Source organism: Oncorhynchus masou, chromosome 1 (assembly GCF_036934945.1).
Source record: "Oncorhynchus masou masou isolate Uvic2021 chromosome 1, UVic_Omas_1.1, whole genome shotgun sequence".
NCBI lineage: Eukaryota > Metazoa > Chordata > Actinopteri > Salmoniformes > Salmonidae > Oncorhynchus > Oncorhynchus masou.
The window spans coordinates 618646-755539 of NC_088212.1; the positions used below are offsets into that span (position 1 = coordinate 618646).

The 136894-nt window shown below is 44.4% G+C and overlaps 1 protein-coding gene across 1 annotated transcript; it reads right to left on the bottom strand.

Annotated features, from left to right (window-relative positions):
- Positions 1-53166: 53166 nt before the first annotated feature.
- Positions 53167-100458, bottom strand: LOC135544201 (fructose-1,6-bisphosphatase isozyme 2-like). The gene is made up of 8 exons (XM_064971681.1): positions 100162-100458; positions 72999-73161; positions 69860-69952; positions 68528-68536; positions 66143-66283; positions 65473-65610; positions 55963-56082; positions 53167-53383 (listed from the first exon to the last, which is right to left on the bottom strand). Exons 1-8 carry the CDS (start codon positions 100335-100337, stop codon positions 53198-53200), a joined length of 1026 nt encoding a protein of 341 aa, XP_064827753.1. The 5' UTR covers positions 100338-100458; the 3' UTR covers positions 53167-53197.
- Between the last annotated feature and the right edge of the window lie 36436 nt (positions 100459-136894).

The following is a 136894-nucleotide window of genomic DNA, read 5'->3' on the forward strand; positions in this document are numbered from 1 at the left end:
AGACCAGTGATACTATCCAGAGCAGTGATACTAGCAGTGATACTATCCAGAGCAGTGATACTAGCAGTGATACTATCCAGAGCAGTGATACTAGCAGTGATACTATCCAGAGCAGTGATACTTGAAGTGATACTATCCAGAGTAGTGATACTATCCAGAGCAGTGATACTATCCAGAGCAGTGATACTATCCAGAGTAGTGATACTATCCAGAGCAGTCATGCTATCCAGAGCAGTGATACTAGCAGTGATACTATCCAGAGCAGTGATAATATCCAGAGCAGTGATACTGGCAGTGATACTATCCAGAGCAGTGATACTATCCAGAGCAGTGATACTATCCAGAGCAGTCATACTATCCAGAGCAGTCATACTATCCAGAGCAGTCATACTATCCGGAGCAGCGATACTAGCAGTGATACTATCCAGAGTCGTGATACTATCCAGAGTCGTGATACTATCCAGAGCAGTGATACTATCCAGAGCAGTGATACTATCCAGAGCAGCGATACTAGCAGTGATACTATCCAGAGCAGTGATACTATCCAGAGTAGTGATACTATCCAGAGCAGTGATACTATCCAGAGCAGCGATACTAGCAGTGATACTATCCAGAGCAGTGATACTATCCAGAGCAGTGATACTATCCAGAGCAGTGATACTATCATGAGCAGTGATACTATCCAGAGCAGCGATACTAGCAGTGATACTATCCAGAGCAGTGATACTATCCAGAGTAGTGATACTATCCAGAGCAGTGATACTATCCAGAGTAGTGATACTATCATGAGCAGTGATACTATCCAGAGCAGTGATACTATCCAGAGTAGTGAAACTAGTAGTGATACTATCCAGAGAATTGATACTATCCAGAGTAGTGATACTAGCAGTGATACTATCCAGAGCAGTGATACTAGTAGTGATACTATCCAGAGCAGTAATACTAGTAGTGATACTATCCAGAGTAGTGATACTATCCAGAGCAGTGATACTATCCAGAGTAGTGATACTATCCAGAGAAGTGATACTATCCAGAGTAGTGATACTATCCAGAGTCGTGATACTATCCAGAGCAGTGATACTATCCAGAGTAGTGACACTAGCAGTGATACTATCCAGAGCAGTGATACTAGCAGTGATACTATCCAGAGTAGTGATACAAACAGTGATACTATCCAGAGCAGTGATACTAGTAGTGATACTATCCAGAGTAGTGATACTAGTAGTGATACAATCCCGAGCAGTGATACTATCCAGAGTAGTGATACTATCCAGAGCAGTGATACTGTCCAGAGTAGTGATACTGTCCAGAGCAGTGATACTATCCAGAGTAGTGATACTATCCAGAGTAGTGATACTAGCTGTCATACTATCAGAATAGTGATACTAGTGGTGATACTATCCAGAGCAGTGATGCGATCCAGAGTAGTGATACTATCCAGAGTAGTGATACTATCCAGAGTAGTGATTCTAGTAGTGATACTATCCAGAGCAGTGATACTATCCAGAGCAGTGATACTATCCAGAGCAGTGATACTATCCAGAGCAGTGATACTATCCAGACCAGTGATACTATCCGGAGTAGTGATACTATCCAGAGCAGTGATACTAGTAGTGATACTATCCAGAGTAGTGATACTATCCAGAGCAGTGATACTATCCAGAGCAGTGATACTATCCAGAGCAGTGATACTATCCAGAGTAGTGATACTATCCAGAGCAGTGTTACTGTCCAGAGTAGTGATACTGTCCAGAGCAATGATACTAGTAGTGATACTATCCAGAGCAGTGATACTATCCAGAGTAGTGATACTAGCAGTGATACTATCAGAATAGTGATACTAGTAGAGCAGTGAGTAGTGATACTATCCAGAGCAGTGATACTATCCGGATCAGTGATACAAGCAGTGATACTATCCGGAGCAGTGATACTCTCCGGAGTAGTGATACTATCCAGAGCAGTGATTCTTGCAGTGATACTATCCAGAGCAGTGATATTATCCAGAGCAGTGATACTATCTAGAGCTGTGATACTGTCCAGAGCAGTGATACTATCCAGAGCAGTGATACTATCCAGAGTAGTGATACTATCCAGACCAGTGATACTAGCAGTGATACTATCCAGAGCAGTGATACTAGCAGTGATACTATCCAGAGCAGTGATACTTGATGTGATACTATCCAGAGCAGTGATACTAGTAGTGATACTATCCAGAGTAGTGATACTATCCAGAGCAGTGATACTATCCAGAGCAGTGATACTATCCAGAGCAGTGATACTATCCAGAGCAGTGATAATATCCAGAGCAGTGATACTGGCAGTGATACTATCCAGAGCAGTGATACTATCCAGAGCAGTGATACTATCCAGAGCAGTGATACTATCCAGAGCAGTCATACTGTCCAGAGCAGTCATACTATCCAGAGCAGTCATACTATCCGGAGCAGCGATACTAGCAGTGATACTATCCAGAGCAGCGATACTAGCAGTGATACTATCCAGAGCAGTGATACTATCCAGAGTAGTTATACTATCCAGAGCAGTGATACTATCCAGAGCAGCGATACTAGCAGTGATACTATCCAGAGCAGTGATACTATCCAGAGTAGTGATACTATCCAGAGCAGTGATTCTATCCAGAGTCGTGATACTATCCAGAGCAGTGATACTATCCAGAGCAGCGATACTAGCAGTGATACTATCCAGAGCAGTGATACTATCCAGAGTAGTGATACTATCCAGAGCAGTGATACTATCCAGAGTAGTGATACTATCATGAGCAGTGATACTATCCAGAGCAGTGATACTATCCAGAGTAGTGAAACTAGTAGTGATACTATCCAGAGAATTGATACTATCCAGAGTAGTGATACTAGCAGTGATACTATCCAGAGCAGTGATACTAGCAGTGATACTATCCAGAGCAGTGATACTAGTAGTGATACTATCCAGAGCAGTAATACTAGTAGTGATACTATCCAGAGTAGTGATACTATCCAGAGCAGTGATACGAGCAGTGATACTATCCAGAGAAGTGATACTATCCAGAGAAGTGATACTATCCAGGGGAGTGATACTATCCAGAGTCGTGATACTATCCAGAGCAGTGATAATATCCAGAGCAGTGATACGAGCATTGATACTATCCAGAGCAGTGATACTATCCAGCGCATTGATACTATCCAGAGTAGTGATACTAGCAGTGATACTGTCCAGAGCTGTGATACTAGTAGTGATACTATCCAGAGTAGTGATACTATCCAGAGTAGTGATACTAGTAGTGATACTAGTAGTGATACTATCCAGAGCAGTGATACTGTCCAGAGTAGTGATACTATCCAGAGTAGTGATACTAGTAGTGATACTAGTAGTGATACTATCCAGAGTAGTGATACTATCCAGAGCAGTGATACTATCCAGAGCAGTGATGCGATCCAGAGTAGTAATACTATCCAGAGTAGTGATACTATCCAGAGTAGTGATTCTAGTAGTGATACTATCCAGAGCAGTGATACTGTCCAGAGCAGTGATAATAGCAGTGATACTATCCAGAGCAGTGATACTATCCAGAGCAGTGATACTAGCAGTGATACTATCCAGAGTAGTGATACTATCCAGAGCAGTGATACTATCCAGAGCAGTGATGCGATCCAGAGTAGTAATACTATCAAGAGTAGTGATACTATCCAGAGTAGTGATTCTAGTAGTGATACTATCCAGAGCAGTGATACTATCCAGAGCAGTGATATTAGCAGTGATACTATCCAGGGCAGTGACACTATCCAGAGCAGTGATACTATCCAGAGCAGTGATACTAGCAGTGATACTATCCAGAGTAGTGATACTATCCAGAGCAGTGATACTATCCAGAGCAGTCATACCAGCAATGATACTATTCAGAGCAGTGATACTATCAGGAGTAGTGATACTATCCAGAGCAGTGGTACTAGTAGTGATACTATCCAGAGCAGTGATACTATCCAGAGTAGTGATACTATCATGAGCAGTGATACTAATAGTGATACTATCCAGAGCAGTGATACTCTCCAGAGTAGTGATACTAGCAGTGATACTATCCAGAGCAGTGATACTATCCAGAGTAGTGATACAAGCAGTGATACTATCCAGAGCAGTGATACTAGTAGTGATACTATCCAGAGTAGTGATACTATCTAGAGTAGTGATACTACTAGTGATACTATCCAGAGTAGTGATACTATCCAGAGTAGTGATACTATCCAGAGCAGTGATACTCGTAGTGATACTATCCAGAGCAGTGATACTATCCAGAGTAGTGATACTAACCAGAGTCGTGATACAAGCAGTGATACTATCCAGAGCAGTGATGCGATCCAGAGTAGTGATACTATCCAGAGCAGTGATACTATCCAGAGTAGTGATACTGTCCAGAGCAGTGATACTATCCAGACCAGTGATACTAGCAGTGATACTATCCAGAGCAGTGATACTATCCAGAGTAGTGATACTGTCCAGAGCAGTGATACTATCCAGAGCAGTGATACTATCCAGAGTAGTGATACTATCCAGACCAGTGATACTAGCAGTGATACTATCCAGAGCAGTGATACTAGCAGTGATACTATCCAGAGCAGTGATACTTGATGTGATACTATCCAGAGCAGTGATACTAGTAGTGATACTATCCAGAGTAGTGATACTATCCAGAGCAGTGATACTATCCAGAGCAGTGATACTATCCAGAGCAGTGATAATATCCAGAGCAGTGATACTGGCAGTGATACTATCCAGAGGAGTGATACTATCCAGAGCAGTGATACTATCCAGAGCAGTGATACTATCCAGAGCAGTCATACTGTCCAGAGCAGTCATACTATCCAGAGCAGTCATACTATCCGGAGCAGCGATACTAGCAGTGATACTATCCAGAGCAGCGATACTAGCAGTGATACTATCCAGAGCAGTGATACTATCCAGAGTAGTGATACTATCCAGAGCAGTGATACTATCCAGAGCAGCGATACTAGCAGTGATACTATCCAGAGCAGTGATACTATCCAGAGTAGTGATACTATCCAGAGCAGTGATTCTATCCAGAGTCGTGATACTATCCAGAGCAGTGATACTATCCAGAGCAGTGATACTATCCAGAGCAGCGATACTAGCAGTGATACTATCCAGAGCAGTGATACTATCCAGAGTAGTGATACTATCCAGAGCAGTGATACTATCCAGAGTAGTGATACTATCATGAGCAGTGATACTATCCAGAGCAGTGATACTATCCAGAGTAGTGAAACTAGTAGTGATACTATCCAGAGAATTGATACTATCCAGAGTAGTGATACTAGCAGTGATACTATCCAGAGCAGTGATACTAGTAGTGATACTATCCAGAGCAGTAATACTAGTAGTGATACTATCCAGAGTAGTGATACTATCCAGAGCAGTGATACGAGCAGTGATACTATCCAGAGCAGTGATAATATCCAGAGCAGTGATACGAGCATTGATACTATCCAGAGCAGTGATACTATCCAGCGCATTGATACTATCCAGAGTAGTGATACTAGCAGTGATACTAGTAGTGATACTATCCAGAGTAGTGATACTATCCAGAGTAGTGATACTAGCAGTGATACTAGTAGTGATACTATCCAGAGCAGTGATACTGTCCAGAGTAGTGATACTATCCAGAGTAGTGATACTATCCAGAGTAGTGATACTAGTAGTGATACTAGTAGTGATACTATCCAGAGTAGTGATACTATCCAGAGCAGTGATACTATCCAGAGCAGTGATGCGATCCAGAGTAGTAATACTATCCAGAGTAGTGATACTATCCAGAGTAGTGATTCTAGTAGTGATACTATCCAGAGCAGTGATACTGTCCAGAGCAGTGATAATAGTAGTGATACTATCGAGGGGAGTGATACTATCCAGAGCAGTGATACTATCCAGAGCAGTGATACTAGCAGTGATACTATCCAGAGTAGTGATACTATCCAGAGCAGTGATACTATCCAGAGCAGTGATGCGATCCAGAGTAGTAATACTATCAAGAGTAGTGATACTATCCAGAGTAGTGATTCTAGTAGTAATACTATCCAGAGCAGTGATACTGTCCAGAGCAGTGATATTAGCAGTGATACTATCCAGGGCAGTGATACTATCCAGAGCAGTGATACTATCCAGAGCAGTGATACTAGCAGTGATACTATCCAGAGTAGTGATACTATCCAGAGCAGTGATACTATCCAGAGCAGTCATACCAGCAATGATACTATTCAGAGCAGTGATACTATCAGGAGTAGTGATACTATCCAGAGCAGTGGTACAAGTAGTGATACTATCCAGAGCAGTGATACTATCCAGAGTAGTGATACTATCATGAGCAGTGATACTAATAGTGATACTATCCAGAGCAGTGATACTCTCCAGAGTAGTGATACTAGCAGTGATACTATCCAGAGCAGTGATACTATCCAGAGTAGTGATACAAGCAGTGATACTATCCAGAGCAGTGATACTAGTAGTGATACTATCCAGAGTAGTGATACTATCTAGAGTAGTGATACTACTAGTGATACTATCCAGAGTAGTGATACTATCCAGAGTAGTGATACTATCCAGAGCAGTGATACTCGTAGTGATACTATCCAGAGCAGTGATACTATCCAGAGTAGTGATACTAACCAGAGTCGTGATACAAGCAGTGATACTATCCAGAGCAGTGATGCGATCCAGAGTAGTGATACTATCCAGAGCAGTGATACTATCCAGAGTAGTGATACTGTCCAGAGCAGTGATACAAGCAGTGGTACTATCCAGAGCAGTGATACTATCCAGAGTAGTGACACTAGCAGTGATACTATCCAGAGCAGTGATACTATCCAGAGCAGCGATACTAGCAGTGATACTATCCAGAGTAGTGATACTATCCAGAGTAGTGATACTATCCAGAGCATTGATACTATCCAGAGCAGCGATACTAGCAGTGATACTATCCAGAGCAGTGATACTATCCAGAGCAGTGATACTATCCAGAGTCGTGATACTATCCAGAGCAGTGATACTATCCAGAGCAGTGATACTATCCAGAGCAGCGATACTAGCAGTGATACTATCCAGAGCAGTGATACTATCCAGAGTAGTGATACTATCCAGAGCAGTGATACTATCCAGAGTAGTGATACTATCATGAGCAGTGATACTAGTAGTGATACTATCCAGAGCAGTGATACTATCCAGAGTAGTGATACTAGTAGTGATACTATCCAGAGAATTGATACTATCCAGAGTAGTGATACTAGCAGTGATACTATCCAGAGCAGTGATACTAGCAGTGATACTATCCAGAGTAGTGATACTATCCAGAGCAGTGATACTATCCAGAGCAGTGATGCGATCCAGAGTAGTAATACTATCAAGAGTAGTGATACTATCCAGAGTAGTGATTCTAGTAGTGATACTATCCAGAGCAGTGATACTGTCCAGAGCAGTGATATTAGCAGTGATACTATCCAGGGCAGTGATACTATCCAGAGCAGTGATACTATCCAGAGCAGTGATACTAGCAGTGATACTATCCAGAGTAGTGATACTATCCAGAGCAGTGATACTATCCAGAGCAGTCATACCAGCAATGATACTATTCAGAGCAGTGATACTATCAGGAGTAGTGATACTATCCAGAGCAGTGGTACAAGTAGTGATACTATCCAGAGCAGTGATACTATCCAGAGTAGTGATACTATCATGAGCAGTGATACTAATAGTGATACTATCCAGAGCAGTGATACTCTCCAGAGTAGTGATACTAGCAGTGATACTATCCAGAGCAGTGATACTATCCAGAGTAGTGATACAAGCAGTGATACTATCCAGAGCAGTGATACTAGTAGTGATACTATCCAGAGTAGTGATACTATCTAGAGTAGTGATACTACTAGTGATACTATCCAGAGTAGTGATACTATCCAGAGCAGTGATACTCGTAGTGATACTATCCAGAGCAGTGATACTATCCAGAGTAGTGATACTAACCAGAGTCGTGATACAAGCAGTGATACTATCCAGAGCAGTGATGCGATCCAGAGTAGTGATACTATCCAGAGCAGTGATACTATCCAGAGTAGTGATACTGTCCAGAGCAGTGATACAAGCAGTGGTACTATCCAGAGCAGTGATACTATCCAGAGTAGTGACACTAGCAGTGATACTATCCAGAGCAGTGATACTATCCAGAGCAGCGATACTAGCAGTGATACTATCCAGAGTAGTGATACTATCCAGAGTAGTGATACTATCCAGAGCATTGATACTATCCAGAGCAGCGATACTAGCAGTGATACTATCCAGAGCAGTGATACTATCCAGAGCAGTGATACTATCCAGAGTCGTGATACTATCCAGAGCAGTGATACTATCCAGAGCAGTGATACTATCCAGAGCAGCGATACTAGCAGTGATACTATCCAGAGCAGTGATACTATCCGGAGTAGTGATACTATCCAGAGCAGTGATACTAGTAGTGATACTATCCAGAGTAGTGATACTATCCAGAGCAGTGATACTATCCAGAGCAGTGATACTATCCAGAGCAGTGATACTATCCAGAGTAGTGATACTATCCAGAGCAGTGTTACTGTCCAGAGTAGTGATACTGTCCAGAGCAATGATACTAGTAGTGATACTATCCAGAGCAGTGATACTATCCAGAGTAGTGATACTAGCAGTGATACTATCAGAATAGTGATACTAGTAGAGCAGTGAGTAGTGATACTATCCAGAGCAGTGATACTATCCGGATCAGTGATACAAGCAGTGATACTATCCGGAGCAGTGATACTCTCCGGAGTAGTGATACTATCCAGAGCAGTGATTCTTGCAGTGATACTATCCAGAGCAGTGATATTATCCAGAGCAGTGATACTATCTAGAGCTGTGATACTGTCCAGAGCAGTGATACTATCCAGAGCAGTGATACTATCCAGAGTAGTGATACTATCCAGACCAGTGATACTAGCAGTGATACTATCCAGAGCAGTGATACTAGCAGTGATACTATCCAGAGCAGTGATACTTGATGTGATACTATCCAGAGCAGTGATACTAGTAGTGATACTATCCAGAGTAGTGATACTATCCAGAGCAGTGATACTATCCAGAGCAGTGATACTATCCAGAGCAGTGATACTATCCAGAGCAGTGATAATATCCAGAGCAGTGATACTGGCAGTGATACTATCCAGAGCAGTGATACTATCCAGAGCAGTGATACTATCCAGAGCAGTGATACTATCCAGAGCAGTCATACTGTCCAGAGCAGTCATACTATCCAGAGCAGTCATACTATCCGGAGCAGCGATACTAGCAGTGATACTATCCAGAGCAGCGATACTAGCAGTGATACTATCCAGAGCAGTGATACTATCCAGAGTAGTTATACTATCCAGAGCAGTGATACTATCCAGAGCAGCGATACTAGCAGTGATACTATCCAGAGCAGTGATACTATCCAGAGTAGTGATACTATCCAGAGCAGTGATTCTATCCAGAGTCGTGATACTATCCAGAGCAGTGATACTATCCAGAGCAGCGATACTAGCAGTGATACTATCCAGAGCAGTGATACTATCCAGAGTAGTGATACTATCCAGAGCAGTGATACTATCCAGAGTAGTGATACTATCATGAGCAGTGATACTATCCAGAGCAGTGATACTATCCAGAGTAGTGAAACTAGTAGTGATACTATCCAGAGAATTGATACTATCCAGAGTGGTGATACTAGCAGTGATACTATCCAGAGCAGTGATACTAGCAGTGATACTATCCAGAGCAGTGATACTAGTAGTGATACTATCCAGAGCAGTAATACTAGTAGTGATACTATCCAGAGTAGTGATACTATCCAGAGCAGTGATACGAGCAGTGATACTATCCAGAGAAGTGATACTATCCAGAGAAGTGATACTATCCAGGGGAGTGATACTATCCAGAGTCGTGATACTATCCAGAGCAGTGATAATATCCAGAGCAGTGATACGAGCATTGATACTATCCAGAGCAGTGATACTATCCAGCGCATTGATACTATCCAGAGTAGTGATACTAGCAGTGATACTGTCCAGAGCTGTGATACTAGTAGTGATACTATCCAGAGTAGTGATACTATCCAGAGTAGTGATACTAGTAGTGATACTAGTAGTGATACTATCCAGAGCAGTGATACTGTCCAGAGTAGTGATACTATCCAGAGTAGTGATACTAGTAGTGATACTAGTAGTGATACTATCCAGAGTAGTGATACTATCCAGAGCAGTGATACTATCCAGAGCAGTGATGCGATCCAGAGTAGTAATACTATCCAGAGTAGTGATACTATCCAGAGTAGTGATTCTAGTAGTGATACTATCCAGAGCAGTGATACTGTCCAGAGCAGTGATAATAGCAGTGATACTATCCAGAGCAGTGATACTATCCAGAGCAGTGATACTAGCAGTGATACTATCCAGAGTAGTGATACTATCCAGAGCAGTGATACTATCCAGAGCAGTGATGCGATCCAGAGTAGTAATACTATCAAGAGTAGTGATACTATCCAGAGTAGTGATTCTAGTAGTGATACTATCCAGAGCAGTGATACTATCCAGAGCAGTGATATTAGCAGTGATACTATCCAGGGCAGTGACACTATCCAGAGCAGTGATACTATCCAGAGCAGTGATACTAGCAGTGATACTATCCAGAGTAGTGATACTATCCAGAGCAGTCATACCAGCAATGATACTATTCAGAGCAGTGATACTATCAGGAGTAGTGATACTATCCAGAGCAGTGGTACTAGTAGTGATACTATCCAGAGCAGTGATACTATCCAGAGTAGTGATACTATCATGAGCAGTGATACTAATAGTGATACTATCCAGAGCAGTGATACTCTCCAGAGTAGTGATACTAGCAGTGATACTATCCAGAGCAGTGATACTATCCAGAGTAGTGATACAAGCAGTGATACTATCCAGAGCAGTGATACTAGTAGTGATACTATCCAGAGTAGTGATACTATCTAGAGTAGTGATACTACTAGTGATACTATCCAGAGTAGTGATACTATCCAGAGTAGTGATACTATCCAGAGCAGTGATACTCGTAGTGATACTATCCAGAGCAGTGATACTATCCAGAGTAGTGATACTAACCAGAGTCGTGATACAAGCAGTGATACTATCCAGAGCAGTGATGCGATCCAGAGTAGTGATACTATCCAGAGCAGTGATACTATCCAGAGTAGTGATACTGTCCAGAGCAGTGATACTATCCAGAGCAGTGATACTATCCAGAGTAGTGATACTATCCAGACCAGTGATACTAGCAGTGATACTATCCAGAGCAGTGATACTAGCAGTGATACTATCCAGAGCAGTGATACTTGATGTGATACTATCCAGAGCAGTGATACTAGTAGTGATACTATCCAGAGTAGTGATACTATCCAGAGCAGTGATACTATCCAGAGCAGTGATACTATCCAGAGCAGTGATAATATCCAGAGCAGTGATACTGGCAGTGATACTATCCAGAGGAGTGATACTATCCAGAGCAGTGATACTATCCAGAGCAGTGATACTATCCAGAGCAGTCATACTGTCCAGAGCAGTCATACTATCCAGAGCAGTCATACTATCCGGAGCAGCAATACTAGCAGTGATACTATCCAGAGCAGCGATACTAGCAGTGATACTATCCAGAGCAGTGATACTATCCAGAGTAGTGATACTATCCAGAGCAGTGATACTATCCAGAGCAGCGATACTAGCAGTGATACTATCCAGAGCAGTGATACTATCCAGAGTAGTGATACTATCCAGAGCAGTGATTCTATCCAGAGTCGTGATACTATCCAGAGCAGTGATACTATCCAGAGCAGTGATACTATCCAGAGCAGCGATACTAGCAGTGATACTATCCAGAGCAGTGATACTATCCAGAGTAGTGATACTATCCAGAGCAGTGATACTATCCAGAGTAGTGATACTATCATGAGCAGTGATACTATCCAGAGCAGTGATACTATCCAGAGTAGTGAAACTAGTAGTGATACTATCCAGAGAATTGATACTATCCAGAGTAGTGATACTAGCAGTGATACTATCCAGAGCAGTGATACTAGTAGTGATACTATCCAGAGCAGTAATACTAGTAGTGATACTATCCAGAGTAGTGATACTATCCAGAGCAGTGATACGAGCAGTGATACTATCCAGAGCAGTGATAATATCCAGAGCAGTGATACGAGCATTGATACTATCCAGAGCAGTGATACTATCCAGCGCATTGATACTATCCAGAGTAGTGATACTAGCAGTGATACTAGTAGTGATACTATCCAGAGGAGTGATACTATCCATTGTAGTGATACTAGCAGTGATACTAGTAGTGATACTATCCAGAGCAGTGATACTGTCCAGAGTAGTGATACTATCCAGAGTAGTGATACTATCCAGAGTAGTGATACTAGTAGTGATACTAGTAGTGATACTATCCAGAGTAGTGATACTATCCAGAGCAGTGATACTATCCAGAGCAGTGATGCGATCCAGAGTAGTAATACTATCCAGAGTAGTGATACTATCCAGAGTAGTGATTCTAGTAGTGATACTATCCAGAGCAGTGATACTGTCCAGAGCAGTGATAATAGTAGTGATACTATCGAGGGGAGTGATACTATCCAGAGCAGTGATACTATCCAGAGCAGTGATACTAGCAGTGATACTATCCAGAGTAGTGATACTATCCAGAGCAGTGATACTATCCAGAGCAGTGATGCGATCCAGAGTAGTAATACTATCAAGAGTAGTGATACTATCCAGAGTAGTGATTCTAGTAGTGATACTATCCAGAGCAGTGATACTGTCCAGAGCAGTGATATTAGCAGTGATACTATCCAGGGCAGTGATACTATCCAGAGCAGTGATACTATCCAGAGCAGTGATACTAGCAGTGATACTATCCAGAGTAGTGATACTATCCAGAGCAGTGATACTATCCAGAGCAGTCATACCAGCAATGATACTATTCAGAGCAGTGATACTATCAGGAGTAGTGATACTATCCAGAGCAGTGGTACAAGTAGTGATACTATCCAGAGCAGTGATACTATCCAGAGTAGTGATACTATCATGAGCAGTGATACTAATAGTGATACTATCCAGAGCAGTGATACTCTCCAGAGTAGTGATACTAGCAGTGATACTATCCAGAGCAGTGATACTATCCAGAGTAGTGATACAAGCAGTGATACTATCCAGAGCAGTGATACTAGTAGTGATACTATCCAGAGTAGTGATACTATCTAGAGTAGTGATACTACTAGTGATACTATCCAGAGTAGTGATACTATCCAGAGTAGTGATACTATCCAGAGCAGTGATACTCGTAGTGATACTATCCAGAGCAGTGATACTATCCAGAGTAGTGATACTAACCAGAGTCGTGATACAAGCAGTGATACTATCCAGAGCAGTGATGCGATCCAGAGTAGTGATACTATCCAGAGCAGTGATACTATCCAGAGTAGTGATACTGTCCAGAGCAGTGATACAAGCAGTGGTACTATCCAGAGCAGTGATACTATCCAGAGTAGTGACACTAGCAGTGATACTATCCAGAGCAGTGATACTATCCAGAGCAGCGATACTAGCAGTGATACTATCCAGAGTAGTGATACTATCCAGAGTAGTGATACTATCCAGAGCATTGATACTATCCAGAGCAGCGATACTAGCAGTGATACTATCCAGAGCAGTGATACTATCCAGAGCAGTGATACTATCCAGAGTCGTGATACTATCCAGAGCAGTGATACTATCCAGAGCAGTGATACTATCCAGAGCAGCGATACTAGCAGTGATACTATCCAGAGCAGTGATACTATCCAGAGTAGTGATACTATCCAGAGCAGTGATACTATCCAGAGTAGTGATACTATCATGAGCAGTGATACTAGTAGTGATACTATCCAGAGCAGTGATACTATCCAGAGTAGTGATACTAGTAGTGATACTATCCAGAGAATTGATACTATCCAGAGTAGTGATACTAGCAGTGATACTATCCAGAGCAGTGATACTAGCAGTGATACTATCCAGAGTAGTGATACTATCCAGAGCAGTGATACTATCCAGAGCAGTGATGCGATCCAGAGTAGTAATACTATCAAGAGTAGTGATACTATCCAGAGTAGTGATTCTAGTAGTGATACTATCCAGAGCAGTGATACTGTCCAGAGCAGTGATATTAGCAGTGATACTATCCAGGGCAGTGATACTATCCAGAGCAGTGATACTATCCAGAGCAGTGATACTAGCAGTGATACTATCCAGAGTAGTGATACTATCCAGAGCAGTGATACTATCCAGAGCAGTCATACCAGCAATGATACTATTCAGAGCAGTGATACTATCAGGAGTAGTGATACTATCCAGAGCAGTGGTACAAGTAGTGATACTATCCAGAGCAGTGATACTATCCAGAGTAGTGATACTATCATGAGCAGTGATACTAATAGTGATACTATCCAGAGCAGTGATACTCTCCAGAGTAGTGATACTAGCAGTGATACTATCCAGAGCAGTGATACTATCCAGAGTAGTGATACAAGCAGTGATACTATCCAGAGCAGTGATACTAGTAGTGATACTATCCAGAGTAGTGATACTATCTAGAGTAGTGATACTACTAGTGATACTATCCAGAGTAGTGATACTATCCAGAGCAGTGATACTCGTAGTGATACTATCCAGAGCAGTGATACTATCCAGAGTAGTGATACTAACCAGAGTCGTGATACAAGCAGTGATACTATCCAGAGCAGTGATGCGATCCAGAGTAGTGATACTATCCAGAGCAGTGATACTATCCAGAGTAGTGATACTGTCCAGAGCAGTGATACAAGCAGTGGTACTATCCAGAGCAGTGATACTATCCAGAGTAGTGACACTAGCAGTGATACTATCCAGAGCAGTGATACTATCCAGAGCAGCGATACTAGCAGTGATACTATCCAGAGTAGTGATACTATCCAGAGTAGTGATACTATCCAGAGCATTGATACTATCCAGAGCAGCGATACTAGCAGTGATACTATCCAGAGCAGTGATACTATCCAGAGCAGTGATACTATCCAGAGTCGTGATACTATCCAGAGCAGTGATACTATCCAGAGCAGTGATACTATCCAGAGCAGCGATACTAGCAGTGATACTATCCAGAGCAGTGATACTATCCAGAGTAGTGATACTATCCAGAGCAGTGATACTATCCAGAGTAGTGATACTATCATGAGCAGTGATACTAGTAGTGATACTATCCAGAGCAGTGATACTATCCAGAGTAGTGATACTAGTAGTGATACTATCCAGAGCAGTGATACTATCCAGAGCAGTGATACTATCCAGAGCAGTGATACTATCCAGAGCAGTGATAATATCCAGAGCAGTGATACTGGCAGTGATACTATCCAGAGGAGTGATACTATCCAGAGCAGTGATACTATCCAGAGCAGTGATACTATCCAGAGCAGTCATACTGTCCAGAGCAGTCATACTATCCAGAGCAGTCATACTATCCGGAGCAGCGATACTAGCAGTGATACTATCCAGAGCAGCGATACTAGCAGTGATACTATCCAGAGCAGTGATACTATCCAGAGTAGTGATACTATCCAGAGCAGTGATACTATCCAGAGCAGCGATACTAGCAGTGATACTATCCAGAGCAGTGATACTATCCAGAGTAGTGATACTATCCAGAGCAGTGATTCTATCCAGAGTCGTGATACTATCCAGAGCAGTGATACTATCCAGAGCAGTGATACTATCCAGAGCAGCGATACTAGCAGTGATACTATCCAGAGCAGTGATACTATCCAGAGTAGTGATACTATCCAGAGCAGTGATACTATCCAGAGTAGTGATACTATCATGAGCAGTGATACTATCCAGAGCAGTGATACTATCCAGAGTAGTGAAACTAGTAGTGATACTATCCAGAGAATTGATACTATCCAGAGTAGTGATACTAGCAGTGATACTATCCAGAGCAGTGATACTAGTAGTGATACTATCCAGAGCAGTAATACTAGTAGTGATACTATCCAGAGTAGTGATACTATCCAGAGCAGTGATACGAGCAGTGATACTATCCAGAGCAGTGATAATATCCAGAGCAGTGATACGAGCATTGATACTATCCAGAGCAGTGATACTATCCAGCGCATTGATACTATCCAGAGTAGTGATACTAGCAGTGATACTAGTAGTGATACTATCCAGAGTAGTGATACTATCCAGAGTAGTGATACTAGCAGTGATACTAGTAGTGATACTATCCAGAGCAGTGATACTGTCCAGAGTAGTGATACTATCCAGAGTAGTGATACTATCCAGAGTAGTGATACTAGTAGTGATACTAGTAGTGATACTATCCAGAGTAGTGATACTATCCAGAGCAGTGATACTATCCAGAGCAGTGATGCGATCCAGAGTAGTAATACTATCCAGAGTAGTGATACTATCCAGAGTAGTGATTCTAGTAGTGATACTATCCAGAGCAGTGATACTGTCCAGAGCAGTGATAATAGTAGTGATACTATCGAGGGGAGTGATACTATCCAGAGCAGTGATACTATCCAGAGCAGTGATACTAGCTGTGATACTATCCAGAGTAGTGATACTATCCAGAGCAGTGATACTATCCAGAGCAGTGATGCGATCCAGAGTAGTAATACTATCAAGAGTAGTGATACTATCCAGAGTAGTGATTCTAGTAGTGATACTATCCAGAGCAGTGATACTGTCCAGAGCAGTGATATTAGCAGTGATACTATCCAGGGCAGTGATACTATCCAGAGCAGTGATACTATCCAGAGCAGTGATACTAGCAGTGATACTATCCAGAGTAGTGATACTATCCAGAGCAGTGATACTATCCAGAGCAGTCATACCAGCAATGATACTATTCAGAGCAGTGATACTATCCAGAGCAGTGGTACAAGTAGTGATACTATCCAGAGCAGTGATACTATCCAGAGTAGTGATACTATCATGAGCAGTGATACTAATAGTGATACTATCCAGAGCAGTGATACTCTCCAGAGTAGTGATACTAGCAGTGATACTATCCAGAGCAGTGATACTATCCAGAGTAGTGATACAAGCAGTGATACTATCCAGAGCAGTGATACTAGTAGTGATACTATCCAGAGTAGTGATACTATCTAGAGTAGTGATACTACTAGTGATACTATCCAGAGTAGTGATACTATCCAGAGCAGTGATACTCGTAGTGATACTATCCAGAGCAGTGATACTATCCAGAGTAGTGATACTAACCAGAGTCGTGATACAAGCAGTGATACTAGTAGTGATACTATCCAGAGTAGTGATACTATCCAGAGCAGTGATACTATCCAGAGCAGTGATGCGATCCAGAGTAGTAATACTATCCAGAGTAGTGATACTATCCAGAGTAGTGATTCTAGTAGTGATACTATCCAGAGCAGTGATACTGTCCAGAGCAGTGATAATAGTAGTGATACTATCGAGGGGAGTGATACTATCCAGAGCAGTGATACTATCCAGAGCAGTGATACTAGCTGTGATACTATCCAGAGTAGTGATAATATCCAGAGCAGTGATACTATCCAGAGCAGTGATGCGATCCAGAGTAGTAATACTATCAAGAGTAGTGATACTATCCAGAGTAGTGATTCTAGTAGTGATACTATCCAGAGCAGTGATACTGTCCAGAGCAGTGATATTAGCAGTGATACTATCCAGGGCAGTGATACTATCCAGAGCAGTGATACTATCCAGAGCAGTGATACTAGCAGTGATACTATCCAGAGTAGTGATACTATCCAGAGCAGTGATACTATCCAGAGCAGTCATACCAGCAATGATACTATTCAGAGCAGTGATACTATCCAGAGCAGTGGTACAAGTAGTGATACTATCCAGAGCAGTGATACTATCCAGAGTAGTGATACTATCATGAGCAGTGATACTAATAGTGATACTATCCAGAGCAGTGATACTCTCCAGAGTAGTGATACTAGCAGTGATACTATCCAGAGCAGTGATACTATCCAGAGTAGTGATACAAGCAGTGATACTATCCAGAGCAGTGATACTAGTAGTGATACTATCCAGAGTAGTGATACTATCTAGAGTAGTGATACTACTAGTGATACTATCCAGAGTAGTGATACTATCCAGAGTAGTGATACTATCCAGAGCAGTGATACTCGTAGTGATACTATCCAGAGCAGTGATACTATCCAGAGTAGTGATACTAACCAGAGTCGTGATACAAGCAGTGATACTATCCAGAGCAGTGATGCGATCCAGAGTAGTGATACTATCCAGAGCAGTGATACTATCCAGAGTAGTGATACTGTCCAGAGCAGTGATACAAGCAGTGGTACTATCCAGAGCAGTGATACTATCCAGAGTAGTGACACTAGCAGTGATACTATCCAGAGCAGTGATACTATCCAGAGCAGCGATACTAGCAGTGATACTATCCAGAGTAGTGATACTATCCAGAGTAGTGATACTATCCAGAGCATTGATACTATCCAGAGCAGCGATACTAGCAGTGATACTATCCAGAGCAGTGATACTATCCAGAGCAGTGATACTATCCAGAGTCGTGATACTATCCAGAGCAGTGATACTATCCAGAGCAGTGATACTATCCAGAGCAGCGATACTAGCAGTGATACTATCCAGAGCAGTGATACTATCCAGAGTAGTGATACTATCCAGAGCAGTGATACTATCCAGAGTAGTGATACTATCATGAGCAGTGATACTAGTAGTGATACTATCCAGAGCAGTGATACTATCCAGAGTAGTGATACTAGTAGTGATACTATCCAGAGAATTGATACTATCCAGAGTAGTGATACTAGCAGTGATACTATCCAGAGCAGTGATACTAGTAGTGATACTATCCAGAGCAGTAATACTTGTAGTGATACTATCCAGAGTAGTGATAATATCCAGAGCAGTGATACGAGCAGTGATACTATCGAGAGTAGTGATACTATCCAGAGTAGTGATACAAGCAGTGATACTATCCAGAGCAGTGATACTAGTAGTGATACTATCCAGAGCAGTGATACTATCCAGAGTAATGATTCTAGTTGTGATACTATCCAGAGTCGTGATAATATCCAGAGCAGTGATACGAACATTGATACTATCCAGAGCAGTGATACTATCCAGCGCAGTGATACTATCCAGAGTAGTGATACTATCCAGAATAGTGATACTATCCAGAGTAGTGATACTAGCAGTGATACTATCCACAGCAGTGATACTAGTAGTGATACTATCCAGAGTAGTGATACTATCCAGAGTAGTGATACTAGTAGTGATACTATCCATAGCAGTGATACTTTCCAGAGTAGTGATACTATCCAGAGCAGTGATACTATCCAGAGCAGTGATTCTATCCAGAGTAGTGATACTATCCAGAGTAGTGATACTAGCAGTGATACTATCAGAGTAGTGATACTATCCAGAGCAGTGATACTATCCAGAGCAGTGATGCGATCCAGAGTAGTAATACTATCCAGGGTAGTGATACTATCCAGAGCAGTGATACTGTCCTGAGCAGTGATATTAGCAGTGATACTATCCAGAGCAGTGATACTATCCAGAGCAGTGATAATATCCAGAGCAGTGATACTAGCAGTGATACTATCCAGAGTAGTGATTCTATCAGAGTAGTGATACAATCCAGAGCAGTGATGCGATCCAGAGTAGTGATACTATCCAGAGCAGTGATACTATCCAGAGTAGTGATACTGTCCAGAGCATTGATACTAGCAGTGGTACTATCCAGAGCAGTGATACTATCCAGAGTAGTGACACTAGCAGTGATACTATCCAGAGCAGTGATACTATCCAGAGCAGTGATACTATCCAGAGTAGTGATACAAGCAGTGATACTATCCAGAGCAGTGATACTATCCAGAGCAGTGATACTATCCAGAGCAGTGATACTATCCAGTGTAGTGATACTATCCAGAGTAGTGATACTATCCAATGTAGTGATACTATCCAGAGCAGTGATACTATCCAGAGTAGTGATACTAGCAGTGATACTATCAAGAGCAGTGATACTATCCAGAGTAGAAATACTTTGAGTGATACTATCCAGAGCAGTGATACTATCCAGAGTAGTGATACAAGCAGTGATACTATCCAGAGCAATGATACTATCCAGAGCAGTGATACTATCCAGAGCAGATATACTATCCAGAGTAGTGATACTATCCAGAGTAGTGACACTAGCAGTGATACTATCCAGAGCAGTGATACTATCCAGAGCAGTGATACTATCCAGAGCAGTGATACTATCCAGAGCAGTGATACTAGTAGTGATACTATCCAGAGTAGTGATACTATCCAGAGTAGTGATACTATCCAGAGTAGTATTACTATCCAGAGTAGTGATACTATCCAGAGCAGTGATACTAGTAGTGATACTATCCAGAGCAGTGATACGAGCAGTGATACTATCGAGAGTAGTGATACTATCCAGAGTAGTGATACAAGCAGTGATACTATCCAGAGCAGTGATACTAGTAGTGATACTATCCAGAGCAGTGATACTATCCAGAGTAGTGATACTAGTAGTGATACTATCCAGAGAATTGATACTATCCAGAGTAGTGATACTAGCAGTGATACTATCCAGAGCAGTGATACTAGTAGTGATACTATCCAGAGCAGTAATACTTGTAGTGATACTATCCAGAGTAGTGATACTATCCAGAGCAGTGATACGAGCAGTGATACTATCGAGAGTAGTGATACTATCCAGAGTAGTGATACAAGCAGTGATACTATCCATAGCAGTGATACTAGTAGTGATACTATCCAGAGCAGTGATACTATCCAGAGTAATGATTCTAGTTGTGATACTATCCAGAGTCGTGATAATATCCAGAGCAGTGATACGAACATTGATACTATCCAGAGCAGTGATACTATCCAGCGCAGTGATACTATCCAGAGTAGTGATACTATCCAGAGTAGTGATACTATCCAGAGTAGTGATACTAGCAGTGATACTATCCACAGCAGTGATACTAGTAGTGATACTATCCAGAGTAGTGATACTATCCAGAGTAGTGATACTAGTAGTGATACTATCCATAGCAGTGATACTTTCCAGAGTAGTGATACTATCCAGAGCAGTGATACTATCCAGAGCAGTGATTCTATCCAGAGTAGTGATACTATCCAGAGTAGTGATACTAGCAGTGATACTATCAGAATAGTGATACTATCAGAGTAGTGATACTATCCAGAGCAGTGATACTATCCAGAGCAGTGATGCGATCCAGAGTAGTAATACTATCCAGGGTAGTGATACTATCCAGAGCAGTGATACTGTCCTGAGCAGTGATATTAGCAGTGATACTATCCAGAGCAGTGATACTATCCAGAGCAGTGATAATATCCAGAGCAGTGATACTAGCAGTGATACTATCCAGAGTAGTGATTCTATCAGAGTAGTGATACAATCCAGAGCAGTGATGCGATCCAGAGTAGTGATACTATCCAGAGCAGTGATACTATCCAGAGTAGTGATACTGTCCAGAGCATTGATACTAGCAGTGGTACTATCCAGAGCAGTGATACTATCCAGAGTAGTGACACTAGCAGTGATACTATCCAGAGCAGTGATACTATCCAGAGCAGTGATACTATCCAGAGTAGTGATACAAGCAGTGATACTATCCAGAGCAGTGATACTATCCAGAGCAGTGATACTATCCAGAGCAGTGATACTATCCAGTGTAGTGATACTATCCAGAGTAGTGATACTATCCAATGTAGTGATACTATCCAGAGCAGTGATACTATCCAGAGTAGTGATACTAGCAGTGATACTATCAAGAGCAGTGATACTATCCAGAGTAGAAATACTTTGAGTGATACTATCCAGAGCAGTGATACTATCCAGAGTAGTGATACAAGCAGTGATACTATCCAGAGCAATGATACTATCCAGAGCAGTGATACTATCCAGAGCAGATATACTATCCAGAGTAGTGATACTATCCAGAGTAGTGACACTAGCAGTGATACTATCCAGAGCAGTGATACTATCCAGAGCAGTGATACTATCCAGAGCAGTGATACTATCCAGAGCAGTGATACTAGTAGTGATACTATCCAGAGTAGTGATACTATCCAGAGTAGTGATACTATCCAGAGTAGTATTACTATCCAGAGTAGTGATACTATCCAGAGCAGTGATACTAGTAGTGATACTATCCAGAGCAGTGATACGAGCAGTGATACTATCGAGAGTAGTGATACTATCCAGAGTAGTGATACAAGCAGTGATACTATCCAGAGCAGTGATACTAGTAGTGATACTATCCAGAGCAGTGATACTATCCAGAGTAGTGATACTAGTAGTGATACTATCCAGAGAATTGATACTATCCAGAGTAGTGATACTAGCAGTGATACTATCCAGAGCAGTGATACTAGTAGTGATACTATCCAGAGCAGTAATACTTGTAGTGATACTATCCAGAGTAGTGATACTATCCAGAGCAGTGATACGAGCAGTGATACTATCGAGAGTAGTGATACTATCCAGAGTAGTGATACAAGCAGTGATACTATCCATAGCAGTGATACTAGTAGTGATACTATCCAGAGCAGTGATACTATCCAGAGTAATGATTCTAGTTGTGATACTATCCAGAGTCGTGATAATATCCAGAGCAGTGATACTGAACATTGATACTATCCAGAGCAGTGATACTATCCAGCGCAGTGATACTATCCAGAGTAGTGATACTATCCAGAGTAGTGATACTATCCAGAGTAGTGATACTAGCAGTGATACTATCCACAGCAGTGATACTAGTAGTGATACTATCCAGAGTAGTGATACTATCCAGAGTAGTGATACTAGTAGTGATACTATCCATAGCAGTGATACTTTCCAGAGTAGTGATACTATCCAGAGCAGTGATACTATCCAGAGCAGTGATTCTATCCAGAGTAGTGATACTATCCAGAGTAGTGATACTAGCAGTGATACTATCAGAATAGTGATACTATCAGAGTAGTGATACTATCCAGAGCAGTGATACTATCCAGAGCAGTGATGCGATCCAGAGTAGTAATACTATCCAGGGTAGTGATACTATCCAGAGCAGTGATACTGTCCTGAGCAGTGATATTAGCAGTGATACTATCCAGAGCAGTGATACTATCCAGAGCAGTGATAATATCCAGAGCAGTGATACTAGCAGTGATACTATCCAGAGTAGTGATTCTATCAGAGTAGTGATACAATCCAGAGCAGTGATGCGATCCAGAGTAGTGATACTATCCAGAGCAGTGATACTATCCAGAGTAGTGATACTGTCCAGAGCATTGATACTAGCAGTGGTACTATCCAGAGCAGTGATACTATCCAGAGTAGTGACACTAGCAGTGATACTATCCAGAGCAGTGATACTATCCAGAGCAGTGATACTATCCAGAGTAGTGATACAAGCAGTGATACTATCCAGAGCAGTGATACTATCCAGAGCAGTGATACTATCCAGAGCAGTGATACTATCCAGTGTAGTGATACTATCCAGAGTAGTGATACTATCCAATGTAGTGATACTATCCAGAGCAGTGATACTATCCAGAGTAGTGATACTAGCAGTGATACTATCAAGAGCAGTGATACTATCCAGAGTAGAAATACTTTGAGTGATACTATCCAGAGCAGTGATACTATCCAGAGTAGTGATACAAGCAGTGATACTATCCAGAGCAATGATACTATCCAGAGCAGTGATACTATCCAGAGCAGATATACTATCCAGAGTAGTGATACTATCCAGAGTAGTGACACTAGCAGTGATACTATCCAGAGCAGTGATACTATCCAGAGCAGTGATACTATCCAGAGCAGTGATACTATCCAGAGCAGTGATACTAGTAGTGATACTATCCAGAGTAGTGATACTATCCAGAGTAGTGATACTATCCAGAGTAGTATTACTATCCAGAGTAGTGATACTATCCAGAGCAGTGATACTAGTAGTGATACTATCCAGAGCAGTGATACTATCCAGAGTAGTGATACTAACCAGAATCGTGATACAAGCAGTGATACTATCCAGAGCATTGATACTAGTAGTGATACTGTCCAGAGTAGTGATACTATCCAGAGTAGTGATACTATCCACAGCAGTGATACTATCCAGAGCAGTGATACTATCCAGAGCAGTGACACTATCCAGAGTAGTGATACTAGCAGTGATACTATCCAGAACAGTGATACTGGCAGTGATACAATCCAGAGCAGTGATACTATCCAGAGCATTGATACTATCCAGAGCAGTCATACAATCCAGAGCAGTGATACTAGCAGTGATACTATCCAGAGTAGTGATACTATCCAGAGCAGTGATACTATCCAGAGTATTGATACTATCCAGAGTAGTGATAATAGCAGTGATACTATCCAGAGTAGTGATACAAGTAGTGATACTATCCAGAGTTGTGATACTTTCCAGAGCAGTGATACTAGCAGTGATACTATCCAGAGAAGTGATACTATCCATTGAAGTAGTACTATCCAGAGTAGTGATACTATCCAGAGCAGTGATACTGTCCAGAGCAGTGATACTAGCAGTGATACTATCCAGAGTAGTGATACTATCCAGAGCTGTGATACTAGCAGTGATACTATCCAGAGAATTGATACTATCCAGAGTAGTGATACTAGCAGTGATACTATCCAGAGCAGTGATACTAGGTAGTGATACTATCCAGAGCAGTAATACTTGTAGTGATACTATCCAGAGTAGTGATACTATCCAGAGCAGTGATACGAGCAGTGATACTATCGAGAGTAGTGATACTATCCAGAGTAGTGATACAAGCAGTGATACTATCCAGAACAGTGATACTAGTAGTGATACTATCCAGAGCAGTGATACTATCCAGAGTAGTGATACTAGTAGTGATACTATCCAGAGAATTGATACTATCCAGAGTAGTGATACTAGCAGTGATACTATCCAGAGCAGTGATACTAGTAGTGATACTATCCAGAGCAGTGATACTATCCAGAGTAGTGATACTAGTAGTGATACTATCCAGAGAATTGATACTATCCAGAGTAGTGATATTAGCAGTGATACTATCCAGAGCAGTGATACTATCCAGAGCAGTGATAATATCCAGAGCAGTGATACTAGCAGTGATACTATCCAGAGTAGTGATTCTATCAGAGTAGTGATACAATCCAGAGCAGTGATGCGATCCAGAGTAGTGATACCATCCAGAGCAGTGATACTATCCAGAGTAGTGATACTGTCCAGAGCATTGATACTAGCAGTGGTACTATCCAGAGCAGTGATACTATCCAGAGTAGTGACACTAGCAGTGATACTATCCAGAGCAGTGATACTATCCAGAGCAGTGATACTATCCAGAGTAGTGATACAAGCAGTGATACTATCCAGAGCAGTGATACTATCCAGAGCAGTGATACTATCCAGTGTAGTGATACTATCCAGAGTAGTGATACTATCCAATGTAGTGATACTATCCAGAGCAGTGATACTATCCAGAGTAGTGATACTAGCAGTGATACTATCAAGAGCAGTGATACTATCCAGAGTAGAAATACTTTGAGTGATACTATCCAGAGCAGTGATACTATCCAGAGTAGTGATACAAGCAGTGATACTATCCAGAGCAATGATACTATCCAGAGCAGTGATACTATCCAGAGCAGTGATAGTATCCAGAGCAGATATACTATCCAGAGTAGTGATACTATCCAGAGTAGTGACACTAGCAGTGATACTATCCAGAGCAGTGATACTATCCAGAGCAGTGATACTATCCAGAGCAGTGATACTATCCAGAGCAGTGATACTAGTAGTGATACTATCCAGAGTAGTGATACTATCCAGAGTAGTGATACTATCCAGAGTAGTGATACTATCCAGAGCAGTGATACTAGTAGTGATACTATCCAGAGCAGTGATACTATCCAGAGTAGTGATACTAACCAGAGTCGTGATACAAGCAGTGATACTATCCAGAGCATTGATACTAGTAGTGATACTGTCCAGAGTAGTGATACTATCCAGAGTAGTGATACTATCCACAGCAGTGATACTATCCAGAGCAGTGATACTATCCAGAGCAGTGAAACTTTCCAGAGTTGTGATACTATCCAGAGCAGTGACACTATCCAGAGTAGTGATACTAGCAGTGATACTATCCAGAGCAGTGATACTGGCAGTGATACAATCCAGAGCAGTGATACTATCCAGAGCATTGATACTATCCAGAGCAGTCATACAATCCAGAGCAGTGATACTAGCAGTGATACTATCCAGAGTAGTGATACTATCCAGAGCAGTGATACTATCCAGAGTATTGATACTATCCAGAGTAGTGATAATAGCAGTGATACTATCCAGAGTAGTGATACTATCCATTGAAGTAGTACTATCCAGAGTAGTGATACTATCCAGAGTTGTGATACTTTCCAGAGCAGTGATACTAGCAGTGATACTATCCAGAGAAGTGATACTATCCATTGAAGTAGTACTATCCAGAGTAGTGATACTATCCAGAGCAGTGATACTGTCCAGAGCAGTGATACTAGCAGTGATACTATCCAGAGTAGTGATACTATCCAGAGCAGTGATACTGTCCAGAGCAGTGATACTAGCAGTGATACTATCCAGAGTAGTGATACTATCCAGAGCAGTGATACTATCCAGAGCAGTGATACTATCCAGAGCAGTGATACTAGCAGTGATACTATCCAGAGTAGTGATACTATGCAGAGCAGTGATACTATCCAGAGCAGTCATAATAGCAGTGATACTATCCAGAGTAATTATACTATCCAGAGCAGTGGTACTAGTAGTGATACTATCCAGAGCACTGATACTATCCAGAGTAGTGATACTATCATGAGCAGTGATACTAGTAGTGATACTATTCCAGAGCAGTGATACTATCCAGAGTAGTGATACTATCATGAGCAGTGATACTAGTAGTGATACTATTCCAGAGCAGTGATACTATCCAGAGTAGTGATACTAGCAGTGATACTATCCAGAGCAGTGATATTATCCAGAGTAGTGATACTAGTAGTGATACTATCCAGAGTAGTGATACAATCTAGAGTAGTGATACTAGTAGTGATACTATCCAGAGCAGTGATACTGTCCAGAGTAGTGATACTATCCAGAGCAGTGATACTAGCAGTGATACTATCCAGAGCAGTGATACTAACCAGAGCAGTGATACTATCCAGAGCAGTGATACTATCCAGATCAGCGATACTAGCAGTGATAATATCCAGAGCAGTGATACAAGTAGTGATACTATCCAGAGTTGTGATACTTTCCAGAGAAGTAGTACTATCCAGAGCAGTGATACTTTCCAGAGCAGTGATACTATCCAGAGCAGTGATACTATCCAGAGCAGTGATACTTGCAGTGATACTATCCAGAGCAGTGATACTATCCAGAGCAGTGATACTATCCAGAGCAGTGATACTGTCCAGAGCAGTGATACTAGCAGTGATACTATCCAGAGTAGTGAATCTATCCAGAGCAGTGATACTATCCAGAGCAGTGATACTATCCAGAGCAGTGATACTAGCAGTGATACTATCCAGAGTAGTGATACTATCCAGAGCAGTGATACTATCCAGAGCAGTCATACTAGCAGTGATACTATCCAGAGCAGTGATACTATCCAGAGTAGTGATACTATCCAGAGCACTGGTACTTGTAGTGATACTATCCAGAGCACTGATACGATCCAGAGTAGTGATACTATCATGAGCAGTGATACTAGTAGTGATACTATCCAGAGCAGTGATACTATCCAGAGTAGTGATACTAGCAGTGATACTATCCAGAGCAGTGATACTATCCAGAGCAGTGATACTATCCAGAGTAGTGATACTAGTAGTGATACTATCCAGAGCAGTGATCCTAGTAGTGATACTATCCAGAGCAGTGATACTTTCCAGAGCAGTGATACTATCCAGTGTAGTGATACTATCCAGAGCACTGGTACTTGTAGTGATACTATCCAGAGCACTGATACTATCCAGAGTAGTGATACTATCATGAGCAGTGATACTAGTAGTGATACTATCCAGAGCAGTGATACTATCCAGAGTAGTGATACTAGCAGTGATACTATCCAGAGTAGTGATACTAGTAGTGATACTATCCAGAGCAGTGATCCTAGTAGTGATACTATCCAGAGCAGTGATACTTTCCAGAGCAGTGATACTAGCAGTGATACTATCCAGAGAAGTGATCCTATCCAGAGAAGTAGTACTATCCAGAGCAGTGATACTAGCAGTGATACTATTCAGAGCAGTGATACTATCCAGCGCAGTGATACTATCCAGTGTAGTGATACTATCCAGAGTAGTGATACTATCCAGAGTAGTGATACTATCCAGAGTAGTGATACTATCCAGAGCAGTGATACTATCCAGAGCAGTGATACTATCCAGAGTAGTGATATTATCCAGAGCAGTGATACTAGCTGTGATACTATCCAGAGCAGTGATATTATCCACAGCAGTGATACTATCCAGAGTAGTGATACTAACCAGAGTCGTGATACAAGCAGTGATACTATCCAGAGCATTGATACTAGTAGTGATACTGTCCAGAGTAGTGATACTATCCAGAGTAGTGATACTATCCAGAGCAGTGATACTATCCAGAGCAGTGATACTATCCAGAGCAGTGATACTATCCAGAGCAGTGATACTTTCCAGAGTTGTGATACTATCCAGAGCAGTGATACTATCCAGAGCAGTGATACTGGCAGTGATACAATCCAGAGCAGTGATACTATCCAGAGCATTGATACTATCCAGAGCAGTCATACAATCCAGAGCAGTGATACTAGCAGTCATACTATCCAGAGTAGTGATACTATCCAGAGCAGTGATACTTTCCAGAGCAGTGATACTAGCAGTGATACTATCCAGAGTAGTGATACTATCCAGAGCAGTGATACTATCCAGAGCAGTGATACTATCCAGAGCAGTGATACTATCCAGAGTAGTGATACTATGCAGAGCAGTGATACTATCCAGAGCAGTCATAATAGCAGTGATACTATCCAGAGCAGTGATACTATCCAGAGTAGTGATACTATCCAGAGCAGTGGTACTAGTAGTGATACTATCCAGAGCACTGATACTATCCAGAGTAGTGATACTATCATGAGCAGTGATACTAGTAGTGATACTATTCCAGAGCAGTGATACTATCCAGAGCACTGATACTATCCAGAGTAGTGATACTATCATGAGCAGTGATACTAGTAGTGATACTATTCCAGAGCAGTGATACTATCCAGAGTAGTGATACTAGCAGTGATACTATCCAGAGCAGTGATACTATCCAGAGTAGTGATACTAGTAGTGATACTATCCAGAGTAGTGATACAATCTAGAGTAGTGATACTAGTAGTGATACTATCCAGAGCAGTGATACTGTCCAGAGTAGTGATACTATCCAGAGCAGTGATCCTAGTAGTGATACTATCCAGAGCAGTGATACTTTCCAGAGCAGTGATACTAGCAGTGATACTATCCAGAGCAGTGATACTAACCAGAGCAGTGATACTATCCAGATCAGCGATACTAGCAGTGATAATATCCAGAGCAGTGATACTATCCAGAGCAGTGATACTATCCAGAGCAGTGATACTATCCAGAGTATTGATACTATCCAGAGTAGTGATACTAGCAGTGATATTATCCAGAGTAGTGATACAAGTAGTGATACTATCCAGAGTTGTGATACTTTCCAGAGCAGTGATACTAGCAGTGATACTATCCAGAGAAGTGATACTATCCAGAGAAGTAGTACTATCCAGAGCAGTTTTACTATCCAGAGCAGTGATACTTTCCAGAGCAGTGATACTATCCAGAGCAGTGATACTTGCAGTGATACTATCCAGAGCAGTGATACTATCCAGAGCAGTGATACTATCCAGAGCAGTGATACTGTCCAGAGCAGTGATACTAGCAGTGATACTATCCAGAGTAGTGATACTATCCAGAGCAGTGATACTATCCAGAGCAGTGATACTAGCAGTGATACTATCCAGAGTAGTGATACTATCCAGAGCAGTGATACTATCCAGAGCAGTCATACTAGCAGTGATACTATCCAGAGCAGTGATACTATCCAGAGTAGTGATACTATCCAGAGCAGTGGTACTTGTAGTGATACTATCCAGAGCACTGATACTATCCAGAGTAGTGATACTATCATGAGCAGTGATACTAGTAGTGATACTATCCAGAGCAGTGATACTATCCAGAGTAGTGATACTAGCAGTGATACTATCCAGAGCAGTGATACTATCCAGAGCAGTGATACTAGTAGTGATACTATCCAGAGTAGTGATACTATCTAGAGTAGTGATACTAGTAGTGATACTATCCAGAGCAGTGATACTATCCAGAGCAGTGATCCTAGTAGTGATACTATCCAGAGCAGTGATACTTTCCAGAGCAGTGATACTAGCAGTGATACTATCCAGAGAAGTGATACTATCCAGAGAAGTAGTACTATCCAGAGCAGTGATACTAGCAGTGATACTATTCAGAGCAGTGATACTATCCAGCGCAGTGATACTATCCAGTGTAGTAATACTATCCAGAGTAGTGATACTATCCAGAGTAGTGATACTATCCAGAGCAGTGATACTATCCAGAGCAGTGATACTATCCAGAGTAGTGATATTATCCAGAGCAGTGATACTAGCTGTGATACTATCCAGAGCAGTTATATTATCCACAGCAGTGATACTATCTAGAGCTGTGATACTATCCAGAGCAGTGATACTATCCAGAGCAGTGATACTATCCAGAGCAGTGATACTAGCAGTGATACTATCCAGAGCAGTCATGTGTCTCCTCTCCTCACGTCTAGAGTTGTCATGTCTCTCCTCTCCTCACGTCTAGAGTTGTCATGTCTCTCCTCTCCTCATGTCTAGAGTTGTCATGTCTCTCCTCTCCTCACGTCTAGAGTTGTCATGTCTCTCTTCTCCTCACGTCTAGAGTTGTCATGTCTCTCCTCATGTCTAGAGTTGTCATGTCTCTCCTCACGTCTAGAGTTGTCATGTCTCTCCTCACGTCTCGAATTGTCATGTCTCTCCTCACGTCTAGAGTTGTCATTTCTCTCCTCACGTCTAGAGTTGTCATGTCTCTCTTCTCCTCACGTCTAGAGTTGTCATGTCTCTCCTCTCCTCACGTCTAGAGTTGTCATGTCTCTCCTCTCCTCATGTCTAGAGTTGTCATGTCTCTCCTCACGTCTAGAGTTGTCATGTCTCTCCTCTCCTCACGTCTAGAGTTGTCATGTCTCTCCTCACGTCTAGAGTTGTCATGTCTCTCCTCACGTCTAGAGTTGTCATGTCTCTCCTCACGTCTCGAATTGTCATGTCTCTCCTCACGTCTAGAGTTGTCATGTCTCTCCTCACGTCTAGAGTTGTCATGTCTCTCTTCTCCTCACGTCTAGAGTTGTCATGTCTCTCCTCTCCTCACGTCTAGAGTTGTCATGTCTCTCCTCTCCTCATGTCTAGAGTTGTCATGTCTCTCCTCACGTCTAGAGTTGTCATGTCTCTCCTCTCCTCACGTCTAGATTTGTCATGTCTCTCCTCACGTCTAGAGTTGTCATGTCTCTCCTCATGTCTAGAGTTGTCATGTCTCTCCTTACGTCTAGAGTTGTCATGTCTCTCCTCACGTCTAGAGTTGTCATGTCTCTCTTCTCCTCACGTCTAGAGTTGTCATGTCTCTCCTCTCCTCACGTCTAGAGTTGTCATGTCTCTCCTCTCCTCATGTCTAGAGTTGTCATGTCTCTCCTCACGTCTAGAGTTGTCATGTCTCTCCTCTCCTCACGTCTAGAGTTGTCACGTCTCTCCTCACGTCTAGAGTTGTCATGTCTCTCCTCACGTCTAGAGTTGTCATGTCTCTCCTCTCCTCACGTCTACAGTTGTCATGTCTCTCCTCTCCTCACGTCTACAGTTGTCATGTCTCTCCTCTCCTCACGTCTAGAGTTGTCATGTCTCTCCTCTCCTCACGTCTAGAGTTGTCATGTCTCTCCTCACGTCTAGAGTTGTCATGTCTCTCCTCACGTCTAGAGTTGTCATGTCTCTCCTCATGTCTAGAGTTGTCATGTCTCTCCTCTCCTCACGTCTAGAGTTGTCATGTCTCTCCTCACGTCTAGAGTTGTCATGTCTCTCCTCACGTCTAGAGTTGTCATGTCTCTCCTCACGTCTAGAGTTGTCATGTCTCTCCTCACGTCTAGAGTTGTCATGTCTCTCCTCTCCTCACGTTTACAGTTGCCATGTCTCTCCTCTCCTCACGTCTAGAGTTGTCATGTCTCTCCTCTCCTCACGTCTAGAGTTGTCATGTCTCTCCTCTCCTCACGTCTAGAGTTGTCATGTCTCTCCTCGCATCTATATATGAGATGGAGGATGAGGAGGAATAGAAGTAGGATGCGGATGAGAAGTAGACGTGTCTGAATATTCGTGTGTTTGAGGGTGTACATGTGTGCCACCTCACAGTTATGCTACACGGTGATGTCCTCCTTACTCTGGATAGGGCAGTGCATCAGGGGACAGGTTGGCCTCCCTCCTGACCCAGATCCTCTTCCACATTCCTGCAGAATACCTCACAACCAGAGGCCAACTATGTGATACACCTTCGGCATGCCTGCTAGGGGCTCTGTGTCTGTTCGGTCATATCCCCTTAGGGACTCACCTGCCCTCTCCTGTTACAGCATGATGCAGAGATTATATATGATGGGTAAACCACAGAGGCAGACCTAGACATGCTACCACCATAAAGAATAAACTAAACTCGACACCTAGGAAGCGGGAACCTAGTGTGCAGTTCTCAGAACAGCACTCCCCTGGTCATAAGTGTGTGCTAACCTAAACCACAACATTGTTTTTCCCCCTCGCTCTGTCCATGCAGCACATGTTGAGATTATTAACATGCATCTGTCCTGACTGAGCCGGCTAGAGGAATGTCCGCTGTGAGGCCCTGGCATTACCAATGAGGCCATTGGGAGAGGCCTGCAGTAAGTGACAACAGCAGCTGCCGCCCATGACTGATCACTGTGTGTGTGTGTGTGTGTGTGTGTGTGTGTGTGTGTGTGTGTGTGTGTGTGGGTGGAGTTAGAGTTTCGGAGGGAGGGTAGTTGGGGAGGTCACAGATAGTCGAGGAGAGGTAGAAAGATTGAGATGGGGGTTAGAGTTAGGGAGGGTGGTTGGGGGTTGGAGTTAGGGAGGGAGGTTCGGGGTTAGAGTTAGGGAGGGGGGTTAGAGTTAGAGAAGGAGGTTGGGGGTTAGAGTTAGAGAAGGAGGTTGGGGGTTAGAGTTAGGGAGGTTGGGGGTTAGAGTTAGGGAGGTTGGGGGTTAGAGTTAGGGAGGTTGGGGGTTAGAGTTAGGGAGGTTGGGGGTTAGAGTTAGGGAGGTTGGGGTTAGAGTTAGGGAGGTTGGGGGTTAGAGTTAGGGAGGGAGGTTGAGGGGTTAGAGTTAGGGAGGGTGGGGTAGGTTAGAATTAGGGAGGGAGGTTAGATGGGGTGGGGGTTGGAGTAAGGAAGGGGTGTTAGAGTTAGGGAGGGAGGTTGGGGGGTTAGAGTTAGGGAGGGGGGTTAGAGTTAGGGAGGGAGGTTGGGGGGTTAGAGTTAGTGAGGTTGAGGGTTAGAGTTAGGGAGGGGGTTTAGAGTTGGGGAGGGAGGTTGGTGGGTTAGAGTTAGGGATGGAGGTTGAGGGGTTAGAGTTAGGGAGGGTGGGGGTTAGAGCTGGGGAGGTTAGAGTTCGGGAGGGTGGGGGTTAGAGCTAGGGAGGTTAGAGTTAGGGAGGGGGGTTAGAGTTAGGGAAGGAGGTTGAGGGGTTAGAGTTAGGGAGGTTGGGGGTTAGAGTTAGGGAGGTTGAGGGTTAGAGCTAGGGAGGTTAGAGTTAGGGAGGGGGGTTAGAGTTAGGGAAGGAGGTTGAGGGGTTAGAGTTAGGGAGTTTGGGGGTTAGAGTTAGGGAGGTTGGGGGTTAGAGTTAGGGAGGGGGGGTAGAGTTAGAGAGGGAGGTTGGGGGTTAGAGTTAGGGAGGGGGGGTAGAGTTAGAGAGGGAGGTTGGGGGTTAGAGTTAGGGAGGTTGAGGGTTAGAGCTCGGGAGGTTAGAGTTAGGGAGGGGGGTTAGAGTTAGAGAAGGAGGTTGGGGGTTAGAGTTAGGGAGGTTGGGGGTTAGAGTTAGGGAGGTTGGGGGTTAGAGTTAGGGAGGTTGGGGGTTAGAGTTAGGGAGGTTGGGGGTTAGAGTTAGGGAGGTTGGGGTTTAGAGTTAGGGAGATGGAGGGTTAGAGCTCGGGAGGTTGAGGGTTAGAGCTAGGGAGGTTGGAGTTAGGGAGGGGGTTTAGAGGGAGGGAGGTTGAGGGGTTAGAGTTAGGGAGGTTGGGGGTTAGAGTTAGGGAGGTTGAGGGTTAGTGCTCGGGAGGTTAGAGTTAGGGAGGGGGGGTTAGAGTTAGGGAAGGAGGTTGAGGGGTTAGAGTTAGGGAGGTTGGGGGTTAGAGTTAGGGAGGTTGGGGGTTAGAGTTAGGGAGGTTGGGTTTTAGAGTTAGGGAGGGGGGTTAGAGTTAAGGAGATGGAGGGTTAGAGCTAGGGAGGGGGTTTAGAGTTGGGGAGGGAGGTTGGTGGGTTAGAGTTAGGGATGGAGGTTGAGGGGTTAGAGTTAGGGAGGGTGGGGGTTAGAGTTAAGGAGTGTGGGTGTTAGAGCTAGGGAGGTTAGAATTAGGGAGGGAGGTTGAGGGGTTAGAGTTAGGGAGGTTGGGGGTTCGAGTGAGGGAGGTTGAGGGTTAGAGTTAGGGAGGGTGGTTAGAATTAGGGATGGGGGTTAGAGCTAGGGAGGCTGGGGGTTAGAGCTAGGGAGGTTAGAGTTAGAGAGGGGGGTTAGAGTTATAGAGGTGGGTTAGAGTTAGGGAGGGGGTTGAGGGGTTAGAGTTAAGGAGGGTGGAGGTTAGAGCTAGGGAGGTTAGAGTTAGGGAGATGGGGGGTTAGAGCTAGGGAGGTCAGAGTTAGGGAGGGGGTTAGAGTTAGGGAGGGAGGTTGAGGGGTTAGAGTTAGGGAAGTTGAGGGTTAGAGTTAGGGAGGGTGGGGGTTAGAGCTAGGGAGGTTAGAATTTAGGAGGGATGTTGGGGGGTTAGGGAGGGGGGTTGAGTTAGGGAGGGAGGTTGGGGGGTTAGGGAGGGGGGTTGGAGTTAGGGCGGGAGGTTGGGGAGTTAGGGAGGGGGGTTAGAGTTAGGGAGGGAAGTTGGGGGGTTAGAGTTAGGGAGGGAGGTTGAGGGGTTAGAGTTAGGGAGGTTGGGGGTTAGAGTTAGGGAGTTTGAGGGTTAGAGCTGGGGAGGTTAGAGTTTGGGAGGGAGATGGGGGGGGTTAGAGTTAGGGAGGTTGAGGGTTAGAGCTGGGGAGGTTGAGGGGTTAGAGTTAGGGAGGTTGAGGGTTAAGAGTTAGGGAGGTTGAGGGTTAGAGCTGGGGAGGTTAGAGTTTGGGAGGGAGATGGGGGGGGTTAGAGTTAGGGAGGTTGAGGGTTAGAGCTGGGGAGGTTGAGGGGTTAGAGTTAGGGAGGTTGAGGGTTAAGAGTTAGGGAGGTTGAGGGTTAGAGCTAGGGAGGTTAGAGTTTGGGAGGGAGATGGGGGGGGGTTAGAGTTAGGGAGGTTGAGGGTTAGAGCTGGGGAGGTTGAGGGGTTAGAGTTAGGGAGGTTGAGGGTTAAGAGTTAGGGAGGTTGAGGGTTAGAGCTAGGGAGGTTAGAGTTAGGGAGGGGGGTTAGAGTTAGGGAAGGAGGTTGAGGGGTTAGAGTTAGGGAGGTTGGGGGTTAGAGTTAGGGAGGTTGAGGGTTAGAGCTCGGGAGGTTAGAGTTAGGGAGGGGGGTTAGAGTTAGGGAAGGAGGTTGAGGGGTTAGAGTTAGGGAGGTTGGGGGTTAGAGTTAGGGAGGTTGGGGGTTAGAGTTAGGGAGGTTGGGGGTTAGAGTTAGGGAGGTTGGGGGTTAGAGTTAGGGAGGTTGGGGGTTAGAGTTAGGGAGGTTGGGGGTTAGAGTTAGGGAGATGGAGGGTTAGAGCTCGGGAGGTTAGAGTTAAGGAGGTTGAGGGTTAGAGCTAGGGAGGTTAGAGTTAGGGAGGGGGTTTAGAGTTAGGGATGGAGGTTGAGGGGTTAGAGTTAGGGAGGTTGGGGGTTAGAGTTAGGGAGGTTGAGAGTTAGGGAGGGGGTTAGAGTTAGGGAAGGAGGTTGAGGGGTTAGAGTTAGGGAGAATGGGGGTTAGAGTTAGGGAGGTTGGGGGTTAGAGTTAGGGAGGGAGTTTAGAGTTAGGGAGATGGAGGGTTAGAGCTCGGGAGGTTAGAGTTAAGGAGGTTGAGGGTTAGAGCTAGGGAGGTTAGAGTTAGGGAGGGGGTTTAGAGTTAGGGAGGGAGGTTGAGAGGTTAGAGTTAGGGAGGGAGATTGGGGGGTTAGGGAGGGGGGTTAGATTTTGTGAGGTTGAGGGTTAGAGCTAGGGAGGTTAGAGTTAGGGAGGGGCGTTAGAGTTAGGGAGGAAGGTTGGGGGGTTAGAGTTAGGGAGGGAGGTTGAGGGGTTAGAGTTAGGGATGTTGGGGGTTAGAGTTAGTGAGGTTGAGGGTTAGAGTACGGGAGGGGGGTTAGAGTTGGGGAGGGAGGTTGGTTGGTTAGAGTTAGGGTTGGAGGTTGAGGGGTTAGAGTTAGGGAGGGTGGGGGTTAGAGCTAGGGAGATTAGAGTTAGGGAGGGTGGGGGTTAGAGTTAGGGAGGGTGGGGGTTAGAGTTAGGGAGGGTGGGGGTTATAGTTAGGGAGGGTGGGGGTTAGAGCTAGGGAGGTTAGAGTTAGGGAAGGAGGTTGAGGGGTTAGAGTTAGGGAGGTTGGGGGTTAGAGTTAGGGAGGTTGGGGGTTAGAGTTAGGGAGTTTGGGGTTTAGAGTTAGGGAGGGGGGTTAGAGTTAGGGAGGTTGAGGGTTAGAGCTAGGGAGGTTTGAGTTAGGGAGGTTGAGGGTTAGTGCTAGGGAGGTTAGAGTTAGAGAGGGGGGGTAGAGTTCGGGAGAGGGTTTAGAGTTAGGGAGGGAGGTTGGGGGGTTAGAGTTAGGGAGGGGGGTTGAGGGGTTAGAGTTAGGGAGGGTGGGGGTGGGAGCTAGGGAGGTTAGAGTTAGGGAGGGAGGTTACAGTTAGGTATGGTGGGGGTTAGAGCTAGGGAGGCTAGAGTTAGGGGGGGTTAGAGTTAGGGAGGGAGGTTGAGGGGTTAGAGTTAGGGAGGTTGGGGGTTAGAGTGAGGGAGGTTGAGGGTTAGAGTTAGGGTGTAGGGTTAGAGTTAGGGAGGGAGGTTGAGGGGTTAGAGTTAGGGAGGTTGGGGGTTAGAGAGAGGGAGGTTGAGGGTTAGAGAGAGGGAGATTGAGGGTTAGAGTTAGGGAGGGGGGTTAGAGTTAGAGAGGGGGGTTAGAGTTAGGGAGGGAGGTTGGGGGGTTAGAGTTAGGGAGGGAGGTTGAGGGGTTAGAGTTAGGGAGGGTGGGGTAGGTTAGAATTAGGGAGGGAGGTTAGATGGGGTGGGGGTTGGAGTAAGGAAGGGGTGTTAGAGTTAGGGAGAGAGGTTTGTGGGGTTAGAGTTAAGGAGGTTTGGGGTTAGAGTTAGTGAGGTTGAGGGTTAGAGTTAGGGAGGTTAGAGTTAGAGAGGGGGGTAGAGTTCGGGAGGGGGTTTAGAGTTAGGGAGTGAGGTTGGGGGGTTAGAGTTAGGGAGGGGGGTTGAGGGGTTAGAGTTAGGGAGGGAGGGGGTGGGCGCTAGGGAGGTTAGAGTTAGGGAGGTTGAGGGTTAGAGCTAGGGAGGTTAGAGTTAGGGAGTGGGGTTAGAGTTAGGGATGGGGGTTAGAGTTAGGGAGTGTGGGTGTTAGAGCTAGGGAGGTTAGAGTTAGGGAGGGGTGTTAGAGTTAGGGAGGGAGGTTGAGGGGTTAGAGTTAGGGAGGGTGGGGTAGGTTAGAATTAGGGAGGGAGGTTAGATGGGGTGGGGGTTGGAGTAAGGAAGGGGTGTTAGAGTTAGGGAGAGAGGTTGGGGGGTTAGAGTTAGGGAGGGAGGTTGAGGGGTTAGAGTTAAGGAGGTTTGGGGTTAGAGTTAGTGAGGTTGAGGGTTAGAGTTAGGAAGGGGGTTTAGAGTTGGGGAGGGGGGTTAGAGAGAGGGAGTTTGTGGGTTAGAGAGAGGGAGGTTGAGGGTTAGAGTTAGGGAGGGGGGTTAGAGTTAGGGAGGGGGGTTAGAGTTAGGGAGGGAGGTTGAGGGGTTAGAGTTAGGGAGGGAGGTTGAGGGGTTAGAGTTAAGGAGGTTTGGGGTTAGAGTTAGTGAGGTTGAGGGTTAGAGTTAGGAAGGGGGTTTAGAGTTGGGGAGGGAGTTTGGTGGGTTAGAGTTAGGGATGGAGGTTGAAGGGTTAGAGTTAGGGAGGGTGGGGTTTAGAGCTGGGGAGGTTAGAGTTCGGGAGGGTGGGGGTTAGAGCTAGGGAGGTTAGAGTTAGGGAGGGAGGGTAGAGTTAGGGAAGGAGGTTGAGGGGTTAGAGTTAGGGAGGTTGGGGGTTAGAGTTAGGGAGGTTGAGGGTTAGAGCTAGGGAGGTTAGAGTTAGGGAGGGGGGTTAGAGTTAGGGAAGGAGGTTGAGGGGTTAGAGTTAGGGAGGTTGGGGGTTAGAGTTAGGGAGGCTGAGGGTTAGAGCTCGGGAGGTTAGAGTTAGGGAGGGGGGTTAGAGTTAGGGAGGGAGGTTAGAGTTATGGAGGGTGGGGGTTAGAGTTAGGGAGGGTGGGGGTTAGAGCTCGGCAGTTTAGAATAGGGAGGTTGGGGGGTTAGAGTTAGGGAGGGTGGGGTTTAGAGCTGGGGAGGTTAGAGTTCGGGAGGGTGGGGGTTAGAGCTAGGGAGGTTAGAGTTAGGGAGGGAGGGTAGAGTTAGGGAAGGAGGTTGAGGGGTTAGAGTTACGGAGGTTGGGGGTTAGAGTTAGGGAGGTTGGGGTTAGAGCTAGGGGGGTTAGAGTTAGGGAGGGGGGTTAGAGTTAGGGAAGGAGGTTGAGGGGTTAGAGTTAGGGAGGTTGGGGGTTAGAGTTAGGGAGGTTGAGGGTTAGACCTCGGGAGGTTAGAGTTAGGGAGGGGGGTTAGAGTTAGGGAGGGAGGTTAGAGTTATGGAGGGTGGGGGTTAGAGCTCGGGAGTTTAGAATAGGGAGGTTGGGGGGTTAGAGTTAGGGAGGGAGGTTTGGGGTTAGAGTTAGGGAGGTTGGGGGTTTGAGTTAGGGAGGGTGGGGGTTAGAGCTCTGGGGTTAGAGTTAGGGAGGGAGGTTAGAGTTAGGGAGGGTGGGGGTTAGAGTTAGGGAGGGAGGTTGGGGGGTTAGAGTTAGGGAGGGAGGTTGAGGGGTTAGAGTTAAGGAGGTTTGGGGTTAGAGTTAGTGAGGTTGTGGGTTAGAGTTAGGGAGGGGGTTTAGAGTTGGGGAGGGAGGTTGGTGGGTTAGAGTTAGGGATGGAGGTTGAGGGGTTAGAGTTCGGGAGGGTGGGGGTTAGAGCTAGGGAGGTTAGAGTTAGGGAGGGAGGGTAGAGTTAGGGAAGGAGGTTGAGGGGTTAGAGTTACGGAGGTTGGGGGTTAGAGTTAGGGAGGTTGAGGGTTAGAGCTAGGGAGGTTAGAGTTAGGGAGGGGGGTTAGAGTTAGGGAAGGAGGTTGAGGGGTTAGAGTTAGGGAGGTTGGGGGTTAGAGTTAGGGAGGTTGAGGGTTAGAGCTCGGGAGGTTAGAGTTAGGGAGGGGGGTTAGAGTTAGGGAGGGAGGTTAGAGTTATGGAGGGTGGAGGTTGAGGGGTTAGAGTTACGGAGGTTGGGGGTTAGAGTTAGGGAGGTTGAGGGGTTAGAGTTAGGGAGGTTGGGGGTTTGAGTTAGGGAGGGTGGGGGTTAGAGCTCGGGGGTTTGAGTTAGGGAGGGAGGTTAGAGTTAGGGAGGGTGGGGGTTAGAGTTAGGGAGCGTGAGGGGTTAGAGCTCGGGAGTTTAGAGTTAGGGAGGGTGGGGGTTAGAGTTAGGGAGGGAGGTTGAGGGTTAGAGCTCGGGAGGTTAGAGTTAGGGAGGTTGAGCGTTTGAGCTCGGGAGGTTAGAGTTAGGGAGGGGGGTTAGAGTTAGGGAGGGAGGTTTGGGGGTTAGGGAGGGGGTTTGGTGGGTTAGAGTTAGGGAGGGGGGTTGGGGGGTTCAAGTTTGGGAGGGAGGTTGGGTGGTTGGGTGGTTAGTGTTAGGGAGAGAGGGGGTTAGATATAGGGAGGGAGTTTGGGGGTTAGAGTTAGGGAGGGAGGTTAGAGTTAGGGAGGGTGGGGGTTAGAGTTAGGGAGGGTGGGGGTTAGAGCTCAGGAGTTTAGAGTTAGGGAAGTTGGGGGGTTAGAGTTAGGGAGGGAGGTTGGGGGTTAGAGTTAGGGAGGTTGGGGGTTTGAGTTAGGGAGGGTGGGGGTTAGAGCTCGGGGGTTTGAGTTAGGGAGGGAGGTTAGAGTTAGGGAGGGTGGGGGTTAGAGTTAGGGAGGGTGAGGGGTTAGAGCTCGGGAGTTTAGAGTTAGGGAGGTTGGGGGTTAGAGTTAGGGAGGGAGGTTGAGGGTTAGAGCTCGGGAGGTTAGAGTTAGGGAGGTTGAGCGTTTGAGCTCGGGAGGTTAGAGTTAGGGAGGAGGGTTAGAGTTAGGGAGGGAGGTTTGGGGGTTAGGGAGGGGGTTTGGTGGGTTAGAGTTAGGGAGGGGGTTGGGGGTTCAAGTTTGGGAGGGAGGTTGGGTGGTTGGGTGGTTAGTGTTAGGGAGAGAGGGGGTTAGATATAGGGAGGGAGTTTGGGGGTTAGAGTTCGGGAGGGAGGGAGGCTGGGGGGTTAGAGTTCAGGGAGGGAGGATGGGGGTTAGACTTAGTGATGGAGTTTGGGGTTTAGAGTTAGGGAGGTTAGAGTTCGGGCAGGGGAGGGCCTCATAGCCATCCCGGAAGGGAGAGTAACAATGGTTGCGAGTTTTTGAAGAGTGAGTACTACAGGTAATGTGTTGATAAAACTTTGGTAGTATTTTCCTCAAATTTCCTGTTCAAGTCCCCACCCACCGTAAATACAGTCCCTGGTTCGAATTCAGGCTGAATCACATCCGGCTGTGATAAGGAGTCCCATAGGGCGGCACACAATTGTCTCATATATATATATATATTTTTTTTAAGTGGCCTCAGGATATGTGGTTTGCAGAAAGTCCAGTGTAGGTAATAGAGGTAATACGGTCGGCCTTTGATTGGGAGATGTTCTAGGTCGGGTGAACAAAAAGACTTGAGTTCCTGTACGTTATTACAATCACACCATGAGTAGTTAATCATGAAACATACACCACCGCCTTTCTTCTTCCCGGAGAGTTCTTTATTCCTGTCTGTGTGATGTACTGAGAAACTAGCTGGCTGTATGGACAGGGACAGTATATCCAGAGAGGGCCATGATTCCATGAAAGAGAGTATGTTACAGTCCCTGATGTCTATCTGGAAGGAGATCCTCGCCCTGAGCTTGACTACTTTATTATAAAGCGACTGAACATTCGCGAGTAATATACTCGGAAGTGGTGGATGGTGTGCACGCCTCCTCTTCTCCAGCTGCAGGATCTTGGAGCAGACTCTGGGATAAGTTAAATTGCCTTGGGGGGTACCAACAAAGGATCCAATTCGGGAAAGTCATATTTCTGGTCAGAATGCTGGTGAGTTACCGCTGCTCTGATAGCCAAAACCTCCGTGTGTATGTAATAACACCTAAAAATGTTTTGGGCTAATAATTTAAGAAATAACACAAAAACCCCAAAAATACTGTAAAGCTGGTTAGGCGCTAAAAGCAGAGCTGCCATGTCTGTCGGCTCCATCTTCTCCAGAAAGTATGTTACTGTTTATCTACAGTAGAGTAGCTCCACTATATTACTCAATCAAGCAATCAATCAAATGTATTTTTTGAGCCCTTTTTAGATCCACAGGTGTTACAAAGTGCTATACAGAAACCCAGCCTAAAACCCAAAGCATCAAACAATGCAGATGTAGAAGCCTGGTGGCTAGAAAAAACTCCCTGGGAAGAAACCTAGAGAGGAACCAGGCTCTGAGAGGTGGCCAGTCCTCTTCTGGCTGTGCCGGGTGGAGATTATAAGAGTACATGGCCATTAAGGTCAGATTGTTCTTCAAGATTTTCAAATTACTTATCAGCTTTGAAGGTAAGACCCAAATGCAAACAATGTCGATTAAACAACGGTTTTATAATCCAACAGGGGTAGGCAATAGAGAAGTCAGGCAGAGGTCAATAAACCAGAGGTGGCGCAACGGTACTGGACGGCAGGCAGGGTCAGGGTAAGGCAGAGGGGCCAGGCAGGTGGGCTCGGAGACAGGACAGGCAAGGGTCAAACCAGGAGGGGGAGAAAAGAGAGACTGGAAAAAGCAGGAGCTGAGACACAAAATGTTTGTTAACTCTAACATGAAGACAAACTGGTAACAGACAAACAGATAACACAGGTATAAATACCCAGGGGATAATGGGGAAGATGGGGGACACCTGGAGGTGGGTGGAGACAATCACAACGACAGGTGAAACAGATCAGGGTGTGACATGACAGTTTCTCTACAGCTCCAGTACATTACTGACTGTTTCTCTACAGCTCCAGTACATTACTGACTGTTTCTCTACAGCTCCAGTACATTACTGACTGTTTCTCAACAGCTCCAGTATAATACTGACTGCTTCTCAACAGCTCCAGTACATTACTGACTGTTTCTCACCAGCTCCAGTACATTACTGACTGTTTCTCTACAGCTCCAGTACATTACTGACTGTTTCTCTACAGCTCCAGTACATTACTGACTGTTTCTCTACAGCTCCAGTACATTACTGACTGTTTCTCTACAGCTCCAGTACATTACTGACTGTTTCTCTACAACAGAGAGTAGCTCCAGTATATTACTGGCTGTTTCTCTACAGCTCCAGTATATTACTGACTGTTTCTCTAAAGCTCCAGTTGTCATGCCCTGAACTTAGTATTCTTTGTTTTCTTTATTATTTTGGTTAGGTCGGGGTGTGACATGGGTGATGTATGTGTTTTTGTACTGTCTAGGGGTTTTGTATGTTTATGGGGTTGTTTACCATCTTGGTGTTTATGTATGTCTATGGTTGCCTAGATTGGTTCTCAATTAGAGGCTGCTGTTTATCGTTGTCTCTGATTGGGAACCATATTTAGGCAGCCATCTTCTTTGGGTATTTCGTGGGTTATTGTCTGTGTTAGTTGCCTGTGTCAGCACTATATTTAGCTTCACGTTCGTTTTGTTGTTTTGTAGTTTGTTTGTGTTTCTGCGTCGTCATTAAATTAACATGTATTCATATCACGCTGCGCCTTGGTCTCCTCCATTCAACGAACGTGACAGAATAACCCACCGTAAAAGGACCAAGCAGCGTGACAAGGAGGAACAGCGATTTGGGGAAGAATGGACCCGGGAGAAGGATGAGTGGGTAACAACCTGGGAGGATATAGAGAGGTGGATGATCAATCCAGAGAGAGTGCCAGTGCCCGCCTGGGATTCGATTGAACAGTGCGAGGAGGGATACAGGAGAATGGAGGAACGGCGACGATATAAGGGTACACAGCTAGCACGGAAGCCCGAGAGACAGCTCCAATAATTTTTGGGGGGCACACAAGGAGATTGGCTAAGTCAGGTAGGAGACCTGAGCCAACTCCTCGTGCTTACCGTGGGGAGCGTTTAAGTGCTCAGGCACCGTGTTATGCAGAGATGCGCACACGGTGTCTCCAGTGGTGTCTCCACTCTAGCCCGGTGCGCTATATTCCAGCTCATTGGCCGGGCTAGAATGAGCATCCAGCCAGGAAGGAGGGTGCAGGCTCAGCGCTCCTGGTCTCCAGTGTACCTCCATGGACCAGGATATTCCGCGCCGGCTCTGCGTACTGTGAGTCTGCACAGCCCTGTGCGTCCTGTGCCAGCACCCTGCATTTGCAGGACAAGTATAACCATCCAGCCAGGATGGGTTGGGTCAGCTCTACACTCCAGACCTCCAGTATGCCCTCCACAGCCCAGTACATCTGGTGCTTCCTCCATGCACTCGCCCTGAAGTGCGTGTCTCCAGCCCGGTACCACCACTGGATCCGCCAGAGTCTCCCTCCAGTCTGGATCCGCCAGAGTCTCCCTCCAGTCGGGATCCGCCAGAGTCTCCCTCCAGTCGGGATCCGCCAGAGTCTCCCTCCAGTCGGGATCCGCCAGAGTCTCCCTCCAGTCTGGATCCGCCAGAGTCTCCCTCCAGTCTGGATCCGCCAGAGTCTCCCTCCAGTCGGGATCCGCCAGAGTCTCACTCCAGTCGGGATCCGCCAGAGTCTCCCTCCAGTCGGGATCCGCCAGAGTCTCCCTCCAGTCGGGATCCGCCAGAGTCTCCTCCAGTCGGGATCCGCCAGAGTCTCCCTCCAGTCGGGATCCGCCAGAGTCTCCCTCCAGTCGGGATCCGCCAGAGTCTCCTCCAGTCGGGATCCGCCAGAGTCTCCCTCCAGTCGGGATCCGCCAGAGTCTCCCTCCAGTCGGGATCCGCCAGAGTCTCCCTCCAGTCGGGATCCGCCAGAGTCTCCCTCCAGTCGGGATCCGCCAGAGTCTCCCTCCAGTCGGGATCCGCCAGAGTCTCCCTCCAGTCGGGATCCGCCAGAGTCTCCCTCCAGTCTGGATCCGCCAGAGTCTCCCTCCAGTCGGGATCCGCCAGAGTCTCCCTCCAGTCTGGATCCTCCAGTCGGGATCCGCCAGAGTCTCCCTCCAGTCTGGATCCGCCAGAGTCTCCCTCCAGTCGGGATCCGCCAGAGTCTCCCTCCAGTCGGGATCCGCCAGAGTCTCCCTCCAGTCGGGATCCGCCAGAGTCTCTGATTGTCAGCAGACATCTGTCACACCAGATAATCCAGTCACACCTAGGGTTGTTACGCTGACCGTATTGCAGCCACACCGTTACCGCTGTTAGTGGCCAGGACTCCATGTAGAGCCTTCCACTGGAGGTCTCTCCGCCCCACATACCCCCTGCCTTCACTCCTGTTAGGCTCCTAATGTTCCGCACCTTAATGCAGAGGTGGTAGAGGGCTTTACCTTCCACCACTTTAAACTTCCCCAGGCTCGGATTGTTAAAATCTAACTGGTGTTAACCCCGGTGTCCTGGCTAATTTCCCAATCTGCCCTCAAACCATCACGGTCACCTAATAATCCCCAGTTTATAATAGGCTCATTCATCCCCCTCCTCTCCCCTGTAACTATTCCCCAGGTCGTTGCTGTAAATGAGAACGTGTTCTCAGTCAATTTACCTGCTAAAATAACGGATAAACAAACAAAATATATAATTCCTCCAGACCCCCTTGCCAGTCCCTAGTGTCTGCCATCACCTGCAGTGGCGGAAATATTGGTGCCCCATACCTCTTTGGCCGCTCAAACACCCCCTTACCGGCTCAGACAGTGTCTCCTGGACTTTCCTCAGAAATCTATCTAGTCCTGTTTGTTGTGCTAGGACTTCCAGGGTTTTCCACCCCTCCTCCCCCCGCAGCCGCAGGTCACCCAGCCTTAGTAAACCCAGTGTCATCAGTCTCCTCTGCAGGGTGGCAGACTGAACCGATCTCAAAAGGATGGCTGCGTTGTGGAAGATAGGCTCCTCCCACACCTCCTTCTCATGTGGGTCTTAGCAGCTGCCAGGCCCTCAGCACCACAGAGTCAAAATCTGAAAGTCCTGCTGTATTCAGCTTCTCCAGCCCTATGAGGAACAGCCACCGGTCCAACCCTAATCCACCAGCTCTCCTCAGCAGCGCGCATGCTGGTTCCCTCCTGCTGGGCTCCCTCCTGATGGGCCCCTTCCTGCCGACATCAGTATGGCACAGCAGTCTTTCTGCCGCCGTTAGTCATGCAGCCACCCTGCTCTCTAGTTTCACCAGGCCCTGTCCTTCTTAGTGGACAGACATACACAACACTGCCGGCCTCAGCCAGTGATGTCCCGACCAGAAAAAAATCCACCAGCTTGAGTTGCAGGTCTGTGAGCAGACCGTAGGGGGGTTGAGGACTGCCAGTTTATGCCACAGTGAGGATGCCACTAGTTTGTTGATTATGACACTTGGGACAGGAGCCACCTCCACCTGGCCAGTCTTGACACCACTGCCTGTGAAAGCCCCTCCCAGTTCTTCCTGACCCACCTCTTCTAGCCCAGGTACACCTCCAAAATGTTAAGCCCTTCACATCCCCACTGCAAACCTCCTGGAAGAAGAGGTGGGGGCCCTATCTCTCCATGCCCCACATAACAGAGTTTTGCTCTTGCCCCACTTCATCTTAGCTGACAAAGCTCCCTCGTACACCTTCAGACTAATCTCTAGTGCCTGCATATCCTGCCCATCATAGAAATGTCATCTGCATATGCCGACACTGCTATGCCTGTCAACACACCCATACCTGTCCAACACACTCCCTGCAGTCTCCTGCGTAGCAGGCCCAAAAAAGGTTCAATGGCTTGTGTATATAACTGCCCCGATAGAGGGCATCTTTGTCTAATGCCCCATCTCACCCAGAATGGCCTACTGAGCCACACTCCCACCTTGACCATACATGACGCCCCAGCATACATCTTCACACAAGCCAAAAACCTTTTCCCAAATCCAAACACAGACATCACATTAAACAGATAGTCATGGTCCACTCTATTAAAAGCCTTGCCTTAGTCTAAAGAGACCAGTCCAAAGTTCACATTAGAACCTCACGACAAGTCCAACATGTCCCTGATTAAGAACAAAGTTGTCCGTGATTGTGAGTACCAGTACACAATATATATTGTCCTTGTGTACTGTAGAGTCCAGATAGGACTTCAGTCTGTTAGCGAGGACCTTGGCAAATATCCTGTAGTCCGCAGCAGAGTAATGCCACAGGCCTCCAGTTCATAAGTAAACACAAGTCCACTTTCTTGGGCAGGAGAGTCAAGTCTCCTACCCCGACGCACTCACGCAACACGCAAAAGTCCAGTCCAATTATTCCCCAGAATTTTTTATAAAACTCCACAGTCAATTCCGCATCTCCCGCACCACAGAACTGGGTGTGTTTTATAACATCAGAACTGGGTGTGTTTTATAACAACAGAACTGGGTGTGTGTTATAACAACAGAACTGGGTGTGTTTTATAACATCAGAACTGGGTGTGTGTTATAACATCAGAACTGGGTGTGTTTTATAACAACAGAACTGGGTGTGTTTTATAAAATCAGAACTGGGTGTGAGTTTATAACATCAGAACTGTGTGTGTGTTATAACATCAGAACTGGGTGTGAGTTTATAACAACAGAACTGGGTGTGTGTTATAACAACAGAACTGGGTGTGTTTTATAACAGAACTGGGTGTGTTTTATAACAACAGAACTGGGTGTGTTTTATAACATCAGAACTGGGTGTGAGTTTATAACATCAGAACTGGGTGTGTTTTATAACAACAGAACTGGGTGTGAGTTTATAACAACAGAACTGGGTGTGTTTTATAACATCAGAACTGGGTGTGAGTTTATAACAACAGAACTGGGTGTGTTTTATAACAACAGAATTGGGTGTGTGTTATAACAACAGAACTGGTGTGTGTTATAACAACAGAACTGGGTGTGTTTTATAACAACAGAACTGGGTGTGTTTTATAACAACAGAACTGGGTGTGTTTTATAGCAACAGAACTGGGTGTGTTTTATAACATCAGAACTGGGTGTGTGTTACAACAACAGAACTGGGTGTGTTTTATAACGTCAGAACTGGGTGTGTGTTATAACATCAGAACTGGGTGTGTGTTATAACAACAGAACTGGGTGTGTGTTATAACAACAGAACTGGGTGTGTGTTATAACAACAGAACTGGGTGTGTTTTATAACATCAGAACTGGGTGTGTGTTATAACAACAGAACCGGGTGTGTTTTATAACAACAGAACCTGGTGTGTTTTATAACATCAGAACTGGGTGTGTGTTATAACAACAGAACTGGGTGTGTGTTATAACAACATAACTGGGTGTGTTTTATAACATCAGAACTGGGTGTGTTTTATAACATCAGAACTGGGTGTGTTTTATAACATCAGAACTGGGTGTGTGTTATAACATAACCGGGTGTGTTTTATAACAACAGAACCTGGTGTGTTTTATAACAACAGAACCTGGTGTGTTTTATAACAACAAAACTGGGTGTGTTTTATAACAACAGAACTGGGTGTGTGTTATAAAAACAGAACTGGGTGTGTGTTATAAAAACAGAACTGGGTGTGTTTTATAACAACCGAACTGGGTGTGTTTTATAACAACAGAACTGGGTGTGTTTTATAACAACAGAACTGGGTGTGTTTTATAACATCAGAACTGGGTGTGAGTTTATAACATCAGAACTGGGTGTGTTTTATAACAACAGAACTGGGTGTGAGTTTATAACAACAGAACTGGGTGTGTTTTATAACATCAGAACTGGGTGTGAGTTTATAACAACAGAACTGGGTGTGTTTTATAACAACAGAATTGGGTGTGTGTTATAACAACAGAACTGGGTGTGTGTTATAACAACAGAACTGGGTGTGTTTTATAACAACAGAACTGGGTGTGTTTTATAACAACAGAACTGGGTGTGTTTTATAGCAACAGAACTGGGTGTGTTTTATAACATCAGAACTGGGTGTGTGTTACAACAACAGAACTGGGTGTGTTTTATAACGTCAGAACTGGGTGTGTGTTATAACATCAGAACTGGGTGTGTGTTATAACAACAGAACTGGGTGTGTGTTATAACAACAGAACTGGGTGTGTGTTATAACAACAGAACTGGGTGTGTTTTATAACATCAGAACTGGGTGTGTGTTATAACAACAGAACCGGGTGTGTTTTATAACAACAGAACCTGGTGTGTTTTATAACATCAGAACTGGGTGTGTGTTATAACAACAGAACTGGGTGTGTGTTATAACAACATAACTGGGTGTGTTTTATAACATCAGAACTGGGTGTGTTTTATAACATCAGAACTGGGTGTGTTTTATAACATCAGAACTGGGTGTGTGTTATAACATAACCGGGTGTGTTTTATAACAACAGAACCTGGTGTGTTTTATAACAACAGAACCCGGTGTGTTTTATAACAACAAAACTGGGTGTGTTTTATAACAACAGAACTGGGTGTGTGTTATAAAAACAGAACTGGGTGTGTGTTATAAAAACAGAACTGGGTGTGTTTTATAACAACCGAACTGGGTGTGTTTTATAACAACAGAACTGGGTGTGTTTTATAACAACAGAACTGGGTGTGTTTAATAACATCAGAACTGGGTGTGAGTTTATAACATCATAACTGGGTGTGTGTTACAACATCAGAACTGGGTGTGAGTTTATAACAACAGAACTGGGTGTGTGTTATAACAACAGAACTGGGTGTGTTTTATAACAACAGAACTGGGTGTGTTTTATAACATCAGAACTGGGTGTGAGTTTATAACATCAGAACTGGGTGTGTTTTATAACAACAGAATTGGGTGTGTGTTATAAAAACAGAACTGGGTGTGTGTTATAACAACAGAACTGGGTGTGTTTTATAACAACAGAACTGGGTGTGTTTTATAACAACAGAACTGGGTGTGTTTTATAGCAACAGAACTGGGTGTGTTTTATAACATCAGAACTGGGTGTGTGTTACAACAACAGAACTGGGTGTGTTTTATAACATCAGAACTGGGTGTGTGTTATAACATCAGAACTGGGTGTGTGTTATAACAACAGAACTGGTGTGTGTTATAACAACAGAACTGGGTGTGTGTTATAACAACAGAACTGGGTGTGTTTTATAACATCAGAACTGGGTGTGTGTAATAACAACAGAACCGGGTGTGTTTTATAACAACAGAACCTGGTGTGTTTTATAACATCAGAACTGGGTGTGTGTTATAACAACAGAACTGGGTGTGTGTTATAACAACATAACTGGGTGTGTTTTATAACAACAGAACTGGGTGTGTGTTATAACAACAGAACTGGGTGTGTTTTATAACAACAGAACTGGGTGTGTTTTATAACATCAGAACTGGGTGTGAGTTTATAACATCAGAACTGGGTGTGTTTTATAACAACAGAATTGGGTGTGTGTTATAAAAACAGAACTGGGTGTGTGTTATAACAACAGAACTGGGTGTGTTTTATAACAACAGAACTGGGTGTGTTTTATAACAACAGAACTGGGTGTGTTTTATAACAACAGAACTGGGTGTGTTTTATAACAACAGAACTGGGTGTGTTTTATAACAACAGAACTGGGTGTGTGTTATAACAACAGAACTGGGTGTGTTTTATAACAACAGAACTGGGTGTGTTTTATAACAACAGAACTGGGTGTGTTTTATAGCAACAGAACTGGGTGTGTTTTATAACATCAGAACTGGGTGTGTGTTACAACAACAGAACTGGGTGTGTTTTATAACATCAGAACTGGGTGTGTGTTATAACATCAGAACTGGGTGTGTGTTATAACAACAGAACTGGGTGTGTGTTATAACAACAGAACTGGGTGTGTGTTATAACAACAGAACTGGGTGTGTTTTATAACATCAGAACTGGGTGTGTGTAATAACAACAGAACCGGGTGTGTTTTATAACAACAGAACCTGGTGTGTTTTATAACATCAGAACTGGGTGTGTGTTATAACAACAGAACTGGGTGTGTGTTATAACAACATAACTGGGTGTGTTTTATAACATCAGAACTGGGTGTGTTTTATAACATCAGAACTGGGTGTGTTTTATAACAACAAAACTGGGTGTGTTTTATAACAACAGAACTGGGTGTGTGTTATAAAAACAGAACTGGGTGTGTGTTATAACAACAGAACTGGGTGTGTGTTATAACAACAGAACTGGGTGTGTTTTATAACATCAGAACTGGGTGTGTTTTATAACATCAGAACTGGGTGTGTTTTATAACATCAGAACTGGGTGTGTGTTATAACATCAGAACTGGGTGTGTTTTATAACAACAGAACTGGGTGTGTGTTATAACAACAGAACTGGGTGTGTGTTATAACAACAGAACTGGGTGTGAGTTTATAACAACAGAACTGGGTGTGTTTTATAACATCAGAACTGTGTGTGTTTTATAACATCAGAACTGGGTGTGTTTTATAACATCAGAACTGGGTGTGTTTTATAACATCAGAACTGGGTGTGTGTTATAACATAACTGGGTGTGTGTTATAACATAACTGGGCGTGTGTTATAACATAACTGGGTGTGTGTTATAACAGAACTGGGTGTGTGTTATAACATAACTGGGTGTGTGTTATAACAACATAACTGGATGTGTGTTATAACAACAGAACTGGATGTGTGTTATAACAACAGAACTGGATGTGTGTTATAACAACAGAACTGGGTGTGTGTTATAACATCAGAACTGGGTGTGTTTTATAACAACAGAACTGGGTGTGTTTTATAACATCAGAACTGGGTGTGAGTTTATAACATCAGAACTGGGTGTGTTTTATAACAACAGAACTGGGTGTGAGTTTATAACAACAGAACTGGGTGTGTTTTATAACATCAGAACTGGGTGTGAGTTTATAACAACAGAACTGGGTGTGTTTTATAACAACAGAATTGGGTGTGTGTTATAACAACAGAACTGGGTGTGTTTTATAACAACAGAACTGGGTGTGTTTTATAACAACAGAACTGGGTGTGTTTTATAGCAACAGAACTGGGTGTGTTTTATAACATCAGAACTGGGTGTGTGTTACAACAACAGAACTGGGTGTGTTTTATAACATCAGAACTGGGTGTGTGTTATAACATCAGAACTGGGTGTGTGTTATAACAACAGAACTGGGTGTGTGTTATACCAACAGAACTGGGTGTGTGTTATAACAACAGAACTGGGTGTGTGTTATAACAACAGAACTGGGTGTGTGTTATAACATAACTGGGTGTGTGTTATAACAGAACTGGGTGTGTATTATAACATAACTGGGTATGTATATTGTGTATCTGTATGTATACAGTATTTATACAAGCAGTGGTTTTCCTTGTCCAGACCGCCTCACACTGTGGAGTGTTGAAGATGTAATTGGGATATCTCTGGCATGCTCTCGTGCCTTCGTGACCCTGTTGTGGTCATATGATGTGTTTGTGTTTTCCCTTTCCACTGAGCTCCGAGCCAGCATAATGTCTGTTTATGGTAGAGGTCAGAAATCATGGCACACTCTGAAAGGTTACCTTTCATCATGTTCATCAGACCTAGATCAGTGTTATTGTGTAGTTCCTAGCTGGATAGGAGAGGAGCTTGTTGTTCATCAGACCTAGATTAGTGTTATTGTGTAGTTCCTAGCTGGATAGGAGAGGAGCTTGTTGTTCATCAGACCTAGATTAGTGTTATTGTGTAGTTCCTAGCTGGATAGGAGAGGAGCTTGTTGTTCATCAGACCTAGATTAGTGTTATTGTGTAGTTCCTAGCTGGATAGGAGAGGAGCTTGTTGTTCATCAGACCTAGATTAGTGTTATTGTGTAGTTCCTATGAAAGTAACTGCTACTTTATCTGGACCCTGTCTCTATTTCTTTCTTCCCTCCTTTCCTTCTCTTTCTGATCAAAACTCTGATTGCCAGGGTGGACCGTTGGCGGCGCAAGCTAATCTTTAGCACACGTCACAGAACACAGACAAGTCAGCCCGGTCTCACGGATGTCTCTCAATACTTCCGGTTAGTTTGGCTTTAGGGTGATATTATTGATACTGTGTCTCACTACTGGCAGGCTGCTCTCTAGAGTATAACGTGAGCCTATATAAGGAGAAAGGAAACTGCATGAGACAAACAGCTGTCAGAGTTCTGGTTCTAGTAGAGTTGAGGATAGGGTTACATGAACAGGAAGAGTGGAATATCTGAATCCTGAAATATGGGCCCTGGTCAAAAGCAGTGCAGTATATTAGGAAGGGGGTGCCATTTGCTCTTCGTGCTGATGGACAGACATGTAGTTACTCATGTTTTTTTGTTGGTATTTAACTTTTATTCAGGTTTTGTTGTCATTCTACTTGTGCTTCTTGACAAAGTCCAGGTACTCGTTGACGTCATCAGGTGAACCCACAATAAACGGAACTCTCTGGTGGATGTTGGTTGGAACCACGTCTAGGACACGCCCTTCTCCCGTAGTCGCCACGCCTCCACACTGCTCGATCAGGAAGGCGATGGGGTTACACTCGTACAGCAAACGCAGCTAGGGACGGGAAAGGAATGCACACACCAAGATTAGAGGAGGGAATGTGAAGGAGTGATACACAGCTTCAACCTATTCAACTGGATTAGCTGTTGCTTATACCTTTCTTAACTTTCCTTTTCTTAGCCAGAAAGATCTGGGCCCCACATCCAGAGAGCCTCGGGCCCTGTTTCCCCACATCCAGAGAGCCCTGGGCCCTGTTTCCCCATAGCCAGAGAGCTCTGGGCCCTGTTTCCCCACATCCAGAGAGCCCTGGCCCCTGTTTCCCCACATCCAGAGAGCCCTGGGCCCTGTTTCCCCACATCCAGAGAGCCTTGGGCCCTGTTTCCCCATAGCCAGAGAGCCCTGGGCCCTGTTTCTCACATCCAGAGAGCCCTGGGCCCTGTTTCCCACATCCAGAGAGCCCTGGGCCCTGTTTCCCCACATCCAGAGAGCTCTGGGCCCTGTTTTCCCATAACCAGAGAGCCCTGGGCCCAGTTTCCCCACAACCAGAGAGCCCTGGGCCCAGTTTCCCCACATCCAGAGAGACCTGGGCACTGTTTCCCCACATCCAGAGAGACCTGGGTCCTGTTTCCCCATAGCCAGAGAGACCTGGCCCCTGTTTCCCCACACCCACAGAGCCCTGGGCCCTGTTTCCCCACATCCAGAGAGCCCTGGGCCCTGTTTCCCCATAGCCGGAGAGACCTGGGCCCTGTTTCCCCATAGCCGGAGAGATCTGGGCCCAGTTTCCCCACATCCAGAGAGACCTGGGCCCAGTTTCCCCACATCCAGAGAGACCTGGGCACTGTTTCCCCATAGCCAGAGACTCTACTACAACTGTAATGGTATTACTACAGCTGTAATGGTATTACTACAGCTGTAATGGTATTACTACAGCTGTAATGGTATTACCACAGCTGTAATGGTATTACCACAGCTGTAATGGTATTACCACAGCTGTAATGGTATTACCACAGCTGTAATGGTATTACTACAGCTGTAATGGTATTACTACAGCTGTAATGGTATTACTACAGCTGTAATGGTATTACTACAGCTGTAATGGTTTTACTACAGCTGTAATGGTATTACTACAGCTGTAATGGTATTACTACAGCTGTAATGGTATTACTACAGCTGTAATGGTATTACTACAGCTGTAATGGTATTACTACAGCTTTAATGGTATTACTACTGCTGTAATGGTATTACCACAGCTGTAATGGTATTACTACAGCTGTAATGGTATTACTACAGCTGTAATGGTATTACTACAGCTGTAATGGTTTTACTACAGCTGTAATGGTATTACTACAGCTGTAATGGTATTACTACAGCTGTAATGGTTTTACTACAGCTGTAATGGTATTACTACAGCTGTAATGGTATTACTACAGCTGTAATGGTATTACTACAGCTGTAATGTTATTACTACAGCTGTAATGGTTTTACTACAGCTGTAATGGTATTACTACAGTTATATCCTCACATGGTCTCTCCTGTCATTGCTATGCGGATGACACTCAACTACTTTTCTTCTTCCCACCTTCTGACACCCAGGTGGCGAAACGCATCTCTGCGTGCCTGGCAGATATCTCATCTTGGATGTCGTCCCACCACCTCAACAAGACGGAGCTGCTCTTCCTCCCGGGGAAGGCCTCCCCGCTTAATTAAAGACCTCTACATCATGGTTGACTCCACAGTGTCTCCCTCCCAGAGTACAAAGAACCTTGGCGTGACCCTGGACGACACCCTGTTGTTCTCTGCAAACATCAAAGCAGTGACTCCTGCAGGTTCATGCTGTACAACATCCGTAGAGTACGACTCAACCTCACACAGGAAGTGGCGCAGGTCCTAATCCAGGGACTTGCCATCTCCCGTCTGGACATCTGCAACTCTCTGTTGGCTGGGCTCCCCGCTTGTGCCGTCAAACCCATGCAACCTATTGAGATTGCAGCAGGCCGCCTGGTTTTGAACCCAAGTTCTCTCATGTCACGCCGCTCCTCCTCACTCTCCACTGGCCTCCAGTTGAAGCTCCACTACCAGACCATGATGCTTACCTACGGACCTGCAAGAGGAACTGCCCCTTCCTACCTTCAGGCTCAAACCCTACACCCCGTTCTGTCACCTCAGGTCCCTTGGCCCTCCAACCCCCACGGGAGGGCAGCTCCTATCTCAGCCCAGTCTATGCTCCTCCTCTGTTCTGGCACCCCAATGGTGGAACCAGCTTCCCCCTGAATCTAGGACATCAGAGTCCCTGCTCATCTTCTGAAAACATCTGAAACCCTACCTCTTCAAACATTAAATAATCCCCCTCCTCATCTTGACCCCCCCCCCCCCCACCCAAAAGATAAATAATAATAATACAAAAATAACCACTTAACCTGTGGTCTGTGGATGAGTTAAATCTATAGAGTGTCTATAATTCAATTACTTTTTTCACTGGTGGGGTTAGAGGTTAGAGGTCAGGGGTTAGAGGTCAAGGGATACTTTTAGGGTCAGGGCCTGCCTACCTAGCCCTTGGGGCTCTTCTTGTTGATAGGGTTAAGGCTAAAGGTCAGGGGTCAGGGGTTAGAGGTCAATGGTTAAGGCAAACCTACCTTTCCCTTAGGGCTCTTTTCATTGGCGGGGTACATGAAGATTCCTCCATATGCAATGGTGCGATGGACGTCTGCCACCATAGAGCCCACATACCTTGCTCCATAGGGGGCACTCCCGTCCTATAGGGGCAGAGACAACAAGACACTGAACTCACTCTCATCACCAAACACTGTTATCAAAACAACTTTGATTGATTGATTGATGTACAGTTTTGATTGATACTATCACAACCATATTCATTTGCCAGAGCCATAGATGAAGCTACAGTAGCAAGCAACAGGAGGCTATGCACAGCTACACAGCACATTTGCACGTGTTAAAATCTCAGTGTTAAGGTAAAAAGTGTTGTGAGTGTTATATCTGAGCGTTGATTCTAATGGGTTTAACACCAGTGTTATATCTGAGTGTTGATTCTAATGGGGTTAACACCAGTGTTATATCTGAGTGTTGGTTCTAATGGGGTTAACACCAGTGTTATATCTGAGCGTTGATTCTAATGGGGTTAATACCAGTGGTATATCTGAGTGTTGATTCTAATGGGGTTAATACCAGTGGTATATCTGAGTGTTGATTCTAATGGGGTTAACACCAGTGTTATATCTGTGTGTTGATTCTAATGGGGTTAACACCAGTGTTATATCTGAGTGTTGATTCTAGTGGTGTGAACACCAGTGGGATTAACATTGATACCACCTGCAGTGAATAAAGTGTTATTTGAATTACAGTGGTATAAACACTGTGTGGTGTTGGTTAATCGACTGTGTTGAGTTCATTTCCGTTAACTCTCGGAGTGAAAGAACATGTTGAAGGGCCTCTATCATATTTCCCAGGATGCTTTGTTGCAGGTTGATTTTTAGAATTTTTTATTTTAATATCTATGTTTCTGCATTCACATTGATTCATTAATCTTATACTATACAAAGATAAATAACTGAAATGTTTCTAAACTAATCCAATCTGTAAGGGGTTGGATTTATTACACCTGTCACTGAGATACTCCAGTTTACATGGTTTAGGAACTATTGGTTGTCAAGTCCTTCACGATAGCAGTCAGGCTGAATGCAGGTGGTGTGGAATAAAATATTCCAATTGTTGGACATCCTCCCACTGGCTGGATTCCGATAGGAATAACTAATCACTTCACACACCAGCGTATTGTGACTTGCAGGTCTAATGTAGCCCATGAACCAGGATTTTCAGAACACGATTTTCAGGATAACTAGTAGATAGCTAAAGGCCTTCTGAAGTGTATAATGTACAAGTCACAAAGAGTTCAATTTGAATTCAAATACATTCACTTAGGCAATCACTTGGTGAAGCATCCAGTGTTGCAAATGTATTAATGTAACAACTATGTCTCTGTCACTATCAAACATAGTCATAGGTGGACATCTCTCACATTCACTTCAAAAGCATGCTGGGAAATATGCAATTTTGGTATTTGGTATTTTATTAAGATCCCCATTAGCTGTTGCAAAAGCAGCAGCTACTCTTCCTGGGGTCCACACAGAACATGAAACAATACAGAATTACATAATACAGAACATCTTTAGACAAGAACAGCTCAAGGAAAGAACTATATACATTTTTAAAATGCACACGTGGCCTACATATCAATACATGCATACAAACTATCTAGGTCAAATACGGGAGAGGCGTTGTGTCGCGAGGTGTTTATCGGTGGTGACAGTGTTTCCTATCCTCAGTGCAGTGGGCAGCTGGGAGGAGGTGCTCTTATTCTCCATGGACTTTAGTGTCCCAAAACGTTTTGGAATTAGTGCAACTGGATGCAAATTTCTGTTTGAAAAAGATAGCCTTTGCTTTCCTAACTGACGGTGTATATTGGTTCCTAACTTCCCTGAAAAGTTGCATATCATGGGGGCTATTCGATGGTAATGCAGAACGCCTCAGGATGTTTTTGTGCTTGTCAAGGGCAGTCAAGTCTGGGGTGAACCAAGGGCTATATCGGATCTTAATTCTACATTTATTGAATGGGGCATGCTTATTTAAGATGGAGAGGAAAGCACTTTTGAAGAGCATCCTCTACTGACGGGATGAAGTCAATATCCTTCCAGAATACCCAGGCCAGGTTGGTTAGAAAAGCCTGCTTGCAGAAGTGTTTTAGGGAGCGTTTGACAGTGATGAGGGGTGGTCGTTTGACCCGCTGACACATTACGGACGCAGGGAATGAGGCAGTGACGCTGAGATCCTGGTTGAAGACAGCAGAGGTGTATTTAGAGGGCAAGTTGGTCAGGATGATATCTAAGAGGGTGCCCATGGTTTCAGATTTTGGGTTGTAACTGGTAGGTTCCTTGATAATTTGTGTGAGATTGTGTTAAGCATGTCCCAGTTTAGGTCACCTCACAGCACAAGTTCTGAAGATACATGGGGGATAATCAATTCACGGTGTCCAGGGAACAGCTGTGAGCTGAAGGAGGTCAATAACAAGCGGCAATGGTGAGAGACTTGTTTCTGGAAAGGTGGATTTTTAAAAGTAGAAGCTTGAATTGTTTGGGCACAGACCTGGATAGTATGATAGAACTCTGCAGGCTAACTCTGCAGTGGATTGTAACTCTGCAGTCTTTGGCAGTTCTATCTTGACGGAATATGTTGTAGTTAGGGATGGTCATTTCGGAATTTCTGGTGGCCTTCCTAAGCCAGGATTCATACACGGCAAGGACATCAGGGTTGGCGGAGTGTGCTAAAGCAGTGAATAAAACAAACCTAGGGAGGAGGCTTCTGATGTTAATTAACATGCATGAAACCAAGGCTTTTAAGGTTACAGAAGTCAACAAATGAGAGTGCCTGGGGAATAGGTGTGGTACTGGGGGCTACAGGGCCTGGGTTAACCTCTACATCACCAGAGGAACAGAGGGGGAATAGGATAAGGGTACATATAAAGGCTAAAAGGTCGTCTAGTGCACTGGGAACAGATAATTAAAGGAGCAGACTTCTGGGCGTGGTAGAATAGATTCAGGGCATAATGTACAGACAAGGGTATGCTAGGATGTGAGTATAGTGGAGGTAAACCTAGATGTTGAGTGACAATGAAAGAGATTGTTTTATTCGACTGCTCAACATGCCTTAGATAGCTCTTTTGTCCCAGTTAGGTACGCACATGACCTGAGTTTGAGGCTGGGGCCAGGCAGCAGATAGGGTGCAGGACAGGCAGCAGGCTGTTAGCCAGCCTGCCAGTTTAGTGGAGTCTGCCACTAGCACAGTCAGTGTAGTCAGCTCAGCTATCACCATTGAGACCGTGTCTGTGCCTCGACCTAGGTTGGGCAAAACTAAACATGGCGGTGTTCTCCTTAGCAATCTCACTGGAATAAAGACCTCCATTTCTGCCATTATTGAAAGAGATTGTTATACCTCACATCTCAAAATAGGGCTACATAATGTTAGATCCCTCACTTCCAAGGCAGTTATAGTCAATGAACTAATCACTGATCATAATCTTGATGTGATTGGCCTGACTGAAACATGGCTTAAGTCTATTAACTGTTAAATGAGGCCTCTCCTCCTGCTTACATAAGTGACCATATCCCCCACACAACCCTTAACGACGGAGGTGTTGCTAACATTTACGATAGCACATTTCAATTTACAACAAACAAAAATTACTGTTTTCATCTTTTGAGCTTCTAGTCATGAAAACTATGCAGGCAACTCAAAAGCTTTTTATAGCTACTGTTTACAGGCCTCCTGGGCCGTATACAGCATTCCTCACTGAGTTCCCTGAAATCCTGTCAGACGTTGTAGTCATGGCAGATAATATTCACATTTGTGGTGATTTTAATATTCACATGGAAAAGTCCACAGACCCACTCCAAAAGGCTTTCGGAGTCATCATCCAACATGTCTGGGTTTTGTCCAACATGTCTCCGGACCTACTCACTGCCACAGTCATACTCTGGACCTAGTTTTGTCCCGTGGAATAAATATTGTGGATCTTAATGTTTTTCCTCACAATCCTGGACTTTCGTACCCCCATTTTATCAAGTTTGCAATCGCAACAAATATTTTGCTTAGACCCCAACCAAGGATCGTCTAAAGCCGTGCTATAAACTTGGTTAACCACCTATCTGAGCTGCTTCCTGTGCTTGGCCCTCCTATGTTGAACATAACGAACGCCTCCCTATCCACCGGATGTGTACCAAACACACTAAAAGTGGCAGTAATAAAGCCAATCTTGAAAAAGCCAAACCTTGACCCAGAAAATATGAAACACAATCGGCCTATATCGAATCTCCCATTCCTCTCATAATGTTTAGAAAAAAATGTTGGACAGCAACTCATTGACTTCCTAAAAACAAACACTGTATGCGAAACGCTTCAGTCTGGTTTTAGACCCCATCATAGCACTGAGACTGCACTCGTGAAGTTGGTAAATTACCTTTTAAGGGCATCAGACTGAGGCTCTGCATCTGTCCTCGTGCTCCTAGACTTTAGTGTTGCTTTTGACACCATCGATCACCACATTCTTTTGGAGAGATTTGAAACCCAAATTGGTCTATAAGGACAAGTTCTGGCCTGGTTTAGATCTTATCTGTCAGAAAGATATCAGGTTGTCTCTGTGGATGGTTTGTCCTCTGACAAATCAACTGTAAGTTTCGGTGTTTCTCAAGGTTCCGTTTTAGGACCACTATGATTTTCACTATATATTTTATTTCTTGATGATGTCATTTGGAAACATAATGTTAACTTTCACTACTATGCGGATGACACACAGCTATACATTTCAATGAAACATGGTGGAGCCCCAAAATTGCCCTCGCCAGAAGCCTGTGTTTCAGAGATAAGGAAGTGGATGGCAAAACAGAGATGCTTGTTCTAGGTCCCAAGAAACAAAGAGATCTTCTGTTGGATCTGCTAATTAACCTTGATGGTTGTACAGTCGTCTCAAATAATACTGTGAAGGACCTCAGCGTTACTCTGGACCCTGATCTCTCTTTTGACGAACATTTCAAGACTGTTTTAAGGACAGCTTTATTCCATCTTCATAACATTGCAAAAATCTGAAACTTTCTGTAAAAGAATGATGCAGAAAAATTAGTCCATGCTTTTGTCAATTCTAGATTAGACTACTGCTATGCTCTGCTCCCCGGATAAAGCACTAAATAAACTTCAGTTCGTGCTAAACACGGCTGCTAGAATCTTGACAAGAACCAAAAGATGTGATCATATTACTCCAGTGCTAGCCTCTCTACACTGGCTTCCTGTTAAGGCTAGGGATGATTTTAAGTAGTACTAACCTACAAAGCATTACATGGGCTTGCTCCTACCTATCTCTCCGATTTGGTCCTGCCGTACATACCTACATGTACGCTACGATCACAAGACACAGGCCTCCTTATTGTCCCTAGAATGTCTAAGCAATCAGCTGGGGGCAGGACTTTCTCCTATGGAGCTCAATTTTTACAGAATGGTCTGCCTATCCAAGTGAGAGACACAGACTCGGTCTCGACCTGTAGGTCTTCATTGAATTCTCATCTTTTCAGTAGGTTCTATGATTGAGTGTAGTCTGGCCCAGGGTTATGAAGGTGAACGGAAAGGCACTGGAGCGACGAACAGCCCTTGCTGTCTCTGCCTGGCCGGTTCCCCTCTCTCCACCGTGATTCTCTGCCTCAAACCCTATTATGGGTACTAAGTCACTGGCTTACTGGTGCTCTTCCATGCCGTCCCTAGGAGGGGTGCGTCACTTGAATGGGTTGAGTCACTGATGTGATCTTCCTGTCTGGGTTGGTGCCCCCCCCCCGTGGAGGAGATCTTCATGATCAACACTCAGTCTTGTCTCAGTGTGGTATGTTGGTGGTTGAAGATATACTTGTAGTGGTGTGGGGACTGTGCTTTGGCATAGCGGGTGGGGTTATATTCTGCCTAGTTGGCCCTGTCCGGGGGTATCGTCGGACTGGGCCACAGTGTCTCCTGACCCCTCCTGTCTCAGCCTCCAGTATTTATGCTGCACTAGTTTGTGTCGGGGGGCTAGGGTCAGTTTGTTATATCTGGAGTACTTCTCCTATCGTATCCGGTGTCCTGTGTGAATTTAAGTATGCTCTCTCTAATTCTCTCTCTCTTTCTCTCGGAGGACCATGCCTCAGGACTACCTGGCCTGATGGCTCCTTGCTGTCCCCAGTCCACCTGGCCGTGCTGCTGCTCCAGTTTCAACTGTTCTGCCTGCGGCTATGGAATCCTGACCTGTTCAACGGACGTGCTACCTGTCCCAGACCTGCTGTTTTCAACTCTCTCTCTCTTCCGCACCTGCTGTCTTTAACTCTAAATGCTCGGCTATAAAAAGCCAGCTGACATTTACTCATGAGGTGCTGACCTGTTGCACCCTCTACAACCACTGTGATTATTAATATTATTTGCCCCTGCAGGTCATCTTTGAACATTTGAAAATCTTGGCCATGTACTGTTATAATCTCCACCCGGCACAGCCAGAAGATGACTGGCCACCCCTCATAGCCTGGTTCCTCTCTAGGTTTCTTCCTAGGTTCCTGCCTTTCTTGGGTGTTTTTCCTAGCCACCGTGCTTCTACACCTGCATTGCTTGCTGTTTGGGGTTTTAGGCTGGGTTTCTGTACAGCACTTTGTGACATCGGCTGATGTAAAAAGGGCTATAAAAATACATTTGATTGATGCATCCTCACACAGATCAAATAAAATATAATCAAATCAAATCACATGTTATTTGTCACATGAGCCGAATACAACAGGTGTAGTAGACCTTACAGTGAAATGCTGAATACAACAGGTGTAGTAGACCTTACAGTGAAATGCTGAATACAACAGGTGTAGTAGACCTTACAGTGAAATTCTGAATACAACAGGTGTAGTAGACCTTACAGTGAAATGCTGAATACAACAGGTGTAGTAGACCTCACCGTGAAATTCTGAATACAACAGGTGTAGTAGACCTTACAGTGAAATGCTGAATACAACAGGTGTAGTAGACCTTACCGTGAAATTCTGAATACAACAGGTGTAGTAGACCTTACAGTGAAATGCTGAATACAACAGGTGTAGTAGACCTTACCGTGAAATTCTGAATACAACAGGTGTAGTAGACCTTACAGTGAAATGCTGACTACAACAGGTGTAGTAGACCTTACAGTGAAATGCTGAATACAACAGGTGTAGTAGACCTAACAGTGAAATGCTGAATACAACAAGTGTAGTAGACCTTACAGTGAAATGCTGAATACAACAGGTGTAGTAGACCTTACAGTGAAATGCTGAATACAACAGGTGTAGTAGACCTTACAGTGAAATGCTGACTACAACAGGTGTAGTAGACCTTACAGTGAAATGCTGACTACAACAGGTGTAGTAGACCTTACAGTGAAATGCTGACTACAACAGGTGTAGTAGACCTTACCGTGAAATGCTGAATACAACAGGTGTAGTAGACCTTACCGTGAAATGCTGAATACAACAGGTGTAGTAGACCTTACAGTGAAATGCTGACTACAACAGGTGTAGTAGACCTCACAGTGAAATGCTGGATACAACAGGTGTAGTAGACCTCACAGTGAAATGCTGACTACAACAGGTGTAGTAGACCTCACAGTGAAATGCTGAATACAACAGGTGTAGTAGACCTTACAGTGAAATGCTGAATACAACAGGTGTAGTAGACCTTACCGTGAAATTCTTACTTACAAACCCTTAACCAACAATGCAGTTTTAGGAAAATAGAGTCAAGTAAAGATTTACAAAATAAAACACCGTAAAAAATCAATAAAAAAGTAACACAATAAAATAACAATAATGAGGCTCTATAAATAAGGTTATATACAGGGGTACCGGTGCGAGTCAGTGTGCATGAGTACCGGTTCGTAAAACAAGGTCATCTGTACATGTAGGTAGGGGTAAAGTGACTATGCATAGATAATAAACAGCGAGTAGCAGCAGTGTACATGTAGGTAAATGTAAGGTAAAGTGATTATGCATAGATAATAAACAGCGAGTAGCAGCAGTGTAAATGTAAGGTAAAGTGACTATGCATAGATAATAAACAGAGTAGCAGCAGTGTACATGTAGGTAAATGTAAGGTAAAGTGACTATGCATAGATAATAAACAGCGAGTAGCAGCAGTGTACATGTAGATAAAGTGACGATGCATAGATGATAAACAGCGAGTAGCAGCAGTGTAAATGTAGGTAAAGTGACTATGCATAGATAATAAACAGCGAGTAGCAGCAGTGTACATGTAGGTAAATGTAAGGTAAAGTGATGATGCATAGATGATAAACAGCGAGTAGCAGCAGTGTAAATGTAGGTAAAGTGACTATGCATAGATAATAAACAGCGAGTAGCAGCAGTGTACATGTAGGTTAATGTAAGGTAAAGTGACGATGCATAGATAATAAACAGCGAGTAGCAGCAGTGTACATGTAGGTTAATGTAAGGTAAAGTGACTATGCATAGATAATAAACAGCGAGTAGCAGCAGTGTAAATGTAGGTAAAGTGACTATGCATAGATAATAAACAGCGAGTAGCAGCAGTGTACATGCAGGTTAATGTAAGGTAAAGTGACTATGCATAGATAATAAACAATGAGTAGCAGCAGGGTACATGTAGGTAAAGTGACTATGCATAGATAATAAACAGAGTAGCAGCAGTGTACATGTAGGTTAATGTAAGGTAAAGTGACTATGCATAGATAATAAACAGAGTAGCAGCAGTGTACATGTAGGTTAATGTAAGGTAAAGTGACTATGCATAGATAATAAACAGCGAGTAGCAGCAGGGTACATGTAGGTAGGGGTAAAGTGACTATAGATAATAAACATATTAGCAGTAGTGTACATGTAGGTAGGGGTAAAGTGACTATGCATAGATAATAAACAGAGTAGCAGCAGTGTACATGTAGGTTAATGTAAGGTAAAGTGACTATGCATAGATAATAAACAGAGTAGCAGCAGTGTACATGTAGGTTAATGTAAGGTAAAGTGACTATGCATAGATAATAAACAGCGAGTAGCAGCAGTGTACATGTAGGTAAAGTGACTATGCATAGATAATAAACAGCGAGTAGCAGCAGTGTAAATGTAAGGTAAAGTGACTATGCATAGATAATAAACAACGAGTAGCAGCAGTGTACATGTAGGTAAATGTAAGGTAAAGTGACTATGCATAGATAATAAACAGCGAGTAGCAGCAGTGTAAATGTAGGTAAAGTGACTATGCATAGATAATAAACAGCGAGTAGCAGCAGTGTAAATGTAAGGTAAAGTGACGATGCATAGATAATAAACAGCGAGTAGCAGCAGTGTAAATGTAAGGTAAAGTGACTATGCATAGATAATAAACAGCGAGTAGCAGCAGTGTAAATGTAAGGTAAAGTGACTATGCATAGATAATAAACAGCGAGTAGCAGCAGTGTACATGTAGGTAAATGTAAGGTAAAGTGTGTTTAAATGGGAAATGGAAGATCGCTAAAAGTTATTTGTGGTTCCAAAACTCAAGGTGTCAGGTGATGATCATGTTTGCGTGTGTATGTGTACCTCTGGGTACTTCTTGTGCTTCAGGTACGCGTTGATGGATGGGTGCATGTATTTGGCGTATCCCTCGTTCAGACTGTAGATCTTTCCTTTGGGCTTGATCTTCACATTTTTCTCTGTTAGGATAAACTCTCCAATCGCCTGGAAACCAAACAACCCAGTTAGTTAAGAACATTCACTTGTTATTTTACCGACACTGGCCTCTGTCGCTGTCCTCTGTCGCTGTCCTCTGTCACTGTCCTCTGTACTCTGTCACTGCCCTCTGTCCTCTGTCCACTGTCCTCTGTCACTGGCCTCTGGTCTCTGTCCCTGTCCTCTGTCCACTGTCACTGTCCTCTGTCCCTTTCCTCTGTCCACTGTCCTCTTTCACTGTCCACTGTCCTCTGTCACTGTCCACTGCCCTCTGGCCTCTGTCTCTGTCCCTGTCCTCTGTCTTTTTACTTTGTTTCTCTTCTGTCTCTGACCTCTGTCTGTCTCTGTCCTCTCTATGTCCTCTTTCTTCTGTCTCTGACCTCTGTCTCTGTCCTTGTCCACTGCCTCTGTCTCTGTTCTCTATATCTGTCCTCGAGTCTGAGTAAACACTGTTGCTCAGTGTGGGTGGTGGATTAGCCTGCACTAAGGAAACTCCTGTGAATTAACTTTGAATATGGGGCTATTACTTCCACAAACTCACAGGGTCCAGCATAAAGAAGTTGAGGCCCTGTCCGGTGGAGAGGGCAACCAAGGTGGCACTACCATAGAGTGCATATCCCGCGGCAACAATCTTGCTGCCAGGCTGCAGCGCATCCTTCTCTGTGGCGTCGTTAGTTGATGTCTGACAAAAATAGACATTGTATCATATTAGTGGATATTCACACTACTCTCAGGGCAAGTCTGCCGGTTTTGATGATCACTGACTTTTAGTAGCAGGTTAGGAGAATTAGGTTAATGTTAGGAGAATGAACGTGTCAGGTTAGGAGAATTGGGTTAAGGTTAGGAGAAACTTCTTCAGGATTGGTGGGTCCCCTGCGTGACGGTTGAGCTAATGTAGGCTAATGTGATTAGCATGAGGTTGAGCTAATGTAGGCTATTGCGATTAGCATGAGGTTGAGCTAATGTAGGCTAATGCGATTAGCATGAGGTTGAGCTAATGTAAGCTAATGCGATTAGCATGAGGTTGAGCTAATGTAGGCTAATGCGATTAGCATGAGGTTGTAAGTAACAAGAACATTTCCCAGGACATAGACATATCTGATATTGGCAGAAAGCTTACATTCTTGTTAATCTAGCTGCACTGTCCAATTTACAGTAGCCATTACAATGAAATAATACCATGCTATTGTTTGAGGATAGTGCACAGTTTTGAACTTTGAAAAGTTATTAATAAACTAATTAGGCACATTTGGGCAGTCTTGATACAACATTTTGAACAGAAATGCAATGGTTCATTTGATCAGTCTAAAACTTTGCACATGCACTGCTGCCATCTTGTGGCCAAAATCTAAATTGCACATGGGCTGGAATAATACATTATGGCTTTTCTCTTGCATTTCAAAGATGATGGTACAAAAATAATATAAAAAACAGTTATTTTTTCTTTGTGTTGTCTTTTACCAGATCTAATGTGTCATATTCTCCTACATTTCCACAAACTAAAAAAGAGTGTCCTTTCAAATGGTACCAAGAATATGCATATCCCTGTCTAAAGAATGTGTCAATCCTAATGACTAATGTCTAAATAATGTGTCAATCCTAATGACTAATGTCTAAAGAATGTGTCAATCCTAATGACTAATGTCTAAAGAATGTGTCAAGCCTAACGACTAATGTCTAAAGAATGTGTCAAACCTAATGACTAATGTCTAAGGAATGTGTCAATCCTAATGACTAATGTCTAAAGAATGTGTCAATCCCAATGACTAATGTCTAAAGAATGTGTCAATCCTAATGACTAATGTCTAAAGAATGTGTCAAACCTAATGACTAATTTCTAAAGAATGTGTCAATCCTAATGATTAATGTCTAAAGAATGTGTCTATCCTAATGATTAATGTCTAAAGAATGTGTCAATCCTAATGACTAATGTCTAAAGAATGTGTCAATCCTAATGATTAATGTCTAAAGAATGTGTCAAGCCTAATGATTAATGTCTAAAGAATGTGTCAAACCTAATGACTAATGTCTAAAGAATGTGTCAATCCTCCTGACTAATGACTAAAGAATGTGTCAATCCTAATGATTAATGTCTAAAGAATGTGTCAAACCTAATGACTAATGTCTAAAGAATGTGTCAATCCTAATGACTAATGTCTAAAGAATGTGTCTATCCTAATGACTAATGTCTAAAGAATGTGTCAATCCTAATGACTAATGTCTAAAGAATATGTTCATGCTAGTGTCTAATGTCTAAAGAATGTGTCAATCCTAATGACTAATGTCTAAAGAATGTGTCAAACCTAATGACTAATGTCTAAAGAATGTGTCAATCCTCATGACTAATGTCTAAAGAATGTGGTCATGCTAGTGTCTAATGTCTAAGGAATGTGTCAATCCTAATGACTAATGTCTAAAGAATGTGTCAAACCTAATGACAAATGTCTAAAGAATGTGTCAATCCTAATGACTAATGTCTATAGAATGTGTCAATCCTAATGACTAATGTCTAAAGAATGTATCAAACCTAATGATTAATGTCTAAGGATGTGTCAATCCTAATGACTAATGTCTAAAGAATGTGTTCATGCTAGTGTCTAATGTCTAAAGAATGTGTCAATCCTAATGACTAATGTCTAAAGAATGTGTCAAGCCTAATGACTAATGTCTAAAGAATGTGTCAAGCCTAATGACTAATGTCTAAAGAATGTGTCTATCCTAATGACTAATGTCTAAAGAATGTGTCAATCCTTATGACTAATGTCTAAAGAATGTGTCAATCCTTATGACTAATGTCTAAAGAATGTGTCAATCCTCATGACTAATGTCTAAGGAATGTGTCAATCCTAGCTTTAACAGTTCCATAATATAATTCCATAGTTTAGCTGGTGCATATGATCAGGCTGGAGATCAGTGGGGCAGTTACCTCGTCAATCTGGAGAGGCACATGGAGAGAGACACAAGGAGACACACGTCAGAGAACAGACACAGACAGAGTGCATATGAACAACAGATTTACCCATACTAAATTGCCACTCAGCATGTATTGAATGTCACAAATACACTACACTTCTGTTAGGCATATCTGTTTCTACACTTCTGCTACTCGGCGTACACATCACGGACAAACTGAAATGGTCCACCCACACAGACTGTGTGGTGAAGAAGGCTGAAAATATTTGGCTTGTCACCTAAAACCCTCACAAACTTCTATAGATGCACAATTGAGAGCATCCTGTTGGGCTGTATCACCGCCTGGTACGGCAACTGCACCGCCCACAACCACAAGGCTCTCCAGAGGGTGGTGTGGTCTGCACAACGCATCAACGGAGGACAACTACCTGCCCTCCAGGACACCTACAGCACCCGATGTCACAGGAAGGCCTAAAAGATCATCAAGGACATCAACCACCCGAGCCGCTGCCTGTTCACCTCACTACCATTCAGAAGGCGAGGTCAGTACAGGTGCATCAAAGCAGGGACTGAGAGACTGAAAAATATCTCAAGGCCATCAGACTGTTAAACAGCCATCACTAGCACAGAGAAGCAGCTGCCTCCATACATACTTGAAATCATTGGCCACTTTTATAAATGGATCACTAGTCACTTTATTAATGCCACTTTAATAATGATGTTTACATATCTTTCACTACTCATCCCAGATGTATATACTGTATTTTATACCATCTATTGCATCTTGTCTATGCTACTAGGTCAGGGCCCATCCAAATATTTATATATTCCATCTCTTTAGATTTAGTTTTATTATACCTTTATTTCAACAAGGAACACAGACTGAGACCAAGGTCTCTTTTACATCTGGGCCCTACGTATACATGTTTACACATACAGTTTAGGTACAATGATTAAAAAAACTAAACAAGACAAACAAAACGATCACAGATAACAAAGAAATACACATATACCTAACAGAAGTGTAGAAACAGATATACCTGACAGAAGCGTATTAGGTAGTTGTTGTGGAATTGTTAGATTACTTATTAGATATTGCTGCGCTGTCGGAACTAGAAGCACAAACATTTCGCTACACTCGCAATAACATCTGCTAACCATGTGTATGTGACCTATAACATTTGATTTGATTTGATCTGGTCTCTGTCGAATATCTGTTTCTACACTTCTGTCAGGTATATCTGTTTCTTAAAAAGTATTTCCATACTGTATAGTTGAACACACAAATGTCTAAAAACGATTTCATGTGTTGACATGCTGTGTACTGTACTACAGACATACTCACCCTTTTGTAGATTGCGAAGATGGTGCCGATGGAAGCCAAGCAGTCGATGTTAGAGGAGCCATCCAGAGGATCAAAACACACCACGTATTTACCCTGGAGGAGAGATCAGGGAAGTCAAAACACACCACGTATTTACCCTGGAGGAGAGACCAGGGCAGTCAAAACACACCACGTATTTACCCTGGAGGAGAGACAAGGGGAGTCAAAACACACCACGTATTTACCCTGGAGGAGAGACCAGAGGATCAAAACACACCACGTATTTACCCTGGAGGAGAGACCAGGGGAGTCAAAACACACCACGTATTTACCCTGGAGGAGAGACCAGGGGAATCAAAACACACCACGTATTTACCCTGGAGGAGAGACCAGGGGAGTCAAAAAACACCACGTATTTACCCTGGAGGAGAGACCAGGGGAGTCAAAACACACCACGTATTTACCCTGGAGGAGAGACCAGGGGAGTCAAAACACACCACTTATTTACCCTGGAGGAGAGACCAGGGGAGTCAAAACACACCACGTATTTACCCTGGAGGAGAGACCAGGGGAGTCAAAAACACACCACGTATTTAACCTGGAGGAGAGACCAGTGGAGTGAAAACACACCACGTATTGACCCTGGAGGAGAGACAAGGGGAGTCAAAACACACCACGTATTTACCCTGGAGGAGAGACCAGAGGATCAAAACACACCACGTATTTACCCTGGAGGAGAGACCAGAGGATCAAAACACACCACGTATTGACCCTGGAGGAGAGACAAGGGGAGTCAAAAACACACCACGTATTTACCCTGGAGGAGAGACCAGAGGATCAAAACACACCACGTATTTACCCTGGAGGAGAGACCAGAGGATCAAAACACACCACGTATTTACCCTGGAGGAGAGACCAGGGGAGTCAAAACATACCACGTATTTACCCTGGAGGAGAGACCAGGGGAATCAAAACACACCACGTATTTACCCTGGAGGAGAGACCAGGGGAGTCAAAACACACCACGTATTTACCCTGGAGGAGAAACCAGGGGAGTCAAAACACACCACGTATTTACCCTGGAGGAGAGACCAGGGGAGTCAAAACACACCACTTATTTACCCTGGAGGAGAGACCAGGGGAGTCAAAACACACCACGTATTTACCCTGGAGGAGAGACCAGGGGAGTCAAAAACACACCACGTATTTACCCTGGAGGAGAGACCAGGGGAGTGAAAACACACCACGTATTGACCCTGGAGGAGAGACCAGAGGATCAAAACACATCACGTATTGACCCTGGAGGAGAGACAAGGGGAGTCAAAAACACACCACGTATTTACCCTGGAGGAGAGACCAGAGGATCAAAACACACCACGTATTTACCCTGGAGGAGAGACCAGAGGATCAAAACACACCACGTACTTACCCTGGAGGAGAGACCAGGGGAGTCAAAACATACCACGTATTTACCCTGGAGGAGAGACCAGGGGAATCAAAACACACCACGTATTTACCCTGGAGGAGAGACCAGGGAGTCAAAACACACCACTTATTTACCCTGGAGGAGAGACCAGGGAGTCAAAACACACCACGTATTTACCCTGGAGGAGAGACCAGGGAGTCAAAACACACCACGTATTTACCCTGGAGGAGAGACCAGGGGAGTTAAAACACACCACGTATTTACCCTGGAGAAGAGACCAGGGGAGTGAAAACACACCACGTATTGACCCTGGAGGAGAGACAAGGGGAGTCAAAACACACCACGTATTTACCCTGGAGGAGAGACCAGAGGATCAAAACACACCACGTATTTACCCTGGAGGAGAGACCAGAGGATCAAAACACACCACGTATTTACAATTGGAGGAGAGACAAGGGGAGTCAAAACACACCACGTATTTACCCTGGAGGAGAGACCAGGGGAGTCAAAACACACCACGTATTTACCCTGGAGGAGAGACCAGGGGAGTCAAAACTCACCACGTATTTACCGTGGAGGAGAGACCAGGGGAATCAAAACACACCAAGTATTTACCCTGGAGGAGAGACCAGGGGAGTCAAAACACACCACGTATTTACCCTGGAGGAGAGACAAGGGGAGTCAAAACACACCACGTATTTACCCTGGAGGAGAGACCAGAGGATCAAAACACACCACGTATTTACCCTGGAGGAGAGACCAGAGGATCAAAACACACCACATATTTACCCTGGAGGAGAGACCAGGGGAGTCAAAACACACCACGTATTGACCCTAGAGGAGAGACAAGGGGAGTCAAAACACACCACGTATTTACCCTGGAGGAGAGACCAGAGGATCAAAACACACCACATATTTACCCTGGAGGAGAGACAAGGGGAGTCAAAACACACCACATATTTACCCTGGAGGAGAGACCAGGGGAGTCAAAACACACCACGTATTTACCCTGGAGGAGAGACCAGGGGAGTCAAAACACACCACGTATTTACCCTGGAGGAGAGACCAGGGGAATCAAAACACACCACGTATTTACCCTGGAGGAGAGACCAGGGTGTCAAAACACACCACGTATTTACCCTGGAGGAGAGACAAGGGGAGTCAAAAAACAACACGTATTTACCCTGGAGAAGAGACCAGGGGAGTCAAAACACACCACGTATTTACCCTGGAGGAGAGACCAGGGGGGTCAACTGAGGGTAGAGGTAGGGGGACATGTATATTGCTACACTAATATTACATGACTTCCCACCAGGGTCATTAAATTACATGATTTCCATCTGTGTCATTAAATTACATGACTTCCCATCAGGGTCATTAAATTACATGACTTCCCACCAAGGTCATTAAATTACATGAGTTCCAACCAGGTTTATTAAATTACATGACTTCCCACCAGGGTCATTAAATGCGTGTTCGAAGGCTGTTAGGGACTGTACTGGTGGCTTCTAGCACATTTTTATGTCTCTTTATCAATTCGTCTCTCTGCGACTCCTCAAATCCCATCTTTTTGCCTCCTCGTCACCTGTGTTTGAGAAGAAGGTCCAAGGAACCTCAATGGCCTTTAGAAGAGGCAAGGAGAGTGAATGTGAGGAATCGATGAAAGATTAACTGAGAAAGAGTATAGTCTTCCAAACTTGTATCTTAACAATTAGAGAGAAGATCAAAAGATACCCTCTTTTCCTTGGGTGTGATGATGGCATGTTCGTTCTCCTCTGACACCATGCAGCAGGTTCCGTATGAAGACCTCAGCATATTAATGACCAGGTCATTAGAGAGGATGTCCAGCTTCTTCTGGTCATCACCCGTCGTGTTCACTGTCCCTGCAATGCCCTGGCTGGAACACACACACACACACACCCTTGTTACCACGACTCCTGTCACCTTCACTGTACTGTGAGAAGTCTACCTGCTGGAGCAGATGTCTTGTGTGTCTGTGGGTGTCCGTGCAGAGCGAGATGCAACATTAGCTGTCAGTCAGTCAAAGATGCTGTGGTTTAAATCCATGAAGGATTTGTTGTAAACAATGTTACAGACAGACTCTCCAGTACATGAGAGGGTGTAACAGATAATGTCACAGGCAGTTAACCCACTGTTCCTAGGCCGTCATTGAAAATAAGAATTTGCTCTTAACTGACTTGCAAAGTTAAATAAAGGTAAAATTAAAATAAATAAAAAAACAGATAATGTTACAGGGAGACTCTCCAGTACAGGATAAGGTTTAACAGATAATGTTACAGGGAGAATCTCCAGTACTAGGATAAGGTGTAACAGATCATGTTACAGGGAGACTCTCAAGTACAGGATACGGTGTAACAGATAATGTTACAGACAGACTCTCCAGTACAGGATAAGGTGTAACAGATAATGTTACAGGGAGACTCTCCAGTACAGGAGCAGGTGTAACAGATAATGTCACAGGGAGACTCTCCAGTACAGGATAAGGTGTAACAGATAATGTTACAGACAGACTCTCCAGTACAGGATAAGGTGAAACAGATAATGTTACAGGGAGACTCTCCAGTACAGCAGCAGGTGTAACAGATCATGTCAGAGGGAGATTCTCCAGTACAGGATAAGGTGTAACAGATAATGTTACAGGGAGACTCTCAAGTACAGGATACGGTGTAATAGATAATGTTACAGGGATACTCTCCAGTACAGCAGCTGGTGTAACAGATAATGTCACAGGGAGATACTTCTATACTAGGACAAGGTGTAACAGACAATGTTACAGAGAGACTCTCCAGTACAGGACAAGGTGTAACAGACAATGTCACAGGGAGACTCTCCAGTACAGGATAAGGTGTAACAGATAATGTTACAGGGAGACTCTCCAGTACAGGATAAGGTGTAACAGATAATGTCACAGGGAGACTCTCCAGTACAGGAGAGGGTGTAACAGACAATGTTACAGGGAGACTCTCCAGTACAGGATAAGGTGTAACAGATAATGTTACAGACAGACTCTCCAGTACAGGATAAGGTGTAACAGATACTGTTACAGGGAGACTCTCCAGTACAGGATAAGGTGTAACAGATAATGTTACAGGGAGACTCTCCAGTACAGGATAAGGTGTAACAGATACTGTTACAGTGACACTCTCCAGTACAGGATAAGGTGTGACAGATAATGTTACAGGGAGACTCTCCAGTACAGGATAAGGTGTAACAGATAATGTTACAGGGAGACTCTCCAGTACAGGATAAGGTGTAACAGATACTGTTACAGTGACACTCTCCAGTACAGGATAAGGTGTGACAGATAATGTTACAGGGAGACTCTCCAGTACAGCATAAGGTGTAACAGATAATTTTACAGGGAGACTCTCCAGTACAGGATAAGGTGTAACAGATACTGTTACAGTGACACTCTCCAGTACAGGATAAGGTGTGACAGATAATGTTACAGGGAGACTCTCCAGTACAGGATAAGGTGTAACAGATGTTACAGGGTGACTCTCCAGTACAGGATAAGGTGTAACAGACAATGTTACAGGCAGTTAACCCACTGTTCCTAGGCCGTCATTGAAAATAAGAATTTGTTCTTAACTGACTTGCCAAGTTAAATAAAGGTAAACTTAAAGTAAATAAAAAAACAGATAATGTTACAGGGAGACTCTCCAGTACAGGATAAGGTGTAACAGACAATGTTACAGTGAGACACTCCAGTACAGGATAAGGTGTAACAGATAATGTTACAGGGAGACTCTCCAGTACAGGATAAGGTGTAACAGATAATGTTACAGGGAGACTCTCCAGTACAGGATAAGGTGTAACAGATAATGTTACAGGGAGACTCTCCAGTACAGGATAAGGTGTAACAGACAATGTCACAGGGACACTCTCCAGTACAGGATAAGGTGTAACAGATAATGTTACAGGGAGGCTCTTTGTCTGTCTGGTTGGGAATTAAGAATATGGCAAACGCCCACTTCAAAGGGAGGCAACATATCGATCCCTGCCTGGACGAGAGGGTGGCCCCTCTACAGCCAATGAACTAAACAAGTTTTTCACCCGCAGGGGTCGCCCCCGCTCCCCTGGCCTGTCTTGAGGAGGACGTCATGGCAACCAAGAGCGCGCTTATCATCAATGAGGAAGTCGTACAACGAGTGTTCAAAAGCGTTGTAGCACGAAAGAGCCCGGGGCCTGATAACATCAGTGGTCGTGTCTTGAAACACTGTTCAGCTGAGAGGAGTCTTCAGCTCTCTCTGTCAGCGGTCCCTCGATACATTTCAAACAATCTATTGTTGTACCTGTCCCAAAAACCTCTCAGCCATCTGCATCAAATGATTACAGACCTGTCACTATGACCTCTCTCTTGATTAAATCTCTTGAAAAGATCATCAAGGCATACATCCTCAACACCACCAGTCACCTTGTTGACCCAATCTGCATACATCCTCAACACTACCAGTCACCTTGTTGACCCAATCTGCATACATCCTCAACACTACCAGTCACCTTGTTGACCCCTCCAATCTGCATACATCCTCAACACTACCAGTCACCTTGTGGACCCCTCAAATCTGCATACATCATCAACAACACCAGTCACCTTGTTGACCCCTCCAATCTGCATACATCCTCAACACCACCAGTCACCTTGTTGACCCCTCCAATCTGCATACATCCTCAACACCACCAGTCACCTTGTTGACCCAATCTGCATACATCCTGAAACACTACCAGTCACCTTGTTGACCCCTCCAATCTGCATACATCCTCAACACTACCAGTCACCTTGTTGACCCCTCCAATCTGCATACATCCTCAACACTACCAGTCACCTTGTTGACCCAATCTGCATACATCCTGAAACACTACCAGTCACCTTGTTGACCCCACCAATCTGCATACATCCTCAACACTACCAGTCACCTTGTTGACCCCTCCAATCTGCATACATCCTCAACACTACCAGTCACCTTGTTGACCCCTCCAATCTGCATACATCCTCAACACTACCAGTCACCTTGTTGACCCCTCCAATCTGCATACATCCTCAACACTACCAGTCACCTTGTTGACCCCTCCAATCTGCATACATCCTCAACACTACCAGTCACCTTGTTGACCCCTCCAATCTGCATACATCCTCAACACTACCAGTCACCTTGTTGACCCAATCTGCATACATCCTGAAACACTACCAGTCACCTTGTTGACCCCTCCAATCTGCATACATCATCAACAACACCAGTCACCTTGTTGACCCCTCCAATCTGCATACATCCTCAACACTACCAGTCACCTTGTTGACCCAATCTGCATACATCCTCAACACTACCAGTCACCTTGTTGACCCCTCCAATCTGCATACATCCTGAAACACTACCAGTCACCTTGTTGACCCAATCTGCATCCATCCTCAACACGACCAGTCACCTTGTTGACCCCTCCAATCTGCATACATCCTCAACACCACCAGTCACCTTGTTGACCCCCTCCAATCTGCATACATCCTGAAACACTACCAGTCACCTTGTTGACCCAATCTGCATACATCCTCAACACTACCAGTCACCTTGTTGACCCCCTCCAATCTGCATACATCCTGAAACACTACCAGTTACCTTGTTCACCCCTCCAATCTGCATACATCATCAACAACACCAGTCACCTTGTTGACCCCCTCCAATCTGCATACATCCTGAAACACTACCAGTCACCTTGTTGACCCCTCCAATCTGCATCCATCCTCAACACTACCAGTCACCTTGTTGACCCCTCCAATCTGCATACATCCTCAACACCACCAGTCACCTTGTTGACCCCCTCCAATCTGCATACATCCTGAAACACTACCAGTCACCTTGTTGACCCAATCTGCATACATCCTCAACACTACCAGTCACCTTGTTGACCCCCTCCAATCTGCATACATCCTGAAACACTACCAGTCACCTTGTTCACCCCTCCAATCTGCATACATCATCAACAACACCAGTCACCTTGTTGACCCCCTCCAATCTGCATACATCCTGAAACACTACCAGTCACCTTGTTGACCCCTCCAATCTGCATACATCCTCAACACCACCAGTCACCTTGTTGACCCCTCCAATCTGCATACATCCTCAACACTACCAGTCACCTTGTTGACCCCTCCAATCTGCATACATCCTCAACACTACCAGTCACCTTGTTGACCCCTCCAATCTGCATACATCCTCAACACTACCAGTCACCTTGTTGACCCCTCCAATCTGCATACATTCTGAAACACTACCAGTCACCTTGTTGACCCCTCCAATCTGCATACATCCTCAACACTACCAGTCACCTTGTTGACCCCTCCAATCTGCATACATCCTCAACACTACCAGTCACCTTGTTGACCCCTCCAATCTGCATACATCCTGAAACACTACCAGTCACCTTGTTGACCCCTCCAATCTGCATACATCCTCAACACTACCAGTCACCTTGTTGACCCAATCTGCATACATCCTCAACACTACCAGTCACCTTGTTGACCCCTCCAATCTGCATACATCCTCAACACTACCAGTCACCTTGTTGACCCCTCCAATCTGCATACATCCTCAACACTACCAGTCACCTTGTTGACCCCTCCAATCTGCATACATCCTGAAACACTACCAGTCACCTTGTTGACCCCTCCAATCTGCATACATCCTCAACACTACCAGTCACCTTGTTGACCCCTCCAATCTGCATACATCCTGAAACACTACCAGTCACCTTGTTGACCCCTCCAATCTGCATACATCCTCAACACTACCAGTCACCTTGTTGACCCAATCTGCATACATCCTCAACACTACCAGTCACCTTGTTGACCCCTCCAATCTGCATACATCCTCAACACTACCAGTCACCTTGTTGACCCCTCCAATCTGCATACATCCTCAACACTACCAGTCACCTTGTTGACCCCTCCAATCTGCATACATCCTGAAACACTACCAGCCACCTTGTTGACCCCTCCAATCTGCATACATCCTCAACACTACCAGTCACCTTGTTGACCCCTCCAATCTGCATACATCATCAACAATACCAGTCACCTTGTTGACCCCTCCAATCTGCATACATCCTGAAACACTACCAGTCACCTTGTTGACCCCCTCCAATCTGCATACATCCTCAACACCACCAGTCACCTTGTTGACCCAATCTGCATACATCCTCAACACTACCAGTCACATTGTTGACCCCTCCAATCTGCATACATCCTCAACACTACCAGTCACATTGTTGACCCCTCCAATCTGCATACATCCTCAACACTACCAGTCACCTTGTTGACCCCTCCAATCTGCATACATCCTCAACACTACCAGTCACCTTGTTGACCCCTCCAATCTGCATACATCCTCAACAACACCAGTCACCTTGTTGACCCCTCCAATCTGCATACATCCTCAACACTACCAGTCACCTTGTTGACCCCTCCAATCTGCATACATCCTCAACACTACCAGTCACCTTGTTGACCCCTCCAATCTGCATACATCCTGAAACACTACCAGTCACCTTGTTGACCCCTCCAATCTGCATACATCCTCAACACCACCAGTCACCTTGTTGACCCCTCCAATCTGCATACATCCTGAAACACTACCAGTCACCTTGTTGACCCCTCCAATCTGCATACATCCTCAACACCAGCAGTCACCTTGTTGACCCCTCCAATCTGCATACATCCTCAACACTACCAGTCACCTTGTTGATCCCCTCCAATCTGCATACATCCTCAACAACACCAGTCACCTTGTTGACCCCTCCAATCTGCATACATCCTCAACACCAGCAGTCACCTTGTTGACCCCTCCAATCTGCATACATCCTCAACACTACCAGTCACCTTGTTGACCCCTCCAATCTGCATACATACTCAACACTACCAGTCACATTGTTGACCCCTCCAATCTGCATACATCCTCAACACTACCAGTCACCTTGTTGACCCCTCCAATCTGCATACATCCTCAACAACACCAGTCACCTTGTTGACCCCCCCAATCTGCATACATCCTGAAACACCACCAGTCACCTTGTTGACCCCTCCAATCTGCATACATCCTCAACACTACCAGTCACCTTGTTGACCCCTCCAATCTGCATACATCCTCAACACCACCAGTCACCTTGTTGACCCAATCTGCATACATCCTCAACACCACCAGTCACCTTGTTGACCCCTCCAATCTGCATACATCCTGAAACACTACCAGTCACCTTGTTGACCCCTCCAATCTGCATACATCCTCAACACTACCAGTCACCTTGTTGACCCCTCCAATCTGCATACATCCTCAACACCACCAGTCACCTTGTTGACCCAATCTGCATACATCCTCAACACCACCAGTCACCTTGTTGACCCCTCCAATCTGCATACATCCTGAAACACTACCAGTCACCTTGTTGACCCCTCCAATCTGCATACATCATCAACACCACCAGTCACCTTGTTGACCCCTCCAATCTGCATACATCCTCAACACTACCAGTCACCTTGTTGACCCCTCCAATCTGCATACATCCTCAACACTACCAGTCACCTTGTTGACCCCTCCAATCTGCATACATCCTCAACACTACCAGTCACCTTGTTGACCCCTCCAATCTGCATACATCCTCAACACTACCAGTCACCTTGTTTACCCCTCCAATCTGCATACATCCTCAACACCACCAGTCACCTTGTTGACCCCTCCAATCTGCATACATCCTCAACACCACCAGTCACCTTGTTGACCCAATCTGCATACATCATCAACACTACCAGTCACCTTGTTGACCCCTCCAATCTGCATACATCCTCAACACTACCAGTCACCTTGTTGACCCCTCCAATCTGCATACATCCTCAACAACACCAGTCACCTTGTTGACCCCTCCAATCTGCATACATCCTCAACACTACCAGTCACCTTGTTGACCCCTCCAATCTGCATACATCATCAACACTACCAGTCACCTTGTTGACCCCTCCAATCTGCATACATCCTCAACACCACCAGTCACCTTGTTGACCCCTCCAATCTGCATACATCCTCAACACCACCAGTCACCTTGTTGACCCCTCCAATCTGCATACATCCTGAACACTACCAGTCACCTTGTTGACCCCTCCAATCTGCATACATCCTCAACACTACCAGTCACCTTGTTGACCCCTCCAATCTGCATACATCCTCAACACTACCAGTCACCTTGTTGACCCCTCCAATCTGCATACATCCTGAACACTACCAGTCACCTTGTTGACCCCTCCAATCTGCATACATCCTCAACACTACCAGTCACCTTGTTGACCCCTCCAATCTGCATACATCCTCAACACTACCAGTCACATTGTTGACCCCTCCAATCTGCATACATCCTCAACACTACCAGTCACCTTGTTGACCCCTCCAATCTGCATACATCCTCAACACCACCAGTCACCTTGTTGACCCCTTCCAATCTGCATACATCCTCAACACCACCAGTCACCTTGTTGACCCCCTCCAATCTGCATACATCCTGAAACACTACCAGTCACCTTGTTGACCCCTCCAATCTGCATACATCCTCAACACTACCAGTCACCTTGTTGACCCCTCCAATCTGCATACATCCTCAACACTATCAGTCACATTGTTGACCCCTCCAATCTGCATACATCCTCAACACTACCAGTCACCTTGTTGACCCCTCCAATCTGCATACATCCTCAACAACACCAGTCACCTTGTTGACCCCTCCAATCTGCATACATCCTGAAACACTACCAGTCACCTTGTTGACCCCTCCAATCTGCATACATCCTCAACACTACCAGTCACCTTGTTGACCCAATCTGCATACATCCTGAAACACTACCAGTCACCTTGTTGACCCCTCCAATCTGCATACATCCTCAACACTACCAGTCACCTTGTTGACCCCTCCAATCTGCATACATCCTGAAACACTACCAGTCACCTTGTTGACCCCTCCAATCTGCATACATCATCAACAACACCAGTCACCTTGTTGACCCCCTCCAATCTGCATACATCCTGAAACACTACCAGTCACCTTGTTGACCCCTCCAATCTGCATACATCCTCAACACTACCAGTCACATTGTTGACCCCTCCAATCTGCATACATCCTCAACACTACCAGTCACCTTGTTGACCCCCTCCAATCTGCATACATCCTGAAACAATACCAGTCACCTTGTTGACCCCTCCAATCTGCATACATCCTCAACACTACCAGTCACCTTGTTGACCCCTCCAATCTGCATACATCCTCAACACCAGCAGTCACCTTGTTGACCCAATCTGCATACATCCTGAAACACTACCAGTCACCTTGTTGACCCCTCCAATCTGCATACATCCTCAACACCAGCAGTCACCTTGTTGACCCAATCTGCATACATCCTGAAACACTACCAGTCACCTTGTTGACCCCCTCCAATCTGCATACATCCTGAAACACTACCAGTCACCTTGTTGACCCCTCCAATCTGCATACATCCTCAACACTACCAGTCACCTTGTTGACCCCTCCAATCTGCATACATCCTGAAACACTACCAGTCACCTTGTTGACCCCTCCAATCTGCATACATCCTCAACACTACCAGTCACATTGTTGACCCCTCCAATCTGCATACATCCTCAACACTACCAGTCACCTTGTTGACCCCTCCAATCTGCATACATCCTCAACACTACCAGTCACCTTGTTGACCCCTCCAATCTGCATACATCCTCAACACTACCAGTCACATTGTTGACCCCTCCAATCTGCATACATCCTCAACACTACCAGTCACCTTGTTGACCCCTCCAATCTGCATACATCCTGAAACACTACCAGTCACCTTGTTGACCCCTCCAATCTGCATACATCCTGAAACACTACCAGTCACCTTGTTGACCCCTCCAATCTGCATACATCATCAACACCACCAGTCACCTTGTTGACCCAATCTGCATACATCCTCAACAACACCAGTCACCTTGTTGACCCCTCCAATCTGCATACATCCTCAACACTACCAGTCACCTTGTTGACCCCTCCAATCTGCATACATCCTCAACACTACCAGTCACCTTGTTGACCCCTCCAATCTGCATACATCCTCAACACTACCTAGTCACCTTGTTGACCCCTCCAATCTGCATACATCATCAACACCACCAGTCACCTTGTTGACCCCTCCAATCTGCATACATCCTCAACACTACCAGTCACCTTGTTGACCCCTCCAATCTGCATACATCCTCAACACTACCAGTCACCTTGTTGACCCCTCCAATCTGCATACATCCTCAACACTACCAGTCACCTTGTTGACCCCTCCAATCTGCATACATCATCAACACCACCAGTCACCTTGTTGACCCCTCCAATCTGCATACATCCTCAACACTACCAGTCACCTTGTTGACCCCTCCAATCTGCATACATCCTGAACACTACCAGTCACCTTGTTGACCCCTCCAATCTGCATACATCCTCAACACTACCAGTCACCTTGTTGACCCCTCCAATCTGCATACATCCTCAACACCAGCAGTCACCTTGTTGACCCCTCCAATCTGCATACATCCTCAACACTACCAGTCACCTTGTTGACCCCTCCAATCTGCATACATCCTGAAACACTACCAGTCACCTTGTTGACCCCTCCAATCTGCATACATCCTGAAACACTACCAGTCACCTTGTTGACCCCTCCAATCTGCATACATCCTGAACACTACCAGTCACATTGTTGACCCAATCTGCATACATCATGAAACACTACCAGTCACCTTGTTGACCCCTCCAATCTGCATACATCCTGAAACACTACCAGTCACCTTGTTGACCCCTCCAATCTGCATACATCCTCAACACTACCAGTCACCTTGTTGACCCCTCCAATCTGCATACATCCTCAACACTACCAGTCACATTGTTGACCCCTCCAATCTGCATACATCCTCAACACTACCAGTCACCTTGTTGACCCCTCCAATCTGCATACATCCTGAAACACTACCAGTCACCTTGTTGACCCCTCCAATCTGCATACATCCTGAAACACTACCAGTCACCTTGTTGACCCCTCCAATCTGCATACATCCTCAACAACACCAGTCACCTTGTTGACCCCTCCAATCTGCATACATCCTCAACACTACCAGTCACCTTGTTGACCCCTCCAATCTGCATACATCCTCAACAACACCAGTCACATTGTTGACCCCCTCCAATCTGCATACATCCTCAACACTACCAGTCACCTTGTTGACCCCTCCAATCTGCATACATCCTCAACACTACCAGTCACCTTGTTGACACCTTCAATCTGCATACATCCTGAACACTACCAGTCACCTTGTTGACCCCTCCAATCTGCATACATCCTCAACACTACCAGTCACCTTGTTGACCCCTCCAATCTGCATACATCCTCAACACTACCAGTCACCTTGTTGACCCCTCCAATCTGCATACATCCTGAAACACTACCAGTCACCTTGTTGACCCCTCCAATCTGCATACATCCTCAACACTACCAGTCACCTTGTTGACCCCTCCAATCTGCATACATCCTCAACACTACCAGTCACATTGTTGACCCCTCCAATCTGCATACATCCTCAACACTACCAGTCACCTTGTTGACCCCTCCAATCTGCATACATCCTGAAACACTACCAGTCACCTTGTTGACCCCTCCAATCTGCATACATCCTGAAACACTACCAGTCACCTTGTTGACCCCTCCAATCTGCATACATCATCAACACCACCAGTCACCTTGTTGACCCAATCTGCATACATCCTCAACAACACCAGTCACCTTGTTGACCCCTCCAATCTGCATACATCCTCAACACTACCAGTCACCTTGTTGACCCCTCCAATCTGCATACATCCTCAACACTACCAGTCACCTTGTTGACCCCTCCAATCTGCATACATCATCAACACTACCAGTCACCTTGTTGACCCCTCCAATCTGCATACATCATCAACACCACCAGTCACCTTGTTGACCCCTCCAATCTGCATACATCCTCAACAACACCAGTCACCTTGTTGACCCCTCCAATCTGCATACATCCTGAAACACTACCAGTCACCTTGTTGACCCCTCCAATCTGCATACATCCTCAACACTACCAGTCACCTTGTTGACCCAATCTGCATACATCCTCAACACCACCAGTCACCTTGTTGACCCCTCCAATCTGCATACATCCTCAACACTACCAGTCACCTTGTTGACCCGTCCAATCTGCATACATCCTCAACACTACCAGTCACCTTGTTGACCCCTCCAATCTGCATACATCCTGAAACACTACCAGTCACCTTGTTGACCCCTCCAATCTGCATACATCCTCAACACTACCAGTCACCTTGTTGACCCCTCCCATCTGCATACATCATCAACAATACCAGTCACCTTGTTGACCCCTCCAATCTGCATACATCCTGAAACACTACCAGTCACCTTGTTGACCCCCTCCAATCTGCATACATCCTCAACACCACCAGTCACCTTGTTGACCCAATCTGCATACATCCTCAACACTACCAGTCACATTGTTGACCCCTCCAATCTGCATACATCCTCAACACTACCAGTCACATTGTTGACCCCTCCAATCTGCATACATCCTCAACACTACCAGTCACCTTGTTGACCCCTCCAATCTGCATACATCCTCAACACTACCAGTCACCTTGTTGACCCCTCCAATCTGCATACATCCTCAACAACACCAGTCACCTTGTTGACCCCTCCAATCTGCATACATCCTCAACACTACCAGTCACCTTGTTGACCCCTCCAATCTGCATACATCCTCAACACTACCAGTCACCTTGTTGACCCCTCCAATCTGCATACATCCTGAAACACTACCAGTCACCTTGTTGACCCCTCCAATCTGCATACATCCTCAACACCACCAGTCACCTTGTTGACCCCTCCAATCTGCATACATCCTGAAACACTACCAGTCACCTTGTTGACCCCTCCAATCTGCATACATCCTCAACACTACCAGTCACCTTGTTGACCCCTCCAATCTGCATACATCCTCAACACTACCAGTCACCTTGTTGACCCCTCCAATCTGCATACATCCTCAACACTACCAGTCACCTTGTTGACCCCTCCAATCTGCATACATCATCAACACCACCAGTCACCTTGTTGACCCCTCCAATCTGCATACATCCTCAACAACACCAGTCACCTTGTTGACCCCTCCAATCTGCATACATCCTGAAACACTACCAGTCACCTTGTTGACCCCTCCAATCTGCATACATCCTCAACACTACCAGTCACCTTGTTGACCCCTCCAATCTGCATACATCCTGAAACACTACCAGTCACCTTGTTGACCCCTCCAATCTGCATACATCCTCAACACTACCAGTCACCTTGTTGACCCAATCTGCATACATCCTGAAACACTACCAGTCACCTTGTTGACCCCTCCAATCTGCATACATCCTCAACACTACCAGTCACCTTGTTGACCCCTCCAATCTGCATACATCCTCAACACTACCAGTCACCTTGTTGACCCCTCCAATCTGCATACATCCTCAACACTACCAGTCACCTTGTTGACCCCTCCAATCTGCATACATCCTCAACACTACCAGTCACCTTGTTGACCAAATCTGCATACATCCTCAACACTACCAGTCATTTTGTTGTCCCTTGTTGACCCCTCCAATCTGCATACATCATCAACAACACCAGTCACCTTGTTGACCCCTCCAATCTGCATACATCCTGAAACACTACCAGTCACCTTGTTGACCCCTCCAATCTGCATACATCCTCAACAACACCAGTCACCTTGTTGACCCCTCCAATCTGCATACATCCTGAAACACTACCAGTCACCTTGTTGACCCCTCCAATCTGCATACATCCTCAACACTACCAGTCACCTTGTTGACCCAATCTGCATACATCCTGAAACACTACCAGTCACCTTGTTGACCCCTCCAATCTGCATACATCCTCAACACTACCAGTCACCTTGTTGACCCCTCCAATCTGCATACATCCTGAAACACTACCAGTCACCTTGTTGACCCCTCCAATCTGCATACATCATCAACAACACCAGTCACCTTGTTGACCCCCTCCAATCTGCATACATCCTGAAACACTACCAGTCACCTTGTTGACCCCTCCAATCTGCATACATCCTCAACACCACCAGTCACATTGTTGACCCCCTCCAATCTGCATACATCCTCAACACTACCAGTCACCTTGTTGACCCCCTCCAATCTGCATACATCCTGAAACAATACCAGTCACCTTGTTGACCCCTCCAATCTGCATACATCCTCAACACTACCAGTCACCTTGTTGACCCCTCCAATCTGCATACATCCTCAACACCAGCAGTCACCTTGTTGACCCAATCTGCATACATCCTGAAACACTACCAGTCACCTTGTTGACCCCTCCAATCTGCATACATCCTCAACACCAGCAGTCACCTTGTTGACCCAATCTGCATACATCCTGAAACACTACCAGTCACCTTGTTGACCCCCTCCAATCTGCATACATCCTGAAACACTACCAGTCACCTTGTTGACCCCTCCAATCTGCATACATCCTCAACACTACCAGTCACCTTGTTGACCCCTCCAATCTGCATACATCCTGAAACACTACCAGTCACCTTGTTGACCCCTCCAATCTGCATACATCCTCAACACTACCAGTCACATTGTTGACCCCTCCAATCTGCATACATCCTCAACACTACCAGTCACCTTGTTGACCCCTCCAATCTGCATACATCCTCAACACTACCAGTCACCTTGTTGACCCCTCCAATCTGCATACATCCTCAACACTACCAGTCACATTGTTGACCCCTCCAATCTGCATACATCCTCAACACTACCAGTCACCTTGTTGACCCCTCCAATCTGCATACATCCTGAAACACTACCAGTCACCTTGTTGACCCCTCCAATCTGCATACATCCTGAAACACTACCAGTCACCTTGTTGACCCCTCCAATCTGCATACATCATCAACACCACCAGTCACCTTGTTGACCCAATCTGCATACATCCTCAACAACACCAGTCACCTTGTTGACCCCTCCAATCTGCATACATCCTCAACACTACCAGTCACCTTGTTGACCCCTCCAATCTGCATACATCCTCAACACTACCAGTCACCTTGTTGACCCCTCCAATCTGCATACATCCTCAACACTACCTAGTCACCTTGTTGACCCCTCCAATCTGCATACATCATCAACACCACCAGTCACCTTGTTGACCCCTCCAATCTGCATACATCCTCAACACTACCAGTCACCTTGTTGACCCCTCCAATCTGCATACATCCTCAACACTACCAGTCACCTTGTTGACCCCTCCAATCTGCATACATCCTCAACACTACCAGTCACCTTGTTGACCCCTCCAATCTGCATACATCATCAACACCACCAGTCACCTTGTTGACCCCTCCAATCTGCATACATCCTCAACACTACCAGTCACCTTGTTGACCCCTCCAATCTGCATACATCCTGAACACTACCAGTCACCTTGTTGACCCCTCCAATCTGCATACATCCTCAACACTACCAGTCACCTTGTTGACCCCTCCAATCTGCATACATCCTCAACACCAGCAGTCACCTTGTTGACCCCTCCAATCTGCATACATCCTCAACACTACCAGTCACCTTGTTGACCCCTCCAATCTGCATACATCCTGAAACACTACCAGTCACCTTGTTGACCCCTCCAATCTGCATACATCCTGAAACACTACCAGTCACCTTGTTGACCCCTCCAATCTGCATACATCCTGAACACTACCAGTCACATTGTTGACCCAATCTGCATACATCATGAAACACTACCAGTCACCTTGTTGACCCCTCCAATCTGCATACATCCTGAAACACTACCAGTCACCTTGTTGACCCCTCCAATCTGCATACATCCTCAACACTACCAGTCACCTTGTTGACCCCTCCAATCTGCATACATCCTCAACACTACCAGTCACATTGTTGACCCCTCCAATCTGCATACATCCTCAACACTACCAGTCACCTTGTTGACCCCTCCAATCTGCATACATCCTGAAACACTACCAGTCACCTTGTTGACCCCTCCAATCTGCATACATCCTGAAACACTACCAGTCACCTTGTTGACCCCTCCAATCTGCATACATCCTCAACAACACCAGTCACCTTGTTGACCCCTCCAATCTGCATACATCCTCAACACTACCAGTCACCTTGTTGACCCCTCCAATCTGCATACATCCTCAACAACACCAGTCACATTGTTGACCCCCTCCAATCTGCATACATCCTCAACACTACCAGTCACCTTGTTGACCCCTCCAATCTGCATACATCCTCAACACTACCAGTCACCTTGTTGACACCTTCAATCTGCATACATCCTGAACACTACCAGTCACCTTGTTGACCCCTCCAATCTGCATACATCCTCAACACTACCAGTCACCTTGTTGACCCCTCCAATCTGCATACATCCTCAACACTACCAGTCACCTTGTTGACCCCTCCAATCTGCATACATCCTGAAACACTACCAGTCACCTTGTTGACCCCTCCAATCTGCATACATCCTCAACACTACCAGTCACCTTGTTGACCCCTCCAATCTGCATACATCCTCAACACTACCAGTCACATTGTTGACCCCTCCAATCTGCATACATCCTCAACACTACCAGTCACCTTGTTGACCCCTCCAATCTGCATACATCCTGAAACACTACCAGTCACCTTGTTGACCCCTCCAATCTGCATACATCCTGAAACACTACCAGTCACCTTGTTGACCCCTCCAATCTGCATACATCATCAACACCACCAGTCACCTTGTTGACCCAATCTGCATACATCCTCAACAACACCAGTCACCTTGTTGACCCCTCCAATCTGCATACATCCTCAACACTACCAGTCACCTTGTTGACCCCTCCAATCTGCATACATCCTCAACACTACCAGTCACCTTGTTGACCCCTCCAATCTGCATACATCATCAACACTACCAGTCACCTTGTTGACCCCTCCAATCTGCATACATCATCAACACCACCAGTCACCTTGTTGACCCCTCCAATCTGCATACATCCTCAACAACACCAGTCACCTTGTTGACCCCTCCAATCTGCATACATCCTGAAACACTACCAGTCACCTTGTTGACCCCTCCAATCTGCATACATCCTCAACACTACCAGTCACCTTGTTGACCCAATCTGCATACATCCTCAACACCACCAGTCACCTTGTTGACCCCTCCAATCTGCATACATCCTCAACACTACCAGTCACCTTGTTGACCCCTCCAATCTGCATACATCCTCAACACTACCAGTCACCTTGTTGACCCCTCCAATCTGCATACATCCTGAAACACTACCAGTCACCTTGTTGACCCCTCCAATCTGCATACATCCTCAACACTACCAGTCACCTTGTTGACCCCTCCCATCTGCATACATCATCAACAATACCAGTCACCTTGTTGACCCCTCCAATCTGCATACATCCTGAAACACTACCAGTCACCTTGTTGACCCCCTCCAATCTGCATACATCCTCAACACCACCAGTCACCTTGTTGACCCAATCTGCATACATCCTCAACACTACCAGTCACATTGTTGACCCCTCCAATCTGCATACATCCTCAACACTACCAGTCACATTGTTGACCCCTCCAATCTGCATACATCCTCAACACTACCAGTCACCTTGTTGACCCCTCCAATCTGCATACATCCTCAACAACACCAGTCACCTTGTTGACCCCTCCAATCTGCATACATCCTCAACACTACCAGTCACCTTGTTGACCCCTCCAATCTGCATACATCCTCAACACTACCAGTCACCTTGTTGACCCCTCCAATCTGCATACATCCTGAAACACTACCAGTCACCTTGTTGACCCCTCCAATCTGCATACATCCTCAACACCACCAGTCACCTTGTTGACCCCTCCAATCTGCATACATCCTGAAACACTACCAGTCACCTTGTTGACCCCTCCAATCTGCATACATCCTCAACACTACCAGTCACCTTGTTGACCCCTCCAATCTGCATACATCCTCAACACTACCAGTCACCTTGTTGACCCCTCCAATCTGCATACATCCTCAACACTACCAGTCACCTTGTTGACCCCTCCAATCTGCATACATCATCAACACCACCAGTCACCTTGTTGACCCCTCCAATCTGCATACATCCTCAACAACACCAGTCACCTTGTTGACCCCTCCAATCTGCATACATCCTGAAACACTACCAGTCACCTTGTTGACCCCTCCAATCTGCATACATCCTCAACACTACCAGTCACCTTGTTGACCCCTCCAATCTGCATACATCCTGAAACACTACCAGTCACCTTGTTGACCCCTCCAATCTGCATACATCCTCAACACTACCAGTCACCTTGTTGACCCAATCTGCATACATCCTGAAACACTACCAGTCACCTTGTTGACCCCTCCAATCTGCATACATCCTCAACACTACCAGTCACCTTGTTGACCCCTCCAATCTGCATACATCCTCAACACTACCAGTCACCTTGTTGACCAAATCTGCATACATCCTCAACACTACCAGTCATTTTGTTGTCCCTTGTTGACCCCTCCAATCTGCATACATCATCAACAACACCAGTCACCTTGTTGACCCCTCCAATCTGCATACATCCTGAAACACTACCAGTCACCTTGTTGACCCCTCCAATCTGCATACATCCTCAACACTACCAGTCACCTTGTTGACCCAATCTGCATACATCCTCAACACTACCAGTCATTTTGTTGTCCCTTGTTGACCCCTCCAATCTGCATACATCCTCAACAACACCAGTCACCTTGTTGACCCCCTCCAATCTGCATACATCCTGAAACACTACCAGTCACCTTGTTGACCCCTCCAATCTGCATACATCCTCAACACCACCAGTCACATTGTTGACCCCCTCCAATCTGCATACATCCTCAACACTACCAGTAAAACCCATGTGTGTATCAATCATTTTGAGGAGAGTAAAACCCATGTGCATATCAATCATTTTGAGGGCAGTAAAACCCATGTGTGTATCAATCATTTTGAGGAGAGTAAAACCCATGTGCGTATCAATCATTTTGAGGGCAGTAAAACCCGTGTGCGTATCATATTTGGAGGGCAGTAAAACCCATGTGCGTATCATATTTGGAGGGCAGTAAAACCCATGTGCGTATCAATCATTTTGAGGGCAGTAAAACCCATGTGCGTATCAATCATTTTGAGGGCAGTAAAACCCATGTGCGTATCAATCATTTTGAGGGCAGTAAAACCCCTGTGCGTATCAATCATTTTGAAGGCAGTAAAACCCATGTGTGTATCAATCATTTTGAGGGCAGTAAAACCCCTGTGCGTATCATATTTTGAGGGCAGTAAAACCCATGTGCGTATCAATCATTTTGAGGGCAGTAAAACCCCTGTGCGTATCATATTTGGAGGGCAGTAAAACCCATGTGCGTATCATATTTGGAGGGCAGTAAAACCCATGTGCGTATCAATAATTTTGAGGGCAGTAAAACCCATGTGCGTATCAATCATTTTGAGGGCAGTATAACCCATGTGTGTATCAATCATTTGGAAGGCAGTAAAACCCATGTGCGTATCAATCATTTTGAGGGCAGTAAAACCCATGTGCATATCAATCATTTTGAGGGCAGTAAAACCCATGTGTGTATCAATCATTTTGAGGGCAGTAAAACCCATGTGCGTATCAATAATTTTGAGGGCAGTAAAACCCATGTGCTTATCAATCATTTTGAGGGCAGTAAAACCCATTTGTATCAATCTTTTTGAGGGCAGTAAAACCCATGTGCGTATCAATAATTTTGAGGGCAGTAAAACCCATGTGCGTATCAATCATTTTGAGGGCAGTATAACCCATGTGTGTATCAATCATTTGGAAGGCAGTAAAACCCATGTGCGTATCAATCATTTTGAGGGCAGTAAAACCCATGTGCATATCAATCATTTTGAGGGCAGTAAAACCCATGTGTGTATCAATCATTTTGAGGGCAGTAAAACCCATGTGCGTATCAATAATTTTGAGGGCAGTAAAACCCATGTGCGTATCAATCATTTTGAGGGCAGTAAAACCCATGTGTGTATCAATCATTTTGAGGGCAGTAAAACCCATGTGTATCAATCAATTGGAGGGCAGTAAAACCCATGTGCGTATCAATCATTTTGAGGGCAGTAAAACCCATGTGCGTATCAATCATTTTGAGGGCAGTAAAACCCATGTGCGTATCAATCATTTTGAGGGCAGTAAAACCCCTGTGCGTATCATATTTGGAGGGCAGTAAAACCCATGTGCGTATCATATTTGGAGGGCAGTAAAACCCCTGTGCGTATCAATCATTTTGAGGGCAGTAAAACCCATGTGCGTATCAATCATTTTGAGGGCAGTAAAACCCATGTGTGTATCAATCATTTTGAGGGCAGTAAAACCCATGTGCGTATCAATAATTTTGAGGGCAGTAAAACCCATGTGCGTATCAATAATTTTGAGGGCAGTAAAACCCATGTGTGTATCAATCATTTTGAGGGCAGTAAAACCCATGTGCGTATCAATAATTTTGAGGGCAGTAAAACCCATGTGCGTATCAATCATTTTGAGGGCAGTAAAACCCATGTGTATCAATCATTTGGAGGGCAGTAAAACCCATGTGCGTATCAATCATTTTGAGGGCAGTAAAACCCATGTGTGTATCAATCATTTTGAGGGCAGTAAAACCCATGTGCGTATCAATCATTTTGAGGGCAGTAAAACCCATGTGTGTATCAATCATTTTGAGGGCAGTAAAACCCATGTGTATCAATCAATTGGAGGGCAGTAAAACCCATGTGCGTATCAATCATTTTGAGGGCAGTAAAACCCATGTGCGTATCAATCATTTTGAGGGCAGTAAAACCCATGTGCGTATCAATCATTTTGAGGGCAGTAAAACCCATGTGTGTATCATATTTAAAGGGCAGTAAACCCATGTGCATATCATATTTAAAGGGCAGTAAAACCCATGTGTGTACCAATCATTTGGAGGGCAGTAAAACCCATGTGTGTATCATATTTAAAGGGCAGTAAAATGCATGTGTGTATCATATTTAAAGGGCAGTAAAACCCATGTGCGTATCAGTCATTTGGAGGGCAGTAAAACCCATGTGTGTATCATATTTAAAGGGCACTAAACCCATGTGTGTATCAATCATTTGGAGGGCAGTAAAACCCGTGTGCGTATCATATTTAAAGGGCACTAAACCCATGTGCGTATCATATTTGGAGATTTCTCCTCATCATTTAACACAATCAATCCGTTCTTCCTCGCGGACAGACTGAGAGGAGACTTGGGACTTGATGCTCATCACATGGATCACCAACTTCCTAACTGATAGGTCTCAGCAGGTACGAGTTGGCAACACACTCTCTGAGGTGGGTACTGCTTCAGTTGGAACCCCACAGGGCAGTGTTCTTTCACCAATACTATACATACTGTATACAGACAGCTGCCGGAGTCGGGTTCCCAGGGCGACACCTGATCAAATATGCTGACCATACTGCTTTGGTCAGTCTTCTCGAAGGGGATGAGATGGAACACGGACTCTGAATGATTTTACTGTCTGGTGTGAGTCATCCCATCTAATATTAAATAAACTCAGCAAAAAAAGAAACGTCCCTTTTTCAGGACCCTGTCTTTCAAAGATAATTCGTAAAAATCAAAATAACTTCATAGATCTTCATTCAAAAGGGTTTAAACACTGTTTCCCATAATTGTTCAATGAACCATAAACAATTAATGAACATGCACCTGTGGAACGGTCGTTAAAACATTAACAGCTTATAGACAGTAGGCAATTAAGGTCACAGTTATGAAAACTTAGGACACTAAAGAGGCCTTCTACTGATTCTGAAAAACACCAAAAGAAAGATGCCCAGGGTCCCTGCTCATCTGCGTGAACGTGCCTTAAGCATGCTGCAAGGAGGCATGAGGACTGCAGATGTGGCCAGGGCAATAAATCGCAATGTCCGTACTGTGAGACGCCTAAGACACTGCAACAGGGAGACAGGACGGACAGCTGATCATCCTCGCAGTGGCAGACCACGTGTAACAACACCTGCACAGGATCGGTACATCCGAACATCACACCTGCGGGACACACCTGCAGGACAGGTACAGGATGGCAACAACAACTGCCCGAATTACACCAGGAAAACAAAATCCCACCATCAGTGCTCAGACTGTCCGCAATAGGTTGAAAGAGGCTGGACTGAGGGCTTGTAGGCCTGTTGTAAGGCAGGTCCTCACCAGACAAATACAATAGAGGATGACTCTTCCCATCCACTTCACCCTGAATTCCAGCTCCTTCCCTCTGGTTGCAGGTACAGACTACCTAACGTCAAAAAAAGTGCCAAGTTCTCTTTTATTCCAAATGCAATTCTGCAACTTAACAAATGTTGGACTAATTGCACTTGCCCTGCCTATTTGTTTGTAAATATCCTTTGCTATTTATTTTAGATTTTTAGATGTTTTATGTTTTATGACTGCTGCAAGATGAATTGCCTCTTTGAGGACATTAAAGTTTTCGAAATCTGAATCTCTCTCCCTCTCTCTCTCTCTCTCTCTCTCTTTCTCTCTCTCTCTCTCTCTCTCTCTCTCTCTCTCTCTCTTTCTCTCTCTCTCTCTCTCTCTCTCTCTCTCTCTCTCTCTCTCTCTCTCTCTTCCCTCCCCCTCTCTCTCTCCCTCCCCCTCTCTCTCTCCCTCCTTCCATCACTAAGGAATTACAATGGTATATATATATTTATATCCACACACGAATCTCACATTGTATTCGCCACATGTGAAGGCACGACAACACCTCTTCTCCCTCAGGAGGCTGAAACATTTTCTGATCTCAGATCTTCAAAACGTTCTAAAGCTGCAACATTGAGTGGCTGCATCACCTCTTAGTACGGCAACCAGTTGAGTATGTGGAGCATCAGCATTTGTGGGTCAAAATGAACAGAAACAAAGGACTTTCTTTTGAAACTCATCAGTCTATTCTTGTTCTGAGAAATGAAGGCTATTCCATGCGAGAAATTGCCAAGAAACTGCAGATCCCGTACAGCACTGTGTACAACTCCCTTCACAGAACTGCGTGAACTGGATCTAACCAGAATAGAAAGAGTGGGAGAATAGAAAGAGTGCACAACTGAACAAGAGGACAAGTATATTAAAGTGTCTGGCTTGAGAACAGACGCCTCACAAGTCCTCAACTGGCAGCTTCATTAAATATTACCCGCAAAACACCAGTCTCAACGTCAACAGTGAAGAAGCGACTCCGGGATGCTGGCCTTCTAGGCAGAGATGCAAAGAAAAAGCCATCTCTCAGACTGGCCAATAAAAAGAAAAGATTAAGATCGGCAAACGAGAAAAAGCCATATCTCAGACTGGCCAATAAAAAGAAAAGATTAAGATGAGCAAAAGAACACAGACACTGGACAGAGGAACTCTGCCTAGAAGGCCAGCATCCCGGAGTCACCTCTTCACTGTTGACGTTGAGACTGGTGTTTGAGGGTACTGGTTAATGAAGCTGCGTTTTCGGTTTGAGCTTCTAGTCAGGAAATCTATGCAGCCTACTCAAACACTTGTTACAGCTACTGTTCACAGGTCTCCTGGGCCATATACAGCATTCCTCACTGAGTTCCCTGAATTCCTATCAAACCTTGAAGTCATGGCAGATAATATAAACATTTTTGGTGACTTTAATATTCACATGGAAAAGCGTATCTAGTTTTGTCCAACATGTCTCCAGACCGACTCACTGCCACAGTCTGGACCTAGTTTTGTCCAGTGGAATAAATATTGTGGATCTTAATGTTTTTCCTTATAATCCTAGACTGTTGGAACACCATTTTATATGTTTGCAACAAATAATCTGCTTAGACCCCAACCAGGGATCATCAAAAGCCGTTCTGTAAAATCGGTTAACCACCTAACTGGCTGCTTCCTGTGCTTGGCCCTCCTATGTTGAATATAATGAACGCCTCCCTACCCACCGGATACAAATTCTCAGACAACCCAAAGATTCCTAGATGCCCTTTCAGACTCCCTCCACCTACCCAAAAATCGGTTAACCACCTAACTGAGGAATTAAATGTAACCTTGCATAATACCCTAGATGCAGTCGCACCCCTAAAACATTTGTCATAAAAACTAGCTCCCTGGTATACAGAAAAACCCAAGCCCTGAAGCAAGCTTCCAGAAAATTGGAAAGGAAATGGTGCTGCACCAAACTGGAAGTCTTCCAATTAGCTTGAAAAGACAGTACAGTGAGGTATCGAAGAGCCCTCATTGCTGCTCCATCATTCTATTTTTCCAACTTAATTGAGGAGAATAAGAACAATCCAAAATAAATGTTTGTTGCTGTAGCAAAGCTAACTAAAAACAGCATTCCCCAAGAGAGGATGGCTTTCACAAAGATCATGATCATTAGGAAGCAAATTGCGGACTCCTCTTTAAATCTGCGTATTCCTCCAAAGCTCAGTTGTCCTGAGTCTGCACAACACTGCCAGGACCTAAGTGTAATATTTGTGTTGTGGAGAAATGACCAGGCAGGAGACGCGAGTACAGTTAGTTTTCGTTTAGTCAAAACCCCTCCTGCTCTACAGTTCCCGGCATTCCAGTGCGCATGTGCATTTCCTATTAGGTGTAGTAACGTAACACTGCCATAATGCATTACTGCTTAGTAACAGCACAGTAACTAATATAAACAGATGTAGATCCCAGACACTAAGATCAAGGGAAACACTCAAGTGTTTTAGTACTTTGTCTCTTGACACATTGATGAAAATAATCATGGCCTCTAAACCTTCAAACTGCATACTGGACCCTCGTCCAACTAAACTACGGAAAGAGCTGCTACTGTGCTTGGTCCTCCTATGTTGTACATAATAAACAGCTCTCTATCCACCGGATGTGTACCAAACTCACTAAAAGTGGCAGTAATAAAGCCTCTCTTGAAAAAGCCAAACCTTGACGAGAAAATATAAAAACTAATCGGCCTATATCGAATCTCCAATTCCTCTCAAACATTCTTGAAAAAGCTGTTGAGCAGCAACACATTGCCTTCCTGAAGACAAACAATGTATACGAAATGCTTCAGTCTGGTTTTACACCCCATCATAGCACTGAGACTGCAGTCGTGAAGGTGGTAAATTACCTTTTAATGGCATCAGACCGAGGCTCTGCATCTGTCATTGTGCTCCTAGACCTTAATGCTGCTTTTGATATCAGTTTGTCTCTGTGGATGGTTTGTCCTCTGACAAATCAACTGTAAATGTTGGTGTTCCTCAAGGTTCCGTTTTAGGACCACTATTGTTTTCATTATATGTTTGACCTCTTGGTGATGTCATTTGGAAACATAATGTTAACTTTCACTGCTATGCGGATGATACAGAGCTGTACATTTCAATGAAACATGGTGAAGCCCTAAAATTGCCCTCCCTGGAAGCCTGTGTTTCAGACACAAGGAAAATGTGTTACTTTTAAACTCGAACAAAACAGAGATGCTAGTTCTACGTCCCAAGAAACAATAAGATCTAAACAAGTTCTAAACACGGCTGCTAGAATCTTGACTAGAACCAAAAAATGTGATCATATTACTCCAGTGCTAGCCTCTCTACACTGGCTTCCTGTTAAGGCTAGGGATGATTTCAAGGTTTTACTGCTAACCTTCAAAGCAAACAGCCTGAGCTAGGGCTTTCTCCTATAGAGCTACATTTTTATGGAATGATCTGCCTATCCATGTGAGAGATGCAGACTCGGTCTCAAACTTTAAGTCTTTATTGAAGACTCATCTCTTCAGTAGGTCCTATGATTGAGTGTAGTCTGGCCCAGGGGTGTGAAGGTGAACGGAAAGGCTCTGGAGCGACGGACCGCCCTTGCTGTCTCTGCCTGGCCGGTTCCCCTCTCTCCACCGGGATTCTCTGCCTCTAACCCTATTACAGAGGCTGAGTCACGGGCTTACTGGTGCTCTTCCATGCTGTAACTTGGAGGGGTGCATCACTTGAGTGGGTTGAGTCAATGATGTGATCTTCCTGTCCGGGTTGGCGCCCCCCTCGGGTTCTTGCTGTGGGGGAGATCTTTGTGGGCTATATTCAGCCTTATCTCAGGGTAGTAAGTTGGTGGTTTGAAGATATCCCTCTCGTGGTGTGGGGGATGTGCTTTGGCAAAGTGGGTGGGGTTATATCCTGCCTGGTTGGCCCTGTCCTGTGGGTATCGTCGGACGAGGCCACAGTGCCTCCAGTCCCCTCCTGTCTCAGCCTCCAGTACTTATGCTGCAGTAGTTTGTGTCGGGGGGCTAGGGTCAGTCTGTTATGTCTGGAGTACTTCTCCTGTCTTATCCGGTGTCCTGTGTGAATTTAAGTATGCTCCCTCTAACTATTTCTCTCTCTCTTTCTCTCTTTTCTCTCTTCTCTCGGAGGACCTGAGCCCTAGGATCATGCCTCAAGACTACCTGGCATGATGACTCCTTGCTGTCCCCAGTCTACCTGGTCGTGCTGCTGCTCCAGTTTCAACTGTGTTGCCTGCGGCTATGGAACCCTGACCTGTTCACCGGAAGTGCTACCTGTCCCAGACCTGCTGTTTTCGACTCTCTCTCTACTGTGTCTGCTGTCTCTAACTCTGAATGATCAGCTATGAAAAGCCAACTGACATTTACTCATGAGGTGTTGACCTGTTGCCCCCTCTACAACCACTGTGAATATTATTATTTTACCCTGCTGGTCATCTATGAACATCTTGGCCATGTACTTTTATGATCTCCATCTGGCACAGCCAGAAGATCACTGGCCACCCCTCAGCCCCTGGTTCCTCTCTAGATTTCTTCCTAAGTTCCTGCCTTTCTAGGGAGTTTTTCCTAGCCACCAGGCTTCTACATCTGCATTGCTTGCTGCTTGGGGTTTTAGGCTGGGTTTCTGTATAGCACTTTGTGACATCGGCTGATGCAAAAAGGGCTTTAAAAACGCTATCTCCTGCTGAATACAACATCCTGTACTGTCCCAGAGAACAGCTATCTACATTCAGCCTTAAATATCACAGGTCATGAAGGAACATGTGTCCCCATGCATTCAACTCACCACACCCATTTCATTCACATGCTGCTGCCTGTAGGTTACTCTCAAACAGTAGTTAGCTAACTGACTTTAACATCCTGTTGCTCTGATTCAACTGAGAGGAGAGTACCGTAGAAACATGTCACACTGCAGAGGGGGACGTCCTTAATTAACACTATATACTGTCTCTATCACAAACGCTGTCTGTCTCTCAATCTCTTCTGCCATCCATGTTGCATGAATGAATTGAAAATGGTTCATAACTTTCAATCAGGACTTTCCAATAACTTTTGAATTATGTTTCAAAGGTACAGGTGGAGGTGCAGAGAGACAGTGTAGAACTAACAGGTGGAGGTGCAGAGAGAAAGCGTAGTACTTACAGGTGGAGGTGCAGGGAGACAGTGTAGTACTTACAGGTGTACTGTAGTCAGGGAGACAGTGTAGTACTTACAGGTGTACTGTAGTCAGGGAGACAGTGTAGTACTTACAGGTGTGCTGTAGTCAGGGAGACAGTGTAGTACTTATAGGTGTACTGTAGTCAGGGAGACAGTGTAGTACTTACAGGTGGAGGTGCAGGGAGACAGTGTAGTACTTACAGGTGTGCTGTAGTCAGGGAGACAGTGTAGTACTTACAGGTGTGCGAGTCCGGCCTTACGCACGGCGCAGGAGATGGCTTTGATGGATGTCAGCAGACTGTTAATCAGCTGGGTCAGCTCTCCTGTTGACCCCTTGACCTGGCGCCCCGTCTCCATCACAAACCGAGTTAGGGTCCACACGTCCGTGTCGATCTTAGAACTATTATCCGACATGTTGTAGCCGTGTTGGGGTCCTACCTCGTTGGGTCCGGGTTAGGCTGATACTCCTGGGTAGAGAAGCACGACTGTGTCTGTGAGAGATGTATGAGTGAGTGAGAGGGTCAGGCTGTGTGTGTGTGAGAGAGAGCAGCTGTTAACAGAGAAGGTCAACCTCATTCCAGCAGCATGGCTGAACGCCGAGGTTATATTTGTGGTGGCAGTACAGGGGGAGAGTAGAGAGGGTATAGAGTGGAAGCAAACCTTTGGTCACAGACAGACGGATATGTACAGTGGGGAGAACAAGTATTTGATACACTGCCGATTTTGCAGGTTTTCCTTCTTCCAAAGCATGTAGAGGTCTGTAATTTTTTTAATCATAGATCCACTTCAACTGTGAGAGACGGAATCTAAAACAAAAATCCCAAAAATCACATTGTATGATTTTTAAGTAATTAATTAGCTTTTTATTATTTTGTGTCTGGACTTTCTAAGACAGAAGTTCAATACTAGAAGGATGCAGTAAGACATGTCCATACTAGAAGGATGCAGTAAGACATGTCCATACTAGAAGGATGCAGTAAGACATGTCCATACTAGAAGGATGCAGTAAGACATGTCCATACTAGAAGGATGCAGTAAGACTCATCATAGATACTAGTGAGTAGACCTATCATAGATACTGGTGATTAGACTCATCATAGATACGAGTGAGTAGACCTATCGTAGATACTAGTGAGTAGACTCATCATAGATAGTAGTGAGTAGACTCATCATAGATTCTAGAGTAGACTCATCATAGATAGTGAGTAGACTCATCGTAGATACTAGTGAGTAGACTCATCATAGATAGTAGTGAGTAGACCTATCATAGATACTAGTGAGTAGACTCATCGTAGATACTAGTGAGTAGACTCATCATAGATAGTAGTGAGTAGACCTATCATAGATACTAGTGAGTAGACTCATCATAGATACTAGTGAGTAGACCTATCATAGATGCTAGTGAGTAGACCTATCATAGATACCAGTGAGTAGACTCATCATAGATACTAGTGAGTAGACTCATCATAGATTGTGAGTAGACTCATCATAGATAGTGAGTAGACTCATCATAGATAGTGAGTAGACTCACCATAGATACTAGTGAGTAGACTCATCATAGACACTAGTGAGTAGACTCATCATAGATTCTAGAATAGACTCATCATACATACTAGAGTAGACTCATCATAGATAGTGAGTAGACTCATCATAGATACTAGTGAGTAGACTCATCATAGATACTAGTTGGTAGACTCATCATAGATTCTAGAGTAGACTCATCATAGATAGTGAGTAGACTCATCATAGATAGTGAGTAGACTCATCATAGATAGTGAGTAGGCTCATCATAGATACTAGTGAGTAGACTCACCATAGATACTAGTGAGTAGACTCATCATAGATAGATAGTGAGTAGACCTATCATAGATAGTGAGTAGACTGATCATAGATAGTGAATAGAGTCATTCCGCTACAAGACCATGGTGCTTGCCTACGGAGCTGTGAGGGGAACGGCATCGCAGTACCTCCAGGCTCTGATCAGGCCCTACACCCAAGCAAGGGCACTGCGTTCATCCACCTCTGGCCTGCTCGCCTCCCTACCATTGAGGAAGTACAGTTCCCGCTCAGCCCAGTCAAAACTGTTCGCTGCTCTGGCCCCCCAATGGTGGAACAAACTCCCTCACGACGCCAGGACAGCGGAGTCAATCACCACCTTCCGGAGACACCTGAAACCCCACCTCTTCAAGGAATACCTAGGATAGGATAAGTAATCCTTCTCACCCCCCCCTTAATGATTTAGATGCACTATTGTGGAGTGGCTGTTCCACTGGATGTCAGGAGGTGAGTTCACCAATTTGTAAGTCGCTCTGGATAAGAGCGTCTGCTAAATGACTTAAATGTAAATGTAAAATCATAGATACCAGTGAGCAGACTCATCATAGATACTAGTGAGCAGACACATCATAGATACTAGTCAGTAGACTCATCATAGATAGTGAGTAGACTCATCACAGATAGTGAGTAGACTCATCATAGACACTAGTGAGTAGACTCATCATAGATAGTGAGAAGACTCACCATAGATACTAGTGAATAGACTCACCACAGATACTAGTGAGTAGACTCACCATAGACACTAGTGAGTAGACTCATCATAGATAGTGAGTAGACTGATCATAGATAGTGAATAGAGTCATCATAGATACCAGTGAGCAGACTCATCATAGATACTAGTGAGCAGACACATCATAGATACTAGTCAGTAGACTCATCATAGATACTAGTGAGCAGACACATCATAGATAGTGAGTAGACTCATCACAGATAGTGAGTAGACTCATCATAGACACTAGTGAGTAGACTCATCATAGATAGTGAGTAGACTCACCATAGATACTAATGAATAGACTCACCATAGATACTAGTGAGTAGACTCACCATAGACACTAGTGAGTAGACTCATCATAGATAGTGAGTAGACTCATCATAGATAGTAGTGATAGTAGTTGTGTTGTTTTACAGGGTCAGCCATAGTAGTGGTGAATTGTGTTGTTTTACAGGGTCAGCCATAGTAGTGGTGAATTGTGTTGTTTTACAGGGTCAGCCATAGTAGTAGTGAATTGTGTTGTTTTACAGGTTCAGCCATAGTAGTGGTGAATTGTGTTGTTTTACAGGGTCAGCCATAGTAGTGGTGAATTGTGTTGTTTTACAGGGTCAGCCATAGTAGTAGTGAATTGTGTTGTTTTACAGGGTCAGCCATAGTAGTAGTGAATTGTGTTGTTTTACAGGGTCAGCCATAGTAGTAGTGAATTGTGTTGTTTTACAGGGTCAGGCATAGTAGTAGTGAATTGTGTTGTTTTACAGGGTCAGCCATAGTAGTAGTGAATTGTGTTGTTTTACAGGGTCAGCCATAGTAGTAGTATTAGTAGTTGTGTTGTTTTACAGGGTCAGCCATAGTAGTAGTGAATTGTGTTGTTTTACAGGGTCAGCCATAGTAGTAGTGAATTGTGTTGTTTTACAGGGTCAGCCATAGTAGTAGTGAATTGTGTTGTTTTACAGGGTCAGCCATAGTAGTAGTGAATTGTGTTGTTTTACAGGGTCAGGCATAGTAGTGGTGAATTGTGTTGTTTTACAGGGTCAGCCATAGTAGTAGTGAATTGTGTTGTTTTACAGGGTCAGCCATAGTAGTAGTGAATTGTGTTGTTTTACAGGGTCGGCCATAGTAGTGATAGTAGTTGTGTTGTTTTACAGGGTCAGCCATAGTAGTAGTGAATTGTGTTGTTTTACAGGGTCAGCCATAGTAGTGGTGAATTGTGTTGTTTTACAGGGTCAGCCATAGTAGTGGTGAATTGTGTTGTTTTACAGGGTCAGGCATAGTAGTGGTGAATTGTGTTGTTTTACAGGGTCAGCCATAGTAGTGGTGAATTGTGTTGTTTTACAGGGTCAGCCATAGTAGTAGTGAATTGTGTTGTTTTACAGGGTCAGCCATAGTAGTGGTGAATTGTGTTGTTTTACAGGGTCAGCCATAGTAGTAGTGAATTGTGTTGTTTTACAGGGTCAGGCATAGTAGTAGTGAATTGTGTTTTTTTACAGGGTCAGGCATAGTAGTAGTGAATTGTGTTGTTTTACAGGGTCAGCCATAGTAGTAGTGAATTGTGTTGTTTTACAGGGTCAGGCATAGTAGTGGTGAATTGTGTTGTTTTACAGGGTCAGGCATAGTAGTAGTGAATTGTGTTGTTTTACAGGGTCAGCCATAGTAGTAGTGAATTGTGTTGTTTTACAGGGTCAGCCATAGTAGTAGTGAATTGTGTTGTTTTACAGGGTCAGGCATAGTAGTAGTGAATTGTGTTGTTTTACAGGGTCAGCCATAGTAGTAGTGAATTGTGTTGTTTTACAGGGTCAGGCATAGTAGTGGTGAATTGTGTTGTTTTACAGGGTCAGGCATAGTAGTAGTGAATTGTGTTGTTTTACAGGGTCAGCCATAGTAGTAGTGAATTGTGTTGTTTTACAGGGTCAGCCATAGTAGTAGTATTAGTAGTTGTGTTGTTTTACAGGGTCAGCCATAGTAGTAGTATTAGTAGTTGTGTTGTTTTACAGGGTCAGCCATAGTAGTAGTGAATTGTGTTGTTTTACAGGGTCAGGCATAGTAGTGGTGAATTGTGTTGTTTTACAGGGTCAGCCATAGTAGTGGTGAATTGTGTTGTTTTACAGGGTCAGCCATAGTAGTAGTGAATTGTGTTGTTTTACAGGGTCAGCCATAGTAGTGGAGAATTGTGTTGTTTTACAGGGTCAGCCATAGTAGTGGTGAATTGTGTTGTTTTACAGGGTCAGCCATAGTAGTTGTGTTGTTTTACAGGGTCAGCCATAGTAGTAGTGAATTGTGTTGTTTTACAGGGTCAGCCATAGTAGTAGTGAATTGTGTTGTTTTACAGGGTCAGGCATAGTAGTAGTGAATTGTGTTGTTTTACAGGGTCAGCCATAGTAGTAGTGAATTGTGTTGTTTTACAGGGTCAGGCATAGTAGTGGTGAATTGTGTTGTTTTACAGGGTCAGGCATAGTAGTAGTGAATTGTGTTGTTTTACAGGGTCAGCCATAGTAGTAGTGAATTGTGTTGTTTTACAGGGTCAGCCATAGTAGTAGTGAATTGTGTTGTTTTACAGGGTCAGGCATAGTAGTAGTGAATTGTGTTGTTTTACAGGGTCAGCCATAGTAGTAGTGAATTGTGTTGTTTTACAGGGTCAGCCATAGTAGTAGTATTAGTAGTTGTGTTGTTTTACAGGGTCAGCCATAGTAGTAGTGAATTGTGTTGTTTTACAGGGTCAGCCATAGTAGTAGTGAATTGTGTTGTTTTACAGGGTCAGGCATAGTAGTGGTGAATTGTGTTGTTTTACAGGGTCAGGCATAGTAGTGGTGAATTGTGTTGTTTTACAGGGTCAGCCATAGTAGTAGTGAATTGTGTTGTTTTACAGGGTCAGCCATAGTAGTGGAGAATTGTGTTGTTTTACAGGGTCAGGCATAGTAGTGGTGAATTGTGTTGTTTTACAGGGTCAGCCATAGTAGTGATAGTAGTTGTGTTGTTTTACAGGGTCAGCCATAGTAGTAGTGAATTGTGTTGTTTTACAGGGTCAGCCATAGTAGTGGTGAATTGTGTTGTTTTACAGGGTCAGCCATAGTAGTGGTGAATTGTGTTGTTTTACAGGGTCAGCCATAGTAGTGATAGTAGTTGTGTTGTTTTACAGGGTCAGCCATATTAGTAGTGAATTGTGTTGTTTTACAGGGTCAGCCATAGTAGTGGTGAATTGTGTTGTTTTACAGGGTCAGCCATAGTAGTGATAGTAGTTGTGTTGTTTTACAGGGTCAGCCATAGTAGTAGTGAATTGTGTTGTTTTACAGGGTCAGGCATAGTAGTGATAGTAGTTGTGTTGTTTTACAGGGTCAGCCATAGTAGTAGTGAATTGTGTTGTTTTACAGGGTCAGCCATAGTAGTGGTGAATTGTGTTGTTTTACAGGGTCAGGCATAGTAGTGGTGAATTGTGTTGTTTTACAGGGTCAGCCATAGTAGTGGTGAATTGTGTTGTTTTACAGGGTCAGCCATAGTAGTAGTGAATTGTGTTGTTTTACAGGGTCAGCCATAGTAGTGGTGAATTGTGTTGTTTTACAGGGTCAGCCATAGTAGTAGTGAATTGTGTTGTTTTACAGGGTCAGGCATAGTAGTAGTGAATTGTGTTTTTTTACAGGGTCAGGCATAGTAGTAGTGAATTGTGTTGTTTTACAGGGTCAGCCATAGTAGTAGTGAATTGTGTTGTTTTACAGGGTCAGGCATAGTAGTGGTGAATTGTGTTGTTTTACAGGGTCAGCCATAGTAGTGGTGAATTGTGTTGTTTTACAGGGTCAGCCATAGTAGTAGTGAATTGTGTTGTTTTACAGGGTCAGCCATAGTAGTGGAGAATTGTGTTGTTTTACAGGGTCAGCCATAGTAGTGGTGAATTGTGTTGTTTTACAGGGTCAGCCATAGTAGTGATAGTAGTTGTGTTGTTTTACAGGGTCAGCCATAGTAGTAGTGAATTGTGTTGTTTTACAGGGTCAGCCATAGTAGTAGTGAATTGTGTTGTTTTACAGGGTCAGCCATAGTAGTAGTGAATTGTGTTGTTTTACAGGGTCAGCCATAGTAGTAGTGAATTGTGTTGTTTTACAGGGTCAGGCATAGTAGTGGTGAATTGTGTTGTTTTACAGGGTCAGGCATAGTAGTAGTGAATTGTGTTGTTTTACAGGGTCAGCCATAGTAGTAGTGAATTGTGTTGTTTTACAGGGTCAGCCATAGTAGTAGTGAATTGTGTTGTTTTACAGGGTCAGGCATAGTAGTAGTGAATTGTGTTGTTTTACAGGGTCAGCCATAGTAGTAGTGAATTGTGTTGTTTTACAGGGTCAGCCATAGTAGTAGTATTAGTAGTTGTGTTGTTTTACAGGGTCAGCCATAGTAGTAGTGAATTGTGTTGTTTTACAGGGTCAGCCATAGTAGTAGTGAATTGTGTTGTTTTACAGGGTCAGGCATAGTAGTGGTGAATTGTGTTGTTTTACAGGGTCAGGCATAGTAGTGGTGAATTGTGTTGTTTTACAGGGTCAGCCATAGTAGTGGTGAATTGTGTTGTTTTACAGGGTCAGCCATAGTAGTAGTGAATTGTGTTGTTTTACAGGGTCAGCCATAGTAGTGGAGAATTGTGTTGTTTTACAGGGTCAGCCATAGTAGTGGTGAATTGTGTTGTTTTACAGGGTCAGCCATAGTAGTGATAGTAGTTGTGTTGTTTTACAGGGTCAGCCATAGTAGTAGTGAATTGTGTTGTTTTACAGGGTCGGCCATAGTAGTGATAGTAGTTGTGTTGTTTTACAGGGTCAGCCATAGTAGTAGTGAATTGTGTTGTTTTACAGGGTCAGCCATAGTAGTGGTGAATTGTGTTGTTTTACAGGGTCAGCCATAGTAGTGGTGAATTGTGTTGTTTTACAGGGTCAGGCATAGTAGTGGTGAATTGTGTTGTTTTACAGGGTCAGCCATAGTAGTGGTGAATTGTGTTGTTTTACAGGGTCAGCCATAGTAGTAGTGAATTGTGTTGTTTTTCAGGGTCAGCCATAGTAGTGGTGAATTGTGTTGTTTTACAGGGTCAGCCATAGTAGTAGTGAATTGTGTTGTTTTTCAGGGTCAGCCATAGTAGTGGTGAATTGTGTTGTTTTACAGGGTCAGCCATAGTAGTAGTGAATTGTGTTGTTTTACAGGGTCAGGCATAGTAGTAGTGAATTGTGTTTTTTTACAGGGTCAGGCATAGTAGTAGTGAATTGTGTTGTTTTACAGGGTCAGCCATAGTAGTAGTGAATTGTGTTGTTTTACAGGGTCAGCCATAGTAGTAGTGAATTGTGTTGTTTTACAGGGTCAGCCATAGTAGTGGTGAATTGTGTTGTTTTACAGGGTCAGGCATAGTAGTAGTGAATTGTGTTGTTTTACAGGGTCAGCCATAGTAGTAGTGAATTGTGTTGTTTTACAGGGTCAGCCATAGTAGTAGTGAATTGTGTTGTTTTACAGGGTCAGGCATAGTAGTAGTGAATTGTGTTGTTTTACAGGGTCAGCCATAGTAGTAGTGAATTGTGTTGTTTTACAGGGTCAGGCATAGTAGTGGTGAATTGTGTTGTTTTACAGGGTCAGGCATAGTAGTAGTGAATTGTGTTGTTTTACAGGGTCAGCCATAGTAGTAGTATTAGTAGTTGTGTTGTTTTACAGGGTCAGGCATAGTAGTAGTGAATTGTGTTGTTTTACAGGGTCAGCCATAGTAGTAGTGAATTGTGTTGTTTTACAGGGTCAGCCATAGTAGTAGTGAATTGTGTTGTTTTACAGGGTCAGGCATAGTAGTAGTGAATTGTGTTGTTTTACAGGGTCAGCCATAGTAGTAGTGAATTGTGTTGTTTTACAGGGTCAGGCATAGTAGTGGTGAATTGTGTTGTTTTACAGGGTCAGGCATAGTAGTAGTGAATTGTGTTGTTTTACAGGGTCAGCCATAGTAGTAGTATTAGTAGTTGTGTTGTTTTACAGGGTCAGCCATAGTAGTAGTGAATTGTGTTGTTTTACAGGGTCAGCCATAGTAGTAGTGAATTGTGTTGTTTTACAGGGTCAGGCATAGTAGTGGTGAATTGTGTTGTTTTACAGGGTCAGCCATAGTAGTGGTGAATTGTGTTGTTTTACAGGGTCAGCCATAGTAGTAGTGAATTGTGTTGTTTTACAGGGTCAGCCATAGTAGTGGAGAATTGTGTTGTTTTACAGGGTCAGCCATAGTAGTGGTGAATTGTGTTGTTTTACAGGGTCAGCCATAGTAGTGATAGTAGTTGTGTTGTTTTACAGGGTCAGCCATAGTAGTAGTGAATTGTGTTGTTTTACAGGGTCGGCCATAGTAGTGATAGTAGTTGTGTTGTTTTACAGGGTCAGCCATAGTAGTAGTGAATTGTGTTGTTTTACAGGGTCAGCCATAGTAGTGGTGAATTGTGTTGTTTTACAGGGTCAGCCATAGTAGTGGTGAATTGTGTTGTTTTACAGGGTCAGGCATAGTAGTGGTGAATTGTGTTGTTTTACAGGGTCAGCCATAGTAGTGGTGAATTGTGTTGTTTTACAGGGTCAGCCATAGTAGTAGTGAATTGTGTTGTTTTACAGGGTCAGCCATAGTAATGGTGAATTGTGTTGTTTTACAGGGTCAGCCATAGTAGTAGTGAATTGTGTTGTTTTACAGGGTCAGGCATAGTAGTAGTGAATTGTGTTTTTTTACAGGGTCAGGCATAGTAGTAGTGAATTGTGTTGTTTTACAGGGTCAGCCATAGTAGTAGTGAATTGTGTTGTTTTACAGGGTCAGCCATAGTAGTAGTGAATTGTGTTGTTTTACAGGGTCAGGCATAGTAGTGGTGAATTGTGTTGTTTTACAGGGTCAGCCATAGTAGTGGTGAATTGTGTTGTTTTACAGGGTCAGGCATAGTAGTAGTGAATTGTGTTGTTTTACAGGGTCAGCCATAGTAGTGGAGAATTGTGTTGTTTTACAGGGTCAGCCATAGTAGTGGTGAATTGTGTTGTTTTACAGGGTCAGCCATAGTAGTGATAGTAGTTGTGTTGTTTTACAGGGTCAGCCATAGTAGTAGTGAATTGTGTTGTTTTACAGGGTCAGCCATAGTAGTAGTGAATTGTGTTGTTTTACAGGGTCAGCCATAGTAGTAGTGAATTGTGTTGTTTTACAGGGTCAGGCATAGTAGTGGTGAATTGTGTTGTTTTACAGGGTCAGGCATAGTAGTAGTGAATTGTGTTGTTTTACAGGGTCAGCCATAGTAGTAGTGAATTGTGTTGTTTTACAGGGTCAGCCATAGTAGTTGTGAATTGTGTTGTTTTACAGGGTCAGGCATAGTAGTAGTGAATTGTGTTGTTTTACAGGGTCAGCCATAGTAGTAGTGAATTGTGTTGTTTTACAGGGTCAGCCATAGTAGTAGTATTAGTAGTTGTGTTGTTTTACAGGGTCAGCCATAGTAGTAGTGAATTGTGTTGTTTTACAGGGTCAGCCATAGTAGTAGTGAATTGTGTTGTTTTACAGGGTCAGGCATAGTAGTGGTGAATTGTGTTGTTTTACAGGGTCAGGCATAGTAGTGGTGAATTGTGTTGTTTTACAGGGTCAGCCATAGTAGTGGTGAATTGTGTTGTTTTACAGGGTCAGCCATAGTAGTAGTGAATTGTGTTGTTTTACAGGGTCAGCCATAGTAGTGGAGAATTGTGTTGTTTTACAGGGTCAGCCATAGTAGTGGTGAATTGTGTTGTTTTACAGGGTCAGCCATAGTAGTGATAGTAGTTGTGTTGTTTTACAGGGTCAGCCATAGTAGTAGTGAATTGTGTTGTTTTACAGGGTCGGCCATAGTAGTGATAGTAGTTGTGTTGTTTTACAGGGTCAGCCATAGTAGTAGTGAATTGTGTTGTTTTACAGGGTCAGCCATAGTAGTGGTGAATTGTGTTGTTTTACAGGGTCAGCCATAGTAGTGGTGAATTGTGTTGTTTTACAGGGTCAGGCATAGTAGTGGTGAATTGTGTTGTTTTACAGGGTCAGCCATAGTAGTGTTGAATTGTGTTGTTTTACAGGGTCAGCCATAGTAGTAGTGAATTGTGTTGTTTTACAGGGTCAGCCATAGTAGTGGTGAATTGTGTTGTTTTACAGGGTCAGCCATAGTAGTAGTGAATTGTGTTGTTTTACAGGGTCAGGCATAGTAGTAGTGAATTGTGTTTTTTTACAGGGTCAGGCATAGTAGTAGTGAATTGTGTTGTTTTACAGGGTCAGCCATAGTAGTAGTGAATTGTGTTGTTTTACAGGGTCAGCCATAGTAGTAGTGAATTGTGTTGTTTTACAGGGTCAGCCATAGTAGTGGTGAATTGTGTTGTTTTACAGGGTCAGGCATAGTAGTAGTGAATTGTGTTGTTTTACAGGGTCAGCCATAGTAGTAGTGAATTGTGTTGTTTTACAGGGTCAGCCATAGTAGTAGTGAATTGTGTTGTTTTACAGGGTCAGGCATAGTAGTAGTGAATTGTGTTGTTTTACAGGGTCAGCCATAGTAGTAGTGAATTGTGTTGTTTTACAGGGTCAGGCATAGTAGTGGTGAATTGTGTTGTTTTACAGGGTCAGGCATAGTAGTAGTGAATTGTGTTGTTTTACAGGGTCAGCCATAGTAGTAGTATTAGTAGTTGTGTTGTTTTACAGGGTCAGGCATAGTAGTAGTGAATTGTGTTGTTTTACAGGGTCAGCCATAGTAGTAGTGAATTGTGTTGTTTTACAGGGTCAGGCATAGTAGTGGTGAATTGTGTTGTTTTACAGGGTCAGGCATAGTAGTAGTGAATTGTGTTGTTTTACAGGGTCAGCCATAGTAGTAGTATTAGTAGTTGTGTTGTTTTACAGGGTCAGCCATAGTAGTAGTGAATTGTGTTGTTTTACAGGGTCAGCCATAGTAGTAGTGAATTGTGTTGTTTTACAGGGTCAGGCATAGTAGTGGTGAATTGTGTTGTTTTACAGGGTCAGCCATAGTAGTGGTGAATTGTGTTGTTTTACAGGGTCAGCCATAGTAGTAGTGAATTGTGTTGTTTTACAGGGTCAGCCATAGTAGTGGAGAATTGTGTTGTTTTACAGGGTCAGCCATAGTAGTAGTGAATTGTGTTGTTTTACAGGGTCAGCCATAGTAGTGATAGTAGTTGTGTTGTTTTACAGGGTCAGCCATAGTAGTAGTGAATTGTGTTGTTTTACAGGGTCGGCCATAGTAGTGATAGTAGTTGTGTTGTTTTACAGGGTCAGCCATAGTAGTAGTGAATTGTGTTGTTTTACAGGGTCAGCCATAGTAGTGGTGAATTGTGTTGTTTTACAGGGTCAGCCATAGTAGTGGTGAATTGTGTTGTTTTACAGGGTCAGGCATAGTAGTGGTGAATTGTGTTGTTTTACAGTGTCAGCCATAGTAGTGGTGAATTGTGTTGTTTTACAGGGTCAGCCATAGTAGTAGTGAATTGTGTTGTTTTACAGGGTCAGCCATAGTAGTGGTGAATTGTGTTGTTTTACAGGGTCAGCCATAGTAGTAGTGAATTGTGTTGTTTTACAGGGTCAGGCATAGTAGTAGTGAATTGTGTTTTTTTACAGGGTCAGGCATAGTAGTAGTGAATTGTGTTGTTTTACAGGGTCAGCCATAGTAGTAGTGAATTGTGTTGTTTTACAGGGTCAGGCATAGTAGTGGTGAATTGTGTTGTTTTACAGGGTCAGGCATAGTAGTAGTGAATTGTGTTGTTTTACAGGGTCAGCCATAGTAGTAGTGAATTGTGTTGTTTTACAGGGTCAGGCATAGTAGTAGTGAATTGTGTTGTTTTACAGGGTCAGCCATAGTAGTAGTGAATTGTGTTGTTTTACAGGGTCAGGCATAGTAGTGGTGAATTGTGTTGTTTTACAGGGTCAGGCATAGTAGTAGTGAATTGTGTTGTTTTACAGGGTCAGCCATAGTAGTAGTGAATTGTGTTGTTTTACAGGGTCAGCCATAGTAGTAGTGAATTGTGTTGTTTTACAGGGTCAGGCATAGTAGTAGTGAATTGTGTTGTTTTACAGGGTCAGCCATAGTAGTGATAGTAGTTGTGTTGTTTTACAGGGTCAGCCATAGTAGTAGTGAATTGTGTTGTTTTACAGGGTCAGCCATAGTAGTAGTGAATTGTGTTGTTTTACAGGGTCAGGCATAGTAGTGGTGAATTGTGTTGTTTTACAGGGTCAGCCATAGTAGTAGTGAATTGTGTTGTTTTACAGGGTCAGCCATAGTAGTGGTGAATTGTGTTGTTTTACAGGGTCAGCCATAGTAGTAGTGAATTGTGTTGTTTTACAGGGTCAGCCATAGTAGTGGTGAATTGTGTTGTTTTACAGGGTCAGCCATAGTAGTAGTGAATTGTGTTGTTTTACAGGGTCAGGCATAGTAGTGCCCGGAGCCAATTAGTGTTAAGTTCTTTGCTCGAGGGCAAAGACAGATTATATTTTCAGCTCTGATATTTACAGATACCGATAGGCTACCTGCCATCTCTATGGGCATTGGTCAAACTGTACCCACTAAATAGGGGATAGGGTGCCACCTCTATGGGCCTTGGTCAAACTGTACGCACTAAATAGGGGATAGGGTGCCACCTCTATGGGCCTTGGTCAAACTGTACCCACTAAATAGGGGATAGGGTGCCACCTCTTTGGGCCTTGGTCAAACTGTACGCACTAAATAGGGGATAGGGTGCCACCTCTATGGGCCTTGGTCAAACTGTACCCACTAAATAGGGGATAGGGTGCCACCTCTATGGGCCTTGGTCAAACTGTACCCACTAAATAGGGGATAGGGTGCCACCTCTTTGGGCCTTGGTCAAACTGTACGCACTAAATAGGGGATAGGGTGCCACCTCTATGGGCCTTGGTCAAACTGTACCCACTAAATAGGGGATAGGGTGCCACCTCTATGGGCCTTGGTCAAACTGTACCCACTAAATAGGGGATAGAGTGCCACCTCTATGGGCCTTGGTCAAACTGTACCCACTAAATAGGGGATAGAGTGCCACCTATATGGGTCTTGGTCAAACTGTACCCACTAAATAGGGGATAGAGTGCCACCTATATGGGCCTTGGTCAAACTGTACCCACTAAATAGGGGATAGAGTGCCACCTATATGGGCCTTGGTCAAACGGTACGCACTAAATAGGGGATAGAGTGCCACCTCTATGGGCCTTGGTCAAACTGTACCCACTAAATAGGGGATAGAGTGCCACCTATATGGGCCTTGGTCAAACGATACGCACTAAATAGGGGATAGAGTGCCACCTCTATGGGCCTTGGTCAAACTGTACCCACTAAATAGTGTGCTGTTTGAGACACAGACTAAGACCTGACATTGAGGCTCGTTCCAGACTGGTTCAGGGAAGTTCAAGTGTGACTCAAATGTCACCTGCTCTTTAGTTGACCTGCAGAGTAAAGGTCGGCTCCTCCCCCGTTGGTCTTCAGTGTACACTCCACTCTCTGGCCGCAGCTGGAGCATAATGGAAGCTATTGTGATGGGTCTTTGAGTGTCTTTGACCTTAAGTCAAATTGGGTAATTTAGTGTGTTGAGGACATCATTGGTTCACAGAAAAAACCAAGGCCGGGATTCAATTGCGCTTTGTCCTCAATGCACACTTTTAAAAGGCAATGCTCCCATGTTTGCGGAAACCAAATTCACAGTAAACGCTGCATATGTCGTCACAACAGGAAATGACCTGTAAACGGATCATTGTCCAAATCCACTATCGGATTGAATCCAGGCCCGAGTCACGATAGCGGTGTTGTTAGGCAGACAAAGATACTGGTATATTGATTGTCTATCAGTTTGATTTATCTTTGCTGTTCATTTTAGAGCATCTGATTACTACTGGTGTTGTGTATAAGCGGTAAAATAGGATCGCAAAGTAAGAGACTCACAACAACACGATGACATCATCACCAGCGTCTATTATTCACATGCTTCATCATCCCAAACAAGGCACCTAGCTGTTAGCTACTGTAATAGCTAAAAGCTTCTGTACTGCATAGAGGTCGCATTAGGCAGTAGTGGAAATACGTTAAAGTACTACTTTAGTCACTTTTTGGGGGGGTATCTGTACTTCACCATTTTGACAACTTTTACTTTTACTTCACTACATTCTTAAAGAAAATAATATACTTTTTACTCCATACATTTTCCTTGACACCCAAAAGTAGTCGTTACGTTTTGAATGTTTAGCAGGACAGGAAATGGTCCAAGTCAAACACTTGGTCATCCCTACTGCCTCTGATCTGCCTCTGATCTGGTGGACTCACTAAAGAGAGAACATCCCTGGTCATCCCTACTGTCTCTGATCTGGTGGACTCACTAAACAGAGAACATCCCTAGTTATCCCTACTGCCTCTGATCTGGAGGACTCACTAAGCAGAGGACATCCCTGGTCATCCCTACTGCCTCTGATCTGGTGGACTCACTAAACAGAGAACATCCCTGGTCATCCCTACTGCCTCTGATCTGGAGGACTCACTAAACAGAAAACATCCCTGGTTATCCCTACTGCCTCTGATCTGGAGGACTCACTAAACAGAGAACATTCCTGGTCATCCCTACTGCCTCTGATCTGGAGGACTCACTAAACAGAGAACATCCCTGGTCATCCCTACTGCCTCTGATCTGGAGGACTCACTAAACAGAGAACATCCCTGGTCATCCCTACTGCCTCTGATCTGGTGGACTCACTAAACAGAGAACATTCCTGGTCATCCCTACTGCCTCTGATCTGGAGGACTCACTAAACAGAGAACATCCCTGGTCATCCCTACTGCCTCTGATCTGGAGGACTCACTAAACAGAGCACATCCCTGGTCATCCCCACTGCCTCTGATCTGGAGGACTCACTAAACAGAGAACATCCCTGGTCATCCCTACTGCCTCTGATCTGGAGGACTCACTAAACAGAGAACATCCCTGGTCATCCCTACTGCCTCTGATCTGGAGGACTCACTAAACAGAGAACATCCCTGGTCATCCCTACTGCCTCTGATCTGGAGGACTCACTAAACAGAGAACATCCCTGGTCATCCCTACTGCCTCTGATCTGGAGGACTCACTAAACAGAGAACATCCCTGGTCATCCCTACTGCCTCTGATCTGGAGGACTCACTAAACAGAGAACATCCCTGGTCATCCCTACTGCCTCTGATCTGGAGGACTCACTAAACAGAGAACATTCCTGGTCATCCCTACTGCCTCTGATCTGGAGGACTCACTAAACAGAGAACATCCCTGGTCATCCCTACTGCCTCTGATCTGGAGGACTCACTAAACAGAGAACATCACTGCTCATCCCTCTACTGCCTCTGATCTGGAGGACTCACTAAACAGAGAAAATCTTTGGTTATCCCAACTGCCTCTGATCTGGAGGACTCACTAAACAGAGAACATCACTGGTCCTCCCTACTGCCTCTGAACTGGAGGACTCACTAAACAGAGAACATCACTGCTCATCCCTCTACTGCCTCTGATCTGGAGGACTCACTAAACAGAGAAAATCTTTGGTTATCCCAACTGCCTCTGATCTGGAGGACTCACTAAACAGAGAACATCACTGGTCCTCCCTACTGCCTCTGAACTGGAGGACTCGCTAAACAGAGAACATCTCTGGTTATCCCTACTGCCTCTGATCTGAAGGACTCACTAAATAGAGAACATCCCTGATCATCCCTACTGCCTCTGATCTGGAGGACTCACTAAACAGAGAACATCCCTGGTCATCTAAACACAAATGCTTAGTTTGTAAATTATGTTGGAGCAAGCCCCTGGCTATCCGTTCTTTAAAAAAAACAATGGTGATGTCTGGTTTGCTTAGTGGTCTGGGGCCACTGGTGGTCCAAGAGGGTACTGCAGATCATCTGCAAATTCCTTTAAAATAAATTACAATGATGTAATGAGGGAAAACGGTCTCTTCCCCTCCAGTTCCTGGTCCAGGATGGGAAGTCATAGGAGGTGGCCATCTTGGTTTTCTTCTTGGTCTCTGGTCTGGGTGTTGTGGCTTGGTCTGGGTGGTGAGGCTTGGTCTGGGTGGTAATGCTTGGTCTGGGTGGTGAGGCTTTGTTCTGGGTGGTGAGGCCAGGTCTGGGTGGCGAGGCCAGTTCTGGGTGGTGAGGCTAGTTCTGGGTGGTGAGGCTTGGTCTGGGTGGTGAGGCTAGTTCTGTGTGGTGAGGCTAGTTCTGGGTGGTGAGGCCAGGTCTGGATGGTGAGGCCAGGTCTGGGTGGTGAGGCTAGTTCTGGGTGGTGAGGCCAGGTCTGGGTGGTGAGGCCAGGTCTGGGTGGTGAGGCCAGGTCTGGGTGGTGAGGCCAGGTCTGGGTGGTGAGGCCAGGTCTGGGTGGTGAGGCTTGGTCTGGGTGGTGAGGCCAGGTCTGGGTGGTGAGGCCAGGTCTGGGTGGTGAGGCTTGGTCTGGGTGGTGAGGCTAGTTCTGGGTGGTGAGGCTTGGTCTAGGTGGTGAGGCGACTTCTGGGTGGTGAGGCCAGGTCTGGGTGGTGAGGCTTGGTCTCGGTGGTGAGGCTTAGTCTGGGTGGTGAGGCTAGTTCTGGGTGGTGAGGCTTGGTCTGGGTGGTGAGGCGAGTTCTGGGTGGTGAGGCTAGTTCTGGGTGGTAATGCTTGGTCTGGGATGGTGAGGTTTGGCCTGGGTGTTGAGGCTTGAGTGTCTTTGGTCTTCAGTCTAGTGGTTGATGGTCTTCAAATCAAATTAAATACAATTGTACTTGTCACATGCCCCGAAAACAACAACCGTACAGTGAAATGCTGACTTACAAGCCCTTAACCTCTTGAAACTCTGGGGGCGCTATTTCATTTTTGGATGAAAAACGTTCCCGTTTTAAACAAGATATTTTGTCACAAAAAGATGCTCGACTATGCATATAATTGATAGCTTTGGAAAGAAAACACTCTGAATTTTCCAGAACTGCAAAGATATTGTCTGTGAATGCCCTAGAACAGGAGCTACAGGCAAAACCAAGATGAAACGGCAACCAGGAAATGAGCAGGATTTTTGAGGCTCTGTTTTCCATTGTCTCTTTATATGGCTGTGAATGCGACAGGAATGAGCCTGCCCTATCTATCGTTTCCCCAAGGTGTCTGCAGCATTGTGACGTATTTGTAGGCATATCATTGGAAGATTGACCATAAGAGACTACATTTTCCAGGTGTCCGCCCGGTGTCCTCCGTCGAAATTGGTGCGTCATTTTCAGCTGCTGGTATTTTTCCATGGGATTCTGAGGGGAAAGCAGGCTTCCACGAACGGCATATCAATGAAGAGATATGTGAAAAAACACCTTGAGGATTGATTCTAAACAACGTTTGCCATGTTTCGGTCGATATTATGGAGTTAATTCGGAAAAAGTTTGACGTTTTGGTGACTGAATGTTCAGTTAGTTTCGGTAGCCAAATGTGATGTACAAAATGGAGCGATTTCTCCTACACAAAGATTCTTTCAGGAAAAACTGAACATTTGCTATGTAACAGAGTCTCCTCATTGAAAACATCTTGAAGTTCTTCAAAGGTAAATGATTTTATTTATTTGGTTATCTGGTTTTTGTGAAAATGTTGCGTGCTAAATGCTACGCAAAATGCTAAGCTAGCTTGCAATACTCTTACACAAATGCTTGATTTGCTATGGTTCAAAAGCATATTTTGAAAATCTGAGATGACAGTGTTGTTAAGAAAAGGCTAAGCTTGAGAGCAGGCATATTATTTTCATTTCATTTGCGATTTTCAGAAATCGTTAACGTTGCGTTATGCTAATGAGCCTTGAGGCTTTATTCACGATCCCGGATCCGGGATGGGTAGTATCAAGAGGTTTTAACCAACCATGCTTTAAGAAGTTAAGAACAAAGTGTTAAGTAAAAAATAGATAAGTAGAAGAAAAAAAAAAATATATATATAAACTCAGCAAAAATAGAAACGTCCCTTTTTCAGGACCCTGTCTTTCAAAGATAATTCGTAAAAATCAAAATAACTTCACAGATCATCAATGTAAAGGGTTTAAACACTGTTTCCCATGCTTGTTCAATGAACCATAAACAATTATTAATGAACATGGACCTGTGGAACGGTCGTTAATAAATTAACAGTTTACAGATGGTAAGCAATTAAGGTCACAGTTATGAAAACTTAGGACACTAGAGGCCTTCTACTGATTCTGAAAAACACCAAAAGAAAGATGCCCAGGGTCCCTGCTCATCTGTGTGAACGTGCCTTAGACATGCTGCAAGGAGGCATGAGGACTGCAGATGTGGCCAGGGCAATACATTGCAATGTCCATACTGTGAGACGCCTAAGACAGCGCTACAGGGAGACAGGACGGACAGCTGATCGTCCTCGCAGTGGCAGAACACGTGTAACAACACCTGCACAGGATCGGTACATCCGAACATCACACCTGCGGGACAGGTACAGGATGGCAACAACAACTGCCCGAGTTACACCAGGAACGCACAATCCCTACTGTCATCAGTGCTCAGACTGTCTGCAATAGGCTGAGAGAGACTGAGGGCTTGTAGGCCTGTTGTAAGACAGGTCCTCATCAGACATCACCGGCAACAATGCCACCTATGGGCACAAACCCACTGTCGCTGGACCAGACAGGACTGGCAAAAAGTGCTCTTCACTGACAAGTCACGGTTTTGTCTCACCAGGGGTAATGGTCAGATTCACGTTTATCGTTGAAGGAATAAGCGTTACACCGAGGTCTGTACTCTGGAACGAGATCGATTTGGAGGTGGAGGTTACAGAAGTCATCAAAAGAGAGCGCCTGGGGAATAGGAGTGGAGCTAGGCACTGCAGGGCCTGGATTCAACTCTACATCGCCAGAGGAACAGAGGAGGAGTAGGATAAGAGTACGGCTAAAAGCAATAAGAAGGAGGTTTCTGGGGGGGATAAAATAGCTTACAGGTATAATGTACAGGCAAAGGTATGGTAGAATGTGAATACAGTGGAGGTAAACCTTGGTATTGAGTGATGAAGAGAGAGATATTGTCTCTAGAAACATCAGTGAAACCAGGAGATGTCATTGCATGTGTGGGTGGTGGAACTAATAGGTTGGATAAGGTATAGTGAGCAGGACTAGAGGCTCTACAGTGAAATAAGCCAATAAACACTAACCAGAACAGCAATGGACAAAGCATATTGACATTAAGGAGAGGCATGCTTAGTCGAGTGATCAAAAGGATCCGGTGAGTGGAGAGGTTGTTTGGGGGTCATGGCGATTTAGACAGCTAGCCAGGACATCGGTAGCAAGCTAGCATAGGATGGACGTCTGTTATTAGCCACCTCTTGCGTTCCGTCAGTAGATTAGTGGGGTTCCGTGTGGTAGAGGGGATTAATCCAAATCACACAACAACAACAAAAATAAAAACAATAGATATAGTTAGAGGCCCAAGAAGAAAAAAATATATAATAATAAAAAAAAAATTAAAAAATGTCCGATTGTCTATTCAGATAGCAGCCGATAAGACAGCTAACGGTTAGCAGACTGCAGATGGGCGTTCAGGTAACGTCAGGACGGAGGAGCCAGCCGGATAACTCCTTCGGGTAGATAACGTCGGCAGTCCAGTTGTGAAGGCCCGGTGGGGCTCCGCGTAGGCAGTAAAACGGGTCCGGATAGGTGACTGCAGCCCAGGAGTGATTGATGGAACTCTTCAGCTGGCTAGCTCCGGAATAATTGATGTTTGCTCCGGAATCGACGAAAGCCGATAGTCACACGGATAGCAGCTAGCTAGCTGTGAGATCCAGGTATGAATATCCAGAGTTAGCGGTAGAAATCCAGGGACATGGAGAGAAAAATAGGTCCGGTATGTTCCGTTCTGAGCCGCGCTGCGCCGTACAAAACTGGCGATAGATTTTCGAGCTAAAGGATAGCTGATGACCACAAACCGTGGTTAGCTGAATACTAACGATTTGCCAGTAAAGAAGCTAACTAGCTTCTGACCTAAATTCTGATTAGCTTCTGGAATTGCTTCTGGCTAGCTCCTGGCTAGCTTCTGGCTAGCTTCTGGCTAGTTTCTGGCTAGCTTATTGGAGTTTCTGGCTAGCTTCTTGGAGGATTACAGATTTGAGGTAAATAATACTTTTTTATAAATATATAAATAAATAAATTTATAAATATAAATTGGTGAGGCGGGTTGCAGGAGAGTGTTTTGAAGATGAGTTTATGGAAAATAAAAAAAATAAAAAATGTACGAAAAAAAGTTGTAAATATATATATATACGTCGTATCACCACATCCTCATCGACAGCCTTGGTTTCTCAAATGATTGCCTCGCCTGGTTCACCAACTACTTCTCTGATAGAGTTCAGTGTGTCAAATCGGAGGGTCTGCTGTCCGGACCTCTGGCAGTCTCTATGGGGGTGCCACAGGGTTCAATTATTGGACCGACTCTCTTCTCTGTATACATCAATGATGCGCTCTTGCTGCTGGTGAGTCTCTGATCCACCTCTACGCAGACGACACCATTCTGTATACTTCTGGCCCTTCTTTGGACACTGTGTTAACAACCCTCCAGGCAAGCTTCAATGCCATACAACTCTCCTTCAGTGGCCTCCAATTGCTCTTAAATACAAGTAAAACTAAATGCATGCTCTTCAACCGATCACTGCCTGCACCTCCATCATCACTACTCTGGACGGCTCTGACTTGAATACGTGGACAACTACAAATACCTAGGTGTCTGGTTAGATTGTAAACTCTCCTTCCAGACCCACATCAAACATCTCCAATCCAAAGTTAAATCTAGAATTGGCTTCCTATTTCGCAACAAAGCATCCTTCACTCATGCTGCCAAACATACCCTTGTAAAACTGACCATCCTACCAATCCTCGACTTCGGCGATGTCATTTACAAAATAACCTCCAATACCATACTCAACAAATTGGATGCAGTCTATCACAATGCAATCCGTTTTGCCACCAAAGCCCCATATACTACACCATATACTACCACCATTGCGACCTGTACGCTCTCGTTGGCTGGCCCTTGCTTCATACTCGTCGCCAAACCCACTGGCTCCATGTCATCTACAAGACCCTGCTAGATAAAGTCCCCCCTTATCTCTGCTCGCTGGTCACCATAGCATCTCCCTCCTGTAGCACACGCTCCAGCAGGTATATCTCTCTGGCCACCCCCAAAACCAATTCTTTCTTTGACCGCCTCCCCTTCCAGTTCTCTGCTGCCAATGACTGGAACGAACTACAAAAATCTCTGACACTGGAAACACTTATCTCCCTCAGTAGCTTTAAGCACCAACTGTCAGAGCAGCTCACAGATTACTGCACCTGTACATAGCCCACCTATAATTTAGCCCAAACAACTACCTCTTTCCCTACAGTATTTATTTATTTATCTTGCTCCTTTGCACCCCATTATTTTTATTTCTACTTTGCACATTCTTCCACTGCAAATCTACCATTCCAGTGTTTTACTTGCTATATTGTATTTACTTTGCCACCATGGCCTTTTTTTGCCTTTACCTCCCTTATCTCACCTCACTTGCTCACATCGTATATAGACTTGTTTATACTGTATTATTGACTGTATGTTTGTTTTACTCCATGTGTAACTCTGTGTTGTTGTATGTGTCAAACTGCTTTGCTTTATCTTGGCCAGGTCGCAATTGTAAATGAGAACTTGTTCAACTTGCCCACCTGGTTAAATAAAGGTGAAATAAAAAATAAAAATAAAATGGTCTGGGGCGGTGTGTCACAGCATCATCGGACTGAGCTTGATGTCATTGCAGCCATTCTCAACGCTGTGCGTTACAGGAAGGACATCCTCCTCCCTCATGTGGTACCCTTCCTGCAGGCTCATCCTGACATGACCCTGTCGCCAGCCATACTGCTCATTCTGTGTGTGATTTCTTGCAAGACAGGAATGTCAGTGTTCTGCCATGACCAGCGAAGAGCCCATCAATCCCATTGAGCACATCTGGGACCTGTTGGGTGAGGGCTAGGGCCATTCCCCCCCAGAAATGTCCAGGAACTTGCAGGTGCCTTGGTGGAAGAGTGGGGTAACATCAGATCAGGCGTTCTACCGCTGTTGTGTCATCGGCAAACTTAATGATGGTGTTGGAGTCGTGCTTGGCCCTGCAGTCATGAGTGAACAGGGAGGGGACTAAGCATGCAACCCTGTGTTGAGGATCAGCGTGGCAGATCAGGAAGTCCAGGATCATCAGGAAGTCCAGGATCCAGTTGCAGAGGGAGGTGTTTAGTCCCAGGGTCCTTAGCTTATTGATGAGCTTGAGGGCACTATGGTAGTCCCTTTTTTTTGTGTTTTTTTTGTTGTTGTTTTTTTATTTTTTATACCCCTTTTTCTCCCCAATTTCGTGGTATCCAATTGTTTTAGTAGCTACTATCTTGTCTCATCGCTACAACTCCCGTACGGGCTCGGGAGAGACAAAGGTTGAAAGCCATGCGTCCTCCGATACACAACCCAACCAAGCCGCACTGCTTCTTAACACAACGCGCATCCAACCCGGAAGCCAGCTGCACCAATGTGTCGGAGGAAACACCATGCACTGCGCCTGGCCCGCCACAGGAGTCGTTGAAGCGCGATGAGGCAAGGATACGCCTACCGGCCAAGCCCTCCCTAACCTGGACGACGCTAGGCCGCCCCAGCGCCCTTAACCACTGCGCCACTGGGATTCTCTGCCTCTAACCCTATTACAGGGACTGAGTCACTGGCTTACTGGTGCTCTTTTATGCCGTCCCTAGGAGGGGTGCGTCACTTGAGTGGGTTGAGTCACTGATGTGATCTTCCTGTCTGGGTTGGCGCCCCCCCTTGGGTTGTGCCGTGGTGGAGATCTTCGTGGGCTATACTCTGCCTTGTCTTAGGATGGTAAGTTGGTGGTTGAAGATATCCCTCTAGTGGTGTGGGGGCTGTGCTTTGGCAAAGTGGGTGGGGTTATATCCTTCCTGTTTGGCCCTGTCCGGGGGTATCATCGGATGGGGCCACAGTGTCTCCTGACCCCTCCTGTCTCAGCCTCCAGTATTTATGCTGCAGTAGTTTATGTGTCAGGGGGCTGGGGTCAGTTTGTTATATCTGGAGTACCTCTCCTGTCTTATCCAGTGTCCTGTGTGAATTTTAGTATGCTCTCTCTAATTCTCTCGGAGGACCTGAGCCCTAGGACCATGCCTCAGGACTACCTGGCATGATGACTCCTTGCTGTCCCCAGTCCAGTTTCAACTGTTCTGCCTGCGGCTATGGAATCCTGACCTGTTCACCGGACGTGCTACATGTCCCAGACTTGCCGTCAAGTCTCTAGAGACAGCAGGAGTGGTAGAGATACTCTTAATGATCGGCTATGAAAAGCCAACTGACATTTACTCCTGAGGTGCTGACTTGCTGCACCCTCGACAACCACTGTGATTATTATTATTTGACCATGCTGGTCATTTATGAACATTTGAACATCTTGGCCATGTTCTGTTATAATCTCCACCCGGCACAGCCAGAACAGGACTGGCCACCCCTCATAGCCTGGTTCCTCTCTAGGTTTCTTCCTAGGTTTTGGCCTTTCTAGGGAGTTTTTCTTAGCCACCTGCATTACTTGCTGTTTGGGGTTTTAGGCTGGGTTTCTGTACAGCACTTTGAGATATCCGCTGATGTACGAAGGGCTATATAAATACATTTGATTTGATTTGATTTGACGGGCTCGTCGGACTCGTTAAAGGAAAAAAAAGGCTTCTGCCAGTTTGTGGTGAGTGATCGTTTTTCAGTCATAAGAGACGTAGCAGCAAAATTATGTACAAAAGAAGTAAAAAAAGAAGTTACAGATATCATAAAAAAACAAACATAAAAACACAAGGAGCACGTAAAACGTCAGTCATCTTCTTCTTGTCCTGAAATTAAGAACGAAAAGACATTTGAAAGACATTAGAAGCAAAATAATAATTGACATGACTTAATAGAAGAATTTGAATCAGTCGCAAGAAAAAATGTAATTTCCCCTAAAAACTCGCCAGATCATTTTCCATCAGTGATTTGGCCCCTAAGACCCTAACAAACTTTTATAGATGTGCAATTGATTGCATTCTGTCGGGCTGTATCACTGCCTGGTACAGCAACTGCTCCGCCCACAACCGTAAGGCTCTCCAGAGGGTAGTGCTGTGTTTCCAACACATCACCGTGAGCAAACTACCGGCCCTCCAGGAAACCTACACCACCCGATGTCACAGGAAGGCCAAAAAGATCATCAAGGACATCAACCATCCAAGCCACGGCCTGTTCACCCCGCTATCATCCAGAAGACGAGGTCAGTACAGGTGCATCAAAGCTGGGACCGAGAGACTGAAAAACAGCTTATAACTCAAGGCCATCAGACTGTTAAATAGCCACCACTAACACCTACCACCCAGTTACTCAAACCTGCACCTTAGAGGCTGCTGCCCTTTGTAAATAGACATGGAATCACTGGTCACTTTAATAATGTTTACATACTGCTTTAATCCTCTCATATGTATATACTGTATTCTATTCTACTGGATTTACTAACTAGTCACTTTAATAATGTTTACATACTGCTTTACTAGTTTAATATGTATATACTGTATTCTATTCTATTGGATATATTTATATATATATACTATATTCTATTCTATTGGATTTTAGTCAATGCCACTCTGACATTGCTCATCTTAATATTTATATATTTCTTAATTCCATTCTTTTACTTTTAGACGTGTGTATTGTTGTGAATTGTTAGATACTACAGCATTGTTGGAGCAAGGAACACAAAAATGTCGCTACACCCACAATAACATCTGCTAAATATGTGACTGCTATGATTAAGCAATAAGGCACAAGGGGGTGTGGTATATTGGCCATATACCACAAACCCCCAGTGTGTCTTATTTCTATTATAAACTGGTTACCAAATCAAATCACATTTGAGCAGATGTTAATGCGAGTGTAGAGAAATGCTTGTAGTTCCGACATCTGGAGCACACATGGAGTGTGAGACTTTCTTTATGTTTATAGGTTATAGTCTATTGGCCGTTAGTCAGCACCTCCACACAAACTATTATTCTGGGTGTGCGCCACCTCATGTTTTTTTTGTGCAGTAATATCTAACAATTCCCCAACAACTTCCTAATATACACAAATCTAAAGGGGTGAAGGAGAATATGTACATGTAAGTATATGGATGAGTGATGGCCGAGCGGCATAGGCAAGGTGCAATAGATGGTAGAAAATATAGTGTACACATGTGATATGAGTAATGTGAGATATGTAAACATTATTAAAGTGACATTATTTAAAGTGGCATTGTATAATGTGACGAGTGATCCATTTATTAAAGTGGCCAGTGATTGGGGCTCCATGTAGGCAGCAGCCTCTCTGAGTTCGTGATGGCTGTTGTCTTTGAGATAGAAGTTTTTTTTCAGAATCTCAGTCCCAGCTTTGATGCACCTATACTGACCTCGCCTTCTGGATGATAGCGGGGTGAACAGGCAGGGCTCGGGTGGTTGTTGTCCTTGATGATCTTTTTGGCCTTCCTATGACATCCAGTGCTGTAGGTGTCCTGGAGGGCAGGTAGTTTGCCCCTGGTGGTGCATTGTGCAGATCACACCACCCTCTGGAGAGCCTTGCGGTTGAGGGCGGTACAGTTGCCTTACCAGGCTGTGATACAGCCTGACAGGATGCTCTTGATTGTGCATCTGTAAAAGTTTGTGAGGGTTTTAGGTGTTAAGCCAAATGTCTTCAGCCTCCTTAGGTTGAAGAAGCGCTGTTGCACCTTCTTCACCACGCTGTCTGTGTGGGTGGACGATTTCAGTTTGTCTGTGATGTGTACGCAGAGTAACTTAAAAAACATTCACCTTCTCCACTACTGTCCCGTCGATGTGGATAGGGGGGTGCTCCCTCTGCTGTTACCTGAAGTCCACGATCATCTCCTTTATTTTGTTGACATTGAGTGTGAGTTTATTTTCCCAAATTGATTTGCAATGACTCCCGTGATATTGTCATTTCAACATTTTTATTGTATCAAATGGAAGCCAACAATGGCATACAAATGAATAGGCTACTTGATGGTCAACAGATGCAAATGTATCATTCTCCACATCCACAAAAAATCTGAGGGAATGGAAAAGAAATCTGAGGGAATGGATAAAACATCTGAGAGAATGGATAAATAATCTGAGAGAATGGATAAAAAGGGAAACGAGGCGGTCTTCGTGTCAGACTCCGGAGACCGGCACACCGTGCACCACTCCCTAGCATTCTTCTTGCCAATGTCCAGTCTCTTGACAACAAGGTTGATGAAATCCAAGCAAGGGTAGCATTCCAGAGGGACATCAGAGACTGTAACGTTCTGTGCTTCACGGAAACTTGGCTCACTGGAGAGACGCTATCCGAAGCGGAGCAGCCAACGGGTTTCTCCACGCATCGCGCCGACAGAAACAAACACCTTTCTGGTAAGAAGAGGGGTGGGGGCGTATGCCTTATGGCTAACGAGACATGGTGCGATGAAAGAAACATACAGGAACTCAAATCCTTCTGTTCACCTGATTTAGAATTCCTCACAATCAAATGCAGACCGCATTATCTACCAAGAGAATTCTCTTCGATTATAAACACAGCCGTATATATCCCCCCCCAAGCAGACACATCGATGGCTCTGAACGAACTTTATTTAACTCTTTGCAAACTGGAAACCATTTATCCGGAGGCTGCATTCATTGTTGCTGGGGATTTTAACAAGGCTAATCTGAAAACATGACTCCCTAAATTTTATCAGCATATCGATTGCGCAACCAGGGGTGGAAAAACCTTGGATCACTGTTACTCTAACTTCCGCAACGCATATAAGGCCCTGCCCCGCCCCCCTTTCGGAAAAGCTGACCACAACTCCATTTTGCTGATACCTGCCTACAGACAAAAACTAAAACAAGAAGCTCCTACGCTGAGGTCTGTCCAACGCTGGTCCGACCAAGCTGACTCCACACTCCAAGACTGCTTCCATCACGTGGACAGGGACATGTTTCGTATTGTGTCAGATAACAACATTGACGAATACGCTGATTCGGTGTGCGAGTTCATTAGAACGTGCGTTGAAGATGTCGTTCCCATAGCAACGATTAAAACATTCCCTAACCAGAAACCATGGATTGATGGCAGCATTCGCGTGAAACTGAAAGCGCGAACCACTGCTTTTAATCAGGGCAAGGTGTCTGGTAACATGACCGAGTACAAACAGTGCAGCTATTCCCTCCGCAAGGCTATCAAACAAGCTAAGCGTCAGTACAGAGACAAAGTAGAATCTCAATTCAACGGCTCAGACACGAGGCATGTGGCAGGGTCTACAGTCAATCACGGACTACAGGAAGAAATCCAGCCCAGTCACGGACCAGGATGTCTTGCTCCCAGGCAGACTAAATAACTTTTTTGCCCGCTATGAGGACAATACAGTGCCACTGACACGGCCTGCAACGGAAACATGCGGTCTCTCCTTCACTGTAGCCGAGGTGAGTAAAACATTTAAACGTGTTAACCCTCGCAAGGCTGCAGGCCCAGACGGCATCCCCAGCCGCGCCCCCAGAGCATGCGCAGACCAGCTGGCTGGTGTGTTTACGGACATATTCAATCAATCCCTATACCAGTCTGCTGTTCCCACATGCTTCAAGAGGGCCACCATTGTTCCTGTTCCCAAGAAAGCTAAGGTAAGTGAGCTAAACGACTACCGCCCCGTAGCACTCAATTCGGTCATCATGAAGTGCTTTGAGAGACTAGTCAAGGACCATATCACCTCCACCCTACCTGACACCCTAGACCCACTCCAATTTGCTTACCGCCCAAATAGGTCCACAGACGATGCAATCTCAACCACACTGCACACTGCCCTAACCCATCTGGACAATAGGAATACCTATGTGAGAATGCTGTTCATCGACTACAGCTCGGCATTCAACACCATAGTACCCTCCAAGCTCGTCATCAAGCTCGAGACCCTGGGTCTCGACCCCGCCCTGTGCAACTGGGTACTGGACTTCCTGACGGGCCGCCCCCAGGTGGTGAGGGTAGGTAACAACATCTCCTCCCCGCTGATCCTCAACACTGGGGCCCCACAAGGGTGCGTTCTGAGCCCTCTCCTGTACTCCCTGTTCACCCACGACTGCGTGGCCACGCACGCCTCCAACTCAATCATCAAGTTTGCGGACGACACAACAGTGGTAGGCTTGATTACCAACAATGACGAGACGGCCTACAGGGAGGAGGTGAGGGCCCTCTGAGTGTGGTGTCAGGAAAATAACCTCACACTCAACGTCAACAAAACTAAGGAGATGATTGTGGACTTCAGGAAACAGCAGAGGGAACACCCCCCTATCCACATCGATGGAACAGTAGTGGAGAGAGTAGCAAGTTTTAAGTTCCTCGGCATACACATCACAGACAAACTGAATTGGTCCACTCACACAGACAGCATCGTGAAGAAGGCGCAGCAGCGCCTCTTCAACCTCAGGAGGCTGAAGAAATTCGGCTTGTCACCAAAAGCACTCACAAACTACTACAGATGCACAATCGAGAGCATCCTGGCGGGCTGTATCACCGCCTGGTACGGCAACTGCTCCGCCCTCAACCGTAAGGCTCTCCAGAGGGTAGTGAGGTCTGCACAACGCATCACCGGGGGCAAACTACCTGCCCTCCAGGACACCTACACCACCCGATGTTACAGGAAGGCCATAAAGATCATCAAGGACATCAACCACCCGAGCCACTGCCTGTTCACCCCGCTATCATCCAGAAGGCGAGGCCAGTACAGGTGCATCAAAGCTGGGACCGAGAGACTGAAAAACAGCTTCTATCTCAAGGCCATCAGACTGTTAAACAGCCACCACTAACATTGAGTGGCTGCTGCCAACACACTGACACTGACTCAACTCCAGCCACTTTAATAATGGGAATTGATTTTATTTTTTACCTTTATTTTACTAGGCAAGTCAGTTAAGATGGGAAATGATGTAAATATATCACTAGCCACTTTAAACAATGCTACCTTATATAATGTTACTTACCCTACATTATTCATCTCATATGCATATGTATATACTGTACTCTATATCACCGACTGCATCCTTATGTAATACATGTATCACTAGCCACTTTAACTATGCCACTTTGTTTACATACTCATCTCATATGTATATACTGTACTCGATACCATCTACTGTATCTTGCCTATGCTGCTCTGTACCATCACTCATTCATATATCCTTATGTACATATTCTTTATCCCCTTACACTGTGTATAAGACAGTAGTTTAGGAATTGTTAGTTAGATTACTTGTTGGTTATTACTGCATTGTCGGAACTAGAAGCACAAGCATTTCGCTACACTCGCATTAACATCTGCTAACCACATGTATGTGACAAATAAAATTTGATTTGATTTTGATTTATTTGATTTGATTTTTTGGATAAATAATCTGAGGGGATGGATAAATAATCTGAGAGAATGGATAAAACATCTGAGAGAATGGATAAAACATCTGAGAGAATGGATAAAACATCTGAGAGAATGGATAAAACATCTGAGAGAATGGATAAAACATCTGAGAGAATGGATAAAACATCTGGGAGAATGGATAAATAATCTGAGAGAATGGATAAATAATCTGAGAGAATGGATAAAACATCTGAGAGAATGGATAAATAATCTGAGAGAATGGATAAATAATCTGAGAGAATGGATAAATAATCTGAGAGAATGGATAAAACATCTGGGAGAATGGATAAATAATCTGAGAGAATGGATAAATAATCTGAGAGAATGGATAAAACATCTGAGAGAATGGATAAATAATCTGAGAGAATGGATAAATAATCTGAGAGAATGGATAAATAATCTGAGAGAATGGATAAAACATCTGAGAGAATGGATAAAACATCTGAGAGAATGGATAACAAACAGGGATTGTCAGATTTTTTTCTCCGCCATGACACGTAGGGGGCGCTGTGAGCTACAGATTCCAATCCCAGTTTTAACTGGAACTTCTTCTTCTTCTCTGGTATAATGGCCTTCGCAACAGTTGGATGTGAATTCCGCCACCTACTGCACGGCTGGATAATAAGGATGCGGGGTAAAAATCATACAAACTAACAAAAAATAAACTTTCTCTAAACAAAATAAACCTGCTTTAATATTCAATTCTCAAATTCTAATCGGGACATTTTCTGGCATCAGTAGTCCTTGCAGTGCTTCTGCCGTGAAGGCTTGGAGGCCCAAAAACGTTTTGGCTAAAGATATAATAATGTCCACTTTCTTAGACATCTTAAAACACTTGTGCTGTACAATTATATAAATGGCTAATGGCTATAAATGGCTAAAAACGTTCACCTTCTTCACAATGAGTGCATCCAGATCACTCGATGGATTTAAAACATTTACAACTGGTTGAGGTACATCCACCTCCATATCTTCTTCAGCACTGTGGCCTCTTACCCCTTTGACTCTGTTCACCGCCTCCACATAGGAGATCTGCCGTACAGCCAAATCAAATCAAATCAAATTTATTTATATAGCCCTTCGTACATCAGCTGATATCTCAAATTGCTGTACAGAAAACCAGCCTAAAACCCCAAACAGCAAGCAATGCAGGTGTAGAAGCAGGGTGGCTAGGAAAAACTCCCTAGAAAGGCCAAAACCTAGGAAGAAACCTAGAGAGGAAGCAGGCTATGTGGGGTGGCCAGTCCTCTTCTGGCTGTGCCGGGTGGAGATTATAACAGAACATGGCCAAGATGTCCAAATGTTCATAAATGACCAGCATGGTCCAATAATAATAAGGCAGAACAGTTGAAACTGGAGTAGCAGCACGGCCAGGTGGACTGGGGACAGCAAGGAGTCATCATGTCAGGTCGTCCTGAGGCATGGTCCGAGGGCTCAGGTCCTCCGAGAGAGAGAAAGAAAGAGAGAAAGAGAGAATTAGAGAGTGCCCTGTTAGGGTGACCTCTTTCACCCTAACAGGGCACATGTCCATATCTTTTACAATTCCCAAAATGTAGTGGTTTAGACACAAATGCTGTCACCGCATACCTTACATATCAAAGCTTCAAATGTTGGGGCAACAGGTAGCGTTGGGCCAGTTACCGAAAGGTTGCTGGATCGAATCCCTGACCTGACAAGGTAAAAATCTGTTGTTCTGCCCCTGAACAAGGCAGATAACCTACTGTTCCCCGATAGGCCGTATTGTAAATAAGAATTTGTTTTTAAATCACTTGCCTGGTTAATTAATGGTTAAATATATATTTTTTTTAAATCAGGTAAAGTCTCCTCAAACAACAATAATATCAACAGGCTTTTCTCCTTCCTTCCATTTACCATAGGGGTCAGGTGACGTGCACTGACCACTCCTGGGATTTCCTGACTGAGGGACTCGTCATCTGTATCCAAGGAAACTCCAGCTGTAACTCCTTTGGCAGCACCATGCTCCAAGATCAATACAGGTTACTCTGACGTGGACCAATTCAGCCAGATCAATACAGGTTACTCTGACGTGAATGAATTCAGCCAGATCAATACAGGTTACTCTGACGTGGACCAATTCAGCCAGATCAATACAGGTTACTCTGACGTGGACCAATTCAGCCAGATCAATACAGGTTACTCTGACGTGGACCAATTCAGCCAGATCAATACAGGTTACTCTGACGTGGACCAATTCAGCCAGATCAATACAGGTTACTCTGACGTGAATGAATTCAGCCAGATCAATACAGGTTACTCTGACGTGGACCAATTCAGCCAGATCAATACAGGTTACTCTGACGTGGACCAATTCAGCCAGATCAATACAGGTTACTCTGACGTGAATGAATTCAGCCAGATCAATACAGGTTACTCTGAAGTGGACCAATTCAGCCAGATCAATACAGGTTACTCTGACGTGGACCAATTCAGCCAGATCAATACAGGTTACTCTGACGTGAATGAATTCAGCCAGATCAATACAGGTTACTCTGACGTGGACCAATTCAGCCAGATCAATACAGGTTACTCTGACGTGGACCAATTCAGCCAGATCAATACAGGTTACTCTGACGTGGACCAATTACATTTACATTTAAGTCATTTAGCAGACGCTCTTATCCAGAGCGACTTACAATTCAGCCAGATCAATAATGGTTACTCTGACGTGGACCAATTCAGCCAGATCAATACAGGTTACTTTGACGTGGACCAATTCAGCCAGATCAATACAGGTTACTCTGATGTGAATTAATTTATTCAGATCCTTCCTTCTGACGTTAATTAATTTATTCAGATCATTACAGGTTACTTCTGACGTGAATTAATTTATTCAGATCAATACAGGTTACTCTGACGTGGACCAATTCAGCCAGATCAATACAGGTTACTCTGACGTGAATGAATTCAGCCAGATCAATACAGGTTACTCTGACGTGGACCAATTCAGCCAGATCAACACAGGTTACTCTGACGTGGACCAATTCAGCCAGATCAATACAGGTTACTCTGACGTGGACCAATTCAGCCAGATCAATACAGGTTACTCTGACGTGGACCAATTCAGCCAGATCAATACAGGTTACTCTGACGTGAATGAATTCAGCCAGATCAATACAGGTTACTCTGACGTGAATTAATTTATTAAGATCAATACAGGTTACTCTGACGTGGACCAATTCAGCCAGATCAATACAGGTTACTCTGACGTGGACCAATTCAGCCAGATCAATACATGTTACTCTGACGTGAATTAATTTATTCAGATCAATACAGGTTACTCTGATGTGAATTAATTTATTCAGATCCTTCCTTCTGACGTTAATTAATTTATTCAGATCATTACAGGTTACTTCTGACGTGAATTAATTTATTCAGATCAATACAGGTTACTCTGACGTGGACCAATTCAGCCAGATCAATACAGGTTACTCTGACGTGAATGAATTCAGCCAGATCAATACAGGTTACTCTGACGTGGACCAATTCAGCCAGATCAACACAGGTTACTCTGACGTGGACCAATTCAGCCAGATCAATACAGGTTACTCTGACGTGGACCAATTCAGCCAGATCAATACAGGTTACTCTGACGTGGACCAATTCAGCCAGATCAATACAGGTTACTCTGACGTGGACCAATTCAGCCAGATCAATACAGGTTACTCTGACGTGGACCAATTCAGCCAGATCAATACAGGTTACTCTGACGTGGACCAATTCAGCCAGATCAATACAGGTTACTCTGACGTGGACCAATTCAGCCAGATCAATACAGGTTACTCTGACGTGGACCAATTCAGCCAGATCAATACAGGTTACTCTGACGTGGACCAATTCAGCCAGATCAATACAGGTTACTCTGACGTGGACCAATTCAGCCAGATCAATACAGGTTACTCTGACGTGGACCAATTCAGCCAGATCAATACAGGTTACTCTGACGTGGACCAATTCAGCCAGATCAATACAGGTTACTCTGACGTGAATGAATTCAGCCAGATCAATACAGGTTACTCTGACGTGGACCAATTCAGCCAGATCAATACAGGTTACTCTGACGTGGACCAATTCAGCCAGATCAATACAGGTTACTCTGACGTGAATGAATTCAGCCAGATCAATACAGGTTACTCTGACGTGGACCAATTCAGCCAGATCAATACAGGTTACTCTGACGTGAATGAATTCAGCCAGATCAATACAGGTTTCTCTGACGTGGACCAATTCAGCCAGATCAATACAGGTTACTCTGACGTGGACCAATTCAGCCAGATCAATACAGGTTACTCTGACGTGGACCAATTCAGCCAGATCAATACAGGTTACTCTGACATGGACCAATTCAGCCAGATCAATACAGGTTACTCTGACGTGAATGAATTCAGCCAGATCAATACAGGTTACTCTGACGTGGACCAATTCAGCCAGATCAATACAGGTTACTCTGACGTGGACCAATTCAGCCAGATCAATACAGGTTACTCTGACGTGGACCAATTCAGCCAGATCAATACAGGTTACTCTGACGTGAATTAATTTATTCAGATCAATACAGGTTACTCTGATGTGAATTAATTTATTCAGATCCTTACTTCTGACGTTAATTAATTTATTCAGATCATTACAGGTTACTTCTGACGTGAATTAATTTATTCAGATCAATACAGGTTACTCTGATGTGAATTAATTTATTCAGATCCTTACTTCTGACGTTAATTAATTTATTCAGATCATTACAGGTTACTTCTGACGTGAATTAATTTATTCAGATCAATACAGGTTACTATGGCGTGGACCAATTCAGCCAGATCAATACAGGTTACTCTGACGTGAATGAATTCAGCCAGATCAATACAGGTTACTCTGACGTGAATTAATTTATTCAGATCAATACAGGTTACTCTGACGTGGACCAATTCAGCCAGATCAATACAGGTTACTCTGACGTGGACCAATTCAGCCAGATCAATACATGTTACTCTGACGTGAATTAATTTATTCAGATCAATACAGGTTACTCTGATGTGAATTAATTTATTCAGATCCTTCCTTCTGACGTTAATTAATTTATTCTGATCATTACAGGTTACTTCTGACGTGAATTAATTCATTCAGATCAATACAGGTTACTCTGACGTGGACCAATTCAGCCAGATCAATACAGGTTACTCTGACGTGAATGAATTCAGCCAGATCAATACAGGTTACTCTGACGTGGACCAATTCAGCCAGATCAACACAGGTTACTCTGACGTGGACCAATTCAGCCAGATCAATACAGGTTACTCTGACGTGGACCAATTCAGCCAGATCAATACAGGTTACTCTGACGTGGACCAATTCAGCCAGATCAATACAGGTTACTCTGACGTGGACCAATTCAGCCAGATCAATACAGGTTACTCTGACGTGGACCAATTCAGCCAGATCAATACAGGTTACTCTGACGTGGACCAATTCAGCCAGATCAATACAGGTTACTCTGACGTGGACCAATTCAGCCAGATCAATACAGGTTACTCTGACGTGGACCAATTCAGCCAGATCAATACAGGTTACTCTGACGTGGACCAATTCAGCCAGATCAATACAGGTTACTCTGACGTGAATGAATTCAGCCAGATCAATACAGGTTACTCTGACGTGGACCAATTCAGCCAGATCAATACAGGTTACTCTGACGTGGACCAATTCAGCCAGATCAATACAGGTTACTCTGACGTGAATTAATTTATTCAGATCAATACAGGTTACTCTGATGTGAATTAATTTATTCAGATCCTTACTTCTGACGTTAATTAATTTATTCAGATCATTACAGGTTACTTCTGACGTGAATTAATTTATTCAGATCAATACAGGTTACTCTGACGTGGACCAATTCAGCCAGATCAATACAGGTTACTCTGACGTGGACCAATTCAGCCAGATCAATACAGGTTACTCTGACGTGAATGAATTCAGCCAGATCAATACAGGTTACTCTGACGTGGACCAATTCAGCCAGATCAATACAGGTTACTCTGACGTGAATGAATTCAGCCAGATCAATACAGGTTTCTCTGACGTGGACAATTTCAGCCAGATCAATACAGGTTACTCTGACGTGGACCAATTCAGCCAGATCAATACAGGTTACTCTGACGTGGACCAATTCAGCCAGATCAATACAGGTTACTCTGACATGGACCAATTCAGCCAGATCAATACAGGTTACTCTGACGTGAATGAATTCAGCCAGATCAATACAGGTTACTCTGACGTGGACCAATTCAGCCAGATCAATACAGGTTACTCTGACGTGGACCAATTCAGCCAGATCAATACAGGTTACTCTGACGTGGACCAATTCAGCCAGATCAATACAGGTTACTCTGACGTGAATGAATTCAGCCAGATCAATACAGGTTACTCTGACGTGAATTAATTTATTCAGATCAATACAGGTTACTCTGACGTGGACCAATTCAGCCAGATCAATACAGGTTACTCTGACGTGGACCAATTCAGCCAGATCAATACATGTTACTCTGACGTGAATTAATTTATTCAGATCAATACAGGTTACTCTGATGTGAATTAATTTATTCAGATCCTTCCTTCTGACGTTAATTAATTTATTCTGATCATTACAGGTTACTTCTGACGTGAATTAATTCATTCAGATCAATACAGGTTACTCTGACGTGGACCAATTCAGCCAGATCAATACAGGTTACTCTGACGTGAATGAATTCAGCCAGATCAATACAGGTTACTCTGACGTGGACCAATTCAGCCAGATCAACACAGGTTACTCTGACGTGGACCAATTCAGCCAGATCAATACAGGTTACTCTGACGTGGACCTATTCAGCCAGATCAATACAGGTTACTCTGACGTGGACCAATTCAGCCAGATCAATACAGGTTACTCTGACGTGGACCAATTCAGCCAGATCAAT

Coding starts and splice junctions, on each gene's coding strand:
- LOC135544201 (XM_064971681.1), bottom strand. CDS start 100,337: ATGTCGGATAATAGTTCTAAGATCGACACGGACGTGTGGACCCTAACT. Junction 56,083..65,472: donor AGCACAAGAAGTACCCAGAG/GTACACATACAC, acceptor CTGCCCCTATAG/GACGGGAGTGCCCCCTATGG. Junction 53,384..55,962: donor AAAAGAGCCCTAAGGGAAAG/GTAGGTTTGCCT, acceptor TCCCGTCCCTAG/CTGCGTTTGCTGTACGAGTG.